General features: G+C 45.1%; 1 protein-coding gene across 1 annotated transcript; it reads right to left on the bottom strand.

Annotated features, from left to right (window-relative positions):
• Positions 1 to 19905: 19905 nt before the first annotated feature.
• On the bottom strand, positions 19906 to 101619 carry laptm4b (lysosomal protein transmembrane 4 beta). Its single transcript, XM_067978009.1, has 7 exons — positions 101341 to 101619; positions 83176 to 83287; positions 70695 to 70768; positions 60170 to 60292; positions 57724 to 57822; positions 41422 to 41517; positions 19906 to 21660 (listed from the first exon to the last, which is right to left on the bottom strand). Exons 1-7 carry the CDS (start codon positions 101437 to 101439, stop codon positions 21586 to 21588), a joined length of 678 nt encoding a protein of 225 aa, XP_067834110.1. The 5' UTR covers positions 101440 to 101619; the 3' UTR covers positions 19906 to 21585.
• Between the last annotated feature and the right edge of the window lie 6320 nt (positions 101620 to 107939).

Raw genomic sequence — 107939 nt, 5'->3', positions numbered from 1 at the left:
AACTCGCTCAGCAACTCGTGGGACTAACAGGCAGCAGGGACCCTAAGCAGTGCTATTTAAAGGGCTCATCCCCTCCATACGGGTTAGTTGCTGGTTTGTCCTTTATGGCTGCTGGTTAACTTCTGGGTGTTTCTGGCCTATTTTCTGCCATCTACAACCGATTTCTGATTTATGCTAAGAGGTTTTTGCTGGTGCTGGACTGCTTTTGCTGCCTGCTTTCAAAACAGTTTCACTGCAGTCACGAGTAATCTGCTGGTCTGCCTTTGGGGTCGGAGGACGAGGCGGAGCAGCCAAGAAGGCAGGAGCGAGCAGGATCAACTAGGAGAAGAGGGAGGAGGAGGGCACTGCGAGGGAGGCCATACCCACAGCGAGTCTTCAGGCAGCACTTCTCCGACCTTAACTTCACCGAGGAGCAATGTACGAGGCGCCTTTACTTCGCCAAGGAGGCTGTCACCGAGCTCGGTCACCTGCTGCACACACAACTCGAGCCTCGAACCAGGGCACAGACGGCACTGCCTGTGGTCGTCAAGGTCACCGTGGCCCTTAACTTTTAAGCCACAAGCTCCTTCCAGGCTGCAGCAGGTGATTTCAGTGACATCTCCCAGTTTGCTGTTCACCGTTGTATCACGGAAGTCACCAAGGCTCTCCACACCAGGAGGAAGAGCTACACCTCTTTCCCAATGGACGGATGAGGGAGCACTAGGCTTCGCCCGCATTGCAGGCCTCCCCAAGGTCCAAGTTGCCATAGACTGCACCCACATTGCCTTGCGTGCTCCCCATCACCATCCTGGTATCTATATGATAGAACAGGATTCCACTCCCTCAATGTCCAGCTTGCGTGCGATCACAGGCAGCACCCAGTTTCCTGGCAGCAGACATGGTTAATTCAATCCGGGCCAGTCCTCCGTGCCGCCTTTACTCCAACCAGGCCGTTGGCACTTCCAGTTTGGAATGAGCACGCACACACTGCCCGCTATACTGGGCCAGAATTTGCTGGGAAAATAATAGCGGGTTTAATGATCTCGCCGTTATTAGTGTGTAAAAAATGCAGCCACTTGTGGTGAGGGGGAGATACCCCGTGCGTTCCGAATCGCCACGAGTTGCTGGACGATTTGCCGTTAGCCTCGCGAAAACGGCAGCTCGCCCTCAAACTCCCCGTGAGTTTCAGAAAATTGCTGGTTTTATGCCGTAAATACGAATTAAATTCACCGCTGAGAGTTAGGACTGCTATTTCACGATGTAAGGACCTTTTTAATGAGAAGATTTCTGTTCCTGCAATGCCACTCAACCTCTCCGGCCCAGGAAGGGAACAATTGAAACTGTGGAGACTCATTCCTGCAGGTAGTAAATTGTTCTTAGAGATTTTTAAATTTTAAGTTTTTACATTTTATTCTTCCTTTTCTTTTCTGTCTCTTTTTTCTCTCTCTTAATCCAATCTTTCTTTCCCTCTCTTTATTTCTCTTTCTGTACCTGATTTGACTCTAATTCATTCTATTTCTTTCTCTGTCGCCTCCCCCTGTTTCTTTCTCTATCCTTAAATCTCATCGGTTAAGGAGATACACTGTTGGTCCTGTCGTTCACCAAGGTTCCAGCTGCCTCGTTGCCCTCACCGTCAGCTCGCACTTCCAGCAATTTGTGCCGCAAAAATCTTTCGAAGGGAGTGGAAAAAAATCCAACTAACGGGGCACGGCGCAAAGTGCCTCGTTCCAGCAAATTCTGGGCCAGTGGATCCTTAGGCCGCTCCGTTATTCCCTGTAAAATCGGGTGATCAAATTCCTGGGCCACTGAGTGATTGAGTGCTGATATTCCACAGTGCCATTTCAGGGCAACGTGTCAGTATGTTTTGGGATAAGAGCAAACGTTTGTTGTAACTGTAACAATATCCAGCTGGTAAAAGCCGCTAACCGGCCGGGCGTCTGTTTGAAATCGAGCATTTTGGCAACAAGAGCTCGGACAAATCGGAGTTTCCAAACGCTGGTAATTAACAGAAGAAAGTAAGGGGGTGATGTTAGTCTTCCGGCCGGGGGGGTGGGTCCCGGGCAGAGGTTAGGTTTGGGGGCTCTTCTCGGGAACCACCTGACTGTGACAATGAGCGGGTTTAGCGGCCCCGGGCGCCATCCACTTGACTTGGCCGGTGACGGTAAAGGTCCACACAGACCAGTCGTGCAGAGACGGAGCCTGCCCAGACTGACCAACGCGGCCAGTGGTAGCCGGTTATGTGGTTTTTGGACCAATTCAATTCAATCCAATTCCCTTTTGAAAGTTACTATTGAATCTGCTTCCACCGCCCTTTCAGGCAGAACATTCCAGAACAAAGCAACTTGCTACGTAAAAAAAATTTTCCTCATCTCCCCTCTGGTTCTTTTGCCAATTATCTTAAATCTGTGTCCTCTGGTTACCGACCCTCCTGCCAGTGGAAACAGTTTCTCCTCATTTACTCTATCATGATTCCCCTTCATGATTTTGAAGGGTTTTGATAGAGTAAATAAAGAGAAACTTTAATCACTGAAAAATTAGGAGGACTTTGAAGTCAGATGATTTCCAAGCCTAGTTGTCCATTCTACCCTCCCATCCAGGAAGGCAAATTTACTCCCATCGGGAGAGTTAGCTCATACAATTCATCTCATACACTATAAGACTTCCTGTCCAGCAAGTTCCACTACACCAGTAAACATTTCTAAATTATACTTCATTTCTAAAATGTCAACTGGAGGCAATCCATAGTCCATTCAGTATGCTCATCGCAACATGACATCTGTGATGATGCTTAATGTTGCCTTCTGTTCTCTTATAGGCCCTTCATCAACCACAGTGATGGGAGAGGGCGATTCCTCAGAGGAGCTCCCGGCCTCTGAGGGCGCACCGTCACATCTTAGCGAGGCATCCACCAGCGCAGATACTCACACCTCGGTGGGTCCTAGTAGTCAGTTGGTTGGGTTGGCACCTGGTGAGTCACCACACACAAGGGAGCACGAGCAGACACTGGTGGCAGGGGCAGCTGTGGAGAGTCCGCGTCAGTGGGAGAACTCCTCTCCAACTGGACACAGATGCTGAACCCTGGGGGCCATCCTTTAAATGGAGAATGATCGAGGGACATCAGCACATTTGCGAGGTACTGGAACAGGTGCCACACGCACTCTCCACAATAGTGCAGAGGATGGAGGAGTCTAACTCCTGCATTAGTGGAATAGTGGCACAGGTAACTGCGGGAATGTCTGCGATGGAGCGAAGGCAAGCCTCCATTGAGCTTCAAGCATGGTTCACAAATGAGTCCGTTCAGGCCCTGACAACAGCCGTGCGGACTCAGGGTGAACAACATTCTGCAGCTTTGAACAGGCAGGCAGATACACTGGCACTGGCCTTACAAGGCCTCACACATGTCCTCCAAACTGTCGTCCAGCAGGGTGGTAGGAGTGGTGTGGGCCTGGCCCAGGGGAGGGGTGATGGAGAAAGGGGACATGGAAGTGGGTACGCCACTCAAAGCACTCCCATGTCTCACCTGTTGCCCCCCTCTCAACCAGTACCCACAATGCTGCCTCGTCTCCAGATGGCCGTGTCTGCCTCTGCACAGGTGCAGGTGGAGCAGTCTTTGGTGGGGCCCTCATGGGCTCCAAATCCCAGAGAGCATAGGCCGGCAGCATCTAAGGAGTCAGGGCATGAACATGAGCAACCTGCCACTACCTCAGCTGCAGCCACAGGAGATGCATCACGTAGAAGTGGTAGGGAGAGAAAGGCTAAGGTTTTGTGATCGTGAAGGGGATGCACAAGGGTGTCTGACAGACTGTCATGTTTTTCATTTATATTTGTTTTTTGTTATATTCACATTAAATCATAGAATCATAGAAAGGTTACAGCACGGAAGGAGGCCATTCGGCCCATCGAGTCCGTGCCGGCCCTGTGTACGAGCAATCCAGCTAGTCCCACTCCCCCGCCCTATCCCCATAGCCCTGCATATTTTTTCCTTTCGAGTACTTATCCAGTTCCCTTTTGAAGGCCATGATTGAATCTGCCTCCACCACTCCCTCGGGCAGTGCATTCCAGATCCTAACCACTCGCTGCATAAAAAAGTTTTTCCTCATGTCACCTTTGGTTCTTTTGCCAATCATCTTAAATCTATGTCCTCTGATCCTTGACCCTTCCGCCAATGGGAACAGTTTCTCTCTATTTACTCTGTCTAGACCCTTCATGATTTTGAATACCTCTATCAAATCTCCTCTCAACCATCTCTGTTCCAAGGAGAACAATCCCAGCTTCTCCAGTCTATCCATGTAACTAAAGTCGCTCATCCCTGGAATCATTCTAGTAAATCTTTTCTGCACCCTCTCTGAGGCCTTCACATCTTTCCTAAAGTGCAGTGCCCAGAACTGGACACAATACTCCAGTTATGACCGAACCAGTGTTTTATAAAGGTTCATCATGACTTCCATACTTTTGTACTCTGTGCCTCTATTTATAAAGCCCAGGATCCCGTATGCTCTTTTAACCACTTTCTCAACCTGCCCTGCCACCTTCAACGATTTGTGCACATATACCCACAGATCTCTCTGCTCCTGTACCCCTTTTAGAATTGTGTCCTCTCGTTATCATTCTCATCACTACTGCCACGTCTTGCCCATTCTTGACTGGTTTTTGTGATGGCGCCCATTCATGAGCTTCACCATGAACGCCCACACTTGATGCCACCCATTGGGTCACTTTACAGTGAGTGTATGTGTAGTTGCAGGCCTGTTTTGTCCAGGGTGGAGGTTGGAGGGGGTTGCTGGTGTGGGCGCTGCTCTTTCCAGGTGATCTGAGGACTGGACCGTTCACATATCAGTGACTCCCTGGCCTCACAAGCAGCCAGGTGAGCTGCTGCTCTTCCCATGGGTTCGTCCTCCTCCTCCTCTTCCTCCTCAATGTGGGTGACGGATGTGGATGAGGCCTCCTCAACCGGTACCCCTCTCTGTTGTGCCATGGTTGTGCAGGGCACCATACACGACTATAATGCGTCCCACTCTGTCCGGTGCGTACTGAAGCGCTCCCCCAGAACGATCAAGGCACCTAAACTGCATCTTGAGCAGCCCTATCGCATGCTCAATTGTAGACCTGGTGGCGATGTGGCTGTCGTTGTATTGACGCTGTTGCTCGCTGATGGGGTTCCTCAGAGGTGTCATCAGCCACCTGTGCAGCAGGTGTCCCTTGTCTCCAAGGAGCCAGCCCCTTGCGGGTGTTCAGTGCGTGGAAGAGGCCCGGGATGTTGGATTCCCTCAGAATGAATCGTGGCAGCTGCCAGGGTATCTGGTGCACACGTGAAGGAATCTCTTGCGGTGGCCACAAACGAGCTTAGCGTTGATGGAGTGATACCCCTTTCTGTTGATGAACAGTCCTGGCTCGTGTGGAGTGCTCGTTCTGCTATATGGATGCAATCGATTGCACCCTGCACCCGCGGGAAGCCAGCCACAGAGTGGAATCCCACCGCCCTCTCCGTCTGGCTGAGGTCGTCCATGGGGAAGTTGATATAGTGCGAGGCCCTGCGAAACAAGCCATCGGTGACCTGTCTTATGCACTTGTGGGCAGACGACTGAGAGACCCCGGCGATGTCACTGGTGGCACCCTGGAATGATCCGGAGGTGAAGAAGTTGAGGGCAGTGGTCACTTTAACAGCGACGGATGATGAGAAGCCTCCAGGCCCAGCCGGGAACAGCTCGGCATGAAGGAGGCTGCAGATGTCTGCGACCACCTGGCGACTCACTCTGAGCCTCCGTATGTGAGAGGCCTCCTCAGAGAGGTTCAGGAAGCTGAGCCTCGGTCTGTAGACCCTCTGTTGAGGGTAGTGCCTCCTGCGACGTCGCTCTCTCTGTTGTTGCCCTCTGTGCTCTTGTGGAGGTCCCTGTGGTGCAGCACTGTGTTGTGGAGCTCCAAGTGATGGAAGTGCACGCCGTGCCTGGCGAGGATGGTGACGTTCCTCGTCCTCGGATGTAGTGGTGAATGCAGCCATTGTGCCCCCAACCTAATGGTGTCAGTTTGAGGGGATCCAAAAAGTTGGTAAATATGTATCAACAGAACAATTCTGAGTGGAATCCAAGAATTTTCAGTCTAGACACAAAGATCTCCCAGCCAAAAGTTTGTCTGAGAGAACTGAGTGCCCTGCTGCAAAAACTCACCTTTTATCCCCATCTGTCAAACAGGCATTTAAATGTCCAACTGGCTGCTGCCTGAAAGACGTCTCCTTAAACATGGAGTGTTTCCCACAGCACGGGAAACACAATGAGGCAGAATTAAAATCTCCACAAAATTAACGACTTAAACAAGATTAACGATGTCAATAAGTGGTTTAACTATCGTCCTGCCGGCTTTAATTGCCGGCAGGGACTTCCAGAATCGTGAAGCTCCCGCGCGAACACAGGTGCGTCTGTGGCAACCCCGGAAGTTGCCGGGTTGGAGCCGGCTTCCGAACCCGCTCGGGATTTTCCCGATTTTCGTAGCCCGACCCACCCCCAACGCACCCGCAATTGCAAGTTAAAATCGGCCCCTATAATACAGTAGCTGTTGAGCAAAAGTTATAGAAACATAAATAACGTTTGACAATTTAACTTGTTTAAGCGCCATACAATTTTCTGACAGTGCGATGGAAGCCAAGCAAGTTGTCAAATAATTAATTTTCCATTTATTCTCTGGAGTAACCGAGGCACAGTGCTTCCAGTATTTCTTGTATTTTCATAACTTAGAGGAAGAAACATTATTTGCCAAATATTTCATTTCCACTTTGAAATTTTAACTTTTAAAAGCTGGTTCACTTGGCATAGTTCACTGGACCTGATATATTGCAGGGATTCTGAATGGAGAATAGGTTGCTGGTCTCCTGTTAACTTCAACCTGATTTAAACACACAATACAGGGTATAGAGGGTGTATGTCACTAACATCACGAAAACAGATTATCTGCTCATTATCACATTGCTGTTTGTGGGAGCTTGCTGTGAGCAAATCGGCTGCCGCGTTTCCTACATTACAACAGTGACTCCACTTCAAAAGTTTTTCATTGGCTGTAAAGCGCTTTGGGACGTCCTGAGGTCGTGAAAGGCGCTATATAAATGCAAGTTCTTTCTTTCTTTCTCTTTATATTTTCCATTCTGCATGACCTTTGACACGTGCTGAACGAATGAGTGGAGTCTGGGAAATCAGGAGGAGGTCCACATCACTGGACAGTTTCATAGTTTCATAGTATGCTACCGCTCAGAAGGAGGCCATTTGGCCCATCGTGCCTGTGCCAGCTCTTTGAAAGAGCTGTCCAATTAGTCCCACTCCCCTGCTCTTTCCCCGTAGCCCTGCAAATTTTTCCCCTTCAAGTATTTATCCAATTCCCTTTTGAAAGTTACTATTGAATCTGCTTCCACCACCCTTTCAAGGCAGCGCATTCCAGATCGCAACAACTCGCTGCGTAAAAAAATGTTTCCTCATGTCGCCTCTGGTTCTTTTGCCGATCACCTTAAATCTGTGTCCTCTGGTTACCGACCCTTCTGCCACTGGAAACAGTTTCTCCTTATTTACTCTGTCTAAACATTCATTATTTTGAACATCTCTATCAAATCTCCTCTTAACCTTCTCTGCTCTAGGGAGAACAACCCCAGCTTCTCCAGTCTCTCCACATAACTGAAGTCCCTCATCCCTGGTACCATTCTAGTAAATCTCTTCTGCACCCTCTCCAAGGTCTTGACATCCTTCCTAAAGTGTGGTGCCCAGAATTGAACACAATGAGGCCTAACCAGTGTTTTATAAAGGTTTAGCATAACTTCCTTGCTTTTGTACTCTACGCCTCTATTAGTAAAGCCCTGGATCTCATATGCTTTTTTAACAGCCACCTGTCCTGCCACCTTCAAAGATTTGTGTATGTGCACCCCCAGGTGTCTGTGTTCCTGCACCCCCTTTAAAATTGTACCATTTAGTTTATATTGCCTCTCCTCATTCTTCCAATCAAAATTCATCACTTCACACTTCTCTGCATTAAATTTAATCTGCCATGCGTCTGCCCATTTCACCAGTCTGTCTATGTCCTCCTGAAGTCTGTTACTATCCTTTACGTTGTTTACTACATTTCCGAGTTTTGTGTCATCTGCAAACTTTGAAATTATACCCTCTATACCCAAGTCCAGATCATTAATATATATCAAAAAGAGCAGTGGTCCCAATACTGACCCCTGGGGAACACCACTGTATACTTCCCTCCAGTCTGAAAAACAACCGTTCGCCACTACTCTCTGCTTTCTGTCCCTTAGCCAATTTTGTATCCATGTTGCCACTGTCCCTGTAAACCCATGGGCTTTAATTTTGCTAACAAGTCTATTATGTGGTACTTTATCAAATACTTTTTGAAAGTCCATAATCACATCAACCACACTATTAATCCTCTTCCTTACTTCATTAAAGACTCAATTAAATTAGTCAAACATGATTTTCCTTTAACAAATCCGTGCTGACTTTCATTTATCAGTCCATACTTTTCCAAGTGCTAATTAATTTTGTCCCAGATTATTACCTCTAAAAGTTTCCCCACCACTGACATTAGGCTGACTGGCCTATGATTGCCGGGTTTATCCCTGTCCCCTTTTTTGAACAAGGGTGTAACATTTGCAATCCTCCAGTCCTCTGGCACCGCCCCCATATCTAAGGAGGATTGGAAGATTGTGGCCAGAGTCTCCGCAATTTCTCCCCTTACTTCCCTCAGTAACCTAGGATGCATCTCATCTGGACCAGATGACTTTTCCACTTTGAGTACTGCCAACCTTTTAAATACCTCCTCTTTATCTATTTTTATCCTATTCAATATCACTGCGACCTCCCCCTTTACTGCTATATTGATCGATGTGAAGTATTCATTTAGTGCCTCAGCCATACCCTCTGCCTCCACAAGAAGATCTCCTTTTTTGTCCCTAATTGGCCCCACCCTTCCTTTGACTACCCTTTTACTATTAATATGTTTAGAAAAGACTTTAGGGCTCCCTTTTATGTTAGGTGCTAATCTATTTTAATACTCTATCTTTGCCCCTCAGTCCCTTTTTTGGTCTTCTCTGTACTTTCTGTTTTCAGTTTGGTTCTCTACTGTATTATAAACTTTCCCTTTGTCATAAGCCTCCTTTCTCTGTTTCATTTTAATCTCTATATCTTTAGTCATCCAGGGAGCTCTAGCATTGGATGCCCTTCCTTTCCCCCTCATAGGGATGTGTCTACTCTGTACCTGAACCAACTCCTCCTTGAAAGCCTCCCACTGTTCAATTACTGTTTTGCCTACCAATTCCTGATTCCAATCCACCTGGGCAAGATCCTTTTTTAACTCACTGAAATCAGCCCTCGTCCAGTTAAGTATTTTCATGCGTGATTGGTCCTTGTCCTTTTCCATAGCTATTCTAAACCTAACGATATTATGGTCGCTGTTCCCCAAATGCTCCCCCACTGAAACACGGTCCACTTGCCCCACTTCATTCCCAGAACTAGATCCAGCACTGTTTCCTTCCTGGTTGGGCTGGAAACACACAGATCAAAAAAGTTCTCTTGAACACATTTCAGAAGTTCCTCCCCCTCTTTGCCCATTACATTGTTACTATCCCAGTCTATATTGGGATAATTGTAGACTCCCATTATCACTACACTATAGTTCTTGCATCTTTCTGTAATGTACCTGCAAATTTGCTCCTCTATCTTCTTCCTACTATTTGGTGGCCTATAATATAGACCCAGCAGCATAATAGATAATCGCCCATATTGCACAACACATCATATTATCATCACATCATTAACTGGACCAGCCATATAAATACTGTGGCTACAAGAGCAGGTCAGAGGCTGGGTATTCTGCGGCGAGTGACTCACCTCCTGACTCCCCAAAGCCTTTCCACCATCTACAAGGCACAAGTCAGGAGTGTGATGGAATACTCTCCACTTGCCTGGGTGAGTGCAGCTCCAACAACACTCAAGAAGCTCGACACCATCCAGGACAAAGCAGCCCGCTTGATTGGCACCCCATCCACCACCCTAAACATTCACTCCCTTCACCACCGGCGCACTGTGGCTGCAGTGTGTACCATCCACAGGATGCACTGCAGCAACTCGCCAAGGCTTCTTCGACAGCACCTCCCAAACCCACGACCTCCACCACCTAGAAGGACAAGAGCAGCAGGCACATGGGAACAACACCACCTGCACGTTCCCCTCCAAGTCACACACCATCCCGACTTGGAAATATATCGCCATTCCTTCATCGTCGCTGGGTCAAAAATCCTGGAACTCCCTTCCTGACAGCACTTTGGGAGAACCTTCACCACATGGACTGCAGTGGTTCAAGAAGGCGGCTCACCACCACCTTCTCAAGGGCAATTAGGGATGGGCAATAAATGCCGGCCTCGCCAGCGACGCCCACATCCCATGAACGAATATAAAAAAAAATATTCCATCCAGCCTTTTAGGCCAACTGAAAGGAAAGATTGAACAGGTTGGGGCTCTTTTTTCTAGAAAAGAGAAGACTGAGGGGTGACCTCATAGAGGTCTTTAAGATTATGAAAGGGTTCGATAGGGTAGACGTAGAGAAGATGTTTCCACCTGTGGGGGAGACCAGAACTAGGGGCCATGAGTATAAGATAGTTGCTAATAAATCCAATAGGGAATTCAGAAGAAATTCCTTTACCCAGAGGGTGGAACTTGCTACCACAAGGAGCAGTTGAGGCGACTAACATAGATGCATTTAAGGGGAAGCTAGATAAGTACAGGAGGGAGAAAGGAATAGAAGGATATGCTGATAGGGTTAGATGAAGTAGGGTGGGAGGAGGCTCATGTGGAGCATAAACACTGGCATAGACCAGTTGGGCCGAATGGCCTGTTTCTGTGCTGTACATTCTATGCAATTGTATGTAAGGTTACCTTGAAATGGTTACAACAGGGCTATGAGGAAAGAGCAGGGGAGTGGGACTAATTGGATAGCTCTTTCAAAGAGCTGGCATAGGCAAGATGGGCCGAATGGCTTCCTTCTGTGCTGCATGATTCTATGAACAGGAAGAAATGGTTGAGAGTTTCATTTAAATAGTTAAATCTATTATAATGCATGTAATTAATGCACAGCTGGATTTTCCATCTGTTTCGAGCAGATCATGTGTGTACTCTGCTTATCTATCTGGAGTGGGTGAAAAGGGAAGTTCCATTCACAATGACACTTCATTGGGTCATTTCTCTCGAATGTGTTCAGTACATTTTGTTCTTTTTTTAATCTTTTTTTTCTCTGAATTTTTTTTGGTGTTTATTAAATTTACTTTTGGGTTTTTTTTTCAGAACATGTTTACGGTGAAACAATACGGGCGGAATATTGTCTGCAAAAATTATCAAGAAATCCGAGTGTAATTCATAAATTTACAAGACTTCAGCAGCGCACATTAAAAGGGGCACTTAAAATAAAAACATTCGCAGGAGTTCGGGGAGTAACAAGACATCTAACCGTAAGCTGCAAAGTTCTGTTCATAGAATCATAGAATGATACAGCATGGAAGGAGGCCATTCGGCCCATTGTGCTTGTGTCTGCTCTTTGAAAGAGCTCTCCAATTAGTTCCACTCCCCTGCTCTTTCCCCATAGTCCTGTAGTAACCAATTCAAGCTAAACGTAACACTTTAAAGTGCCACAAATATAATTTTTCATGATTTAAAACGTGATCCAGAATCAAGGAAAGCATTCCAATGGGATCAGCAGGCACCAGATCTGGACTATCTGCACCTACCATCCTGCTATCAAATCTATCTGCGGGTCCAGGCGCACACATACCTGGCAAAGACGAAGGACATCTGCTGCTGCTGCAGGCTCTGGTTTAACAGGGAGGCAGTTTCAGCTCTGAGCCATCTGCTAGAGGGAAACTTATACCCGTACTGTGTCATCGGGCTGGTCCTGCCAGTGAAAGTCAAGCTCACCACAACCCCCAACCTTCTGCTTTTGCCTCCTTCTGGGCTAGCCTAGGGATCATCTTACAACAATGGCCAATAATGTTACCCACGTGCATCAAATAGGTGACTGACACAGCGATCAGTAGAGCCAACACTTTCATCTCAACATAGGAATATAGGAACAGGAGTAGGCCATTCAGCCCCTCGAGCCTGATCCACCATTTGATAAGATCATGGCTGATCTGTGATCTAACTCCATATACCTGCCTTTGGCCCATATCCCTTAATACCTTTGGTTGCCAAAAAGCTATCTATCTCAGATCTAAATTTAGCAATTGAGCTAGTATCAATTGCCATTTGCTGAAGAGAGTTCCAAACTTCTACCACCCTTTGTGTGTAGAAATGTTTTCTAATCTCACTCCTGAAAGGTCTGGCTCTAATTTTTAGACTGTGCCCCCTACTCCTAGAATCCCCAACCAGCGGAAATAGTTTCTCTCTATCCACCCTATCTGTTCCCCTTAATATCTTATAAACTTTGATCAGATCACTCCTTAACCTTCGAAACTCCAGAGAATACAACCCCAATTTGTTTAATCTCTCCTCGTAACTTAACCCTTGAAGTCCGGGTATCATTCTAGTAAACCTACGCTGCACTCCCTCCAAGGCCAATATGTTCTTCCGAAGGTGCGGTGCCCAGAACTGCTCACAGTACTCCAGGTGCGGTCTAACCAGGGTTTTGTATAGCTGCAGCATAACTTCTGCCCCCTTGTACTCTAGTCCTCCAGATATAAAGGCCAGCATTCCAATAGCCTTCTTGATTATTTTCTGCACCTGTTCATGACACTTCAATGATCTATGTACCTGAACCCCTAAGTCCCTTTGGACATCCACTGTTATTAACTTTTTACCATTTAGAAAGTACCCTGTTCTATCCTTTTTTGATCCAAAGTGGATGACCTCACATTTGCCTACATTGAATTCCATTTGCCACAGTTTTGCCCATTCACCTAATCTATCAATATCGCTTTGTAATTTTATGTTTTCATCGACACTGCTTACAATGCCACCAATCTTTGTGTCATCGGCAAACTTAGATATGAGACTTTCTATGCCTTCATCTAAGTCGTTAATAAATATTGTGACTAATTGAGGCCCCAAGACAGATCCCTGCGGGACTCCACTAGTCACATCCTGCCAATGTGAGTACTTACCCATTATCCCTACTCTCTGTCGCCTTTTGCTCAGCCAATTTCCTAACCAAGTCCGTACTTTTCCCTCGATTCCATGGGCTTCTAACTTAGCTAACAGTCTCTTATGTGGGACCTTTTCAAATGCCTTCTGGAAGTCCATATAAATAACATCCATTGACATTCCCCTGTCCACTACTTTAGTCACCTCTTTAAAAAATTCAATAAACTTGCATTTATATAGCGCCTTTAACGTAGTAAAACGTCCCAAGGCGCTTCACAGGCACGACTATGAAACAAAATTTGACGCCAAGCCATGTAAGGAGATACTAGGACATGGAGCTTGGTCAAAGAGCTAGGTTTCAAGGGGCGTCTTAAAGGAGGAGAGAGAGGTGGAGAGGTTTAGAGAGGGAATTCCAGAGCTTAGGGCCTAGACAGCTGAAGGCACGGCCGTCAATGGTGGAGCGAAGGGAATTGGGGGATGCGCAAGAGGCCAGAATTGGAGGAGCGCAAAGATCTCGGAGGGTTGTAGGAGGTTAGAGAGATAGGGAGGGGTCGAGGCCATGGAGGGATTTGAACACAAGGATGAGGATTTTAAAATTTATTTCAATTTCATTCCTTTGAACCCCTTGAAAAGCAACAACAGTACGAGATGGCTGCCCAATGTGATTACACTGCTAATTTCCCCACACATACAGGGGGTTAACGATGGCCATGTGGCTACATGAGCAGTAGATTCCACCTCTCCCTCGGCATCATTAGTTGCTTCTTCTCACCGTGCATTGTGATTCATGCAGTTCTACCACCTAGGGTTACCAACCCTCCAGGATCGCCTCTATCAAGTCACCCCTTAGTCTTCTCTTTTCTAGAGAAAAAAGCCCCAGCCTGTTTAGCCTTTCCTGGACACTGCTGCGAACAAAACACCCGGGAGAAAAAAAATCATCGGGGCATTAAAACAAAATGATGCATTTTTTAAACACCTTCGTTTATTAGTTCTAAAAATATTGGTGATGGGGGAAAAAGTCTGTTTAACTGGGAGGGGCAGTTGGAGGCAGGAGGTCATGTGATGAAACCTCCAGGAATATGGCCAACAAGAGTTGGCAAGCCTACTACCACCTGAAGCTCATTAACTGCATCCTACGGAATGTGTGGACCCAGGCTGATGGTTTGCAAACTTTGGTGAGATAGATACAGGGGTTCTGAGGGCCGGCACTTTGTTACATAGTTACACAGAGTTATATAGGGGGTGATTTTAGGAGGCAATTGCGGGTGCGACGGGGGCGTGGGGGGGCTCCGAAAATCCTGGAAATCCCTTTCGGGTCCGGACGCCGATCCAACCCGCCGACTTCCGAGTTTCCCAGGGACCCACCTGTGTGCTCGCGGGCGACCCGAAAACAGAAGTCCCGCTGGTAATTAAAGCCAGTGGGATGACAGTTAAAAGAGCCAAATGTACCTCATTGAGGTACTTAAGGCACTTTACCTGTGACAGATTAAGGGATTAGAAAGATTTTTCAACTTACCTGGGTGGATTGCCCACCGCCTCTGAATCACGCCTGGGAAGGGCAGGATCAGGGAACAAAAAACCATAGACGGAAGTGAAAACACAAAATGAACCTACCTTTGCACCCTGCTCCGATGTCCGATGTCTCCCTCTCCAATCTCCCCTCTTCACTCACCCGATGTCCTCCCGATCTTCCCGTCTCTCTCCGCCCCCCCCGATCTTCCAGTCCAGTGCCGGATGACGTCTGGCTCTCTCTCTTTCTCGCCCTCCCCGCCCCTCGCGTTGCTGCTCCTGACGGCAGCCAGCCCGTCAATCAGGCTGGCCGCCAGGCGCGAAACGGGTGAGGACGTTAATTATCATCAATCAACATGCGATCGCGTCGGAAACGGTGAGTTTTGTTCATGTGGGTTTGCCGCGCGCACCTTCACCCCCCCACGCTGCCAATCCGCCACCATTGCAAAATCGAGCCCAAAGAGTCTGCAGCACAGAAACGGGCCATTCGGCCCAACTTATCTATGCCAAGCCTCCTCCTACCCCTCTTCATCTCACCTTATCAGCATATCCTTCTATTCCTTTCTCCCTCACGTGTTTATCCAGCTTCCCCTTAATTGCATCTTCGCTGTTTGCCTCAACTACTCCTTGTGATAGCGAGTTCCACATTCTCACCACTCTTTGGGTAAAGTTGTTTCTCCTGAATTCTCCACTGGATATATTAGTTAGTATCTTATATTTATGATCTCTAGTTCTGGTCTCCCCCACAAGTGGAAACATTTTCTCTACGTCTCCCCTATCAAACCCTTTCATTATTTTAAAGGCCTCTATCAAGTCACCCCTTAGTCTTCTCTTTTCTAGAGAAAAAAGCCCCAGCCTGTTTAGCCTTTCCTGATTAGTTCTGGTATCATCCTTGTCAATCTTTATTGCACCTTCTCCAGTGACTCAATATCCTTTTTATAATATGGAGACCAGAACTGTGCACAGTATTCTAAGTGTGGAGTGACTCATTGGCTATTCCTCCGAGCTTACAGTCACAGGAAAGTTACAAATGTTAGAATCCTGAATTAACGATACGCTTTCAAACAGAATCTGCATTGTGATCTTTGTGCGGTTGTGTGCAGACATGTGGATTGCCCATTGCCTGGAGCTCATCCACATTATGCAAATCACACTGACCCCAGAAACTACGACTGCATCTCACCACACTTCTGCAAGAAAAACTTGCATTTATATGGTGCCTTTCATAACCCCAGGACACCCTAAAGTACTTTTGAAGTGTAGTCACTTTTGCAATGTAGGAAACACAAATAATGCACAGCAAGATCCCACAAACAGCAATTAGATAAATGACCAGATTATCTCTTTTTGCGATGTCGGTTGAGGAATAAATATTCACCAGAACAACTTCCCTCCACTTCCTCGAAACGTGCCACGGGATTTTTTACGTTCACCTGAGAGGGTTAATGTCTCATCTGAAAGGTGGCACCTCTGACAGTGCAGCAGTCCCTCAGTACTGCACTGGAGTGTCAGTCTTGATTATATACTCAAGTCTTTCGAGTCAGGCTGGGACCCACGACCTTCTGACTCAAAGTGAGAGCGCGATCACTGAACCAAGGCTAACGACTGCAGGCAGATTTGGATCAGGGTGCCGAGGTAATTATACACTTCATCCCAAACTACCACTTTCACCAGATTAGCTCAATTATCAGGATCACAACAATAGAGATTTATTTGAACTGGTGTAAGGTTCCACAAACAGCGGTGAGATAAATGATGAAATAATCTGCATTGGTGATGTCGATGGAGGGATCAATATTGGCCAGGACACCGGGCAGAACTTTCTTGCTCTCCTTCGAAATGGTGCCTTGGGATCTTTTACATCCACCCGAGAGGGCAGACGGGGCCCTCGGTTTAACCTCTCAACTGAAACACCTCCGACAGTGCAGCACTCCCTCAGTACTGCACTGGAGTATCAGCCTAGATTATGTACTACAAGTCCTGGAGTGGGGATTGAACCCACAATCTTCCGACACAGAGTCAAGAGGGCTACCCACTGAGCTAAAGTTGACAACGCCCAGTATGTGCTTGGACCTAGGTTGCTTAGTAAGAGTGATGCTGCCTGTGGCAAAGATGGATGTGGTTTTCCCTGTACCTTATCGAGGCATTAAAAGAGTGAAGTAGGGACTTGGTGCTATTAGCTCACAAGAGCCTGACTGCTTTCTGTGGGCTTGACTGCAATGAGGCTTTCCATGTGTGTATTTTTTGAAAATCTCAAAATAAATAAAAATGAGTTTACTGCGTCCCACTTACATTTTGAATCTGTATGTAAATCTGACAGGTATAGGTCACAGACAGAAGTAATTATTTGCAGCAAAGTTCATTTCTCAATATGATGCTGTAAGTGGACTTACTCTTTCAAAACTACTTTCATCTGTAAAATGTATAACCCTCTGTTCCACAGTGGAAGGGACTGACAAATAACCTCCTCAGTTTTGCATTCCTACTTTACTAACCTGTAATATTCACTGCTCTCGAGCTACTGGTAACTTGCCACTCTCATTCCAATGGCTTTGTCCCAGAATCTGTACAATGCCCCTCTTCTTGAACCAAGCGGCTAAACCAGAAACGTATGTCCAATGCCAGGGAACTGACAGAGGATTTGTTTTGCCAGTAAAACTTAAAAAATACATCACGTCCAAATATTATTGAGCAAACCTTGGAGACAGCACATTCAGACATTCCACTGGACAATATATACATCTCTTTCCATGATGGCTTAAGCTGCCTTGAAGATCATAACAGCGCAAAGATGAGTTAACTTAGGCATGGGAGAATGCTAACATTACAATCGTAAGAATGCAGTAATTTTAAATGTCAATCTGTGTCTGGTTTCCCCTATGCTTCTCCGGTGTGAGTGGGGCAAGAGCAGGACAAAAATTGGGGGGGGGGGGGAAATTGCAGAGTTTGTACCGGGATGGTGGGGGCGGAGAGGGCCTGCCCATTGCGGTTTTCGAGTGGGCCTTGATTTAGGCGGCCAGCACTCTGCCAGAAACAGGTGGGAGCCTAATAATTATACTAAATTGGGTCCAATGACTTGATTAGGGCCCGTACGCCAATTTCCAGTGAGACAGTGCTACCACCGCTGCTTCCTAAACCCGCCCACAAACAGTGGGTGATACAGGCTGGGAAACAGTCAGCTCCAGCTGTATTTAAAGGGGCGCCCACCTGCTGTCATCTAAATCGCTGCAAAGGTCTGGCAGACATCTTGCTTGGTAGTTCTCGATCGTATTTTTGGGTGCAGAATCACTGTTTTTTTACTGTTTTTTTTTGCTTATAGTGGCAGGGCAAACTCCAGAAAGAGTAAGAGGGTTACTGACAATGCTCTCCTTTTGAAGAGCCCGCTACCGTCATGAGTAGCAAAGATTTCCACTCCACTAGTGGGGAACTGGCATGTGCTCACCAGCAGCTTGGTCTGTGCCCACTTTCCTGGCAGCTGCCATGACGCTTCTATCTTGCACCAATCTTCCATCCCCACCCGACTCATTGCCCCCTGCACAGCAAGTGAAAAGCTGGCTGCTTGGCGACCAGGATTATATCCACTGCGCAATTGGTTCACGGCACCTCTCAGGAACTCGGGCCTGGGGGCTGAACTGCACTTCGATCAGATCCACAGGTTGAACGCAGCCTCATCGAGCAGACCATTGGAGTCCTCAAGCAACGCTACTGCTGCCTGTACTGGTCCGGTGGCTTCCTCCAACACAGCCCAAAAAGAGTGTCCCGTGCCATAGTGGTTTGCTGCATGCTGCATAACTTTGCTCCGGATTGGGGGCAACACATGGAGCCACTATTGGATGAGAACCTTCAGAAAGACGAAGGAGACGATACTGATGACATAAAGGATGGAAAAGAAGCAGAAGGACACCAGCTCGAGCACCAAAACCAACACCAGCCCCAACACCAAAACAAAAACCAACACCAGCCCCAACACCAAAACAAAAACAAAAACCAACACCAAAACAGAAACCAACACCAGCATCAACACCACCACCAGCATCAACACCACCACCAGCATCAACACCAGCATCAACACCAACATCAACACCAACATCAGCATCAACACCAACATCAGCATCAACACCAGCACCAGCACCAGCACCAGCACCAGCACCAGCACCAACACCAGCACCAGCACCAGCACCAACACCAGCACCAGCACCAACACCAGCACCAACACCAGCACCAACACCAGCACCAACACTAGCAGCAGCACTGGCATCGGCACCAACATTTAACTAGAACTCTGCCGGCAGCTCACTCAACACCATTTCACCACCACTGAAAACTATACTGCCCCTTTCAGAGATGGAGGCTGGTTATTAGAAACGGCTGGCCTGTCAGGTTTCCCACCCTCCCAAAGGCTGAGCTGCCTATAAGCAGCCCAACCAGCACAGGGAACTCGCTGCTCATATTTAAACCAGGTCCGATCACCAAAATCGATCGTGCCTCCTGCTGATGTCATCGGGCGGGCGATGTGGACACCCAACATCTGCGGCAAATGAAAATCGCCCCCGGGCTTTAGTTATTCTTGAACCATTGGCTCATTGCAGCGGCTCAGTAACAATTGCCCTCTGACTCTACCTGCCTTCTGTGGGCTAATGCTTCGACTAGGTCGAACAGTTTCTTATAGCAATGCGGCTGAGACTAAAAGCTCAGCAGAGTGGGACAATTTTAGGCACAAACCCGTATCTCTCCACTCTGTGCCACTGCTTGGCGGTGATGCAAAAATGTTACATCTCCCCAACAAAACAGTCGGGTTACCGGAGGTGACAAGCCTGTGTTGGTGATCAGGAAGACACACGGCAAATGCCACAAAACGAATGAATCCTCAATCTTCTCATCAAAAACAACAACAACAACTTGCATTTATATAGCGTCACCTTCAAATTAGAGCCAGGCCGTTCAGGGGTGATGTCAGGAAGCATTTCTTCACACAAAGGGGAGTGGAAATCTGGAACTCTCTCTCTAAAAAAGCTGTTGAGTCTGGGGGTCAACTGAAAATTTCAAACCAGAGATTGATAGATTTTTGTTAGGCAAAGGGTATTAAGGGTTACAGAACCAAGGCTGGTAGATGGATACAGATCAGCCATGATCTAAATGAAAGGCGGAACAGGCTCGAGGGGCTGAATAGCCTACACCCGTTCCTATGTATAGCGCCTTTAACATAGAACAACGTCCCAACGCGCTCATCAATTAATTTTTAAAAATTCAGTATTTGTTCAACATAAACACAAAAAAGTAAACAGCAATAAATCAAGTTATCAAATCGGCATTATCAATGAAAATTCTTTATTTGTTTTTTGAGAGCATAACAGCTGGCAGGCAAGAGCAAACATAAATCAGCATCTAGCCATTTGCTAGGCAACATTTTCAAAACTTGAATTGTAAATGACGCTGTGCTATAGTACACAGCAATAACACCATACCAAACCTCCGCAAGTTTGTCTTTTTTTCTATTGGGCTGAGACAGTAATAAGATTTGGAACGAGTATGTACAATGTCAATGCTTCTGTTCCCTAGCACAATTGTGAAGCTTGTATGGAGTAATGACGATGTACTATCGCTGCATGACATACCCTGAAACGGTTAGCTATCCGTTGAAACTTTGCGTGCACTACGCACGTACAACTTCCTGTACCATCTCTGTTGACGAAGGGGATACGCTGCTTCTTTTGGAAGCGTAAGGTAGCACAGGAATCAAACACAAGACTTAGAGTCAGCTTACCAGCATTTATTGAACCAGAAGTATCTGCAGACAAGTCTGAAGTAAAGGTGCAGTGATTTCATTCATTAACAATCAAACCTATGGTGCATAACATGCAAAGTGACTGATTTTTCTGCTTTATGTCAACATACATAGAAACAGTTGCTTACGTGCTCACAGATCACACAAATTCACACGTTTACTTTTGCTCCCAGGGTTAAATAGTTTTGTACTAGTTTAAACCTGATCCACTTGAACATTTGGCATGTGAACGCAGCAGAAAAAAAAACACAACCATAAAGTTGTGACGTAAGAGAAACCTCGAATAAAATTTCTAATCAACCAGGATAAAAATGAATTTGTTCAATAAAATTTAATAGAGGTGTTCAAAATCATGTGGGGGTTTTGATAGAGTAAATGAGGAGAAACTGTTTCCACTGGCAGGAGGGTCGGTAACCAGAGGACGCAGATTTAAGGTAATTGGCAAAAGAACCAGAGGGGAAATGAGGAGAAATCTTTTTACGCAGCAAGTTGTTGTGATCTGGAATGCACTGCCTGAAAGGGTGGTGGAAAAGCAGATTCAAAAAGGGGATAAATACTTTTGGATAAATACTTGAAGGTGAAAAAATTGCAGGGATGTGGGGAAAGAGCAGGGGAGCGGAACTAATTGGACAGCTCTTTCAAAGAGCCGGCACAGGTACAATGGGCCGAATGGCCTCCTTCTGTGCTTGTAAGAATCTGTGAAATTTTACCCTAGGCTGATAATCAATGAAAGGAGAACAATTGCACCTTTATAATGGTGACACACTAACATGTATAGTGTTACCAACAAAGATAAACTATTCAAAACAACAAAGAATCAAAGAACAGTCGACCGACTCTTCACATTTACAAACTAGTTTCTTTGTAAAACTCTGCATATGGTCATTTTTTTTTTTTTACTTTCATATCTGTGATTCAGGCTCACTATAACAATCTCCAAAATAGCAGGGAATTATTACAATAGGATTTATGATCAATTTGAGACGACACGTCGTCATTTTAAATGATAAAACACAACTAAGTGTTCTTGATTTTTACTTCTGAAACCAGCGATCCAAAATGCACAAAAAAAAATCTTAAAGAAGGCTTCACCCCGAGAATAATAATAACACTTTGCACAATGGAATGAAAGTATTTTTTAAATAGCTTTTGGTCTGACTGTGTATGTATAAAGGTTGTTTCAATTCTTGCCCGGTATTGCGAACTTTAAGCTGACATATAAGGAGGAGGTGGATCTTTCGTAGGCATCGTTACAGCCTCCTCATAGGGTGGTAAAAGGACCTAAAGATACAAAAAAAAAGTTTATTGCATTACTAACAAAAAACAGACTTGCATTTATATAGTGCCTTTCACGACCTCAGGACGTCCCAAAGGACTCTACAACCAATGAAGTATTTTTGAAGTGTAGCCACTGTTGTAATGTAGGAAACGAGACAGCCAATTTGCGCACAGCAAGATCCCACAAACAGCAATGTGATAAAAGACCAGAATATTTGTTTTAGTGATGTTGGTTGAGGGATAAATATTGGCCAGGAGAACTCCCCTGCTCTTATAGAATCATAGAAGTTACAACATGGAAACAGGCCCTTCGGCCCAACATGTCCATGTCGCCCAGTTTATACCACTAAAACTTCAAAGTACTTCAAAATAGTACCCTGGGAACTTTTACGTCCACCTGAGGGGGCCGATGGGGCCTCGGCTTAACGTCTCATCCAAAGGGTGGCACCTCCGACAGTGCTGCTCTCCCTCAGTACTGCACTGGAGTGTCAGCCTAGGTTTTGTGCACAAGTCTCGGGAGAGGGACTTGAACCTACATGACTAAGAGGCGAGAGTGCTAGCAATTGAGACATGATTAACATGAATTCTCTGTGGCTTTTGAAACATTTTAGTTTGCGATGTAAAAATGTATCGCAACCTAAGCTGAAAGGTGCTTTTTATGGCCAAGACTGGACAGAATTTAAACTGATAAATAGCACCAATTTCTTTCAGGATTCAGACTTTTTATAGGTATATATATATATATATATATATACACACACATATAAAAAAGGTGATTGATTTTTTTTGTGCAGCAAATGCCATCACTAAATGTATCTAGGAATATATGACCTTTATGAACAAGGGTAGGGAAAATAAATCCTCTTAAGTTTAGGGTAGAATCTTAATGGTGTTAAAGAGCAAGGATAGAGTGGTGTTGGGAGGTCTTTAAGATTATGAAAGGGTTTCATAGGGTAGGTGTGGAGAAGATGTTTCCACTTGTGGGGGAGGCCAGAACTAGGGGCCATAAATAATGGTCACTCATAAATCCAATCGGCAATTCAGGAGAAACTTCTTTACCCAGAGAGTGGTTAGAATGTGGAACTCGCTATCACAAGGAGTAGTTGAGGTGAATAGCATAGATGCATTTAAGGGGAAGCTAGATAACACATGAGGGAGAAAGGAATAGAAGGATATGCTGATAGGATTAGATGAAATAGGGAGGGAGGAGGCTCGTGTGGAGCATAAACACCGGCATGGATCTGTTGGGCCGAATGGCCTGTTTCTGTGCTGCACATTCTACGTAATATTTGCGATATAAATTAAATCTCCCATCTCTACGTCAATAACATAGTGTAAAATCTACATTCTATTCCATACTATTCGCCAATTGCATAAATAAATAAAATCTTCTTTCGGCCTTACTGCATTTTAACCTTTAAGCCGGTATTCAAGCCACAATGGCAGGAAACTTACAGTGAATGAACAATCACTTCCAAATTCTACTTCCTTTCTTCCACCTTTACTAATGGATTTCCCTTCACCAAGTACAGTTTGCTTTTTCCCCATTTCAATACGCATAACTGTACATTTATCCGCCTTAAATCTGCCCATTCAATCATCTCTAGCTGCACATATCCTGGTCACCCCCAATCCTGTTCCTCGATAGATAGTCATCCAGTTCTTTTCGAACAGTATTAATTAACACTTATAACTGCTTTAGCTGGGAGTCCATTCCACAAATTCCCCACTCTATGAGAAAAAAAAAAGTAACTTCAAGTCTTGCTTGAAGCTTGTTAATTTTATTTTCATCCCCTCTAGTTCTCTGCTTACAGTCTGTGCCTCTCAGCATTTTAAAATCCCGTATAATGGGTCTTTTCAATCTTCTACTCGCCAATCTTTTGTGAGTCCTTGTAACCCTAATCTTGGAACAATCCTGATCACTCTCTGTAAACCTTTTGCAATATCTTAGAGAGGTAGTATTCCAGAGACTATTATTACTGAAAGAATAGAATTGCTAGAAGTCCATGAGGCTTCATTTGAAAATTCAAAGACTATTGCTATTTTTAAAAGCATTTAAAAATCTCAGGGATTCCTATGTTTCTGGCTAAGAAAAAAACTCTTCAACTCTCTAATGTTGCCTTTAAGCACTGGTTCAATGCTCGCAGCTCACCGATATTATATGGGGGAGGCTTGGACATCAAAATAGCTCGGTCCTCTCGCCGAGGACGCAATTGCAACACCCTCCGCCCATCCAATATCTGCCCAAAATGAAATCGGCTCCCATGTCACTATGATCGTAAAATTAAAGAAAGACTTGTAAAGATACAGCACCTTTCGTGACCTCAGGACGTCCCAAAGTGCTTTACAGCCAATGAAGTACTTTTTGAGGTGTGGTCACTGCTCTAATTTGGAAAACACGGCAGCCAATTTGCGCACAGCAAGATCCCACAAGCAGCAATGAGATAATTGCTTCATCTTTGATGAAGTAACGGAGAGGTTTGATGAGGGTAATGCGTTGATGTTGTGTATACGGACATTCAAAAGGCATTTGATAAAGTACCACATAATAGGCTTGTTAGCAAAATAAAAGCCCATGGGATTAAAGAGACAGTGACAGCCTGGATGCAAAATTGGCTAGGGGACAGAAAGCAGAGAGCAGTGGTAAACGGTCGTTCTTCAGACTGGAGAGAAGTATACAGTGGAGTTCCCCAGGGGACGGCATTGGGACCACTGCTCTTTTTGATATATATTAATGACCTGGACTTGGGTATAGAGGGTATAATTTCAAAGTTTGCAGATGACAATAGACTAGTAACAGACTTCAGGAGGACATAGACAGACTGGTGAAATGGGCAGACACATGACAGATGAAATTTAACGCAGAGAAGTGTGAAGACCTGCATTTTGGTAGGAAGAATGAGGAGAAGCAATATAAACTAAATGGTACAATTTTAAAGGGGGTGCAGGAACAGAGAGACCTGAGGGTGCACATACACAAAGCTTTGAAGGTGGCAGGACAAGTTGAGAAGGCTGTTAAAAAAGCATATGGGATCCTGGCATTTATTAATAGAGGCATAGAGTGGTTAGGCCTCAGCTGGAGTATTGAGTTCAATTCTGGGCACCATACTTTAGGAAGGATGTCAAGGCTTTGGAGAGAGTGCAGGGGAGATTTACTAGAATGGTATCAAGGATGAGGGACTTCAGTTATGTGGAGAGACTGGAGAAGCTGGGGTTGTTCTCCTTAGAACAGAGAAAGTTAAGGGGAGATTTGATAGAGGTGTTCAAGATCATGAACGGTTTTGATAGAGTAAATAGGGAGAAACTATTTCCAGTGACAGAAGGGTCGGTAACCAGAGGACGCAGATTTAAGGTGATCGGCAAAAGAGCCAGTGGCGACATGAGGAAACATTTTTTTTAACGCAGTGGGTTGTAATGATCTGGAATGCACTGCCTGAAAGGGCGGTGGAAGCAGATTGAATAGTAACTTTCAAAAGGGAATTGGATAAATACTTGATGGGAAGAAATTTACAGGGCAACGGGAAAGAGCAGGAGAATGGGACTAATTGGATAGCAAAGAGCCAGCACGGGGATGATGGGCTGAAAGGCCTGTACCTACTATGACACTATGATAATGACCAGATAATCTGTTTTTTTTTTAAAGTGATGCTTGTAGTGTGATAAATATTGGGAGAACTCCCTCTCTCTTTAATTAGTTAAGCAAAAAAAAAATCTGTTAATATTAGAGCAGGTTTTAAAATTCTTTGTGCAATTGGTATAAATAGTATAAATGGAGGTTTGTAAAGTTGATTGAGTTTTAAGGACTTTGAGAACTTTGCCCAGTTAAGCAGTCCGCAAGTACATTTCATGAGTGGAAACGTTCTTCTAAATCCAATTTCAGCTTCTGACATACTTACATCGTCCAAAAATCACATTTCAGTCTAATGCTCTATTTAAAAACAATTCTAACTTATCCCACTCCATGGCGTAAAAAAAAACATTCTGCACTGAATTCTTATTTAGTTGCCAGCGTTGAAATAAGGTTTTAGTGTGTGCGCCTTTAAAGGGGCTTAAATACAATAAACAGCAAAGATGACAGCTCATATTCACCTTTCAACAAAAGCAGTAAATTCTCTAAACATCTTTATCCAAATGCTGCTGAAACAAAACCGAGATTTTCTTTTGACATAACTTTGTTGAATTACCAAACAAGCTCCATCTCCGTCTTGCTGCAAATACTTTATAGGAAGAAACATTAGGGGACAGGAAGGCTTTTATTCTCTTCAAGTTTTGCCCTTCTTGATCTTCTAACACTGTGCACCATCCAAAGCTAAAGGGATACGCAGATGGCCTGGTCCGAGCTCTCTGCCAATACCCAACAGGAACAACAACAACTTGTATTTATAGAGTGCCTTTAGCATCGTAAAAACACTCCAAGGCGCTTCACAGGAGCGATCATCAAACAAAATTTATCACCGAGCCACATAAGGAGATACTAGGACAGGTGACCAAAAGCTTGGTCAAAGAGGTAGGTATTAAGGGGCGACTTAAAAGGAGGAGAGAGACGGAGAGGTTTGGGGGGGAATTCCAGAGCTTAGGTCCTAGGCAGTGGAAGGCACGGCCACCAATGGTGGAATGATTAAAACCGGGATGCGCATGAGGCCAGAATTGGAGTATAGGAATGTGACCTAGAAGGGTAGTGGGGTGAGGGGGACTGCTTACAATTTTTCCTTCCCTCTTTATTGAGAAGCATCTCAACGCTTGCTCATAATGAACAGTGCAGCTCAGATTAGGAACCGTCTGTATGGGGACTCAGGGTACGTTGTGTTCCAATCTCCATGTGCTCCATCACTGTACCACCCTAATTACCTTGAATGAAAGAAAGTAAGAACTTGCATTCATATAGCGCCTTTCACAACCTCAGGATGTCCCAAAATGCTTTACAGCCAATTAAGCACCTTTTAAAGTGGAGTCACTAATTCCTGATTTTGTAAACTGAATTCAAATTCTCGTCAACTTTGCTTCCAATTTCCACCCTTCCCTCGCCTTCACATGGTCCATCTCCGACTCTTCCCTTCCCTTCCTTGACTTCTCTATCTCCATTTCTGGGGATAGGCTGTCAGCCAATATCTATTATAAGCCCACTGACTCCCACAGCTACCTTGATTACACTTCCTCCCACCCCGCTTCCTATAAGGACTCTATTCCATTCTCCCAGTTTCTCCGTACCGGTTGCATATGTTCTGATGATGCCATCTTCCAAACCAGTGCTTCCGATATGTCCTCCTTTTTCCTCAACCAAGGATTCCCCTCCACTGTAGTTGACAGGGCCCTCGACCGTGTCCGTCCCATTTCCCGCACTTCTGTCTTCACCCTTTCCCCTCCCTCCCAGGACGATAGGGTCCCCTTGTCCTCACCTTCCACCCCACCAGACTCCACATTCAACGTATCATCCTCCGCCAGTTCCACCACCTCCAGCACGATCCCACCACCAAACACATCTTCCGCTTCCCTCTCAGCATTCCGAAGGGACCGCTCCCTTTGCGACGCCCTGGTCCACTCTTCCATCACCCCCAACACCCGCTCTCCTCCCCTAGGTACCTTCCCGTACGAGCGCAGGAGATGCAACATCTGGCCTTTCACCTCTTCCCTTCCCACCATCCAGAGCCACAAACACTTCTTCCAGGTGAAACAATGATTTACTTGTATTTCTTTCAATTTAGTATTCTGTATCCGCTGCTCACGTTACGGTCTCCTCTACATTGGGGAGAACAAATACAGACTGGGTGATCACTTTACTGAACACTTCTGCTCAGTCTGCAAGCATGACCCTGACCTGCCGGTCACTTGCCATTTTATTTCTCCGTCCCACTCCCACTCTGACCTCTCTGTCCTCGGCCTTTTACACTGTTCCAATGAAGCTCAACGGAAGCTCGAGGAACAGCACCTCATCAGTAACTTCAGATCATAACCACTGCTCCCATTTTCTCAGACAGCAGGTGCAGGTAATGGTTCTGATGTTGCCATTTACAGCTCCTCTAGACCCGCCTTTTATTTCTTTACTTGTCCCATTACCACACTCCTTTTGTCTCGCACCATCATCCCTTTTGTCATTTAATCACTCCTACCCTCCACCCTATCACAGACCTTCCCTTTTTTTCTTACCTCCCCTCCCCTTCCTCCCACTGCACGTGCCTAAAAACCGTTAAACCTCTAACTGCTTCCAGTTCTGATGAAAGGTCATCGACCTGAAACATTAACTCTGTTTCTCTCTCTCCACAGATGACCTGCTGAGTGTTTCCAGCATTTTCTGTTTTTATTTCAAATTCTCAAACTGCCATGGTGGGATTTTAACTCAATTGAATTGGCAGTCTCATTCTGACTGGTTAGACAAAGGAAAAGAAGCTTAACCCATTGCTATGTTTGACCTGAGACAGTTTGATGCAGACAATGAGTACCAAAGATGAGAAACGTATTCTATTTTCCGGAACCAATATCCTTAACCTTAAAGAGAACAAACAGTCATTGGGGAAAAAAGGATAACAAATCCCATCTTACTGTTTTTTCAAGAACATCATTGTAATAAATAAAACAACAAGTAAGGACAATGAACAATTAAACAATAAGTTGGCTTCACTGGTTTAAAAAAAAGGGAAACAGAAATTAAGTGGCAATGACATTATGATCTCTTTCACAGTTGGAAATATATAGCTGCAAAGTTTAGTAATTCAAAATTCTCACCAGGCAAAGCTCTGAATGGCAATCTCAGGAGCTGAAGACTAGAAACTTAACCATTCATCTTCAACTTTCTGTCCAAACCACAAGCTGGAATAAAAGCCATCACTTGCCACTGCAGTTAACTTGTCTACTACAGTACTTGGCAGCAGAAATATTTCAAATCCTGGGTATCAAATTCATTCATTCGTTCATTCATTCATTCATTTATACAGCCAGCAAAGACAACCTGACCTTTATTTGAAGTATCAATCCACGTCATTGTGAAACACAAGCTGAATTTAGACAATATTGCTCCGAGATTTTGTAAATTCAATGAAAACAGTGACAGGTTGTATGTCATTAATAAACTATAAGGATTGTTGAAAGTTTCAAGACAGTAGAGTCTAGATAAAAAGGTAACTCTTAGGCTTCATAACAAGTTATTAGATGACAATTACATTTCTCAAAAAAAAAGTTAATTTCTTGGTTCCATTTTGTAATTTATTCTGTTCCTAAATTTTCTTAGGTCTCCCCTAGTTTACAGTGTAGGCAAGTGACCTGAAATGGAGAGGGAAGGGGGAGGGAGGGAGGATGAGGAGATACAGACCGTCGTTTAATGATAACAGGTTGTAGTCATCGTCCCAGTGCATTCTTTGTGTTTCAATATATTCGATTTCTCCACATTCAGTCAACTATAGTGATTTAAATACAGTAAGTGACTGCACTCCAAATTTAATAGGCAGCGCTTTGATACATTGCTGAGATGAGGCACTATATAAATGCAAATATTTTTCATCAGTGCAAGTTCTTTACTTACAATAATATTCAATATACGGTACATCATTCGTTGATACACGATGCCACAATTCAATATTAAGAGGAGCTCTCATAATTAAATTGATAAATCGGAGAAATGTTAATTATGTTCATGCAGCTTGCTAATACCTACAATATTCAATTAGCTATTAACTATAATTAATTACTGACTAAATAGCTGAAGGGATATTTCCAACACTGAATGATCCGTGTGTTACATTTGTTTCAGTCAACTAATGAACTTCTTAACCGGTGTTGTGCTCACCATAGATTAACTGCTATTAAAATATGTGCTAAAAGCAAGTATGGAAGGCACCCATTAAACATTTCAATGTATCTGATGAAATAATGTTTCTTTTGAAGTCCTAATGAAACCGTTACATATTGGTTCCTGTAGAAATTATTTAAGCTACAAAAAGAAAAAATGCAAATGACAAGACAGGGTGGCACGATGTTGGCCAGCGTTAGATGCGTTGAGAAAGAGGTCGATCCAGCTCTGATTACTGCTCATTTCACTATCTGAGCTGCACTGAGTGAGAAGGAACTAAATGGAGCTTATGGCACCTCCCATTGGGGAAATAAGAACATAAGAAATAGGAGCAAGAGTAGGCCATACGGCCCCTCCATCCTGCTCCGCCATTCAATAAGATCATGGCTGATCTTCTATCTCATCTCCACTTTCCCGCCCTATCCCCATATCCCTTGATTCTCTCAGTGTCCAAAAATCTCAGCCTTGAATATACTCAAACGACTGAGCATCCACAGCCCTCTGGGGATGGATGGGAAGAGAATTAAATTTGGAAGGGAGGGTAATTCTGGGCGCTTCCTGGCAGCGGGCTATAGGGAGAATTGGAGGTGGTCTGGATTCAGAGGCAGCAGAGGATAATTTTTTTTAAAAAAAAGTTTGTTCATCTTACCAGTTTTCTTTATTTAAAAAGAGAAAGTGGTGTCATTAATGCTCCAACTGATGTTTTTATTATTTTCCTTCCCCTGACGTTGTTCAATATGGTTTAACCAAGTGAGGGTCAGCCAGCTCTCAGGCTTTTTGCAATGATGTTCTTGCATCAGCCATTAGAAGGCACGTGAAAGATGATTCACCTGAAGAATTTCCTCTCTGGTTATGGTGAAGCACCAGCCTCTGCTTCACACTTTCCTGCACTGTGGCTACAAACCTAATTCATAAAAACTCCATACCATAACACACTGGTACATTAATACACTGTACTAACAACAACAGCTTGCATTTATATAGCACCTTTAACATAGTAAAACGTCCCAAGGCGCTTCACAGGGGCGATTATCAAACAAAATATGACACCGAGCCACACAAGGGGATATTAGGTCAGGTGACCAAAAGCTTGGTCAAAGAGTTAGGTTTTCAGGAGTGTCTTAAAGGAGGTTAAAGAGGTAGAGAGGCGGAGAGGTTTAGGGAGGGAATTCCAGAGCTTAGGGCCCGAGGCAGCTGAAGGCACGGCCGCCAACGGTGGAGCGATTAAAATCGGAGCTGTGCAAGAGGCCAGAATTGGAGGAACGCAGAGATCTCGGAAGGTTGTAGGGTTGGGAGATGTTACAGAGATAGGGAGGAGAGAGGTCTCCTTAACAGGAAATAATAGTGAGGGTAGGTGATGCAGTTTTTCCTTTTGTAATCTGGAACGAGCATACAGTATGTTGAAGGCAACTGAAGTAACAAACATTGACTACCCTGAGACCACAGAGCTCCGGAATTTGAACGGTTAAAGTAGCCCCAATTATTTCTCAGTCAATCACGCACAAGGTGTTATTCCAACACACAATAGGATTTGGGAGGGGGGGGGGGGGGGGAGGGGATGAACATCAGGGACAGTTCAGAAATTTGGAACAGCGATGAGATAACCCACACCAAAAAAAAACGCTTCAATTCCTCTCGCTGCGTCCTGGGAGGTTGTATCTATGATTGTATTCCCCACTGTTTAATCCGCTTGTAAATTCAAGGAGTAGCCCCCATGGGAAAAATAAATCACAACAACAAATTTATTTATACAGCGCCTTTAATGTAGTAAAACGTCCCAAGGCGCTTCACAGGAGCGTTAGCAAATAAAATTTGACACCGAGCCTCATAAGGAGATATTAGGACAGGGGCTTGGTCACAGAGGTAGGTTTTAAGGAGGGATTTAAAAGAGGTGAGGTAGAGAGGCGGAGAGGTTTAGGGAGGGAATTCCAGAGCTCAGGGCCTAGGCAGCTGAAGGCACGGCCGCCAATGGTGGAGCGATTAAAATCGGGGGATGGGCAAGAGGCCAGAATTGGACGAGCGCAGAAATTTCTATCGAACAGAGATAACCTCGCAAAGGTAGGCTTTCAAAGGCCTTGTAATTTTATTAGCTATTTAGCGGTCTCGGTGTCAAAACAGAAAATGCTAGAAACACTCAGCAAGTCAGGCAGCAACTGTCGAGAAAGAAACTGGAGAGGTTCTGACGAAGGGTCACCGACTTGAATTGTTAACTCTGTTTCTTTCCCCACAGATGCTGCCTGACTTGCTGAGTATTTCCAGCATTTTCTGTTTTTATTTCAGATTTCCAGCATCTGCAGTATTTTGCTTTTTATTTAGCGGGCTAGTTAACTGGCCTGGAACTGTGCAGACAATTTCAGCTCTGATGGTATCTTTCCATAATTATGGAGCGGACATAAATGAATCTATTAAAGCCACTGGAAAGTGGTAGGGTTAGCATTTCCCATCAGAGCCACAAGCAAAAAGTAGTCTTACACATTCGAATACATTACAGCAATAAGAACTTCATCAGGTGAGCAAGAGAAGACCTGAGAAAAGTACCAGGAGAGGCATTGCAAAAAGGTCACAGTTGCACACATCTCAGGTGAAGCTGCCACGGAAATAGTCTCTTATCTTTATTTCAGTTCTGCGCATTTATTAACATCTATTTTTTTCTGTTCTACACGCCGTCCCCTTAAAAATAATAAAATGCAGCGAGGAAAACAAATTAAATTCTGTTGCGATGTCAAACACAGAACAAAATAATTTCTAAAGCACCTTTAATGTAACAAAACGTCCTAAAGGCACTTCACAAAAGGGGGGTCGATGGGGTGGGAAGGAGGAAAAATTCAGACGCCAAGAAGGAATTGGGAGAGGTGACCAAAAGCAAAGTCAATGAGGTAGGTTTTCAGAAGGCTTTTGTAAATGGGGAGAGAAGAAACAAGGGGGAGGGATTTTGGGAAGAAATTCGCAGAGTGCAGGGCTGTTATGGCTGATGGCCCTGTCACTCACGGTGGAGCGGGACAGGGGAGGGCCACACAGTAATTCACACACAGAAGAGCAGAGGGTGCTCGCTGGGATGTAAGGTCAAAGGAGGTTACAAAGTGGATTGTAAAATTTCAAAATCCCAAAACAAAAGCAGAGTTTGTAGTTGTCTATCAGTAATCAGAAGCCATGATGTGGAGATGCCGGTGATGGACTGGGGTGGACAAATGTACGGAATCTTACAACACCAGGTTATAGTCCAACAGTTTTATTTGAAAATCACAAGCTTTCGGAGATTATCTCCTTCGTCAGGTGAGTGAGTGAATGAGAGGTTCTCAAATCGCATATCTTATATTAGGCTGCGACATTTGCACCCCAATACGCCAACATTTTCATGCACAAGTTCGAGCACAACTTCTTCACTGCACAGGACCTCCAACCAACGCTATACACCAGATACATCGACGACATTTTCTTCCTATGGACCCATGGCGAAGAATCACTGAAGAGACTACACGATAACATCAAAAAGTTCCATCCCACCATCAAACTCACCATGGACTACTCCTCAGAATTGGTGTCTTTCTTGGACACACGAATCTCCATCAAAGACGGGCACCTCAGCACCTCACTCTACCGCAAGCCCACGGACAACCTCATGATGCTCCAATTTTCCAGCTTCCACCCTAACCACATCAAAGAGGCCATCCCCTATGGACAGGCCCTATGAATACACAGGATCTGCTCAGACGAGGAGGAACGCGATGGACACCTACAGACGCTGAAAGACGCCCTCGTAAGAACGGGATATGACGCTCGACTTGTCGATCGACAGTTCCGACAGGCCACAGCGAAGATTCGCATAGACCTCCTCAGAAGACAAACACGGGACGCAACCAACAGAGTACCCTTCGTCATCCAGTACTTCCCCGGAGCGGAGAAACTACGTCATGTTCTCCGCAGCCTTCAACATGTCATCGATGACGACGAACACCTCGCTAAGGCCATCCCCACGCCTCCACTACTCGCCTTCAAACAGCTACCCAACCTCAAACAGACCATCGTTCGCAGCAAATTACCCAGCTTTCAGGAGAACAGCATCCACGACACCACACAACCCTGCCACGGCAACCTCTGCAAGACATGCCAGATCATCGACACAGATACCAACATCACACGAGAGGACACCACCCACCAGGTACATGGTTCATACTCCTGTGACTCGGCCAACGTTGTCTACCTCATACGTTGCAGGAAAGATGCCTCGGAGCATGGTACATTGGCGAGATTTTCAAATAAAACTGTTGGACTATAACCTGGTGTAAGATTCCTTACAGTAATCAGAAGGTCAAAGTTATCTTTTGTAGTTTGACAACTGGCTAATCTTCTCAACTTGCCAATATTGGACAGAAACACAGTAAATATAATCGTAAATCTCCGCTCCTTCCCCCCACCTTACAATCTTCAAATCTGCCAAGCATTATTTGTTTGCAGTGACAATCTCTCACTTTAGTTTAAAAATGTGATGTATGTCATTCCTTAAAATAAACACAGCTTCATATGTTTAAATATATCTTCAAGTTATCACTTCTGTTGGTCGTAAATGTCCCTCTGACATATAGACATTGTTGGTAGCTCTAAATCTTAATTTATTTCAAGTTAGCAGGCAGCTTTAGCGTTGAAATACTGCCCTTGCTGTTAGCTATTTTTTTTATTTTTTTATTTTTTTTATTCGTTCACGGGATGTGGGCGTCGCTGGCGAGGCCAGCATTTATTGCCCATCCCTAATTGCCCTTGAGAAGGTGGTGGTGAGCCGCCTTCTTGAACCGCTGCAGTCCGTGTGGTGATGGTTCTCCCACAGTGCTGTTAGGAAGGGAGTTACTTTTCGTAGCGAGATTTTACAACTGAGTGGCTTGCTAGGCCATTTCAGAGGGCAATTAAGAATCAACCACATTGCTGTGGGTCTGGAGTCACATATAGGCCAGACCGGGTAAGGACGGCAGGTTTCCTTCCCTAAAGGACATTAGTGAACCAGATGGGTTTTTACGACAATCCGGTAGTTTCATGGCCATCATTACTGATACTAGTATTTTAATTCCAGATTTTTATTTAATTAATTGAATTTAATTAATTAATTGAATTTAAATTCGCCAGCTGCCGTGGCGGGATTTGAACTCATGACTCTGGATTTTAGTCCAGGTCTCTGGATTACTAGTCCAGTAACATAACCACTATGCTACCGTACCCAGGTGCCACCACCCTGTCTATGTGCACATGGTCATACATTCATCGCTCAGCAGCAGTGTTTTCCCATCACAATCAGTAACCAGTTTTTCTTTTCTTACTTTCTAGTAAGAAAGTGGGATTAGGCTGGGTGACTCGTTTCTCGGCCGGCGCGGACACGATGGGCCGAATGGCCTCCTTCTGTGCCGTAAATTTTCTATGATTCCAAGAAACATAAGAAATAGGAGCAGGAGGAGGCCATACGGCCCCTCGAGCCTGCTCCGCCATTCAATCAGATCATGGCTGATCTTCGACCTTAACTCCACTTTCCCGCCCGATCCCCATGTCCCTTGATTCCCCTAGAGTCCAAAATTCTATCGATCTCAGCCTCGAATATATTCAACGACTGAGCATCCACAGCCCTCTGGGATAGAGAATTCCAAAGATTCACAACTCTCTGAGTGAAGAAATTGCTCCTCATCTCGGTCCTAAATGGCCGACCCCATTATCACAGATTGACATTCTTTCACAATAAAGCATTTACAATTAACACTTAGTTAACAACATCGTGGGGAATGACTGAACTAAAAATATTCCCATTTTAGCTGTGCAGTAAGGGAGAAATTAGTTGTCGTTGAAATACATCGAGTTACATCGCATCTACAAAACTCACATGCCACTCAGCCCAACAGGTCCATGCTGGCGTTTATGCTCCACACGAGCCTCCTCCCTCCCTACCTGCTTCATCTCACCCTATCCGAGCACCCTTCTATTCCTTTCTCCCTTTTGCGCTTATCTAGCTTCCCTTTAAATGCATCTATGCTACTTGCCTCAACTACTCCTTGTGGTAGTGCGTTCCACATTCTAACCATTCTTTAGGTAAATACGTTTCTGCTGAATTCCCTATTGGATTTACTAGTGACTACCTATATTTATGACCTCTGGTTTTGGTCTCCCCCAGAAGTGGAAATATTTTCTCTACGTCTACCCTATCAACCCTATCGTTATCTTAAAGACCCTCTATCAGGTCACCCCTCAGCCTTCTCTTTTCTAGAGAAAAGAGCCCCAGCCTGTTCAGCCTTTCCTGATGCGTAATCCTCTCCGTTCTGGCATGATCCGTGTGAATCTTTTTTGCACCTTCTCCAATGCCTCTGTATCCTTTTTGTAATCTGGAGACCAGAACTGTTCACAGTACTCCAAGTGTGGCCATAGCAAGGTTCTACACAAATTTAACATAACTTCTCTGCTTTTCAATTCCATCCCTCTAGAAATGAACCCTAGTGCTTGGTTTGCTCTTTTTATGGCCTTATTAACCTACGTCGCTACTTTTAATGATTTGTGTATCTGTACCCCCAGATCCCTCTGCTCCTCTACCCCTTTTAGACTCTTATTATCCAAGCAGTATGAGGCCCCCTTATTCTTCCAAACAAAATGCACCATCTCACACTGATCTATCTTGAAATTCATTTGCCAATTACACAACCATTCTGCACATTTATTAATGTCTTCTTGCATTTTGACGCATTCTTCCCTTGTATTAATTACACCCCCCGATTTGATGTCGTCTGCAAATTTTGAAATTGTACTTCCCGAGTCCAAATTGTTTATGGAAATTGTGAACAACAGTGGTCCCAGTACCAATCCCTGTGGAACACCACTTCCCATCTTTTGCCAGTCTGAGTAACTATCTTTAACCCCTACTCTCTGTTTTCTGTTTTGTAGCCAACTTGCTATCCATCCTGCTACTTGTCCCCTGATTTCACATGCTCTGACCTTAGTCATGAGTCTACAATGTGATACCTTATCAAAGGCTTTTTGATAATCCAAACATATTACATCTACTACATTACCCTTGTTTACTCTTTCTGTTAATAAGGTCGGTAAAGCATGACCTTCCCTTCTGAAGTCCGTGCTGACTATTCTTTATTATATTTTTGTTTTCTAGATGTTTTTTTATTACATCCTTGAGTAAAGATTCCATTATCTTTCCTACCACCGACGTTAAGCTAACTGATCAATATTTCCCTGGACTTGTTCTATCTCCCTTTTTAAATATAGGAATCACATTAGCTGTCTGCCAGTCCTCTGGCACTATCCCCTTTTCTAATAAATTTTTATATATATGTAATAGTGCCTCTGCCATCTCTTCCCTAACTTCTTTTGATATGCGCGGATACAATCTGATTGACAGGCTGGTCTCAGTCGGACGGGAGACCAGCCAGGAAGAGGACGTGTTCAGGTAAGTCTGCAGATAAGTCTTTGTTTGTATGGATTGGGGGGGGGGGGGGGGAAAGAGGGGTGGGCACGAGTGGGCATGGGGCATGGTGGGCACAGGTTGGCATGGTGGGCACGGGGTCGCGAGTCATGGGGGATGGGATCGGGGGTCAGGTAGGCTTGTTAAGCCTAGGGGAAGCACTCCTGTTCCTCCTGGCCCAAATGCTGTGTCTTTCTAGGCAACTACCTGTTAGTCTCGGGGCTTCTCACGAGGCGTAAAACAGAAGCCCCGAGGGTTGAAATCGGGAATTGGTGAAAAATGGAGGCCTGAAGCCTCCTTGAAAGGTTTTAAGGCCCGACCCGCCTCCTGGGTTGAACCTTCGTTGCCCGCCCCTCGAACTGTCCCGGTGACAACCGGAAATGGGCAGGTTGGAGGCGGGTTTGAAATGGTGGCAATTTTCAATGCCCCCCCGACCCAACCCAACGGTTTTTTAATTTGAAAATTTAGCCTAAAGAATCTGCAAAAGGGATATAGACAGGTTAAGTGAGTAGGCAAGAAGGTGGCAGATGGAGTACAATGTGAGGAAATATGAGGTTGTTCACTTTGGTAGGAAGAATAGAAAAACAGAATATTTTTTAAATGGTGAGAAACTATGAAATGTTGGTGCCCAGAGGGATTTGAGTGTCCTTGTGCACAAAACACAGAAAATGAACATGCAGGTACAGCAAGCAATTAGGAAGCCAAATAATATGTTGGCCTTTATTGCAAAGGGGTTGGAGTACAAGAGTAAGGAAGTCTTGCTACAATTGTATAGAGAGACCACACTTGGAGTACCGTGTACAGTTTTGGTCTCCTTATCTAAGGAAGAATATACTTGCCTTAGAGGCGGTGCAACGAAGGTTCACTAGATTGATTCCTGGGATGAGAGGGTTGTCCTTTGAGGAGAGATTGAGTAGAATGGACCTATACTCTCTGGAATTTAGACAAATGAGAGGTGATCTCATTGAAACATATAACATTCAGAGAGGCCTTGACAGGATAGATGCTGAGAGGCTGTTTCCCCTGGCTGGAGACTCTGGAACTAGGGGGCATTGTCTCAGGATAAGGGGTGGGCGATTTAGGACTGAGAGCGCAGATGGGGCCTCTTTTTAACATCTCATCTGAAAGACGGCACCTCCGTCAGTGCAGCACCTCATTTTCAATGTCTGATATTCTATATTGATATGCAATTTAACATTCTGGTAAACACATTATAGAGCACATCAAGTAACATTACTGCATGATTGTGCATTAAATGAGAGTTAATTTGTCCTCCCCCTTTTTCAAGTGCATTCATAGGAATACACAATTCTACTCAGTGAGAAGTAATTTTGCAAAGCTCCAACTGAGTAGCCACCTTAATAATACCGTGGAATCACTCTATAAACATCCTAATTGAAACACAAATGTTACAAATAATGTTTAGCTTGTCAACCCAGCTGTAGAATGCATTAACTTAGACATTCATAAAGGGAGCAAGGAAATTCTAAAAAGACCGCTAATATAGTCCACATGATTCATGGACAACATGAAGGAACGGAAAAATGCCTTCCATGGTTTGGAAAGTAAATACAATACTAAAAGAGAGAGTCCAGTAGACAGGATAGGCAATCGCCAAAGGCAAACATAGTAGCTACAACACACCGTATTCGGAAAGACGCACGGAAATAAACGGCCGTGGTAAGCAATAAGGATCATTATCAATTATCTTAAAGTGCTACCTGTATATGGGTATGACTATCGACTATCTTCCATTAGTACAAATGGTTATCTATGAACGTGTCAGCTTTGTTTGCCTGAATCGTTTTGCAAAAGGGAATTGTTTATCCAGGAACTCGCAGATTTTAAAATTCTCATCCTTGCTTTCAAATCCCTCCATGGCCTCGCCCCCTCCCGATCTCTGTAACATCCTCCAGCCCTACAACCCTCCGAGATCTCGGCACTCCTCCAATTCTGACCTCTTGCGCATCCCCAATTTCCTTCGCTCCACTATTGGTGGCCACAATTCAGCGGCCTCGGTCCCAAGCTCTGGAATTCCCTCCCTAAACCTCTCCGCCTCTCTCTCCTCCTTTAAGAATCTCCTTAAAACCTACCTCTTTGACCAAGCTTTTAGTCACCTGTCCTAATATCTCCTGATGTGGCTCAGTGTCAAAATTTTGTTTGATAACCTTCCCGTGAAGTGCATCGGGACGTTTTACGACGTTAAAGGTGCTATATAAATGCAAGTTGTTGTTGTACTGGAGCAACAAACAGAAACAAGGTGATATTTCAGAAGGATAACAGGCTACAAAAGGCAGGCATATTTACTAGTAACTGAGAAAGATCATTCACTGACTATCCTTTTTTATGGATAAAATTCACAATACAAAAGTACTTGCTCTGCTTTTCCAACATCAGCTATAGCAAGGTATTTGATAGTTTATTCCACAATGCCTCGCAATATGTAAACAGTTACGTAGCCTCCCCATCTCTCTGCAGAATGCCTTCTCAAGCAATGGGCACTGTTCTTTACAGAAGACGACAGTCTTCAATAGACACGTGTAGTAAACAGTGAGGAGGATAGCAGCAGACTTCAGGAGGAAGTCTGGTGAAATGGGCAGACACATGGCAGGTGAAATTTAACGGAGAGAAGTGTGAAGAGATATATTTTGGTGGGAAGAATGAGGAGAGGCAATATAAACTAAATGGTACAATTTTAAAGGGAGTGAAGGGACAGAGAGACCTGGGGGTGTATTAAGAAAAGACATACTTGCTCTCGAGGCAGTACAAAGAAGGTTCACTCGGTTAATCCCGGGGATGAGGGGGCGGACATATGAGGAGAGGTTGAGTAGATTGGGACTCTACTCATTGGAGTTCAGAAGAATGAGAGGCGATCTTATTGAAACATATAAGATTGTGAAGGGGCTTGATCGGGTGGATGCGGTAAGGATGTTCCCAAGGATGGGTGAAACTAGAACTAGGGGGCATAATCTTAGAATAAGGGGCTGCTCTTTCAAAATTGAGATGAGGAGAAACTTCTTCACTCAGAGGGTAGTAGGTCTGTGGAATTTGCTGCCCCAGGAAGCTGTGGAAGCTACATCATTAAATAAATTTAAAACAGAAATAGACAGTTTCCTAGAAGTAAAGGGAATTAGGGGTTACGGGGAGCGGGCAGGAAATTGGACATGAATTTAGATTTGAGGTTAGGATCAGATCAGCCATGATCTTATTGAATGGCGGAGTAGGCTCGAGGGGCCGATTGGCCTACTCCTGCTCCTATTTCTTATGTTCTTATGTACACAAACCTTTGAAGGTGGCAGGATAAGTTGAGAAGGCTGTTAAAAAAAATATAGGATCCTGGGCTTTATTAATAGAGGCATAGAGTACAAAAGTTAGGAAGTTATGCTAAAGCTTTATAAAACACTGGTTAGGCCTCAGCTGGAGTAATGTGTCCAATTCTGGGCACCACACTTTAGGAAGGATGTCAAGGCCTTGGAGAGGGTGCAGAAGAGATTTACTAGAATGATTCCAGGGATAAAGGACTTCAGTTATGTGGTGAGACTGGAGAAACTGGGATTGTTCTCCTTGGAGCAGAGAAGATTAAGGGGAGATTTAAATTGAGGTGTTCAAAATTATGAGGGGTTTTGAGAGAGTAAATACGGAGAAACTGTTTCCATTGACAGAAGGGTTGTTAACCAGAGGACACAGGTTTAAGGTAATTGGCAAAAGATCCAGAGGGAAGATGGGAAGAATTTTTTTTTTATGCAGCGAGTTGTTATGATCTGGAATACGCTGCCTGAAAGGATGGTGGAAGCAGATTCAATAGTAACTTTCAAAAGGAAATTGGATAAATACTTGAAAAGGAAAAATGTGCAGGGCCATGGAGAAAGAGCAGGGGAGTGGGACAAATTGGATACATTCTTTCTAAGAGCCGGCACAGGCACGATGGGCCAAATGGCCTCCTTCTGTGCTGTATGAGTCTATGCTTCTATAATCGCACGACGACTGTTGATTTGTGGCATGCAGCAAATAAAATGTACAGGCTGTCAAGGAGGTCATAAACTGGGGAGGCAACAGACTGACGATGGATGTTGCAATTTGTGGAGACAACGCTCCTATATGTTCACTGTGGTGATGGTTTTCATCTTCCTCGGTTCAAAGCTGTAGTTAATGCTAATGATCCACAGGGAACCAAGAGTTTGTCTACTGTTCAAGAGGCATGGCTGCCCCCTGGGAGAGATGAGTTACTTGTTACAAATATTGCTGATAACACTTCCAGACCATTGAACAAACGACACACGTTCATGAAACAGAAATGTAATAGAGCAAATTTTTGGCTTGTTCAAATTTCACCCAATGGTGCGTCACCTAGGAAGGAAATTGTGGTTCTCCCGTCTACCTTCCGAGCTAAGAGGGAATTGTGATCAGGAAAATGTTCTCCTCGAGGAGAAAAGCGAATAGGAAAAAATGCAAATTGAAAAGAAATTAAAGCCAAAATATTAATACAACCTTGACGGGATCAATTCCACAACTAAAATGTGAACCTGTTTAGTTTGTTTATGCTTACCGCAGTGTCATTGGTGGTGATATAGACTAAAACGTCCGACGAATGCCTGCCATTGATGTACCTGTAGCAGTTCCAGACACAGCCAATTAGGTAAGCCTATAAAGTACAGAAGATTGATGTATTAATTAATATCCCAATCTTTGCTTCATTACTGTATGCTGTGTTACACAACTTTGACAGACCCAATGGAATAAGAGATAACAAATTAGTCCAAAAATCCTGTGTCAGATTATTTTCAATATTTACAGTCTTTGGTTTTCAAATTGATCCTTTCAACGTCTGTTATTCATAAGGTGATGTGGAGATGCCGGTGATGGACTGGGGTTGACAATTGTAAACAATTTTACAACACCAAGTTATAGTCCAGCAATTTTATTTTAAATTCACAAGCTTTCGGAGGCTTCCTCCTTCGTCAGGTGAACGATGTGATTTTCACATCGTTCACCTGACGAAGGAGGAAGCCTCCGAAAGCTTGTGAATTTAAAATAAAATTGCTGGACTATAACTTGGTGTTGTAAAATTGTTTACAATTCATAAGGTGAGAAAGTCCATTTGGCTTTTTGAACATGGGAAGCATCACTGCCAGGGCAGATGCTTTAGATCTCAACCACTGCTCCCATAATCTCAGACAGCAGGTGCTGGTAATGCAGGACGGCTGCAGCAGAGCCACTGGGAGTGGAGGAGGTGCAGGCTGGTGTTTGGGGGGGGGTTCCCCTTTCGGTGCATGGGCGGAGAGTGGTCTGCATCCCTGGGGTCTAACTGCCTTTATTCCCATGGGAGCTTTCTCCTCTTTGCCGGATCTCCCACGCTTCCATCCCCCTCTGCAAGTCTGCTGTAATCATTTACACCTCCTCTGGACCCGTCTTTTGTTTCTTTACTTGTCCCAATGCCACCCCCTTTCGCCTCGCACCATCATCCCTTTTGTCATTTGATCACTCCCGCCCTCCACCCTATCACACACCTTCCCCTTTGTCCTTTTCCTACCACCCACCCCAGGCCTTTTTCCCTGGCTCTGCACTTGCTTAAAAACTGTTCATCTCTAACATAGAATCATGGAATGAGACAGCCATTCGGCCCATCATATCTGTGCCGGCTCTTTGCAAAATCTATCCAATTAGTCCCACGCCCCTGCTCATTCCTCACAGCCGTGTAAATACTCCCCCTTCAAATATAAGAACATAAGAAATAGGAGCAGGAGTAGGCCATACAGCCCCTCGAGCCTGCTCTGCCATTCAATAAGATCATGGCTGATCTTCAAACTCAACTCCACTTTCCCACCCGACCCCATATCCCTTGATTCCCCTAGAGTCCAAAAATCCATCGCTCTCAGTCTTGAATATACTCAATGACTGAGCACCCACAGCCCTCTGGGGTAGAGAATTCCAAACATTCAAAACCCTCTGGGTGAAGAAATGCCTCCTCATCTAAGTCCTAAATCGCCCACCCCTTATCCTGCGACTATGCCCCCTAGTTCGAGACTCTCCAGCCAGGGGAAACAGCCTCTCAGCATCTACTCTATCAAGCCCTCTAAGAATTTTTTACGAACCAATGAAGTCACCTCTCATTCTTTTAAACTCCAGAGAATATAGGCCCATTCTACCCAATCTCTCCTCATAGGTCAACCCTCTCAATCCAGGAATCAATCCAGTGAACCTTTGTTGCACCACCTCTAAAGTAAATATATCCTTCCTTAGGTAAGGAAACCAAAACTGTACACAGTGCTCCAGGTGTGGTCTCACCAAAGCCCTGTACAATATTTTTATATTATTCATTCATGGAATTAGCCCAATCTATATGAAGATTAAAGTCCTCCACAATTACTGCATTACCTTTGTTACGAGCTCCTACTATTTCTTGATCTCTGTCCCAACGGTATAGCTACTGTTAGCGGGCCTATAGACTATTCCCACCAGTGTTTTCTGCCCTTTGTTATTTCTTATCTCCCACCCATACTGATTCTACTACCTGATCTTCCGAGTTAAGATCCTTTCTCACTACTGTTCTTATGTCATCCTTTATTATCAGGGCTACCCCCCAGCTTTTTCATTTTGCCTATCTTTTCAAAACGTCAAGTACCCCGGAATATTTAGTTCCCAACCTTGGTCACGTTGCAATGGCTACTAGATCAAACCCATTTATCTCTATTTATGCCATTAATTCATCCATCTTGTTACGAATGTCTCATGCATTGAGGTAAAGTGCCTTTTATTTTAAACTTTTTACCATTTATCCAATTCCCTTTTGAAAGTTATTAATGAATCTGCTTCCACTACCCTTCCAGTTCCGATGATGGGTCATTGACCTGAATCGTTAACTCTGTCTCTCTCTCTCCTGACCTGCTGAGTGTTTTCCTGCATTTTCTGTTTTTATTTCAGACGCCATCCTTACCTGGATATTCACTCCTGCACTTTGAAGCAGGAGTTATCAGACAGCTTGGTGTATCCATAGCATGGTCCTAGCATTTTGTCCTCCTTTAGTTTAACTAACTTGTCTGATATATTTTCCTTTTATTAAGAGATCTCTCGTCTCACTTTTAAGCAATTCAGGATTTACCTTCTCCCCAATTTCCATCGCTGGTTTACAATTGCACAGCATGTGGGGGGTTAAAAAAACAATGAGTGGAGAATGTCAGCTCTCCTTTCACAGCTGCTAAGGGTTGATACACCTTAAAACAGTTTGCACTGATCACTAGATTCCAACTTTCATCTTACGTAGAATGTACAGCACAGAAACAGGCCATTCAGCCCAACTGGTCCATGCTGGTGTTTATGCTCCACACGAGCCTCCTCTCACCCTTCTTTATCTAATCCTAGCAGCACAACTGTCTAAAATAAAAACAGAAAATGCTGGAAATGCTTAGCAGGTCAGGCAGCATCTTTGGAGAGAGAAACAGAGTTAATGGGCCCGATGTTACCAGGGCTGCGGGTTCGCGGCGGGGGTCGATTGGGCGCGTGGGTAACGCGCCCGGCGAAATGAGTCAGCTCCCCGTGCGATCGTAGGCTGATTGGATCCACCTACCTGCTCCTCCGGGTTCCCCGCTGCTAAGCTGCGCGGCGGGCAGACTGCGCATGCGCAGTAAGATCTGTCAGCTGGAGGAGCTCTATTTAAAGGGGCAGTCCTCCACTGACTGATGCTGCAGGAAATAGGAAAAATTACAGCATGGAGCAGCCCAGGGGGAAGGCTGCTCCCAGTTTAATGATGCCTCATTCCAGGTATCAACACATGGGGTGAGGAGGAGGGGGAGGACAGAGATCTTCCCCCCGGCGTGCGGGAGGATGCAGCCTGCCTCTGCCACCAGGAAGGCCTGGCTCGAGGTGGCAGAGGAGGTCACCTGCACCACCAACATATCGCCCACCTGCATACAGTGCAGGAGGCGCTCCAATGACCTCAGTAGGTCAGCCAAAGTGAGTACACTTACTCTTTCCCCTACACTCCGTCTGCCACATCACTGCCCCCACCCCACATCTCCTTCAGCACTGTCAACACTACTCTGTCACATCACCCCTCATACCCACTCAAACCTCATCCTCATCTTACCTGCACTTACTCACCTCGTCAGTACTCATCCCACCACTACCACTCAACCCAATCCTCATACAATCTCATGGCTCTATCTCATACTCACCCTCTCGTGCATCTCTTTCACAGCCAGCCTCACTCAACCTGCCACTACCTGTGCTGCAGCCACAGGGCATGCATCACATATGTGCAGTAGGCAGCGTAAGGCAAACGTGTCGTGAGCATGAAGGGGATGCACAAGGGTGTTTGAGGGTTTGTCATGGTTGTTACTTATATTGAATTTCTGACCGACTCACATTACATATTATATTGGCACCACTACTGCCATGTCTTCGCGAATCTTGTCTGGTTTGTGCAATAATGCCCTCTCCTGAGGATCACTATGAAGACCCACAACTGATGCCACCCATTGTGTCACTGCAGAGTGGGTGTAGGTGTATTTGAAGAGCTCTTTTGTGAAGACGACAGAGACGTCGGCGATGTCCCCGGTGGCACCCTGGAAGGATGCGGAGGAGAAGTTGTTGAGGGCAGTGGTGACTTTGACAGCGACAGGTAAGAAGATGGTGCTCGGGCCAGCCAGGACCAGCTCGGCATGAAGGAGGCTGCAGATGTCCACGACTACATGTCGAGTGACTCTGAGCCTCCGTGTGCACTGCTGCTCAGAGAGGTCCAGGAAGCTGAGCCTCGGTCTGTGGACCCTGTGGCGAGGGTAGTGCCCTCTGCGACGCATCTCTCTCTGCGGTTGCCCTCCCTCCTGCTGTGCAGGTGGATGTGTCACAGCACTGTGTTGTGGAGCTCCACGAGACACAGGTAGACGGAGTGGCCGGCGAGGCTGGTGATGCTGTTCGTCCTCCGAGGAGGTCATGACTGCAGCTACGGCGGCCCCCATCCGGAAGATGTACATCTGAGGGGGTCCACAAGGTAGGTACATGTGTCTGGACACCGGGGTAAGTGTGTAAGTTGGTGACTTTGATTGTCAGGAGGAGGGTGGTGGAGGCCAAACTTTGTCCCAAGTGACAGAGTGGCCTCCTGCAATGAGTGAGGGTCTCCCCGCCCCCCCCCCCACCTGTCAAATGGACCTTTGCAGCTGCCACAGGCTGATGGCTGTAACAGGTCCACTTGAACTGGGAGTGTTACCCCCAGGGTGGGAAACAGTCCCAGTTTGCTCTAAAATCCCACCCCTCCTCACATAATCCCTTAATCAGGTCAGTTAATGACCTGAACAAGGCAAATAAATACTTTCAAGTGGCATCCCGCTGGCTTTAATTGCCTGCGGGATTCCTACCAGCGGGGGCTGCGCGCACACGCCAGCGCGTCAGCGAGGAACCCGGAAGTGCGCGGGTTCGGGGCGGGCTCCGGTCCCGCTCCGGGATTCCCCGATTTTCGAGGCCCCCCCCCCCCAGGAACGCACCCGATAGCGGGTGCTAAAATGCTGCCCAATGTTTCAGATTGACGACCTATCGTATATCCTTCTATTCCTTTCTCCCTCACGTGTTTATCTAGCTTTCCCTAAAATGCTTTATTCCCAGTGACATGGGGCAGAGCTGTTAACCCAAGCAGTTCAGTGAGCCCTTGCAAAGTACAAATGCCTAAAGAAGCAGATTCCAACGAGCATCCTCCATAATTTTTTTTAAAATTTGCTCTAGGATGTGCACAACACAGACTATTTTTACAAGGCTCCATTTATTGCCCATCTCTTGTACCCTGAGGAGGTGGTGGTGATGTTAGAACTCAGGGGCTTGCTGGGGCACTCCAGAGAATATTAAGAGTCATAGAATCATAGAAAATAGGAGCAAGAGTAGGCCATTCGGCCCTTCAGGCCTGCTCCGCCATTCAAAATGATCATGGCTGATCGTCTAACTCAGTACCCTGTTCCCGCTTTTTCCCCATATCCCTTGATCCCTTTAGCATTAAGAAATATATCTATCTCCTTCTTGAATACATCTAATGACTTGGCCTCCACTGCCTTCTGTGGTACAGAATTCCACAGGTTCACCACCTTCTGAGTGAAGAAATTTCTCCTCATCTCTGTTCTAAATGGCATACCCCGTATCCAGAGACTGTGACCCCTGGTTCTGGACTCCCCAGCCATCGGGAACATCCTCCCTGCATCTAGTCTGTCCAGTCCTGTTAGAATTTTATATGTTTCGATGAGATCACCTCTCGTTCTTTTAAACTCTAGTGAATATAGGCCTTGTCGACCCAATCTCTCCTCATACGTCAGTCCTGCCATTCCTGGAATCAGTCTGGGCAAACCTTCGTTGCACTCCCTCCATGGCAAGGACATCCTTCCTCAGATAAGGAGACCAAAACGGCACACAATACTCCAGATGTGGTCTCACCAAGGCCCTGTACAACTGCAGTAAGACATTCCTGTTCCTGTACTCAAATCCTCTTGCAATGAAGGTCAACATACCATTTGCCTTCCTAACTGCTTGCTGCAGCTGAATGCTTGCTTTCAGCGACTGGTGTACAAGGACACCCAGGTCTCGTTGCACCTCCCCTTTTCCCAATCTATCACCATTCAGATAATAATCTGAAACCACATAGCGTGGGAATGGGGTCACACGGAGGCCACTCCAGGTATGAACAGCAGGCACCATTCATTGAAGGGCATTTGTGAACCAGTTGGGCTTTTCCAACAATCTGGTAACTTTCATGTTCATTTTATCTCTACCAAATCACCAGATATACTGAATTCAATTTCACAGATTGCCATGGTGGGATTTGAACTCATGACCTCTGGTTTACTAGTCCAGGACCATGACCACTATAATACCGCACCCACAGCACGACCGTTCCTTCCCTAAAACCAAAAGAAAATGAGCATTTCCTGCATTCACTTTACACTATCGACCAAAATAGACTAGTGTCTGGTATCTCCTCCACACAACGCACCCCCAACCAAACCTCAAAATCAAAATCAAATACTTTTTACATGGAGCCGTACGATATGCAACTCAGTGACCCAGTGAGACACAGGGGGTGAAATCGATTTACACCAGAACCGCAAAACATTCAATCGGCGGCCCAAGTCAATGGAAAAGGAAACTGGGCACGGTATAAAATGGGCTGCTGACTCACTATTTCACACTACTGTAGTCGTCCAATTTCACCCGCAAAGAGTTTGAACACTTTAGAATATTTTTCGCATGAAATAATATTGTATCTCAACAGTCAATCCTCTTACCAATTCCACTGGGTGACTCTAAGGAGGGCTCATAAAACGTAGACCATTTATATATTATAAATTATAATCGAACTCAAGCTTCAGGCGGTGGTTGTAAGCTGCTCAAAGTGCTCATATACGAACATGTGTAGGCCATTCAGCCCCTCGAGCCTGTTCCACCATTTACTGAGATCATGGCTGATCTGTATCCTAACTCCATTTACTCGTCTTGGCTCCATATCCCATAATACCCTTGGCTAGCAAAAATTTATTGATCTCGGATTTAAAATGATTAATTGAGCTAGCAGCTACTGCTTTTTTGTGGGAGAGAGTTCCACACTTCTACCACCCTTTGCTTGAAGAAGTGTTTCCTAACTTCTCTCCTGAATGGCCTGGCTCTGATTTTAAGGTTATGTCCCCTTGTCCTAGACTCCCCCACCAGCGGAAAAAGTTTGTCTCTCTCTCCTCTATCAATTCGTTTCAAAATCATGAATCAAATCACCCCTTAACCGTTTATATTCCAGGGATAGTTGACAACATTGTCTGAACCTCCCACTGAGATTACTACCTTGTAAAACTGAAAATTAAGAATAAAATTAGCTTGATTAATCTGATCAAAGCTACCTGTATAAAATTACTAACATACAAACAAGAAATGTAGAGCAAAGCAATCAGCAGCTGAAAGGGAAAGGTTAATATGCAAATTAGATAGATTTCCTTCAGAAAATAACATTTTGGGATACAGTATATGCGCGATTTGTGACATGACGTGCGGTGAGTGTAACATGCTTGGAAGGAAAAGGGCGACTTTGGACCTATGGTTGCCAAAGCTTTCCACCACTGGGGATTATCCTCGTGTCATATCGGAGTCTGTTGTAGGCTTATTGATTAGGAGATTGATTTCTATGATTAGTCAACAACTCTATTATCATTGTACCATGAGACTAGATTAATTCCTGGGATGAGAGTGTTGTCCTATGAGGAGAGATAAGAGTAGGATGGGCCTATACTCTCAGAGTTTAGAAGAACGAGAGGTGATCTCATTGAAGCGCTTAAGATTCTGAGAGGGTTTGACAGGGTAGATGCTGAGAGGCTGTTTCCCCTGGCTGGAGAGTCTAGACCTAGGGGGGCATAGTCTCAGGATAAGGGGTGGGCGATTTAGGACTGAGATGAGGAGGAATTTCTTCACTCAGAGGGTTGTGAACCTTTGGCATTCTCTACCCCAGAGGGCTGTGGATGCTCAGTCATTGAGTATATTCAAGGCTGAGATCGATAGATTTTTGGACTCAAGGGAAATGGGGATCGGGAGAGAAAGTGGAGTTGAGGTCGAAGATCAGCCATGATCTGATTGAATGGCGGGGCAGGCTCGAGGGGCCGTATGGCCTACTCCTGCTCCTATTTCTTATATGTTCTTATGCACCAGTTTTGGTCGAAGGCGAACTAGATGGACCTTGGTCTTCCTTCGTCTGGCAATTCCTATGTTCCTATTTTGGATGGGACTCTTCATCAGAGCTTGAAAGATCTCAGTTGACGGTGTTGGCCTAGCCTTCTCTTTCAGATACTGACTGCCTTGCTGTGGACTTGCTTCATTTTCTGTTTATACTTTAGATTTCCTTCAGTTGTGGTTTTCCTTTTCATCTCCGTACAAAAAATTCTCCGATGCACACTTTTCTAATTCAAAGTATTCATGGATCAATCTCTGCTGCTATTTAATGTACAGTCCAATCTGATAAAAGCATCACAGTCTGGCAGACTACATCAATCTTCATATCCTGAGACTCTACTGTAATGATCTTAAGAGGGCTCGAGTCCAGTAACCAGCACTAGAAAACCTTTACAAGCAGCCAGCAACAATATTATCCCTTGAATTGTGTTGATTCCAATTCCTTTAACATCAGTTTAATGCACTGACTATTAATTTTCTTTGGCAGCTTCGAATATATATATAAATATTTTCAAATCCTAAAAAGAAAATCTCCTGCTGTGGTACGTGGGAAGAATAAAACCTGAACATTATAAAAAGCAGGATGAAGCTACAGAAATGTGTTACTGAATCTTTGAAAATTGCAATAGCATTTCTGCTCCACTTCCATTAATAGTTTTAGAAATAAAAACACTTCCTTTGCATTATCTACCTCTTTTCCCTCTAATGTTCTACAGTCAGTATTAGGATTTAAAGGGGGTCGTTTTAAAGGGGTAGTGCGCTCATGAACAATATGTCTGCAAAACTGTTTTTTTTTTATTTGAGGGGAAGAATATCCAGAAAAGTTGTGCGACATTTTAACCAGTTTGATATCACGTGCAAATTATACGATGATGCATTTCGATACAAGTTACGTCATTTACATGGTGTTTTATAAACGAGCGGGAAAAGACTTGTGATGCACTTGTTTGTCTGGACTCTGTCGCTTAAAAAAATAGTCTAACAGCATTAGACTTCAGTGAAGTTAAAAGCTCTGAATTATTAAATTGGAATTCGAAAGTAAATTTCAGTTATAGAAGCTTCGAAAGTATGGGATGAGAAAAGGCCATTAGACTAATCAAGAATGTTCTTTACACAGACTTCCATCCAGTAATGGAGTCTCTATCCAACACATTTAGTTTCCTGAGGAAAATTACTGCAAAGTTCCTCTCAAAGGCAAATCAAGTAAAAGGACAAAATACCTAAAAACTCTACATCCAGCATTACTGATCCTTAACCTGGTGGCACAGGGGGCACAGTCTAAAAATTAGAGCCAGACCTTTCAGGAGCGAGATTAGAAAACATTTCTACACACACAGGGTGGTAGAAGTTTGGAACTCTCTTCTGCAAACGGCAATTGATACTAGCTCAATTGCTAAATTTAAATCTGAGATAGATAGCTTTTTGGCGACCCAAGGTATTAAGGGATATGGGCCAAAGGCAGGTATATGGAGTTAGATCACAGATCAGCCAGGATCTTATCAAATGGCGGAGCAGGCATGAGGGGCTGAATGGCCTACTCCTGTTCCTATGTTCCGAACACATCTACGTTCCCAGCAGCTGAGGAACCCAACAGTCCACATGACATTCAATCATCTCTATTTGTACTTTAGACCACTTAATTGGATTTTCAAAAGGCATTTGATAAGGTGCCACACAAGAGGTTGTTACACAAGATTAGGGCTCAAGGGGTTGGGGGTAATATGTTAGCATTGATTGAGAATTGGTTAATGAACAGAAAACAGAGTGTAGGGATAAACGGATCATTTTCGGGTTAGCAGGCTGTAACTAGTGGAGTGTCGCAAGGATCGGTGCTTGGGCCTCAGCTATTTACAATCTATATTAATGACTTAGATGAAGAGACCGAGTGTAATGTATCCAAGTTTGCTGATGATACAAAGCTGGGGGAAAAGTAAGCTGTGAGGAGCTCACAAAGAGTCTGCAAAGGGATATAAAGAGGTTAAGTGAGTGGGCGAGAAGGTGGCAGATGGAATATAATGTGGGGAAATGTGAAATTATTCACTTTGGCAGGAAGAATAGAAAAGCAGAATATTTTTTTAAAAGGTTAGCGACTAAGAAATGATGTTAGTCAGAGGGATTTGGGTGTCCTTGTACAAGAATCACAAACAGTTAACGTGTTCCAGTACAGCTACAACACTGGCATCTACCTGAATGTGGAAAATTGCCCAGGTATGTCCTGTCCACAAAAAGCAGGACAAATCCAATCCGGCCAATTACCGCCCCATCAGTCTACTCTCAATCATTAGCAAAGTGATGGAAGGTGTCATCGACAGTGCTATCAAGCGGCACTTACTCACCAATAACCTGCTCACCGATGCCCAGTTTGGGTTCCGCCAGGACCACTCGGCTCCAGACCTCATTACAGCCTTGGTCCAAACATGGACAAAAGAGCTGAATTCCAGAGATGAGGTGAGAGTGACTGCCCTTGACATCAAGGCAGCATTTGACCGAATGTGGCACCAAGGAGCCCTAGTAAAATTGAAGTCAATGGGAATCAGGGGGAAAACTCTCCAGTGGCTGGAGTCATACCTAGCGCAAAGGAAGATGGTAGTGGTTGTTGGAGGCCAATCATCTCAGCCCCAGGACATTGCTGCAGGAGTTCCTCAAGGCAGTGTCCTAGGCCCAACCATCTTCAGCTGCTTCATCAATGACCTTCCCTCCGTCATAACGTCAGAAATGGGGATGTTTGCTGATGATTGCACAGCATTCAGTTCCATTTGCAACCCCTCAAATAATGAAGCAGTCCATGCCCGCATGCAGCAAGACCTGGACAACATCCAGGCTTGGGCTCATAAGTGGCAAGTAACATTCGCGCCAGATAAGTGCCAGGCAATGATCATCTCCAACAAGAGAGTGTCTAACCACCTCCCCTTGACATTCAACGGCATTACCATCGCCGAATCCCCCACCATCAACATCCTGGGGGTCACCATTGACCAGAAACTTAACTGGACCAGCCATATAAATACTGTGGCTATGAGAGCAGGTCAGAGGCTGGGTATTCTGCAGCGAGTGACTCACCTCCTGACTCCCCAAAGCCTTTCCACCATCTACAAGGCACAAGTCAGGAGTGTGATGGAATACTCTTCACTTGCTTGGATGAGTGCAGCTCCAACAACACTCAAGAAGCTCGACACCATCCAAGATAAAGCAGCCCGCTTGATTGGCACCCCATCCACCACCCTAAACATTCACTCCCTTCACCACCAGCGCACTGTGGCTGCAGTGTGTACCATCCACAGGATGCACTGCAGCAACTCGCCAAGGCTTCTTCGACAGCACCTCTCAAACCCGCGACCTCTACCACCTAGAAGGACAAGAGCAGCAGGCACATGGGAACAACACCATCTGCACGTTCCCCCTCCAAGTCACACACCATCCTGACTTGGAAATATATCGCCGTTCCTTCATCGTCGCTGGGTCAAAATCCTGGAAGTCCCTTCCTAACAGCACTGTGGGAGAACCTTCACCACACGGACTGCAGCGGTTCAAGAAGGCGGCTCACCACCACCTTCTCAAGGGCAATTAGGGATGGGCAATAAATGCCGGCCTCGCCAGCGACGCCCACATCCCATGAATGAATAAAAAACGATACAGCAAGCAATTAAGAAGACAAATGGAATGTTGGCCTTTATAGCAAGGGAGTTGGAGTATAAGAGTAAGGAAGTCTTGCTGCAATTATATAGGGCTCTGGTGAGACCATATCTGGAGTACGGTGTACAGTTTTGGTCTCCTTACCTAAGGAAGGATATACTTGCCTTAGAGGGAGTGCAACGAAGGTTCACTAGATTGATTCCTGGGATGAGAGGGTTTTCCTATGAGGAGAGATTGAGTAGAATGGGCCTTTACTCTCTGGAGTTTAGAAGAATGAGAGGTGGTCTCATTGAAATGTATGAAATTCTTAGAGGGCTTGACAGCGTAGATGCTGAGAGGCTGTTTCCCCTGGCTGGAGAGTCTTGAACTCAGGTCATAGTCTCAAGATAAGGGGCAGGCCATTTAGGACTGAGATGAGGAAAAATTTCTTCACTCAGAGGGTTGTGAATATTTGGAATCCTCAACCCCAGGGGGCTGTGGATGCTCAGTCGTTGAATATATTCAAGACTGAGATCGATAGATTGATTTTTGGACTCTAAGGGATATGGGGATTGGGCGGGAATGTGGAGTTGAGGTAGAAGAATAGCCATGATCTTATTAAATGGGGGAGCAGGTTTGAGGGGCCATACGCGCTACTCCTGTTCCTATTTCTTATGTTCTTAATCCCATTCCTAACCATTAAACGGCTTTGATTGACACCATTAACTACTTCAGTTGAGTGGCTATTCAAACACATTGTGTGAAAATTATTCTAGTTTTGCTTGTAGCTTGTTAATTTTGTACTCGTATCTTTTAGCCTTGTGCTTATAATCCAATTTAAGTAGTCTACTTATATCTAAATAAGCCATTACTCACCAACCTCTAAAAACCTGGGTTATGTCTCCTCTTCTTTTCTCTAATGAAAACAAGTTCAGGCGGAGAGTCTGTCTATAAATTAGTCTCTTGCTTTGAAATAATCATTGTTGCTCTTCTCTGAACCCTCCTAAAACATCAATGTCCTTCAGAAGATAATACTCTAAGTGTTGCGTCATCAAAGATTTATACAAGGTTAGATTAACTTACTTCAACTTACAGGCAAATGCCCTTGAAAGGCATCTCTGTACAGGATCAACAATAGCATCACACTGACTGAATACTTTCACTCAAAGGTCAACGTTTTTCCACTTTTGCTATTAGACATCCTTTATCATGTACACAGAGTCATAGAATCATAGAAAGTTATGGCACAGAAGGAAGCCGTTCGGCCCATTGTGTCCGTGCTGGTCGAAAAAGAGCTATCCAGCTTAATTCCACTTTCCAGCACTTGGTCCGTAGCCCTGTAGGTTACGGCACTTCAAGTGCACATCGAAGTACTTTTTAAATGTGATGAGGGTTTCTGCCTCTCCCACCCTTTCAGGCAGTGAGTTCCAGACCCCCACCACCCTCTGGGTGAAAAAAATTCTCCTCAGCTCCCCTCTAATCCTTCTGCCAATTATTTTAAAACTATGCCCCCTGGTCACTGACCCCACTGCTAAGGGAAATAGGTCCTCCCTATCCACTCTATCTAGTCCCGTTATAATTTAATATACTTCAATTAAATCTCCCCTCAGCCTATTTTGTTCCAAAGAAAACAACCCCAGCTTTTCCAATCTTTTCTCATAGCTAAAATTCTCCAGTCCTAGCAATAGCCTCGTAAATCTCCTCTGTAACCTCTCTAGTGCAATCACATCTTTCCTGTAATGTCATGACCAGAACTGTACTCAGTACTCAAGCTGTGGCCAAACCAATGTTTTATACAGTTCTAGCATAACTGCTCTTATATTCTGTGCCTCAGCTAATAAAGGAAAGTATCCCGTATGCCTTTTTAACCATCTTATCTGCCTGTCCGGATATCGACAGGGATCTGTGGACATGCACTCCAAGGTCCCTCTCTTCCTTTACACCTCTCAGTATCCTCCCATTTATTGTGTATTCCCTTGCCTAGTTTGCCCTCCCCAAATGCATTACCTCACACTTCTCTGGATTGAATTCCATTTGCCACTTTTCTGCCTACCTGGCCAGTCCATTGATATCTTTCTGCAGTCTACAGCTTTCCTCCTCAATATCAACTGCATGGCCAATTTTTGTATCATCTGCAAACTTCTTCATCAAGCCCCCAACATTCAAATATAAACCATTAATATATATCACAAAAAGCAAGGGACCTAGTACTGAGCCTTGCAGAACCCCACTGGAAACAGCCTTCCAGTCGCAAAAACACCCGTCAGCTATTACCCTTTGCTTCCTGCCACTGAGCCAATTTTGGATTAAACTTGCCACTTTCCCTTGGATTCCATGGGCTTTTACTTTTTTGACCAGTCTGCCATGTGGGACCTTGTCAAAAGCCTTGCTAAAATCCATGTACACTGCATCAAACGAGTTACCCTCATCGACCCTCCTTGTTACCTCCTCAAAAAAATTCGATCAAGTTAGTCAGACACGACCTGCCCTTAACAAATCCATGCTGACTGTCCTTGATTAACTCGTGCCTTTCTAAATGACAATTTAGAATTGATTCCAATAATTTGCCCACCACCGAGGTTAGACTGACTGGCCTGTAAATACTCAGTCTATCCCTCGCTCCCTTTTTAAACAACGGTACAACGTTAGCAGTCCTCCAATCCTCCAGCACCACGCCTGTAGCCAGGGAGGATTGGAAAATGATGGTCCGAGCCTCCGCTATTTCCTCCCTTGCTTCTCTTAACAGCCTGGGATACATTTCATCCGGGCCTGGTGATTTATCTACTTTCAAAGATGCTAAACCTGTTAATATTTCCTATCTCACTATGTTTAACCCACCTAATATTTCACACTCCTCAGCCTCCTCATCACATGTTTCTGTTCCTATGTTATAACCTGATACTTACCCACATTAAAATCCATCCATTTAATTGGTCCGCATCCCTTGGAATCATTCCAATCTCTAACATGGCCATTAACAAATTTTGTAATAATACAACTAGCGAGTGACACGGAACCTCCAACAATGCAGCACTCCCTCACGTACTGCACTAGGATGTCAATCTAGACTATGTGCTCAAAGTCCTACAATTGGGGCCTTGGGTCCACAATCTTCTGACGCTGAGGCAACAGCGCTGTACACTGAACCAAGCTGAGACTATTGGCTTTAAAATGACGCCTTAGGTAATGCCGGTCACGTTTACATTAGTGGCAAAAGGGCAAGAGAGGCATAGAATAAGCACCTATGGGGTAATTTTCCAAGTCTGTGCTGCCAGTGAGGGGCCTCACCTGCCAGCAGTGAAATTGAAAGCCTGGGCACGTGTTTTTCTGATCACTTAAGTTAATCATAGAATCATAGAAGTTTACAACATGGAAACAGGCCCTTCGGTCCAACATGTCCATGTCGCCCAGTTTATACCACTAAGCTAGTCCCAATTGCCTGCACTTGGCCCATATCCCTCTATACCCATCTTACCCATGTAACTGTCCAAATGCTTTTTAAAAGACAAAATTGTACCCGCCTCTACTACTGCCTCTGGCAGCTCGTTCCAGACACTCACCACCCTTTGAGTGAAAAAATTGCCCCTCTGGACCCTTTTGTATCTCTCCCCTCTCACCTTAAATCTATGCCCCCTCATTAATAGACTCCCCTACCTTTGGGAAAAGATTTTGGCTATCTACCTTATCTATGCCCCTCATTATTTTATAGACTTCTATAAGATCACCCCTAAACCTCCTACTCTCCAGGGAAAAAAGTCTCAGTCTATCCAACCTCTCCCTATAAGTCAAACCATCAAGTTCCGGTAGCATCCTAGTAAATCTTTTCTGCACTCTTTCTAGTTTAATAATATCCTTTCTATAATAGGGTGACCAGAACTGTACACAGTATTCCAAGTGTGGCCTTACTAATGTCTTGTACAACTTCAACAAGACATCCCAACTCCTGTATTCAATGTTCTGACCAATGAAACCAAGCATGCCGAATGCCTTCTTCACCACCCTATCCACCTGTGACTCCACTTTCAAGGAGCTATGAACCTGTACTCATAGATCTCTTTGTTCTATAACTCTCCCCAACGCCCTACCATTAACGGAGTAGGTCCTGGCCCGATTCGATCTACCAAAATGCATCACCTCACATTTAATATTTGGAAATTTGCGGGCAGCGAGCGCCCGAGTTTCGAATAGGTGCGAGGGGCAGGGAATGCTCTTCACTGAGCTGCCAGTCAGAATCTTAAATATACGGTTTTTATACGTGCACATTTTTAAAAAAGACGACGAATAACTGGTGAGTCATTGGCTTTTTGTTTACAGTTCTTTTGGCAGGAGTATGCGTCGTTAAAAGGTTACTTTCTTGAAATTTGTAATTATGAATCATCCATAAAAATGATGGATTATGACATTACAGCCAAAATCACTGCCAACAGCAGACTTGCCAGGATATTAAGACATGATGCAAAAGCCAAGCGAAGATCGGTAGCATCATTCGTGCGGCTTTCTTACAGCTCAACAGTCATCCAAGTTAACAGGGTCTGATAAATCAGGTGTTCAAACTTACCTTGAAGGCCAGAATGACACCGATGAACATAAGAACAACAAAGACCAGGCATGTTGGGTTCATCGACATAATATCCTCCTTGTATGGGATATTAGCAGGCTGTGGAAACAGAATGTGGAAAACAAATGATATCTGGTACTACTTGTACACGGAGGTATCTAGAATTACACAGAATTAGAGTCAGATCGCAGATCAGCCATGATCTTATCAATGGCGGAGCAGGCTCGAGGGGCTGAATGGCCTACTCCTGTTCCTATGTTCCTATTCAGCCCAACAGGTCTATGCCAGTGTTTATGCTCCACAAGAGCCTCTTCTCTCCCTACTTCATCTCAACCTATCTGCATATCCTTCTATTCCTTTCTCCCTCATGTATTTATCTAGCTTTCCCTTAAAGGCTACTTTGCTATTCGCCTCAACCACTCCTTGTGGTGCCGAGTTCCACATTCTCACCACTCTCTGAGTAAAGAAGTTTCTCCTGAATTCCTTATTGGATTTATTAGTGACCATCTCATATTTATGGCCCCTAGTTTTGGACTCTCCCACAAGTGGAAACATCTTGTCTGCATCTACCCTATTGAAACCCTTCAGAATTTTAAAGATCTGAATTAGAGAGAAAAAAGATGCCTCTGTAGCTAGTTGCCGGTGTTACGCTTTGGGGCTTCTTACAAATTTTTTTACAAAGTAAGATTTGTAAATGTTATGAATGATTGCTTCCTTAAACAGCATGTTAGAGAATATCCTAGGGAAAATCGTGTACTACACCTCGCTCTTAATAGTGACCCTGATGAGGTGTTAGACCACCATGTGGAGGAACACCCAGGTAACAGCAACCGTAACATTATTAGATTCATACTTGATCAGCCAAACTAATGCTGCTGAAAATTTAATGCGCGTTTAAAGTTAAACAAAAAGAATTTCTAAATAATTTTCAAACTACTAAATCAATTTTAATATAAATTTATTTGTTTTGTATTTTACCATTCAGATTAAAAAGGCATATGTTGACTTGGCCTTTCTCCATTCCATCAAAGGGGTTTCTCCCTCCTGACTGTGCCAGTCCTGATTAAAGATAACATCCAAAAAATTAACCTACCTTTTCCTCTCAGATGCCGATAAACCGGTTGTAAGTTTTCAGTATTTTCTGTTTGTACTTTTACATATTTGCTATTTTTTGACTGGTTGCTTTATATGAAAAAGAACATTACAAAACAAAATGAAGGAAAGAAAAAAAATCAAAAATCAGATGTGCCTTCTATGTGATAAAAATGGATGGTATTATGATTAGGGAAGTAGTGTGATTAATGATGGAAGTTACTCTCATACATGTCTTTCCAAATACAACAGAAACCAACTATAACAACAACGACAATTTGCATTTATGTAGCACCTTTAACGTAGTAAAACGTCCCAAGACGCTTCACAGGAGCGATTGTCAAACAAAATTTGACACTGAGCCACATAAGGAGATATTAAGACAGGTGACCAAAAGCTTGGTCAAAGAGGTAGATTCTCAGGAGCATCTTAAAGGAGGAAAGGTAGAGAGACGGAGAGGTCTAGGGAGGGAGTTCCAGAGATTAGGACCTAGGCAGCTGAAGGCACGGTCGCCAATGGTGGAGCGAAGAAAATCGGAGATGCACAAGAGGTCAGAATTAGAGGAGCGCAGAGATCTCAGAGAGTTGTAGGGCTGGAGGAGGATACAGAGATAGGAAGGGGCGATTTCATTTGTTCAGAACATACCCATTTTTCACAAAATGCAATTATGATGTTGACTGGAATACAAAGGGGTGGAAGTTATGTTACAGTTATATAAAGCTCTGGTTAGACCCCATCTGGAGTACTGTGTTCAATTCTGGGCACCGCCCCTCAGGAAGGATATACTGACCTTGGAAGAAGTACAGCGCAGATTCACCAAAATGATACTGGGGCTAAAAGGGTTAAATTATGAGGACCGGTTGCATAGATTAGGCTTGTATTCCCTTGAGTATAGATGATTAAGGGGTGATCTAATTGAGGTGTTTAAGACGATTGAAGGAGTTGATAGGGTAGATAGAGAGAAACTATTTCCTCTGGTGGGAGAGTCCAGAACAAGGGGGGCATAACCTTAAAATTAGAGCTAAGCCATTCAGGGGTGATGTCAGGAAGCACTTCTTCACACAAAGGGGAGTGGAAATCTGGAACTCTCTCCCCAAAAAAGATGATGAGGCTGGAGGTCAATTGTAAATTTCAAAACTAAGATTGATAGATTTTTGTTAGGCAAAGGGTATTAAGGATTACGGAACCAAGGCGGGTAAATGGAGTTAAGATACAGATCAGCCAGGATCTAACTGAATGGCGGTACAAGCTCGAGGGGCTGAATGGTCTTTTCCTTTTCCTATGTTCCTAGGTACTATAATCCTTTTGGTCTTTCAAGATTAAATTATTTTAAATAAAATTGTACATTTCGTACCAGTTGTCGCAGGTAGTCTTGAATAGAGTTCGGATAGACGACCACACTGATCGCTACAAGAGTGTTCAGGGCAAAGTCAAAGATCTGGTAACAGAAGAATGGGACGATCCAGGCACTGTGTTGCTGCAAAACAACGAGGAAACAAAAATGTAAGTTTTTGCAAACAGCTTCTCTCTTATGCACTTTTATTGAAACTGGTACCAGAAACTACAACACGACTAAATCTGCGCAGCAGAATAAGTGACCTGGCATCACAGTGCAAACACTACCGAAATTGTAAAACTGATTATCGTGCATGTAATCGACATCTTCAATTTCTTTGTGTCGCAGAGGCTTGTAACCCAAGCAGAGTAATGAAGCAACTGGAGAACCCACGGGCCCGTATAAATTTATTACATCGAGCCGCATAGTATCGTGGTAGGTACAGCATGGGGGGAGGCCATTTGGCCCATCCTTCCTGTGCCGGCTTTTTGAAAGAGCTATCCAATTAGTCCCACTCCCCTGCTTTTTCCCCATAGACCTGTGAATTTTTTCCCTTCAAGTATTTAACTAATTCCCTTTTGAAAGTTATTATTGACTCTGCTTCCACCGCCCTTTCAGGCAATTCGTTCAACACGCTGCGTAAAAAAATGTTTCCTCAGGTCACCTCTGGCTCTTTTGCCGATCACTTTAAATCTGTGTCCTCTGGTTACCAACCCTTCTGCCACTGGAAACAGTTTCTCCTTATTTACTCTATCAAAACCCTTCATGATTTTGAACACCTCTATCAAATCTCCACTTTAACCTTCTCTGCTCGAAGGAGAACAACCCCAGCTTCTCCAGTCTCTCCACACACTGAAGTCCCTCATCTCTGGTACAATTCTAGTAAATCTCTTCTGCACCCTCTCCAAGGCCTTGACATCCTTCCTAAAGTATGGTGCCCAGAATTGAACACAATACTCCAGTTGTGGCTTAACCAGTGTTTTATAAAGGTTTAGCATAACTTCCTTGCTTTCACACTCTATGCCTCTATTAGTAAAGCCCAGGATCCCATATGCTATTTTAACTCTTCCATCACCATCCCTGGGTATGTCCTGTCCCACCGGCAGGACAGACCCACCAGAGGTGACGGTACAGTGATATACAGTCAGGAGGGAGTGGCCCTGGGAGTCCTCAACATTGACTCCGGACCCCATGAAATCTCATGGCATCAGGTCAAACATGGGCAAGGAAATCTCCTGCTGATTACCACCCACCACCCTCCCTCAGCTGATGAATCAGTCCTCCTCCATGTTGAACACCACTTGGAGGAAGCACTGAGGGTAGCAAGGGCACAGAATGTAGTCTGGATGGGGGACTTCAATGTCCATCACCAAGAGTGGCTCGGTAGCACCACTACGGACTGAGCTGGCCGAGTCCTGAAGGACATAGCTGCCAGACTGGGCCAGCGACAGGTGGTGAGCGAACCAACACGAGGGAAAAACTTACTCGACCTCATCCTCATCAATCTACCTGTCGCAAATGCATCTGTCCATGACAGTATTGGTAGGAGTGACCACCGCACAGTCCTTGTGGAGATGAAGTCCCGTCTTCGCACTGAGGACACCATCCAACGTGTTGTGTGGCACTACCACAGTGCTAAACGGGATAGATTCAGAACAGATCTAGCAGCACAAAACTGGGCATCCATGAGGCGCTGTGGGCCATCAGCAGCAGCAGAATTGTATTCCAGCACAATCTGTAACCTCATGGCCCGGCATATTCCTCACTCTACCATTACCAACAAGCCAGGGGATCAACCCTGGTTCAATGAGGAGTGTAGAAGAGCATGCCAGGAGCAGCACCAGGTGTACCTAAAAATGAGGTGCCAACCTGGTGAAGCTACAACTCAGGACTACATGCATGCTAAACAGCGGAAGCAACATGCTATAGACAGAGCTAAGCGATTCCACAACCAACGGATCAGTTCAAAGCTCTGCAGTCCTGCCACATCCAGTCGTGAATGGTGGTGGACAATTAAACAACTAACGGGAGGAGGAGGCTCTGCAAACATCCCCATCCTCAATGATGGTGGAGTCCAGCAGTTGAGTGCAAAAGACAAGGCTGAAGCGTTTGCAACCATCTTCAGCCAGAAGTGCCGAATGGATGATCCATCTCGGCCTCCTCCCAATATCCCCACCATCACAGAAGCCAGTCTTCAGCCAATTCGATTCACTCTACGTGATATCAAGAAACGGCTGAGTGCACTGGATACAGCAAAGGTTATGGGCCCCGACAACATCCCGGCTGTAGTGCTGAAGGCATGTGCTTCAGAACCAGCTGCGCCTCAAGCCAAGCTGTTCCAGTACAGTTACAACACTGGCATCTACCCAACAATGTGGAAAATTGCCCAGGTATGTCCTGTCCACAAAAAGCAGGACAAATCCAATCCGGCCAATTACCGCCCCATCAGTCTACTCTCAATCATCAGCAAAGTGATGGAAGGTGTCGTCGACCGTGCTATCAAGCGGCACTTACGCACCAGTAACCTGCTCACTGATGCTCAGTTTGGGTTCCACCAGGACCACTCGGCTCCAGACCTCATTACAGCCTTGGTCCAAACATGGACAAAAGAGCTGAATTCCAGAGGTGAGGTGAGAGTGACTGCCCTTGACATCAAAGCAGCATTTGACCGGGTGTGGCATCAGTGAGCCCTCGTAAAATTGAAGTCAATGGGAATCAGGAGGAAAACTCTCCAGTGGCTGGAGTCATACCTAGCACAAAGGAAGATGGTAGTGGTTGTTGGAGGCCAATCATCTCAGCCCCAGGGCATTGCTGCAGGAGTTCCTCAGAGCAGTGTCCTAGGCCCAACCATCTTCAGCTGCTTCATTAATGACCTTCTCTCCATCATAAGGTCAGAAATGGCGATGTTCACTGATGATTGCACAGTGTTCAGTTCCATTCGCAACTCCTCAAATAACAAAGCAGTCCGAGCCCGAATGCAGCAAGACCTGGACAACATCCAGACTTGGGCTGATAAGTGGCAAGTAATATTCGCGCCAGACAAGTGCCAGGCAATGACCATCTCTAACAAGAGAGAGTCTAACCATCTCCCCTTGACATTCAACGGAATTACCATCGCCGAATCCCCCACCATCAACATCCTGAGGGTCACCATTGACCAGAAACTTAACTGGACCAGCCATATAAATACGATGGCTACAAGAGCAGGTCAGAGGCTGGGTATTCTGCGGCGAGTGACTCACCTCCTGACTCCCCAAAGCATTTCCACCATCTACAAGGCACAAGTCAGGAGTGTGATGGAATACTCTCCACTTGCCTGGATGAGTGCAGCTCCAACAACACTCAAGAAGCTCGACACCATCCAGGACAAAGCAGCCCGCTTGATTGGCACCCCATCCACCACCCTAAACATTCACTCCCTTCACCACCGGCGCACTGTGGCTGCAGTGTGGACCACCTACAGGATGCACTGCAGCAACTCACCAAGGCTTCTTCGACAACTCCTCCCAAACCTGCGACCTCTACCACCTAGAAGGACAAGAACAGCAGGTACATGGGAACACCACCACCTGCATGTTTCCATCCAAGTCACACAGCATCCCGGCTTGGAAATATATCGCCGTTCTTTCATCGTCGCTGGGTCAAAATCCTGGAACTCCCTTCCTAACAGCACTGTGGGAGAACCTTCACCACACGGACTGCAGCGGTTCAAGAAGGCGGCTCACCACCACCTTCTCAAGGGCAATTAGGGATGGGCAATAAATGCCGGCCTCACCAGCGATGCCCACATCCCATGAACGAATAAAAAAATAGCCTTCTCAACTTGTCCTGCCACCTTTAAAGATTTGTGTACATACAACCTCAGGTCTCTCTGTTCCTGCACCCCTTTTAAAATTGTACCATTTAATTTATATTGCCTCTCCTCATTCTTCCCACTTCACTGCGTTAAATTTCATCTGCCATATGACTGCTCATTTCACCAGTCTGTCTATGTCCTCCTGAAGTGTGCTACTATCCTCCACTTTGTTTACTACATTTCTGAGTTTTGAGGCATCTGCAAACTTTGAAATTATACCCTCTATACCCAAGTCCAGGTGATTAATATATATATCAAAAAGAGCAGTGATCCTAATAGACTTAGCGTCTACAGCACAGAAACAAGCCATTCGGCCCAACTGGTCTATGCTGGTTTATGCTCCACACAATCTCCACGTTATTTCATCTAATCCTATCAGCATATCCTTCTATTCCTCTCTCCCTCATATGTTTATCTAGCTTCTCCTTTGCTATTCGCCTCAACTACTCATTGTGGTAGCAAGTTCCACATTCTTACCAATCTTTGCGTAAAGAAGTTTCTCTTGAATTCCCTGTTGGATTTATTGGTGTCTAGCTTATATTTATGGCCCCTCGTTCTGATCTCCCTCGCCTGACAAACCTGATTGAATTTTTTGATCGTGCCTGACAAACCTGATTGAATTTTTTGAAGAGGTGTCTAAAGTAGTGGACAGGGGAATGTCAATGGATGTTATTTAAATGGACTTCCAGAAGGCATTTGATAAGGTCCCACGTAAGAGACTGTTAGCTAAGATAGAAGCCCATGGAATCGAGGGAAAAGTATGGACTTGTTTAGGAAGTTGGCTGAGCGAAAGGCGACAGAGAGTAGGGATAATGGGTAGGTACTCACATTGGCAGGATGTGACTAGTGGAGTCCTGCAGGAATCTGTCCTGGGGCCTCAATTATTCACAATATTTATTAACGACTTAAATGAAGGCATAGAAAGTCTCATATCTAAGTTTGCCGATGACACAAAGATTGGTGGCATTGTAAGCAGTATAGATGAAAACATAAAATTACAAAGGGATATTGATAGATTAGGTGAATGGGCAAAACTGTGGCAAATGGAATTCAATGTAGGCAAATGTGAGGTCATCCACTTTGGATCAAAAAAGGATAGAACAGGGTACTTTCTAAATGGTAAAAAGTTAATAACAGTGGATGTCCAAAGGGACTTAGCGGTTCAGGTACATAGATCATTGAAGTGTCATGAACAGGTGCAGAAAATAATCCAGAAGGCTAATGGAATGTTGGCCTTTATATCTAGAGGACTAGAGTACAAGGGGGCAGAAGTCATGCTGCAGCTATACAAAACCCTGGTTAGACCGCACCTGGAGTACTGTGAGCAGTTCTGGGCACCGCACCTTCGGAAGGACATATTGGCCTTGGAGGGAGTGCAGCGTAGGTTTACTAGAATGATACCCGGACTTCAAGGGTTAAGTTACGAGGAGAGATTACACAAATTGGGGTTGTATTCTCTGGAGTTTCGAAGGTTAAGGGGTGATCTGATTGAAGTTTATAAGATATTAAGGGGAACAGATAGGATGGATAGAGAGAAACTATTTCCGCTGGTTGGGGATTCTAGGAGTCGGAGGCACAGTCTAAAAATTAGAGCCAGACCTTTCAGGAGCGAGATTAGAAAACATTTCTACACACAAAGGGTGGTAGAAGTTTGGAACTCTCTTCCGCGAACAGCAATTGATACTAGCTCAATTGCTAAATTTAAATCTGAGATAGATAGCTTTTTGGCAACCAAAGATATAAAGGGATATGGGCCAAAGGCAGGTATATGGAGTTAGATCACAGATCAGCCATGATCTTATCAAATGGCGGAGCAGGCACAAGGGACTGAATGGCCTACTCATGTTCCTATGTTCGTGAAAACATCTTCTCTACGTCTACCTTATCGAACCCCTTCACAATTTTAAAAACCTCCATTAGGTCACCCCTCAGCCTTCTCTTTTCTAGAGGAAAGAGCTCCAGCCTGTTCAGCCATTCCTGATAAGTATAACCTCTCAGTTCTGGTATCATCCCTGTGAATCTTTTTTGCACCTTCTCCAGTGCCTCTATATCCTTATTATAATATGGAGGTCAGAACTGGGCACAGTGCTCCAAGTTATACCTCTTAACTATGTGCCATAAAAACTGCTGGCCACGAGATGAATATTAGACTTTTCTCATATTTATTAAAAGGAGAGAGGAAAGTATTTTCAATGTTAAGCGTTTCTCATACTCTTGACGTAATTCTCGTGGAACACAAGAGGCCGGATCTTGCTGGAGTGGGACATCTCGTGGCGTGCACCATTAGTTAGACTTTCCCCTCCACCCTACAGCTCGTATTTTGTTTGCACAGTAACTCGCTGGAAGTGCGAGCCGATAGCAGCGCGGCGAGGGCAACAGGGGCATCAGGGACCTTAGTGAATGACGGGATCAACAGTCTATCTCCTTAAATAATGAGATTTAAGGATTGAGAAAGAACCAGAGGAACGACGGAGAAGGAAATAGGGTGAATTAGAGTCAAATCAGGTACTGAAAGAGAAATAAAGAGAGGGAAAGAAAGATTGGATTAAGAGAGAAGAGACAGAAAGGAAAAGTAAGAAAAGAAAATTAAAATTTGACATTTTTATAACCTTTGAGAAGAATTTACTACATGCAGGAATGAGATTGAACAGTTTAAATTGTTTCCTTTCTGGGCCAGGGAGGTTAATTGGCATTGCATTAACAATTATCACGTCGTTAAAAAGGTACTTATTCTCTTAATTACCAGCCCTGACTTTGAGGCGAGTTTAATGGGCAATTAAAGTTCAAATCCATCAAGGGTACGATAGCATAGTGATTATGTCACTGGACTAGTAATCCAGAGGCCTAGACTAATTAATCACAGCAGCGGCAGAATTTAAATTCCATTAATTAAATAAAATCTGGAAGTTAAAAAAAATAGCTTCATTAATGGTGGCCATGAAACTACCGGATTGTCGTAAAAACCCATCTGGTTCACTAATGCCCTTTAGGGAAGGAAACCTGCCGTCCTTACCCGGTCTGGCCTATATGTGACTCCAGACCCACAGCAATGTGGTTGATTCTTAATCACCCTCGGAAATGGCCGAGCAAGCCACTCAGTTGTCCAACTCTCCACAGAAAGTCATAATAAGAATAAAACTGGACGGACCACCCGGCATCAGACCACTAGGCACTGGACACGACAAAGGCAAACCAAGCCCAGTCGACCCTGCAAAGTCCTCCTCACTAACATCTGGGGAGTTGTGCCAAAATTGGGAGAGCTGTCCCACAGACTAGGCAAGCAACAGCATGACACAGCCATACTCACAGAATCATACCTTTCAGCCAACATTCCAGACACCTCCATCACCATCCCTGGGTATGTCCTGTCCCACTGGCAGGACAGACCCACCAGAGGTGGCGGTACAGTGATATACAGTCAGGAGAGAGTGGCCCTGGGAGTCCTCAACATTCACTCCGGACCCCATGAAATCTCATGGCATCAGGTCAAACATGGGCAAGGAAACCTCCTGCTGATTACCACCTACCGTCCTCCCTCAGCTGATGAATCAGTCCTCCTCCATGTTGAGCACCACTTGGAGGAAGCACTGAGGGTAGCAAGGGCACAAAATGTACTCTGGGTGGGGGACTTCAATGTCCATCACCAAGAGTGGCTCGGTAGCACCACTACTGACCAAGTCCTGAAGGACACAGCTGCCAGACTGGGCCTGCGGCAGGTGGCGAGCGAACCAACACGAGGGAAAAACTTACTTGACCTCGTCCTCACCAAACTACCTGTCGCAGATGCATCTGTCCATGACAGTATTGGTAGGAGTGGATAGAGAGAAACTGTTCCCATTAGCGGAAGGGTCAAGAACCAGAGGGCATAGATGTAAGGTGATTGGCAAAAGAACCAAAGGTGACATGAGGAAAACCTTTTTTACACAGCGAGTGGTTAGGATCTGGAATGCACTGCCCAAGGGAGTGGTGGAGGCAGATTCAATCATGGCCTTCAAAAGGGAACTGGATAAGTACTTGAAACGAAAAAATGTGCAGGGCTACGTGGATAGGGCGGGGTAGTGGGACTAGCTGGATTGCTCATGCATTCGGCCGGCGTGGACTCGATGGGCTGAATGGCCTCCTTCCATGCTGCAGCCTTCTATGATTCTATGATTGACCACCACACAGTCCTTGTGAAGATGAAGTCCCATCTTCATACTGAGTACAACATCCAATGTGTTGTGTGGCACTACTGCCGTACTAAATGGGACAGATTCAGAACAGATCCAGCAGCTCAAAACTGGGCATCCATGAGGCGCTGTGGGCCATCAGCAGAAGCAGAATTATATTCCAGCACAATCTGTAACCTCATGGCCTCACTCTACCATTACCAACAAGCCAGGGAATCAACCCTGGTTCAATGAAGACTGTAGAAGAGCATGCCAGGAGCAGCACCAGGCGTACCTAAAAACGAGGTGCCAACCTGGGGAAGCTACAACACGGGACTACATGCATGCTAAACAGCGGAAGCAACATGCGACAGAGCTATGCGATTCCACAACCAACGGATCAGATCAAAGCTCTGCAGTCCTGCCACATCCAGTCGTGAATGGTGGTGGACAATTAAACAACTAATGGGAGGAGGAGGCTCCGTGAACATCCCCATCCTCAATGATGGCAGAGTCCAGCATGTGAGTGCAAAAGACAAGACTGAAGTGTTTGAAACCATCTTCAGCCAGAAGGGCCGAGTGGATGATCCATCTCGGCCTCCTCCCGATATCCCCACCATCACAGAAGCCAGTCTTCAGCCAATTCGATTCACTCCATGTGATAGCAAGAAACGGCTGAGTGCACTGGATACAGCAAAGGCTATGGGCCCCGACAACATCCCAGCTGTAGTGCTGAAGCCTTGTGCTCCAGAACTAGCCGCGCCTCTAGCCAAGCTGTTCCAGTACAGCTACAACACTGGCATCCACCCGACAATGTGGAAAATTGCCCAGGTATGTCCTCTCCACAAAAAGCAGGACAAATCCAATCTGGCCAATTACCGCCCCATCAGTCTACTCTCAATCATCAGCAAAGTGATGGAAGGTGTCGTCGACAGTGCTATCAAGCGGCACGTACTCACCAATAACATCCTCACCGATGCTCAGTTTGGGTTCCGCCAGGACCACTCGGCTTCAGACCTCATTACAGCCTTGGTCCAAACATGGACAAAAGTGCTAAATTCCAGAGATGAGGTGAGAGTGACTGCCCTTGACATCAAGGCAGCATTTCACCGAGTGTGGCACCAAGGAGCCCTAGTAAAATTGAAGTCCATGGGAATCGGGGGGGGAAAACTCTCCAGTGGCTGAAGTCATACCTAGCACATGGTAGTGGTTGTTGGAGGCCAATCATCTCAGCCCCAGGACATTGCTGCAGGAGTTCCTCAGGGCAGTGTCCTAGGCCTAACCATCTTCAGCTGCTTCATCAATGACCTTCCCTCCATCATAAGGTCAGAAATGGGGATGTTCGCTGATGATTGCACAGTGTTCAGTTCCTTTCGCAACCCCTCAGATAATGAAGCAGTCCGAGCCCGCATGCAGCAAGAACTGGACAACATCCAGGCTTGGACTGATAAGTTGCAAGTAACATTTGCGCCAGACAAGTGCCAGGCAATGACCATCTCCAACAAGAGAGAGTCTAACCACCTCCCCTTGACATTCAACGGCATTACCATCGCCGAATCCCCCACCATCAACATCCTGGGGGTCACCATTGACCAGAAACTTAACTGGACCAGCCACATAAATACCATGGCTACAAGAACAGGTCAGAGGCTGGGTATTCTGCGGCGAGTGACTCACCTCCGGACTCCCCAAAGCCTTTCCACCATCTACAAGGCACAAGTCAGGAGTGTGATGGAATACTCTCCACTTGCCTGGATGAGTGCAGCTCCAACAACACTCAAGAAGCTCGACACCATCCAGGACAGAGCAGCCCGCTTGATTAGCACCCTATCCACCCACCCTAAACATTCACTCCCTTCACCACCGGCACACTGTGGCTGCAGTGTGTACCGTCTACAGGATGCACTGCAGCAACTCGCCAAGGCTTCTTCGACAGCACCTCCCAAACCCGCGACCTCTACCACCTCGAAGGACAAGAGCAGCAGGCACATGGGAACACCAGCTGCACGTTCCCCTCCAAGTCACACACCATCCCGACTTAGAAATATATCGCCGTTCCTTCATCGTCACTGGGTCAAAATCCTGCAACTCCCTATCTAACATCACTATCGGATAATCTTCACCACATGGACTGCAGCGGTTCAAGAAGGCGGCTCACCATCACCTTCTCGGACAATTAGGGATGGGCAATAAATGCCGGCCTCGCCAGCGACGCCCACATCCCATGAACGAATAAAAAAAAGTTAGTAAGAATAACGGCGCATTATTTTTCAGTGTGTAATTTCCTGTTGAGCCCTTACTAATCTGACACATTGTGGAAGTTGTCATTCTTCTAACTTGCTAAACATACATTTCTGGGAAATATGAAACAACTTTAATTTCAAGATTTATAGGTTTGCATTATTACGTTTACTTGCTTCAAACTGAATATCTTATTAAATGCAAAATAAAATTAGTTCTACTTTCCTCAGCTAAACAAAAGCCACCAAATTTTAACTGTGAAGTGTTAATCTCTATTTCTGCCATCAATTTACTGTACCTTATATGCGCCATAAGTGGCCATTCCGCAGATCAGTATCATAAGGAGAGAAATCGCAGTAGCAATGCATATGTCTGGAATAGAAAATGGGAGTTATACACTATATAGAGCACACATTTACGAAAAAATATAGTATGAAAACAGACAAACCGTACAAGTGGTTGGAAGGTTTAATTGGTTCTTAGCATACTGTGCATTATTAATGAACACGAAGATTAACTCATTGCTCATTCATAGAACTCATATGAAACGGCTAACGCATGACCGAGCAGCCAATCGGGGGGTCGGGGTGGGGGTTGCTGGTGGGTGGGAGAAATTTCTCAAACGCAGAGAGCTATTCTTAAGCATACTGATGTGGCCAACCTTGCATCGGCTGGCATTTGGCAGCACATTGCACATTGGATGTCTCAAGGCAGGGATTGGTGTAGAGAAGTGTTGGGCTAGAATTTGCTGTCAAAATAACGGCAAGGCTAATGGCGCTCACCGTTATTTATGGGTAAACGGTACAGCAACCTCAGGCCCTTTATTGATGGAAGAGGAGAAGAAATAATCGTGCCATTGTAAGATTCTGTAATACAATGGGAAAGCTGTATTATCAGATATGAATAACAAACTTGATCTAACAGCCTTTGTGTTTATGCAAATAGGACTTCTTGGAGTTTCTTTTACAAGAGAGCCATAGCAAACTGAACTAGTTTGCCAAGAAGTGTTATGCTTGAATTATTTTTTGTATTTCAGTTGATTTATATCATTTGTGTAACTGAATCTACTGTTTCTATTCTTCATCTTAATTTTAAGAGCCAGAAATGCACATATCCCGGATTCAAGTGATACCAACAATCTAAATCTCAGCAGCCATTGTCTTTGACTTGTTGCCAGCTATAAATTGTAGTGGTGTACAAATTGTACTAGTGCACAAGTGTGTCAAACTCGTGGCATATATAAATATAGATATGCAGTAAATTCAAATACTTTTATATATAAAATGCATGTTTCACAGGTGGTAGTTAGTTGTTTTAGGTATGTCGCCAATTCAGGTTGTAGTGTGTAGAAGTAGACTGATAACAGGTTTCAGGTTATTCTTTAGTTATGGTTAAACTGGTGACTGAATCAGATTAGCCAATAATGATATAATTAAATTTACCCACTGATGAAAATATTTTAATATAAAATAATACATCAGAACTTTCTGACCTCTTGAGCAAGTGTTTGAATGAGACTTTCAGTATATTTAATTTCCTTGTGGCTGTTGCAGAGTTGCCCCTACAACTGGGAGAATCAGCATGAGCAATTTGAAGAAGCAAAGGACACTCAGGAGATGGAAACCAAAACAGATGATTCACATAGCAGACAAAAAAATGTCGAAAGGAAAACAGAAATTTTAAAAAAGCAAATCAAACAAATCTGTATCTATACATTTACTTCATTTTAAAGTATCTCAGCTGTGGCTCAGTGGGTAGCAGTCTTGCCTCTGAGTTTGTTTTTTGTTTGTTTATGGGATGTGGGCATCGCTGGCAAGGCCGGCATTTATTGCTCATCCCTAACTGCCCTTGAGAAGTAGGTGGTGAGTCGCCTTCTTGAACCGCTGCAGTCCGTGTGGTGAAGGTTCTCCCACAGTGCTGTTAGGAAGGGAGTTCCAGGATTTTGACCCAGCGACTATGAAGGAACGGCGATATATTTCCAAGTCGGGATGGTGTGTGACTTGGAGGGGAACGTGGAGGTGGTGTTGTTCCCATGTGCCTGCTGTCCTTATCCTTCTAGGTGGTAGAGGTCGCGGGTTTGAGAGGTGCTGTCGAAGAAGCCTTGGCTAGTTGCTACAGTGCATCCTGTGGATGGTACACACTGCAGCCACAGTGCACCGGTACTGAAGGGAGTGAATGTTTAGGGTGGTGGATGAGGTGCCAATCAAGCGGGTTGCTTTGTCCTGGATGGTGTCGAGCTTCTTGAGTGCTGTTGGAGCTGCACTCATCCAGGCAAGTGGAGAGTATTCCATCACACTCCTGACTTGTGCCTTGTAGATGGTGGAAAGGCTTTGAGGAGTCAGGAGGTGAGTCACTCACCACAGAATACCCAGCCTCTGACCTGCTCTTGTAGCCACAGTATTTATGTGGCTGGTCCAGTTAAGTTTCTGGTCAATGGTGACCCCCAGGATGTTGACGGTGGGGGATTCGGCGATGGTAATGTCGTTGAATGTCAAGGGGAGATGGTTAGACTCTCTCTTGTTGGAGATGGTCATTGCCTGGCACTTGTCTGGCACGAATGTTACTTGCCACTTATCAATGCAAGCCTGGATATTGTCCAGGTCTTGCTGCATGCTGGCATGAGCTGCTTCATTATCTGAGGGGTTGCGAATGGAACTGAACACTGTGCAATCATCAGCAAACATCCCCATTTCTGGACTTATGATGGAGGGAAGGTCATTGATGAAGCAGCTGAAGAGGGTTAGGCCTAGGACACTGCCCTGAGGAACTCCTGCAGCAATGTCCTGGGGCTGAGATGATTGGCTTCCAACAACCACTACCATCTTCCTTTGTGCCAGATATGACCCCAGCCACTGGAGAGTTTTCCCCAATTCCCACTGACTTCAATTTTACTAGGGCTCCTTGGTGTCACACTCGGTCAAATACTGCCTTGATATCAAAGGCAGTCACTCTCACCTCACCTCTGGAATTCAGCTCTTTTGTCCATGTTTGGACCAAGGCTGTAATGAGATCTGGAGCCGAGTGGTCCTGGCGGAACCCAAACTGAGCATCGGTGAGCAGGTTATTGGTGAGTAAGTGCCGCTTGATAGCACTGTCGACGACACCTTCCATCACTTTGCTGATGATTGAGAGTAGACTGATGGGGCGGTAATTGGCCGGATTGGATTTGTCCTGCTTTTTGTGGACAGTCTGAAGGTTGTAGGTTCAAGTCCAGCTCCAGATACTTAAGCACAAAATCTAGGCCGACAGTCTCAGTGTGGGACTGTTGGAGTTGCTGTCTTTTGGAGGAGATATTAAACTGAGGCCTCATCTGCCCTCTCAGGTGGACGTAAAAGATCCCATGACACTATTTCGAAGAAGAGCAGGGGAGTTACACCTGCTGACCTGCCAATATTTATCCCTCAACTAACATCACTAAAAAAAAATTATCTGGTCATTATCACTTTGCTGTTTGTGGGATCTTGTGCACAAATTTAGTGCCACGTTTCCTACATTACAACAGTGTCGACACTTCAAAAGTAGTTCATTGGCCGTAAAGCGCTTTGGGACATCTTGAGGTCGTAAAAGGCGCTATATAAATGCAAGTTTTTTTTCTTTTTAAATTAACTCAATTTTAAATTAATTCAATCACCAAATATATTGGAAGCTAAAAATTCCAACCCCCAAACAGTTACTTGGGAAGGCTGGGTTATGATCAAAAGTATTTCTTTACCTGAACATCAATTACACAGTAGATTAATGTCTGGTGATTACAAAATGTGTTACATCTGTAACATGTGTGGGGGAGGGAGCTATTAACTTGCAATATATTGGCGATTGAATCAGCTACTTCAATATTGCAATTGCTTGAAATTTAAAGCAGGGGTTGTGGCAGGAAATCCCAGATATAGATGTGTGGAGGAACTAAAATATGAATTTGGGAAAATGTTATTCTTGCTTGAGGGAGAGAGATAAGAGAGAGACTTAGTGGCAGATCTTGACTGTGCGATAGTGTAAAACGGGTGATAGTGAGTCGGCAGACCGTACTACATCTCTCCCGATTGAAGTTAATGGAAATAAAAATCGGGAGGGCTGTAAAACTGGGCTGACTAATTGCTGTCACCCGTTTTGCGCTTTATCCTACAAAGTCAACATAGGAACAGGAGTAGGCCATTCAGCCCCTCGAGCCTGTTCCGCCATTCAACTAGATTGTGTCTGATCTGTATCTTAACTCCCTCTAACGACCTGGGTTCCGCAACCCTCAATACCCTGGCCTAACAACAATCTGTCAATCTCAGTTTTGAAATTTTCAATCGATCCCCAGCCTCAACAGCTTTGGGTTGGGGGGGAGGGGGGGGGGAAGGGAGTTCTAGTTACGATCTACCCCACAGAGTGAGTGAGTGAGTGAGTGAAAGAAACTAGCCTGGAGCTTCACCTGCTGGGAGTGCATGTTGAGAAGTTGGATGTGGATGGGCTGAATACTCTGTGGGGCTGGCTGACCTCCACATTGGAGACCTCAACATGGGTGAGGCTCTGTGCCGGGAATACAAACTCACAAAATTTACTCTTACGTTCCAGCCTTAACCCTTGAATCGGGATTTCCAAATGAAGAATATAAAGAGGAACTTCCTTCTCACAAGAGCGAACTCTCCTCTAAAGCAATCTAATTTTACTTGGTAAAGAATGGCTCTTTCGTTTCAGTTTTGCATTGCCGGAGACTTTAAGAAAGTCAGTGTAGTTCGAAACTATGATAATGTGTGAATTGACAATGGATAACAATAACCGACTGAACCCTGGAGTTGCTGTTATAAGAAACAATTGAGAACTTGCATTTATATAGCGCCTTGCACGTCCTCTGGACATCCCAAAATGCTTTACAGCCAATTAAGTACTTTTTGAAGTGCAGTCACTGTTGTAAGGTAGGAAACACAGCAGCCAATTTGCGCACAGCAAGATCCCACAAACAGCAATGTGATATTGGCCAGATAATTGGTTTTAGTGATGTTGGTTGAGGGATAAATATTGGCCAGGACACCAGGGAGAATTCCCCTACTCTTCTTCGAAATAATGCCATGGGATCTTTTACGGCAATTGATACTAGCTCAATTGCTAAATTTAAAGCTGAGATAGATAGCTTTTTGGCAGCCAAAGGTAGAAAGGGATATGGGCCAAAGGCAGGTATATGGAGTTAGATCGCAGATCAGCCATGATCTTATCAAATGGCGGAGCAGACACGAGGGGCTGAATGGCCTACTCCTGTTCCTACGTCCACCTGAGAACTCAAACGGGGCCTCGCTTTAACGCCTCATCCGAAAGATGGCACCTCTGACAGTGCTGCCCTCCCTCAGTACTGCACTGGAGTGTCAGCTGGGATTATGGGGGTGTCTGAAAGGTGCTAGCAACATAATGCGGAGTGCAGTGGCCATTTTGACTGACACCAGGTGCGTTGGAGCTGGTGTCAGCCTGAAACTGCAACTCCTCTGAACTCATCTTACAGGTTAGACGTATTAAAATCTCAGTCTCCAAGAACCGTGCATGCACTTTTGTGAATTTTGAGGAGGTGCCTCACTTTCCTCAGCTGCAGCATGCTTGTTACCACCGAAAGCCATCAGCTTATTTGAATTTGTCATAAAAAAAAAAGAAAATGTATATACTCCGTTCTTGAGTAAAAACAAGATGCAGAAATCAATCACTGGTAAAGTCTGTCCTCTGATTGGAATCTCAATCTGTGCCACAATGCTTTTCGAACACGGACAAGGGACTGGGAGTTCCAGTGGGTTAATCCGGCTCAGACTGTGGGGTTGGAAGTTTCCTCTGGATGCTGCAATGGTCCTATGTAGAAATGAATTTAGACTGCTCTTAAATTAGGCATGAATTAGCAATCTCTAATTTAAAGAGGCCGCAGGGTGGGCTGGTGCGAAGAATGGAAAGTAGTCGAAATAAAATAAAGAACGAACTTGCATTTCTATAGCGCCTTTCACAACCCCAGGACGCCCCAAAGTGCTTTACAGAAAATAAGGTATTTTTGAAATGTAGTCACTGTTATGTAGTAGGAAATGTGGCAGCCAATATATGCACAGCAAGCTCCCACAAACAGCAATGTCATAATGACCAAATAATCTGTTTTTTTTTTAAGTGATGCTGGTGGAGGGATAAATATTGGTTAGGACACCGGGGAGAACTCCCCTGCTCTTCTTTGAAATAGTGCCATGGGATCTTTTACGTTCACCTGAGGGGGCAGACAGGGCCTCGGTTTGAAGTCTCACCCAAAAGACGGCACCTCCGATAGTGCAGCACTCCCTCAGTACTGCATTGGGAGTGTCAGCCTGGCTTTTGTGCTCAAGTCTTGGAGTGGGATTGTGAACCCATGACCTTCTACATACAGAGGCGGAGAGTGTGCTACCAACTGAGCCACTGATGACACCTCATAGAGGGTGCTCTTCTGCTAAAACGTGGTTAAGGCATATTGTTAACGCATAATACTTGGAGCTTTACTCTGTATCTAACTATACTGTATCTGACCTAGGAGCACTTGATGCTGACGTGGGTGCCCAATATGTTTCTTTTCCCAGTAATAACATCCCCTACCTCGATGGAGCACAAAATTCATCAAAATTGTCCGACAAAAAAAACCCCACCAAACATACGTGGAATAACTAGCTTTGCACATTAATTAGTTGTCATTGCTCAGTACAAACTTCAGTTTCACAACAAGAGCTGGCAACAACCATATCACTCACTTGTAATTATTCTCTCTGGGGAATTACAGAATGACTGCACTACTGCTTAATATAATTCCATTTCTTCTTTTTAAAAATAAAGCTGTATCTGGTGGAACTACATAACCGTCAAGATCTTTAAAAAGGATATTTTATTGACATGCAGTTAATTTGCAGAAGATAATTTTTGCTGCAAGTTTATATTATGTGCTATTGAGGAGCAGATTTTAATGTGCATGGTTTAACTGCAGTTAAAACCACTAATTTCACATATGCTCCAGGTGGTCTTGGTCCCAACTTGGTCCTCCCACTGATCATCTGTAATATATTAAAAATGCTGAGTGGATTGAAACATTCTCAGAATATACTAAAATATGCTTCTATGTCAAACGGAAAACCAATTTTAAAAAAGTGTCAACATCTGCCTTTACACCTGTAGGTAGTGCTACGATTGGCCTTTACAATGTTAAAAATCCTGTCACATAACGTTAGATGGATTATTTCCCCCTTGGTGGTTCTGTACTTTGGCCCTGCATTTGAGCTTACACATTCTTGAACTTCGACTGTAGAGGCACTGGGTGGCAGTGCAGGAATGTGTAAGCTGAAATCACTGAGTCTCGATATGAGGACCAGAGGCAAGTGTACGGTTGAAGTGGTGATGTCGGTTGAGGGATAAATTTCCTACATTATAACGGCGACTACACTTCAAAAAAGTACTTCGTTGGTTGTAAAGCGCTTTGGGATGTCCTGAGGTCGGAAAAGGTGCTATACAAATGCAAGTCTTTTTTGGTGATAATATATAGTGAAATCCCTCCAAGTCACACACCATCCCGACTTGGAAATATATCGCCGTTCCTTCATCGTCGCTGGGTCAAAATCCTGGAACTCCCTTCCTAACAGCACTGTGGGAGAACCTTCACCACACGGACTGCAGCGGTTCAAGAAGGCGGCTCACCACCACCTTCTCAAGGGCGATTAGGGATGGGCAATAAATGCCGGCCTCGCCAGCGACGCCCACATCCCATGAACGAATAAAAAAAAATTAAGTACCAATCTCTTTTTTTTTTCAGCGTTAAACCATTATTGATCCCTGAATGGCTAATAAATCCCACCCACCTATCAATTCCATGCATCACCTTTGCGGTGGGAAACCCGACCAGAGATGCAGCTCCGTTCCAGATGCTGTTACAATGGCGTACTTTCCCCCCTGCATGTTCAACTCGGCCGTAGCCATCCCCCACCCGAGAAAGTTTAGCGCTTCCTCTGATGCACCCCCTCGTGGCATAGTTTTGCGTCCTCGGCAAACTTTCAACCCTCTCCCGGACCCCCCTCAGCTCACAAATTACCTTTAAGCCCTCTGTTACCGTGGTTGGTATCCCTGTTCGCAGGAGCTTACCGAGCCGAGGGAGTTTCGCCGGTGGCTCTCCCCACTGGGGCTAAAAGGGTTAAATTATGACGACAGGTTGCGCAGAATAGGCTTGTGTATCCTCGAGTATAGAGGATTAAGGGGTGATCTAATTGAGGTGTTTAAGATGATTGAAGGATTTGATGGGGTGGATAGAGAGAAACTATTTCCTCTGGTGAGGGGGAGCCCAGAACAAGAGGGGCATAACCTTAAAACTAGAGTTGGGCGTTCAGGGGTGATGTCAGGAAACACTTCTTCACACAAAGGGGAGTGGAAATCTGGAACTCCCCCCCCCCCCCCCCCCAAAAAAAAACTGTTGAGGCTGGGGGTCAATTGCAAATTTGAAAACGGAGATTGATAAGATTTTTGTTGGGTAAGGGTATTAAGGGATACGGAATGCCGGCGGGTAGATGGGGTTAAGATACAGGTCAGCCGTGATCTAACTGAATGACGGAACAGGCCCGAGGGGCTGAATGGCCTCCTCCTGTTCCTATGTCGCCCGCATAACCTAGTTTTTTTTCTCCAGGCTCTTCGTGTGGAAGACGAAATCCTTCTTCGCTCCTCAGAGTAGCTTTTTGAAGGTGGCCTTGTGGAACCTCCGATATTAACCCCACAGCTTCGAGGGAAGAAAGTTTAAATGAAAGTGAACCAATCCCCCCCCCAGCCCCTACACAAAACCGTTTGCTGGTGGACAGCGGTGAGGGGCCGCTAACAAACACTGTCCCGTTCGCTGGTGGACTGGGAAACCCTGTGTGTGATCGCCATATTGGAGAGGGGAACTGATAAGGCGATCAACGGTAGCAGCACACCCGCACAGTTCTACTATAACCACAATGCTGGGCCTAGGCTGGCCACACTATAACCCTTCAGCCACTGACCATACAATTAGGGGGTCTGGGGTGACCACACTGTAGCCATTCCCCCACCACCCAGAATAAAATACAGGCCTGGACTGGCCACTACCCACTGAGTGTGAAATTGCTAACAAGATCTAAACACTGCATTCATCTCCCCCCTCTGCTTGTGACCTAACATTATGTGACTGGCTCCCTTTATGCAGATTTAAACCAGTGCAATTTCCCCCCCTCTCCCCCCCTCTCCCTCCCCCTCCCCCCCTCTCCCTCCCCCTCTCCCTCCCCCTCCCCCCCCCCTCCCTCCCTCCCTCCCTCCCCCTCCCCTCCCCTCCCCCTCCCCTCCCCCCCCCCCCCCCTCCCTCCCCTCCCCTCCCAACTGTGTAGGACCATAAAATGCCAAAATAATATCAAGGGCAACCAATTTTGGAAGTGTAATTTTTTTTGAGTGGGGGGGATGGAATTGTATTAGGATGCCTTTTAAAAACCTAAATTACAGGCCAAGGGGCACCCCACTGTGCCTCCGTTGCAACCCATGCTGACCCACTGGGTGCTTTCTGCTATTAATTACCTTAAACGACTCCCTTGAACACCATCCCAGATCCCTGTTGGCTGAAAGTATGTCAGATTGCCCCCTTCCTCCCCCCCGCCCCCACCCCAAGAGCAAAAATCGGGCAGCCTGTTTAAGGTTGGGCCACCCCAAACCCCCAACCGAGGGATTGTTGGAGAGCGTTGCCCATACCACCAAATATATGCGTTATCCTCACCCCCTACCCAGCACCACCCCCCCCCCCCCAAATTGAGAGGTGCTTGTTGGACTGGAAGAACTGGGCTTGGCTCCTTCCCCCTCTAGTCAGAAGTTTGCGGACTTGAGCACATAATCCAAGGTTGACGCTCCTGTGCTGCACTGTCTGAGGTGCCGTCTTTTGGATCAGATGTTAAACCGAGGTCCCGTCTGCCCTCTCAGGTGGATGTAAAAGATCCCATGGCATTTTTCGAAGAAGAATAGGGGAGTTCTCCCTGGTGTCCTGGCCAATATTTATCCCTCAACCAACATCACTAAAAACAGATGATCTGGTCATTATCACATTGCTGTTTGTGGGACCTTGCTGTGCGCAAATTGGCTGTCGCGTTTCCTACATTACAACAGTGACAACACTTCAAAAGGTATTTAATTGGCTGTAAAGCGCTTTGGGTCGTACCGGGGTCGTGAAAGGCGCTATATAAATGCAAGTTCTTCTTCTCCCGGCACTCCTCGTCTGCTGTGATACTTGGCTGGACCTCTCCTCTCCCCTGCACAGAGAATTTCCTGGTGAGGACTACCCCTCAGCTTATTCTTTCCCAGCCCTGCCTACTTCCCAAGCCCCAGCCCTTATCCTTCCTCTCCTCCCCCACCCCTCCTTCCCTTCCCTTCCCCATCCTACCCCCACTCTGTTCCTTCCGCCCATCTGCCTGCTCCCCCTCCCTGATCCAGTTACCCGCCACCTTCGAAACCTGCTTGACCTGAAGACTGCTCTTGGTCTTGTATGCGATGCACAGGAAATCAACTTGTTATTTTTTTTTTAAATTGACATACATATCTTTTTTCCTTTTTAAAAGCAAGTCTGTGCTTACTAAACGTAGCTTACATGTGGATTACCCTCCTCTCCCCTATTCTACACCACTACAACCCCTTTGCAGATTTGACAGAAAATATGGCTGTACTTAAAAATCTAAAATTAACATTCAATACTAAAAGAGGGGTCAAATATGGTATGGAACCACAGGCTCCTTTAATTACATATCATTTTTAAGTCTTTGCAAGCAGGCTATACTGTGGTCACCCGTGCAACGCATAGTTCCACGCAGCAATTGAAAAGGGATTTCATCATGGAGGATAATTCCACTTTAATCCTTACCGGCATTTCATTTTGGACAGAAAATACAGCGTAATGTGACTGAATTCCTGTTAATTTTAAAGCCTAATAACATAAAATAAGCAACTGGAGAGTAAAGCCAGGACAATCGGGCAACCATGAAGCCATTTAGTCTCCAGAAATTAGGACAATGTAGTGGATTCCAGCGTGAGTCACTGGCACGATTCTGAACCGGTCACTTGAAGCGTAATTAACTTGCAATCTACAACATTTTGAGTTAGTCGCTAATTGCCAGCACTGCATTTAAACATAAAAAAGCTACACTGTGTATGTGTACTATTAATATGGAAGTTTCTACAACAAAAAAACTAGAGCTTTGAAATTCCTGGGCCTGGGAGCGTGTTTTAGAGGTGTGATCCAGAGTGTGGGACTGGAATTTTGGGGTGAGGCTTAGTTCTGCCGGTCTAAGCCCCTTTTGTTCATGACAAAAAAAAAATGTATTTATTTTTTTTTAAAAAGAGGTGGGCACATGTGCATTGTGTCCACACCCCCTGTGCTGACACTAGAAGGAGGGGGACTGCCGGGTTGACGTCACTTGTCAGTTCCGCCTCCTTTGCCTCCAGTGTAAAATACACCCGCGTGATGAAAAGCTACCGAGCTAAAAGTGAGCAATCAACATTGACGCATCTGGGATATTGAGTATACTGCCCATGCTAAGACCGCACAATATAAATTCACTGCTCTGGGCAAAAGTATCAAATCCAAGAACAAGGTTTTGAGAGAGGTTGAGGCCTTCCACTATTAACTTTAATGAAGGCATTAAAAGATACAAAAGACAATTCTGTGGACGAGGTTAATCGTATTATTGCAAAATATGTAAGTTTCTTTTTTTTTTTTTAATTTCATTAAACCCTTATTTTGGACATTAGAAATTTCAGTTACTGAAAAAATGACAGTGAAAACATTCTCAGAAAGCATTTAGAGCGATTTTAAGGAATCTACTGGCCGAATTGCACATTCACAATGATGAGTTGACCTAGAAAAACCCCATTTTAAATGTGGACATAGGAATTTATAAATGGAAAAAAGTTAAATCAAAACAATGTGACAAAAAAATGTGACAAGAAATCAAGTTGTGCAGACAGGAAGCATGGGCAGATGTAAGACTTTAAATTTGTATGAGGCAAAGGAAACCTTTCCCTTTGACAGCCACCAAGTTAGAGCTTTACATGACATGGTAGCGGGACAGGGCCAGTGCTTTCCAGGTTGCATATTTTTTTGTTCATGGGTTGTGGGCGTATCTGGCAAGGCCAGCATTTATTGCCCTTGAGAAGGTGGTGGTGAGCCACTGCCTTGAACAACTGAGTGGCTTGCTAGGCCATTTCAGAGGGCGATTAAGAATCAACCACATTGCTGTGGGTCTGGAGTCACACATAGGCCCAGACCGGTAAGGACGGCAGGTTTCCTTCCCTAAAAAGGATATTAGTGAACCATATGGGTTTTTAATGACAATCCGGTAGTTTCATGGCCACCATTACTGATACTAGTATTTTTTTTAATTCCAGATTTTATTTAATTAAATGAATTTAAATTCCCCAGCTGCCGTAGCAGGATTTGAACTCATGACTCCGGATTATTAGTCCAGGCCTCTGGATTACTAGTCCAGTAGCATAACCACTATGCTACCGTACCCGTTTTTACATTGAGGCTTCCTGCGTGGAATGGTGGAGAATACAGAGCAGTGGTCTCCGACATGCAAGTGGGGATGCAAGAAGGTTTCAGGAAGCTGCAGGCCACTACACTCTGAGTGGCAACTCCAGGGGGAGCAGTCTGGGTGCAGTTTGGTGGTCAAATTGAAAGATATGGGAGACCAAATTATCATTTAGATAATTGAGTTGGGGGTGAGGGGGGGGGAAAGAGGGAAAGAGAGAGAGAGAGAGAGAGAGAGAGAATAAACTTATGAACTTACTGGCATCGTCGGTAAAGTCAAAGTCATTGCTTAGTTCACTGCGTGGCAGGTGGTACCGATCTGGGTCACTAAGGGCAGACAGTAAAATCAGCAGCACCACACCATTGATTAGCTGAACGGAAGAGAAAAATAAATCAGTAAACAACTCAAATCAAAAGCACTCTCCGACGGGATTTCCATTCGTCTCTTTTACTTTGTAACTCTCCGACGGGATTTCTGTTTGTCTCCTTCACCTTGCCTTAAAAACTGTTAACTCTTTAACGTCTTCCAGTTCTGACGAAATGTCATCGACCTGCAACCTGTTTCTTTCTCCACAGATGCTGCCTGACTTGCTGAGTATTTCCAGCATTTTCTGTTCTTATTTCGAATCAAAAGCAGATCTTTTCAGATACTCAAGTGTCTTTTTTTAAGAGAATGCAAATTGTTTTCAACAGTCTTCATTAATCAATATTAATATATTTTAGTTAACACCTATAAATCATAGAACAATATAACAGCATGTACACGGTCCCTATGAAATTAGAAGTTTAATTTCTAGAATGTGAAACGAGATTTGCTTTTAATACAGATAACCAACCAGTTTATGGATCACTGGTCAGGCTTCAGCTGGAGTATTGTTTCCAATTCTGGGCCCCACACTTTAGGCCTTTGAGAAGGGGCAGAGGGGATGTATTAGAATGGTACCAGGGATGAGGGACTTCAGTTATGTGGAGAAGCTGGGATTGTTCTCCTTAGAGCAGAGAAGGTTAGGGGGAAAGATTTAATGGAGGTGTTCAAAATTATGAAGGGTTTTGATAAATAAATATTTGAGTAAATAATCTGAAACTGTTTCCACTGGTAGGGGAGTTGGTAATCAGAGGACACAGATTTAAGGTAATTGGCAAAAGAACCAGAGGGGAGATGAGGAGAATATTTTCCTACGCAGAGAGTTGTTATGATCTGAAATGCGCTACCTGAAAGGGTGGTGGAAACAGATTCAATAGTAACTTTCAAAATGGGAATTGGATAAATACTTGAAAAGGAAAAATTTGCAGGGTTATGGAGAAAGAGCAGGGGAGTGGGACTAATTGGACAGCTCTTTCAAAGAGCCGGAACAGGCACGACGGGCCGAATGGCCTCCTTCTGTATGATTCTAAGTTTGAGCCACAGGCTATAAATACATAAGCCTAACAATTCTGCATTGCCAGAATGTGAAATATGAACTCTTAACCTTAATCTCGTGCTTCTCCTACCAGAGTGGCAGGAATGCATGAGGTGGCTGCCCACCACGTGTTGGGACTGAGGTGACCCTAGCCTCACAGCAGCTGAATCTTGGTATAGACATGCTACAGGCTCCATCTCTTGCGCTGCTCCATTCGCCCTGCCACATGTGCAGGCATCAGAAGAGCTGGTGGGAGGGGCCCTCTATGCTTTGCTCTCAGGAGACGAGCTCACATCAGCTGCGTGGCTCCCAGCCATGCAACTAGTATTAGGCACTGGATCTGCAGGAAAGCAGACCGAATGGTCCGAATTAGATCAGGCAAACCCTGCGTGACACTTAATCTGCAACTGGCCTCCAAGCCTGTCCAAATCAAAAGAAACAATGCTCTCCAATCCGCCACTGAGGCCTCTATGTCAGCATCCGTGGAGGAAGCAAAGGATGCTCTTCGGGCCTCTGTTACAATGGCTCGTGCTCGGATATTCTGGCGCTCCCTCCCTGCGCTATGGTGGACTGCAGTGTTGTTTAACGGTCAGGTGAGACGACTCCACCCAAAGCCACCAACCGCACGCTGCCCGATATGGCCGCACCAACGCTTGACGCTCTGCCACATCCTTCTCTCGAATGCAGCGAGCTGCAGATCGCAAGGCTCTTCAGTCAAGACGTGGCACCTCTTTACCCGCCTGCCAGCAACATTTCCCTCCACACAGTAGCTGCTCCTGCTCACTGATCCTGCATTGGATCACCCAGTGCATTCACCTTCCACACTCTCAACACCCACGGTCAATGCCTCTGGGCGATGCTTGGGAGGGGTGGATTGAGTGAAAGTGCGTGCTGTGAGGTGCTGATATTCCAGCATACTGAAGGGCCCTGTTTCTTCATCTTGCACCAACGAAGAAGAAAATAAAGGAGAGAGAGATTAAAGTAGTTTCCTGGGCACAGCTCACAAATCACATTCAGTAGGAATGACATGAAGGTTTTCCATGCCAAGCTTTACTAACAGTTAATGAAGCAGAGCATCAGGATGAATCCTTAACTGGCACATACACTCCCTCCTTCCCTATCTCCAACACCCTCGATGGCCTCCCTCCCCAAGATGTGCAGCATTTTACCGTCTTTCAGATTAAACTGAGGCTCCGTCTGCCCTCTCGGGTGGACGTAAAAGATCCCATGGCACTATTTCGAAAAAGATCAGGGGAGTTCTCCCTGGTGTCCTGGCCAATATTTATCCCTCAACCAACATCACTAAAACAGATTATCTGGTCATTGTCTCTTTGCTGCTTGTATAGGACCTTCCTGTGCGCAAATTGGCTGCCGTGTTTTCCTACATTACAACAGGGACTACACTTCAAAACATACTTCATTGGCTGTAAAACGCTTTGGGATGTCCGGAGGTCGTGAAAGACGTTATATAAATGCAAGTCCTTCTTTCTAACCTCATACAGGAGCATTTCCACTTCAGAATCCATTGATCAGGGGGCTCTGTGCTCTGCACCAGACCAAACATTTTTACAAGCAGATATTCCCTCTGTTCAGCCTAAAGTATTGTCCCTTTAAGCTGCTGCAGCAGCATATTTTCTGAGACCAAGCAGGCAAGCTCCCAATGAGAGGAATTTCCAGTGCCCAAGCTTGCTATTCAAATGACGTACAGAAGATGTTTCCACTTGTGGAGACGACCAAAACTAGGGGCCGTAAATATAAGATAGTCACTAATAAATCCAATAGGGAATTCAGGAGAAACTTCTTTACCCAGAGAGTGGTTAGAATGTGCAACTCGCTGCCACAAGGAATAGGTGAGGCAAATAGCATAGATACATTTAAGGAGAAGCTAGATAAACACGAGGGAGAAAGGAATAGAAGGGTTAGGGTTAGATGAAGTAGGGAGGGAGGAGGCTCGTGTGGAGCATAAACACCAGCATGTTGGGCCGAATGGCCTGTTTCTGTGCTGTACATTCCAAGTAATTCTACATAAAATTAGGCTGATCCCGGAAATCATGGCACGGTGGTCCTCACAACATCAGGCTGCGGGATGTCCCACTCCACTACACATCTGGCAGAGATCGAGTCTCCTTCGAAAATCTAGGATCTCAAGTCTTTTGCATTGTGAACGTCACCCCTCAAACCTGTCAGATACCGAGAAGACTGCTGTCCTACAAGTGGATTAAAAATAGTGCTACTTACTTGTAAGCCCTAGGTATTAGATTAGCTTAATGCAATAGTCTAGTTGAGATTCTGGAGTATCACTGCACTAAGCAAATGGAATTTACAATTTCTATATTCGATGCAAACAACACGTTTCTGGACAGTGAGTATAAATCTCACATGACAGCAGGATAGCAAGTGGCCCGACCTATCTCCACCAATTCTCCAGGGCAGCACTTCAGCTGTCTAACTCATCATTAACATTAATTAGCTTTGTAATGTTCTTGAGGTGTAGGCGTTTAGGTGTGGGCCCAAGGCACCTCTTACGGGAGACTGGCAGAGTGCATTAGCTGTTAATTGTTCAGCCTCCAGCTTCCGAGATAATGGAGGTAATTTTCCAACCTCACATTCTAGACAGAGAGCCTCGCCCTCCTGGGAACGGGTACTGGAAATTCAGGTTTGCACTGTGCGTGATTTTCTGACCATTTAAATAAAGCTAGGAGGGGGCTGAAAAATCGCGTGGCAAGGGACATAGAATGTACAGCACAGAAACAGGCCATTCAGCCCAACTGATCCATGCTGGTGTCTATGCTGCACACAAGCTCCCAGTATAAAGTTCCAGCATCCTAGCCTGGCAGGGTATTGGCTAGCCGGTAGACTGAATGAAATCAGGCGTACTGTCCTGCCAAATGGCGGACGTGGGGCCGGACCCTATGGCTCTCGGTCTGGATCGCGGCCCTGTTAAACCCCCCGCCACACAGACAAGATCATCACAATTTCTAACCAGGACTGCCAGGCAAGTGCTCCCCTAGTGGCGTGGGTGTGCATCCGTCATATTCAAATTAAGTGCTTCCCCTCCCCCCTCAACAAACCTTGGCAGGGGGGGGGGGGGGGGTAAGCGGCAGAGGTCATAGGTGAGCACATCCCAGAACTTACACGGGGTTGGATAATCGCGCACAGCACGTGTCCCGGTCTCCTGGTGGGTGACTGTGCCCACCGGGAGTGCAAAGGTTAACGAATGACCTCCGACATGTCCATTCCAAATGATGCCACTACTAAAAATAACATAGGTTGTAAATAGTAATAATACTTGCATTCATACATTCACATCAAAACGTCTCAAGTGCTTCACCTAATGAATTAATCTGAAGTGCTGTGATTTATGTAAGCAATAAGAAAGAACTTGCATTTATATAGCGCCTTTCATGACCTCAGGATGTCACAAAGCGCTTTACAGCCAATTAAATACTTTTGAAGTGTAGTCACTGTTGCAATGTAGGTAACGCGGCAGCCCATTGCGCACAGCAAGATCCCACAAACAGCAACGTGATAAGTGACCGAATAATCTGTTATTTTTAAAAGTGATGTCGGTCGAGGGATGAATATTGGCCAGGACACCAGGGAGAATTTCCCCTTCTCTTCTTCGAAATAGTGGCCGTGGGATCTTTTACATCCACCCGAGAGGGCAGGCTTCAGGAAAGACGGTGAGAAACCCACTGTGTGCAGAGTGAGAACTGTTACACCACCAGTACAATTAATGAAGAAGTGTAATGTTTAATTTGACGCCGTCTGAGGTTGTCCACATGGCTAAGTGCTGAACTCAACAATGTATTAGCACTTCGACTCAGCACAGCGCTAACACTCGGGCTGGGCTTGAGCGAACTCACGCGCATCGTCGGACTGGAGGCGGCGTCACTGTTCACTCCGTAAATTATTTAAATGCAGCCCGCTGCTGGGGCAGTTCTCAGGTCTTTCGGGGCTAGAGATGGGTTGGGAGGGGGTGGGCGGCTCGCACTAACACGGAACATATTACGCTGCGTCTTGCAGCCCCCCAGGGCAGGTGGACACCCTAAGTGCGTCCATAGAAACGCAGGCCGCTGACGCGTGTATGAGGAAACGTTCCCCGAGCCCAGAACGTCCGCCGGGGCTAGTGGCGGAGGATTCCCGCAAGGCCCGGTGCTGCTGGGGTTCCCGCAGGGATTTCAAGGCCTATTTTCTTGAAAACTACTGAACGTTTCCATATCAAATTAACTTCCAGTCCATCACGCATCAATTACTTTGCCAAAACTAGGGAAAGTTACCATAGGACCATAAGAGATAGGAGCAGGAGTAGGCCATTCGGCCCCTCGAGCCTGCTCCGCCGTTCAATAAGATCATGGCTGATCTGATTTTTACCTCAACTCCACTTTCCCGCCCTTTTCCCCATATCCTTCGACTCCCTCGCTGATCAAAAATTTGTCTCACTCAGCCTTGAATGTATTCAATGACTCGGCCTCCGCAGCTTTTCGGGGTAAAGAATTCCAAAGATTCACGACCCTCTGGGAGGAGAAATTCCTCCTAATTTCCGTCTTAAGCGGGCGACCCCTTATTCTGAGACTATGCCCCCCTAGTTTTAGATTCCCCCATGAGGGGTAACATCCTCTCAGCATCGACCCTATCGAGTCCCCTCAGAATCTCGTACGTTACAATTCGGAGAATGACCGAAGCAAAACTCGAAACACTATAATAGTCAGAATAAACAGTGTGGCTGTTGTGGGAAGTTCTCTCCCTCAATTTTGCCCGCCGCCCCAGCTCTCTTGAAGACGCTGATTAATTGGCGTACTGCGTTTTACAGATACTGGCAGCCCTCCAGAGCTTCAACCAGATGGGCATTCTGCACTTGCGAGTAGACGGCGAGTGCTGACCATCTTTTTGACCTGAGCGCCTCACAGCAAGACTCAATCCCATTCTCACGCGAATCAAACCTCCTGACAGGAGTTACCGGAAAGCAGCCAGCAGCTGGAACCTTGGCAGATTTTCCTCCTCGCCGTTTTATCCTCTGATTTTTCTCGTCAGTCGTGGCTCAGCGGGTCGCACTCTCGCACTCTCTGAGTCAGAAGGTCGTGGGTTCAAGTCCCAACTCCGGAGACTTGAGCACAAAATCTAGGCTGACGCTCCAGTGCCGGTACAGGGGGTAGTGCTGCACTGTCGGAGGCACCACCTTTCAGATGAGACGTTAAACCGAGGCCCGTCTGCCCTCTCAGGTGGATGTAAAAGATCCCATGGCACTATTTCGAAGAAGAGCAGGAGAGTTCCCCCCAATGTCCTGGCCAACATTTATCCCTCAACCAACATCACTAAAAAAACAGATTATCTGGTCATTATCTCTTTGCTGTTTGTGGGAGCTTGCTGTGTGTAGATTGGCAGCCCTGTTTCCCTGCATTACAACAGTGACTACACTTCAAAAAGTGCTTCATTGGGATGTCCTGAGGTTGTGAAAGGCGCTATATAAATGCAAGTCTTTTTTTTTTTAAAAAGGGTAAGTTTGTTTGTAAAGCACCTCGATTTTATGGTAGAGATGGTACAAGGAGCATGATGGGCATATCAGAAGACCATTCTTCAGACCTTAGCATACCTAGTTACCAACGATCCAGGACAACAGCCTCACCTTGTTACAGGTCAATAGAGAGAGCGGCGTCCGCAGCAAGGACACCTGCAGCATGCACTTCACCATGGAGACAGTATTACCAGTGGTTGGCAAGATCATTCAAGGCTGAGACAGATTTTTGGACTCTAGGGGGAAATCGGGCAGGAAAGTGGAGTTGAGGTCAAAGAGCAGCCATGATCTGATTGAATGGCAGAGCAGGTCCAAGGGGGCGTATGGCCTACTCCTGCTTCTTATACCCGTTGCCTTCAACTGTTATGCCTGTGGCTCTTTCCCAGTTGGCACTGCAATACCGGGTACTGTGCTAACCGCACATGGATCAAAAAAAAAAGTGACCGAAGGCGTTGGTGAGCACGGCCGGTATTTTTATCTCCCATCTCACTAATCACCGTGACACACACACCTAATGTCACCACTTTTGTGCATTACCTAAAGTGCAGTGAGTCACTGATTGCTGAGAACTTGGAAGGCTCTGGAGTTATGAGTGCGATGCAATGCTTGTATTGAATGTTACATTTTGATTGTGTGCCCTGCTGAAGTGTGGGTGTGCGTGCAACACAATGCAAGGGCGTGGCATAGGCAAGCAGTTACAGTAGAACAGGTTGACAGGCTGCACTTTGTAGGATGTGCCATCTACCTGTTGAGTTTCTCGATTCCTTATAAGTGTGCCGTCTTCTCCCGCATCTGTTCCCGGGTGCAGCAAGTAGCATCCAGTCTGGCTGCCACCTCCTACCAGGCATGTTGCCCTCTGCGACAGGTTACCTGGAGTGCCAGCCAAGCCAAGCCACTTTGTGCGCCAACCATCAGACAGGTGCTACTCCCCCACTGACTACATTTTTGTGTCTCGACATTGTCTTAGAATCATTAAATCGTACAGCACAGAAGGAGGCCATTCGGCCCATCGTGCCTGTGTGTCGGCCTCTGAAAGAGTTATCCAATCAGTCCCACTCCCCCTGCTCTTTCCCCATAGCCCTGAAAACTTTTCCTTTTCAAGTATGTGTACAATTCCCCTTCCAGGCAGTGCATTCCAGGTCGTAACACACAGCGTAAAAAAAATTCTCCTCAACTCCCCTCTGGTTCTTCTGCCAATTACCTTAAATCTGTGTCCTCTGGTTACTGACCCTCCCACCAGTAGAAACAGTTTCACCCGATCAAAAAGGTTTCATGGGTAGACGTAGAGAAGATGTTTCCACTTGTGGGGGAAACCAGAACTAAGGGCCATAAATATAAGACGGTCACTAATAGATCCAATAGGGAATTCAGGAGAAACTTCTTTACCCAGAAAGTGGTGAGAATGTGGAACTTGCTACCACAAGGAGTAGTTGAGGCAAATAGCATAGGTGCATTTAAGGGGAAGCTAGATAAACACATGAGGGAGAAAGGAATAGAAGGATATGTTGATGGGTTTAGATGAAGTAGGGAGGGAGGAGGCTCGTGTGGAGCATAAACGCCGGCATAGGCCTGTTGGGCCGAATGGCCTGTTTCTGTGCTGTACATTCTATGTAATTCTATCAAATCATAAGAATTCTTATAACATAAATTTAGAATTGTAGCAGTGATTCTATTATCCAGCGCTCCCAACAGGGAGCAGTGCCTGCGGAAAGTGCATCCTGAGAAATCACGGGCAGGCAGATTTGCTTTTCCATACAACAAAAAAAATTACAGGCTACATGCCGGCAATTTCCCAAGATCACTGCCGCATCATGGAATCTCCCTTAAATATGGTAATGAAGCATTTTTAAATTTAGGATTAATATTTTCCCCACTAAAAAGGCATTTGTGATCCTTGGCTTTATAAATAGAGGCATAGAGTACAAATGCAAGGAAGTTATGCTTTATAAAATACTGGTTAGGCTCCAGCTGGAGTATTGTGGCCAATTCTGGGCACCACAATTTAGGAAGGTTTTCAAGGCCTTGGAGAGGGTACAGAGGAGATTTACTAGAATGGTGTCAGGAATGTGGGACTTCATATATGTAGAGAGTGTAGAGAAGCTGGGATTGTTCTCCTTAGAACAGGGAAGGCTAAGATAGAGGTGTTCAAAATCATGAAGGATTTTGATAGTTTCTACTTATTTACTCTATTTCCAGTGGCAGAAGGGTCGGTAACCAGAGGACACAGCTTTAAGCTAATTGGCAAAAGAACCAGAGGCGACATGAGGAAAAAAAAATTTTACGCAGAGAGTTGTAATGATCTGGAATGCACTGCCTGAAAGGGCGGGAGAAGCAGATTCAATGATAACGTTCAAAAGGGAATTGGATAAATATTTGAAGGAGAAAAATTTGCAGGGTTACGGGAGAAAGAGCAGGGGAGTGGGAGAGATTGGATAGCTCTTTCAAAGAGCTGGCACAGGCACGGTGGGCTGAATGGCCTCCTTCAGTGCTGTATCATTCTATGAAGTGACATACAATAGCCTCTGGCAACAGTAGATTTTCAACTCGCCACCCAGGTGTAAAATTGGCCTTGCGGATTGGCCATTATAGAAACTACCTGATTTTAATTTCTGCTGATTTCGATGGAAATGACGATCTGGTGGTTTGTTCAACGCGTGGCTGATTCTGAAGGCCAGATTCACATCCAGGTGCTAACTTGAAAATCTACCCCATTATGTAAAGAGATACAATGCTACATCTTATTGAAACATTATCACCTGAATCTATGCTACCATATGCAAGCAACTTGTTTGAAAGTTCTCAAAGTAACAACAACTTGCATTAACTTAGCACCTTTAACATAGAAAATCATCCCTGTTTTCAAATCTCTCCATTGCTTCGCCCCCTCCCTATCTCTGTAACCTCCTCCAGCCCTACAATCTCCGAGGTCTCTGCGCTCCTCCAATTCTGGCCTCTTGCGCATTCCCAACTTTCATCGTTCCACCATTGCCGGCCCTGAGCTCTGGAATTCCCTCCCTAAACCTCTCCGCCTCTACCTCTCTCTCCTCCTTTAATACGCTCCTTAATACCTACCTCTTTGACCAAACTTTTAGTTCACCTGTCCTAATATCTCTATGTGGCTCGGTGTCAAATTTTGTTTGATTACTCTCCTGGGACGTCTTACTACATCAAAGGCGCTATATAAATGCAAGTTGTTGTTGTAAGACACTTCACACAAGCATATGCAGACCATACTTGATACTGAGCCAAAGAAGTAGATATTAGGATATCAAACAGGATGGTTTTAAGAAGTATCTTATTGGAGCAGAGAGGGACAGAGAGGTATCGGGACGGAATTCCAGAGCTTAGGATCTAGCCGGCTGAAGGCATGGCCGTCAATGATGAGGCAATGGGCGGTACACAAGAGGCCAGAGTTGGAGGAACGCAGAATTCTCGGGAGGGTTGCAGAGCTGGAAACGGTTCGAGAGAGGGGATGGGGCGAGGCCATGAAGGGATTTAGACACTCCTTTCATTCCACTGATGGAGGCCACCTTGGCACCCATCCCCTCCCTCAGCAGCTCTGTCTTGCCACCTTCCTCCCTGCCTTCAAAACCCTCCTTAATACTGTTCTCTTCAATACCGTTTTGGTCTCCTCCCGACCCTCTTCCTCTTTTCCCCATGTCCATTCATTGTCCGTCACCCCGTAAAGTGCTCCGAGACGTCTTTTTATAAATAATAAGTAACAGAAATGTAAGTTTTTGATTCAAATTTCATTTTTTCCATGTCATCCTGGATTTTTGCTTCCATGAACACCTGTCAGCTAGAATGAAGAGCTCTAAGTCACGCTATCGCTTCCACGATTCCCAATATTAAAGCTAATTTTTATATTTTTTGTGCACATCTGTGTATATTTGTATGTATTTATCATGGTGATGGATCACAGTGTTCATGATTCATTTTTACTGCAGGTCATAAATGGGAAAGTTCAAATGCAGTGCAGGGTGCCCTCCACACTGACCTAAGACTAATATCAACCTTAAGCTCAGATGGGGCACTCCACCCCTCCTCCAATCTTTCCATTTCCCGTACTTTTGATAGGTATAGTGAACTGGAGCACCACCCTTTCCTCACTGGGACATTGATTCAAATCCAGCCAGATTGATGGGAATGGATCTCTTCCCTCTGCTAGCTGTAAAAGTTCGACGCAAAGTAAGCTTTAATCAGCCAGAGTCCAGTTCTTAGCGGGAGTGCGTTCACAATATGAAACAGTTTGCAATTTGGCAGGTCAACATCTCTACAACCTTCAATAAAGCACCAGCTAACTATCCTATCCTGCTACATCGCCTCTCCACGGCACTAAATTCACTTCTCCATTTCCCGTTATTCCCAACTTCCGCAACGGATTCTCCTCCCATGACCGCACAGCTAACTTCGAAGTGCCCCAAGACCCCACGCTCAACTCCCTCGCACTGCTCATCTGCATGGTGCCTCTTGGCCACATTACACGGCCTGGGGGATCAATTTCTAAATATACGCTCCATGACAACACCAAGTTCTAATTCTCCAATCACTATGCTGGACTCCAGAACTATTGCTGCGCTGCGCAACTGCCTATCTGACGTAATCAAATCACAGATAAGCCAGAGCTTACTCCAACTAAGTGCTGTTAAGGCTGCAGCCATTCGGTTCATTTCTCAAAACTCCTCACCAGCCCCCTCCTCCTCAGCTGCTCACTCAAGACGAAACCCGATTCTTCACAATCTTGGTGTCCTGTTCAATGGTGAGCAAGAGCTTCAAACTCTGGTCCAGCATCAAGGCATCATATTTCCATCTCCACAATATTGTGTATCTCTGCTTCTATGTCACTGGAACCCTCATCCGTACATCACCTCCAGGCTTCTCCAACACGCTCCATATTGGCCTCCCAAGTCCTTCCAGGTCATCCGGAGCTCCACGACCCACATCCAATCCCGTATTAAGTCCAGCTGATCCATCGCTCTTATCCTCGCGGACTTCAAAATTCTTGTCCTGGTTTTGACATTTCTCCATGGCCTCACTTCATCTCATCTCTAATCTCCTTCAGCTCTTCCGAATCAGCACTACCATGCCGTTTTTCCCCCCTCCCTCCACCATCAGTACCATAGCTTTCAACCAATGTGGCTCTTCTCTCTGGATTTGTCTCCCCAAACCCTTCCTCTACATTTCTCTCCTCCTGCAAAAGTTTCCTCAAAACCTACTCTTTTGGTCTGGCCTAACTTTTTCCTCCCCAATTCCTGCTCAGAGTCTGAAGTCTCCCCTCCCTCGTGGGGAAGTACTGCTGCTCTAAACGCAACGTATAACTGCAAATTGTCGTCTCAATTAGAGAAGCCATAAGGAGGAGTGATATGGTAAATGTAAAGAAACTTTAGCTTGTGGGAGTGGGATGTTATTCTGAGGTTGGAGATACAGTGGTGGATCAGAGTAGAGGGAGTGTTACTTTACATATGTTGCTGTACCTGCCCTGGGAGCACTTGACGGGTGCAAAAAAAGGAGGAAGGAGTTCCATAACACATCCTTCATTTTGATTCACCAAAATAAATAAAAATGTAGTGAGATTGTGCAATTATAGTGACATTAATTAGTGCTATACTTACTCTCCAAAAGGGAGTAGTCTAAAATTGAAAATTGTAACGGAATTTTACTTAAAATTTGTCACCTTAAACTTAACTATGGAAATGATCCAGTTATTGGCACATAGCACGTATCTTTTACGTATCTTAATGAAAATGTGAATTGAATCAGATTGTGTCATTCCGGTCATCTGTAAAAACCAGAATGAGTCTATCCAGGTTCTTATATTCTATATTAGAGTCAGGAATTTAAATTGAGAGAAAAAAAATGATACAATAACTACATACTCCCCCAGATATCATTTGGACTATGATATAATGTAATGTTTGCTACAAAGTGATAGACATAAGAATATAAGAAATAGGAACAGGAATAAGCCATCTGGTCCCTCGAGCCTGCTCCGCCATTCAATGAGATAATGGCTGATCTTCTACCCCAACTCCAGTTTCCTGCATCATCCCCATATCCCTCGATGCCTTTAATATCTAGAAATCTATCGATCTCGGTTTTGAATGTACTCAATGACTGAGCCTCCACAGCCCTCTGAGGTAGAGAATTCCAAAGATTCACCACCCTCTGAATGGAGAAATCTCTCCTCATCTCAGTCTAAAGGGTAGGCCATTTAGGAGAGTGTAGAGGCATCTACTCTGTACAGTGTAGAGACACAGAGGCACAACATGTTTCAGACTTTCCACTCTGACCAATTTGGTCTTTTCTATGATGTTAATTATCCAGCTTGTACAGTGACACATGAGCAGATGTAACAGTGTTCAGAACCTTTAGCACCCATATTAGGAGAGGATATATTTCCCTTCCCTGAAGTTAAATACAAAACTCATTAAATGCAATTAACTAAGGGTGTAATTATGCTGTCACTTTTGCTAATGCAAAGCTGTTTTTGGTGTGCACTGATGCAAATGGGAGAATGACTCAAAAGTCAGGTCCCAGCTGGATTTTCGAGCGCACTAAAGCGAGGCAGTGTAAGACCCTCTCCAGGATATCATCTCCTATCCCTTTGAATCCACCAATAACTTACTTCTATATAGTGCCTTTAATGTAGAAAAAACATCCCAAGAGAGGAGAAAAAAAAAAGTGGGTTCCCAGCATTCACAAGTATTAGGAGAGCCGACCGCAAGATTCAGCAAAGAGCTGTGCTTACAGTAGGCTCTTGAAAAAGGTGGGGAGGGAGGGGGGGGCATAGGCAGCGACGGAGAAGTTTGGAGAGGGGGTTCCAAATAATAGGGCTGAGGTGGCTGAAGGTTCTGCCAATGGAGCTGGAGCAGTGGGACGTCAGAGTCAGAAGAACAGAGGACATGGGAAGGAACAAAGGGCTGGAGGTGTAGAGCTGGAGCTAGATTAGGGAGGATGGGGCTGATGAGTGAGCAGGACTTAACACAGGACAGGATGCAAACGATGGGGTTTGGTGTTTATGAAGGATGCAGAACAGGAGGCTGGCAAGGAAGGCACTGGAGAATACAAAGGGGTGGAAGCTATGCTACAGTTGTATGAAGCTCTGGTTAGAACCCATTTAGTGCACTGCATTCAGCTCTGGGCACCACCCCTCAGGAAGGATATACTGGCCTTGGAGGGGGTGCAGTGCAGATTCACCACAATGATACTGGGCCTAAAAGGGTTAAATTATGAGGACAGGTTGTATAGACTAGGCTTGTATTCCCTCCAGTATAGATGATTAAGGGGTGATCTAATTGAGGTGTTTAAGATGATTAAAAAGGATTTGATGGGGTAGATGGAGAGAAACTATTTCCTCTGGTGGGGAGGGAGTCCAGAACAAGGGGGCATAACCTTAAAATTAGAGCTAGGCTGTTCAGGGGTGATGTCAGGAAACACTTCTTCACACAAAGGGGAGTGGAAATCTGGAACTCTCTCCCCCAAAAAGCTGTTGAGGCTGGGGGTCAATTGAAAATTTCAAAACTGAGATGATAGATTTGTGTTAGGCGAGGGAACCAAGACAGGTGAAGAGAGTTACGATACAGATCAGCCATGATCTAACTGAATGGCAGAACAGGCTCGAAGGGCTGAATGGCCTATTCCTGTTCCTAGCAGTCGAGTCTAGAAACGGGAAAGGGTTTTTGCTATAATGAAAGTAAAGGACCAGCGGAGGAGAGAAATTACCCAAGTTAGAAAACATTAAGCGTAAACATTTAAAAAAGGAGAAAGATGTGACCTAAAATCTATTGTAAATATCAAAAAATTTTCACTGCAACATGATTTCAATTCAATAGGATGCAGTTATTTTGCAGGGGCCAGGCTGAAAATAAGGGAAGTTTGCCAAATTACTATCCTGCAGCTCAGCTTAAAAATAGCTTGCAGCTGCAATTGTATAACACCACCAATTTACAACAAAAATGCAATTCGCAAATGTTTATGCGGAATTGCATTTCAAAGAAAGAATCAGCCCTTGCGAATCCAGTATTTGACAGGATATGGATTCAATGAAAATATGACTATTTTATTGCCTCATTCATGTGTGTCAATTATCTTGCCATGGCTTAAGGTACTGCTGAAAATTTAATGACAGTAGTGTTTCAGTTTCCTCGTTTATCTTCCCATGTGACTCATGCACTGTGAAACATATCATGGGGGATATAAATTACCATTTGTACGTTACGGGCAAAATTAACTGTTGCACCTTTATTGGACAGCTGCCCTATCGCCAAAAAATCAATCGGAGTATACAAAGCAGTTTGATGTAACGGATACCAGGTAATGAATATAATCTCGCTAACAGATCAAATTCTAGTTAGCTGCAGATCCAATGCAAGTCTAGCTCATGTTGCAATTTTTTCCGATGTTTAGAGACCTGTCGATCATTTGTTGACCTGCACCAAGCTGTCCTGAATTACCAGCGTAGAAACAAAAGCTTAGTCGAATACTGCGCTATTTAATTTTCTTTCCCACCACTAAAAAAGGCATTCATTTTTTCTTTCACAAGTGAAAAGCCAAGTACTACAGATACTGCAAATCTGAAACAGAAACTGCTGGAAGCACAGATAGGTCAATCAGCATCTGTGAAGGGAACAGACAAGTTTATGTTTCCAATGCAGAACTTGGTCTGAAGCAGGGTTCATACCCAAAATTTAAACTTGTCCGTTCTCTCCACACATGCTGACTGACCTACTGTGTGTTTGCATCATTTTCTATATTCATCTTTTACATTTGAAACACGCTAACTAACCAGCCTCCACTGGTTGATCAATATGGTTCCGAGCTCATCCAAAATTCTGCTGCCTGTATGCTAACTCGCACCAAGTCCCGTTCACCCATCACCCCTGTGCTCGCTGACATACATTGGCTCCCGGTCCGGGAACAACTCAATTTTAAAATTCTAGTACTTGTTTTCAAATCCCTCCATGGCCTCGCCCCCCTCCCTACCTCTAAACTCCTCCAGCCCTACAACCCTCAGATCTCTGTGCTGCTCCAATTCTGGCCTCTTGCGCATCCCCAATTTTCATTGCTCCACCATTGGCAGCCGGCCTTAAGCTCTGGAATTCTCTCCCCAAACCTTTCCACCTCTCTCTCTCTCTCTCTCTCCTCCTTTAAAACCTACCTCTTTGGCCAAGCTTTTGGTCACCTGTCCTATTATCGTCTTACATGGCTCAGTGTCAAATTTTGGGTGGCTAACAGTCCTGTGAAGCACCTTGGGACATTTTACTATGTTAAAGGTGCTATATGAATGCAAGTTGTTGTTGCTGTTGAATAGCTAGTAATGGCAGATTTTGAAGTTTCTGTAAATTTGTTACATGCAAAGATATCAAGACTTTGTCAATAATGCACTTTGCAAGTCAGCTTTGAGAAACCTGATTATGTATTAATTTGACATAAAGGTATTAATTCATGACTTTAAACTGTAACTCATAGATGAATGCAACTTTATATCTTAATGAATTAGCAATGCCACCAACAGGAATTTCTGCTTTGGTTTTGTGCTTTCTTTTCAATTTCATGACTAAAATCAATTATTTTAAGTCACTTGTAGATTTAGTATTGGTCAACCTTTTAAGGAAAAATAAAAATTCTGCTGCAGTACACTGTAAACCGCAAACTAATGAATTATCTGACATAGTAATTATGTTTGCTGGAGCACCATTTTCATTATAAAGCACTTTTCACTAAGAAATAAAGACCAAGGGAATTCCCTTGTCCTGCTTTAATATTTCATGCAGTCCTATAGCATATTTAACTATATCTTGGAGGAACTAGTTGGAGGTTTAACATCTGATAACTGGGATTCCACATTAGATAAAGGGGGGGGGAAGGTGGTTATCGTCTAGAATTCAAAGCACATCAAATCACTGAAAACGTACCCCTCTATCTACATAAAATAATCCATTGCACTGTGCTTTTATCTACCAACAGAACCAATTTACTGCAGAACAACGCAGACCTCAAAATAATTACTAGACCTCCCCAGGGAACCACAGAAGGTCTAATCCAACTCCAAACCTTCACTTTTTTTTGTAAATCTCCATCTTTTAGAATATATATATATATATTTTTTAAAATTTAAGTTGGTTCCCTGGCGAAAATTTGGATCTGTTTACGTTGGTTTCTTTAAAGCATTCGCAGGATGGGCACAAGTTGCGAAGTACCCGTGTAATATAATTAGCGTTTTCTTCCTCCCCACTTTCACGCCAAGGAATTTAGTTATTGCACCTTTTATCCAGTTGTGTTTTTCCCAACCTAGTGCGATACTTGCAGGATATTCTAATACTTAACCTGCGGCTTACAACGAGCCTATAGTCTAAAGTATTATCTTAATTACGCCCGGGATATAAAGCCGAATGAAGGTTACACAGTTCCAGAAATACCCGTCAGAGGCCATTAATAGTCCGGTTCTCCAGACGCTGCATTTTCACCAATGCAATGAGGGGTATAAATGACACAAAATGCACAATCCCAATGTATCCCGAGAGTAGGGGGACCTCTCCCAGTGACTTTCAGCCCCGGCGCCGGCCCATTCACTTCCCCTTTTTAAACCAACCGACTGCAGTCAAAGGCCGAAAATAAACATCACAACCGCGGGATCGGTCCACCTTATCTGGATGTTTATCAGGAGGATTAGGCTCGCCAGCCTTGTGATAACGAGAGCAGCGCTTCCCCGTCCCCGACACTCAACTCGCTCCCTCATCCCCTCCCTCCCTCCCTGACTCACACCCTCACTCCCTCAATCCTTCATGACTCATTCCATCACTCATTCACTCTTCCTCACTCAATCCCTCCCTCACTGACCCAATCACTCCCTCAATCCTCCACGACTCAGTCCCTCAACCATTCGTTCCCTCCCTCAATCTATCCCTCCCTCACTGACCTACTCATTCTATCCCTCACTCATTCCCGCAATCCTCCATGACTCAGTCCCTCACTCACTCATTGCCTCCCTCTTTCTATCCCTCCCTCCTTGACCTACTCACTCCATCCCGCAATCCTCCATGACTCTCCCTCACTCATTCCCTCCTCACTCATTCTATCCCTCACTCCTCCCTCACTCATTCTATCCCTCACTCCTCCCTCACTCATTCTATCCCTCACTCCTCCCTCACTCATTCTATCCCTCCCTCCTCCCTCACTCATTCTATCCCTCCCTCCTCCCTCACTCATTCTATCCCTCCCTCCTCCCTCACTCATTCTATCCCTCCCTCCTCCCTCACTCATTCTATCCCTCCCTCCTCCCTCACTCATTCTATCCCTCCCTCCTCCCTCACTCATTCTATCCCTCCCTCCTCTCTCACTCATTCTATCCCTCCCTCTTTGACCTACTCACTCCCTCCCGCAATCCTCCATGACTCTCCCTCACTCATTCCATCCCTCCCCCCCTCACTCATTCCATCCCTCCCCCCCTCACTCATTCCATCCCTCCCTCCTTGACCTACTCACTCACTCCCTCCCTCCCTCCACTCACCGTGTACCAGACTCCCAGGATGATGGTGCCGGTGCGAACGTGACAGCAGAAACAGCAGCGATTGGAATACCAGCGGTCCAAAGGCGACATCATCCTCATGGCCCCCCCTCTTCACAAAACAACAACAACAGAGCCACAAAAAAAAAAGCTTTTTTTTAAAAAAAGAAACGAAATTAGAGAGAGAGAAAATAAAAAGAGCGAAATCTACACTGTCGGCCAGCCCGCGGAGCAAGAAATGAAACGCTATCCCCCGCTCCCTTAGCAACACTGACACTCACCGCACCGCTCTCCTCCCCCTGACCCTCCTCCCAGGCTCTCTCCTATCACTCAATACACCCTGCACCACGTGCCTTCCCACCCCTGGAGCAGACCCATCGTCCCCTGACCTAAGCTGCACAGGCAAGAATTGGAAGCAAGCGTTTAAACAACTTTTTTTGTCCCCTCCATAGATTTTATTCGACATTATTTCCCCTCTTTTCCTCTCCCTCTTCCTCTTCTTTCTTCCCCTCCTCCCTCTCTTTCTTCCCCTCCTTTTTTTTTTCAAATTGTGATTGTTAGGCCCCCCTTTTATAAGAAGGTGGGGGGGGGGGTTGTGGGGTGTGCTTAAAAAACTAAAAACCAAACAAACCAAAACCAAGTTTTCAAATTCAAATTTTATTATCCTCGCTCAGGATGCATTCCAGCCCCTGCGGTGCCCACCGGTCGCGGAAAGCCTCAAGCGTACCGGCAGACATCGCGTGCATTCTTCCCCCTCCTCTTCCTTTCTTCATTCTTCCCCTTTGACCAATATTTTCTTGTAAATATACACAAGCATTTAAGAAAAAATTTTTAAAAAATCAACCAACATTGAAGCAAATACAAAACCAGCAATTGAAAGATGTTCTTAAAACCGAAAACATTCATTTCCTCCCCCGATACACTCTGGGCCCTCTCCCCCGTCCTATAAATCAATCAGGTTCAAGGGGTTTCTCACTTGGATTTGCATCTCATCTATTATAATACCCTCTAAAAAGAGGCCAAGCTCTATCATTACTCTTGCTTTTAATACTTTTAACCCTATAAACCAGTTTTCTAAACTATTAATTTTGTAGCATCTGCAATAACCACCAATTCATTGGAGCAGAGCCAACTATCTTCACATGTTTATTGTCAAAAAAATGGAAAACAACCCTTTTGGGATAAATTTCTTCAGAATCATTTCAGTTGGCCTTAACACAGTGAAACAATATAAATGATAATAGGCAATTAGAAACATCCTGTTATAAAACACTGTGGTTCCAGGGGAGCTGAGTTAGCCAATTGAACACTATACACCTTGACAAATAGGGAGCCACTGATGAATAAATTACCTGATCTTTACTAACAGTGTTTGTATATTCCCACAATGGCTCAGCAATTTTATGAAGCTTCCAATTTTATACAAGCTTCTTATCCCCAGGCCATGCTGAATTAGCTGATTTCAGCCAGGGCTGTAAGGGATGCAACAATTGGCCTTAGATTAGAGAGAGAAAAGTCAGCCAAAATTCCTGCTCCTGATTGCTATCTCGTGACTCTTGCTCGAATTGTATGTTTTTGGACATCAGATAAGGACATGATGGGCTGATAGTCCTTATCCTCATCATAGCTCAATAGCCTGCCATCATTCACTGTCAAGCTTCACAAACGAGTAATACAACTTGACCAGAAGGATTCCCAGTACGTATGGAATGAGCATCCTTTCTCTATTTTACCTACGGTCCTCTGAACTTTCCTCTCCTGTTCCTCCTAAGCTGCATCTTACAAAACCCTCCTTTTTTTTTATTCGTTCACGGGATGTGGGCGTCGCTGGCAAGGCCAGCATTTATTGCCCATCCCTAATTGCCCTCGAGAAGGTGGTGGTGAGCCACCTTCTTGAACCGCTGCAGTCCGTGTGGTGACGGTTCTCCCACAGTGCTGTTAGGAAGGGAGTTCCAGGATTTTGACCCAGCGACGATGAAGGAACGGCGATATATTTCCAAGTCGGGATGGTGTGTGACTTGGAGGGGAACGTGCAGGTGGTATTGTTCCCATGTGCCTGCTGCTCTTGTCCTTCTAGGTGGTAGAGGTCGTGGGTTTGGGAGGTGCTGTCGAAGAAGCCTTGGCGAGTTGCTGCAGTGCATCCTGTGGATGGTACACACTGCAGCTACAGTGCGCCAGTGGTGAAGGGAGTGAATGTTTAGTGTGGTGGATGGGGTGCCAATCAAGCGGGCTGCTTTATCTTGGATGGTGTCGAGCTTCTTGAGTGTTGTTGGAGCTGCACTCATCCAAGCAAGTGGAGAGTATTCCATCACACTCCTGACTTGTGCCTTGTAGATGGTGGAAAGGCTTTGGGGAGTCAGGAGGTGAGTCACTCGCCTCCCGCTCCCTATGCCTTCACAGTGACAAAAGTACAACTCATCGAAATAGCCTCCTACTCTTTCTTTTCCAGGATCTCAAAACTGTGGAACTCCTTACCGCTCCAGAGACTTGAGCACCAAATCTAGGCCGATACTCCAGTGCAGTACTGAGGGAGTGCTGCACTGGTCAGGGGTGCAGGCTTTCGGATGAGATGTTAAACCGAGGACCCGTCTGCCCTCTCAGGCGGGCGTAAAAGATCCCACGGCACTGCTTCGAAGAAGAGCAGGGGAGTTCTGTAAGGAAATATAGTTTCCATGCAAATTCAGTAATAATGGTTAAAAACACACAACCAGGCTATCTGAGGCAAAAACAGTGAAATAAAGGATGGGCCTTTATGTCGCTAGGCAACCACATTCCACACGTGAACCTTGACTCATTGTACCACATTTTTTTTTGATTTGTAACTTAAGCTATCTTTATATGATCATCTTTATCCCTTTTGTACTAATCAAGCAGGTATATAGTAATTAACCATATAAACTAGAATCTGTCATGCTTTACAAAAACCCTTAAAATCCCTTAATACAATTAAAAAGGATCTTAAACTTTTTTTACTCATTCATGGGATGTGGACGTCGCTGGCGAGCATTTATTGCCCATCCCTAATTGCCCTTGAGAAGGTGGTGGTGAGCACAGCATACAAGCAGTAACCATAGCTACATTAACAAGTTACTCCGTCATGTCCATGAGATAAGGAGCTAGCTGTCTATATGAGACAATAAAGTCTTAGAGCCTGGGACAAGACAGGGAGTGAAAAGATAACAGGTCCAACACAAACAATGGAGCCTCAGAACACTTAGCCTGAGGCCAGACCTGGAATGCGAGAGAGTAAACTCAAAGTTGCTGACTCTGGCCTTGAGGAAGGCATGAAGAGATAAGGTGGGAAAACAGGCCCCCTCCGTTGGAAGCCAATGATTGGTCAACCAGAGGGTATGACATTTTGACGACCACTCAATCACCCGTTACCCATGAAAGGTAGAGATAAGGAATGGGCCGACTCTTCTTCCTTTGTCTGAAAGGATACTCGACGCCCTGTCGGCCACCTCGCCCTTTTGAGAGACCCCCCCAATAGGGTAAACTCCTGTGTCAATACTAGGCCCTGAGTCCGCCCTCAAAAGTGGCATAAAAGTGCGACCCCTTGCAAGAGTTAGACTGTAGAGACCAGGACAGGACCGAGGGCTGACCCTGGAAAGGAACCGGGCAGCAATGGCCACACGTGGAAAGGACCCGGATCTGAACAGAGAAAATCCCAGGCGGGGTGAAAGCTTCCGTCAAGACTCCTACAAAGTGGACGTAAACTCTACCCAGCGCGGAACGGGTGATATAGTTCTCGTTCTGTACTGTAAACTACTGCTTAGGCACCCATAGGTGCTGACACTTGTGTAAAGCTTAATAAAACATAATTGTACCATATTGGAGTCACGCCGATCATTGGCAGGACAAGTAGTGTTACCCATCACCGTCCAGCTGGACCGTACCTTACCACCTGTCCCAGGTGGAGGAGTTCCTGAGGGGGATCCCCTTCGACCACAAGGACGTCAGACGGTGGTCAACATGAAACGTTCTGAGAGTCCTGTAAAGAAAGGAGAGGGTGGATCCGATTGGGCAGTCCCCCGACCAGACGGTCGATGCCATTTGGCAGAACGTCTCGTCGCCAGAACTACCAACAGGCACCAGGATGTCGCCTGGGTGGTGGTGAGAGAGGCACTCCCAGTGCGGTCCTTCCAACACCCACCGAATCTCAGCACCAAAGCGAGCTGCCCTCGAGGCTGCAGCGGGGAGGAGATCGTCTTCCACTTCCTGATGGACTGCCCCTTTCCGCAGAGGGTGTGGAGAGAGATGCGTTGGTATCTGTCCCGGTTCATCCCCAACACCTCGGTAACACAGGACGCCGTGCTCTACGGGCTGTTCCCCGGGACGCACACCGAGACAGATATCACCTGCGGCTGGAAGACCATCAACTCGGTGAAGGAGGCCCTTTGGTCCGCCCGAAACCTGCTGGCCTTCCAGCTGAAGGAGCTGTCCACGACCGAGTGTCGCCGGGTGGCACACTCCGAGGTCCAGGAGGACGTGCTGCGGGACGCACTGAAGCGAGGTGCGACCTACGCTAAGGTTCTATGGGGAAAGGCCACCCCACCTTGCATTGTAGAGAATGTATTATAAGATATGTAATGTGTTTAAATTGTAATATTGGAATCGTATTGTGTACGATCCGTGTTGTATTGTTTTGAATTGTATCGCCTTGAAATTGTGGTATTGTAAGGGGTTTCTTTTTTACTGTTTCTCGGGCTTATAATAGGTCAGCCAGTTATGTTTTCCTGAGCTGCCCTGCCCGCAGTGCGGTTGCGAATCGCTTACCCCTTCCTGATTCTGAGCTGAGGACTTATCGAGTGGTAACAAAGACAGACAAACAGACCAGTGGATTGATACAAGGAAAACCAATGTTTATTAATAAGAAAACTAAAACTACAAAGTAAACAGTATAATACAGAAGATAAAAAGAAATCGCTATGGATGTAATACAGTCTTATGCTTAACGGGTTGGAAGAGACGGACACATCGAGGGAAAATTCTAAAATCACAAGTTTAGCAATATCCCCTTTAACCCCCAACCTTATACCTAGATAGGTTGTCTTGTGGCGGCCAGAAAATTAATGCTCACCGGTGAAAACAGATGAAAAGGCTTGGCCCCTGTGCCTGCTGTTGCCATCGACATGTGGTTGCGAGGTTTACTGGATGGCCTTCCTTCTTAGCTGCTAGCAGACAGACAGGATGGGGCCAAGAGGCGAAGAGAGAAGCGAGAGAGAGATACTGGGCAGCCCCAGTTATACCCTCTTGGTAACAGGTTTTTTTCATACCTCATCAGCTTGCTTCATTGTTTGATTTAAGCACGAAACGTAAGACAAAGGACCCCAACTCTGGCCCATTTACATTAATGGCCGGTTCCTGTATCGATCTGTTCGCTAACTGCTTTACCATTGTTCCGAATGTACCTTGATGGTTCACCTTTTGTCCTGCGATCACTTCCTGCTCGAATTTTGATGTGTTGGCCGGCCATGTTGATAGCTTGCCTCAGGGCTAGAATGCAGCTGCATTGTTTAAAGAAACCTGTCTGAAACACGAAGCCTGCCGAGTTGTTGAGAATGCAATTTCAAATCTGCCGGTCCTCGGCCATGTGTCTGACTGCAGCCATTTTGAGAGACCTTGGATTTTTTAAAACAGTCACACCAGGGTTTCTTTAATAACTCCAATAAATCTTCGGGGTGGCGGGAACATGTGAAATTTTGCGAATCCCTTCAGTATCTTTAAATTTTATGAAATAAAGTATATTTTGACATTTAAAAAAACTAGCACCACTAAATGTTGGGAGGTCTGCACTGCAAGGTAAGTCACGATGAATATATAAGCATTTAAACTTCGAAAAGTAAAATGCCCAGGCATTAACAAATTTCGATGCAGGAATCATGAGTGGCAAACAGGAAGTGCATGCAGTTGCGATACTTTTAATACATTACAGGTATACGGTATGAAATTTTATATCAATATGTTTAGCTCACAGATTTTATTGGAAGAATGGATGTAATGTCACTCAGGTGAAACAAAGCATATTAATACAAATCAAATTGTGATACATGGTCAGTAGGGTCACAGAGATAATTCAACACAAAATCACAATGAACATGTGTGTGCCCCTTATATCACCGGTAATTTAGTTTGAAATATAGGTTACATGGGTTAAAAACACCAAACTGAGTAAAATATTCCGTGGGTTAATTCTCAGTGAGACCTGTACAACCACTTCGGAGTCTTCCCGATCCTTTTGGGACAATTCTTGGACTGGGGACTTTTAGACACTATGAAGTTATACATTTCCTACATAAATATTTATGAAAAACTTCCTGTTTAACAAATAATATAACTTTTTATAGCAACCAGAATCTAAAATGGCTAATTTAGCCATAATCAAAACTGTATCACTGATATGTGGAATACCATTTCACCAATGAACATGATAAATAGATATTATTTATTCAAATATACTTCAGGTGTCAGTCTTGGCTCAGTGTGAGCACTCTCGCCTTCCGAGTCACAAGGTTGTGGGTTCAAGTCCTACTCCGGAGACCTGAGCACAGAATCTACACTGAAACTCCAATGCAATACAGAGGGAGTGTTGCCCTGTCGGA

Source organism: Heptranchias perlo, chromosome 3 (assembly GCF_035084215.1).
Source record: "Heptranchias perlo isolate sHepPer1 chromosome 3, sHepPer1.hap1, whole genome shotgun sequence".
Classification (NCBI taxonomy): domain Eukaryota; kingdom Metazoa; phylum Chordata; class Chondrichthyes; order Hexanchiformes; family Hexanchidae; genus Heptranchias; species Heptranchias perlo.
This window is presented reverse-complemented; position numbering and strand designations above follow the sequence as displayed.

Coding starts and splice junctions, on each gene's coding strand:
- laptm4b (XM_067978009.1), bottom strand. CDS start 101,439: ATGAGGATGATGTCGCCTTTGGACCGCTGGTATTCCAATCGCTGCTGT. Junction 83,288..101,340: donor TCCTGGGAGTCTGGTACACG/GTGAGTGGAGGG, acceptor TCTTCCGTTCAG/CTAATCAATGGTGTGGTGCT. Junction 60,293..70,694: donor CCACTTATGGCGCATATAAG/GTACAGTAAATT, acceptor GTTGTTTTGCAG/CAACACAGTGCCTGGATCGT.